The sequence below is a fragment of the Delphinus delphis genome, chromosome 11, assembly GCF_949987515.2.
Source record: "Delphinus delphis chromosome 11, mDelDel1.2, whole genome shotgun sequence".
Taxonomy (NCBI): domain Eukaryota; kingdom Metazoa; phylum Chordata; class Mammalia; order Artiodactyla; family Delphinidae; genus Delphinus; species Delphinus delphis.
Genome location: NC_082693.1, coordinates 5,337,462 through 5,481,640, shown reverse-complemented (window position 1 = coordinate 5,481,640; position 144,179 = coordinate 5,337,462). Strand labels below are relative to the sequence as shown.

Below are 144,179 nucleotides of genomic sequence, written 5' to 3'. Positions count from 1 at the left end.
CAATTGGCATAAATATCGGATAGTCAGTTGTTCTTAGAGTTTAGCGTAAGAGAAAAGATGAGATCAAGACACAGCATTACCTCCAGGCATTGAATGCTTATTTTACTGGATGATGAGACCCACGTGACTCGTTACATTTCCTTTCTCTCCTTGGCTGTCAGGAATCTCAAGGGTAAAGTTCGTGCTCAGCTGAAATAAAGACCTTCCACCCTGGCTTTCTTTTACTGTGGTCTCCCCTCCCTTCGTTACATGGCTCTTTTGCCTGTGGTTTCCCTGTTCTACTGCAAACGGAATTTTTATTGTATAGGCTTCCATGTTATTTTTGGAAAAAGTCCAACTATGAATAATTAATAAATGAATAAATGTAGCTTACTAGGTTTGGTTTAGCTCGCTACTACCTCATCACCATGTCTTTGTAAGTACCAGCAAAATTCATTATATTAAGCATCACCAAATGTCCATCTCATCCCCGTTAAAAGAAGCCGTCGATTTCTACTTCTTCAGACTAACGGGAAAAGGAGTATAAAATCAAATCCACAAGGAATTTAAAAGTTTTCATTAAAAAGCCAATGTCAGTCTTCTTCCCCCAAACCTTACAAGAAGTGTCTAGAAACAACATTTGATTCAATCCCCCCCCCCCGCAGCCCCACCACTTTCCTCCCCACCCCCAATCATAAAGATGCATGGGAGGGTAGGAGAAGCAGGAGGTCTGAATAATCACAGAGTGAACACAAAGCCAGGTATGCTTTGAAACCCTTAGACTGTGTTGACACTTCACAAGAAGGACCCTGCTTGAGTTTGTTTCCCCTGCATGGCATCCGCAGAGCTGAAAAAACACCTGGAGATCAAGACTGGGAATGAATGGGAAACTGAAGCCCAGAGAGAGGAAGTAACTAACCCCGGATCGCACCACCATTGGTGGCAAAACCAGCAATAGACCCCAGACGTGCAGAGTCCCACCTGATTTTGTTCCACTGAACCTGCTCACTCCACAAATATCATACTTTCTATACTTTCTTCCTGGTATTTTCATTCCCAAGCAAAAAGAAGAAATAGAATTACATTCACATTTGCATCCTGGTCAACCATTATCCTCCGTTTAAAATACCAAAACACTAAAAATAATAGTAAAATAAAATAAAATAATACACCAAAATGGGATTTAAACAGCTATTATAGAAGGCAAGTGGTATGAATATACTACAATACTACGACGTAAGAATGAAAGAGAAATGGAGAGAATTAGAGGCCAGAATGATCTGAAGAAAGATGAGAAAGTTCTGTGCGTATTTAAAATGCCCTTTCCTTTCAAGTTTAGATGAGCGCTTTAAGCACTGGATAAGTCTAAAGGCAAGCATGCCAAAATCCATTCTAATTCCAGCAACTACTCTGGCATCTCCCTTCCGAGATGCAGAAGCTGGCAGCTCACAGGAGCTGAGGTTGATAAAACGACGTGTGGACAGGTTGGGGAAACAGAGTAAATGCGAAGTAAGAGGACAAAACACGTTCTATTTTTTAAAGTGAAAATGATTGATGCTCTTTAAACCCATATGACCTTATTTTTTCCTGTTTTAATTGACGTATAGTTGATTTACAAAGTTGTGTTAGTTTCGGGTGCACAGCAAAGTGAATCAGTTATATATATATATATATATATATATATATATATACACATATACATACATACATTCTTTTTCAGATTCTTTTCCCTTATAGGTTATTCCAAAGTATTGAGTAGAGTTCCCTGTGCTATAGTAGGACCTTGTTGATTATCTATTTTATATATAGAAGGGTGTATATTAATCCCAAACTCCTAATTCATCCCTCCCACACCCCATTTCCCCTTTGGTAGCCATAAGTTTGTTTTCTAAGTCTGTGGGTCTATTTCCGTTTTGTAAATAAATTCATTTGTATCTTTTTTTTTAAGATTCTCTATATAAGTGATATCATATGATATCTGTCTTTCTCTGTCTGATTTACTTCACTTAGTATTATAATCTCTAGGTCCATCCGTGTTGCTGCAAATGGCATTCTTTGCATAACCCATGTTGTCTTTTGATTGGATTTTCTACTGTAATTTTAAAGTAGAAAAGTGAGAGGGAAAGGTGTCAAGAGGGAAAATGATTTTCAGCTTCCCTGATTTTTAGTTGGGAGAATATTCGGATACCCACTCCTCCACGCACATGCCCGTTCACTTATGCACAGGGCCATCCCTTCATGCAGAACCAACCTGCTACCACTCCGTGAGGCACGCTGTCAGTTTGGTGGGGACCGCACAGGAATACCCAGTGTGGCTCCTTCCTATAAGAACCTTACAACGTTGTGGTGGAGAAAGACATGAACAAATCGTTATTAAGTGTGAACTACCATAAAAAGGGTAAATCTAGCGCTTCGGCAGTTCCGAAAATAGAGAAGAGATACTTGGCTGAAATTAATCTGCAGATTCACTTTGATCCAAGGGGCATTATAAAGAAAATGCTTCTCCACCTCTTACGGTGTATCCATGCCTGAACAGAGTGTGCAGTTTGGGTAACTGTCACTCACAAGAGGTAGAATATGGACAGACACACTAAAATTAGATCACTGACCACAGGTAGGAAAAAGAACGATCTGTACTGAGAAAACGTAAGGGTGTTTCCTGGATTCGTCACGGGCCCTAATCCAACGACCGGTATCTTTATAAGATAAGGGAAATTCAGACACAGACACACGGAGGGAAGACAAGCAGAGATTGCAGTGATGTTGCTTCCAGCCAAGGGATGCCCAGAATTGCCAGCAACCACCAGAAGCCGGAAGAGGCAAGGAAGTCTCCTTCCCTAGAGCCTTCTGAGAGGGCAGAGCCTTGGCAACACCTGGATCTCAGACTTGCAGCCTCCGGAACTGTGAGAGAATATATGTCTGTTGTTGAAGGCCCCTCCCCCGCAAAAATAAGAATGCTTGAAGGCTCAGTCTATGCTCCATCCCCGGCCCCCAGCAGCCCTCCAGACGCTCCCATCAGAACAAATCACTCCTCTCGGTCTCCTCTACCAGTGGTGAGCTCACCCCATCCTATTGTCGGTGGCCAAGTCTTTCTCACTCCACTGAGTTCTGGGCATCCTTGTTTTTTAATACTCAGAGTCTGAATATTAAAGTCAGATAAAATCCAGTCCCGCGAAAGGACCCAGAGAGTTTGCTCCTTATCCAATATTTGGGAGTCAAGGGCGACTGGGAGCCTATTTTTAAGCTACAAGGAAATGAGTAAGTGTGTATATTTCTGTAAGTGTCTCTACATATATTCTGGGTTGACAAAAGCTGTTGGCATGTCTTTGGCAGATTAACTGGCTGCACTTGCCACTTTCTTGGCATCTGGCTCCTGTGTCGACTCTGCATACCGTCTATTTCTTCCCTGGAAAAAAATCACACACACACACACACACAAAATCAGCCCCCAAGCATTTGTATTCCTTCTTCATCAAATCCCTTACTTCTCACCAAATTCCCCTTCCACTGAACAAAGGCTCTCCCACTGCTTCCAATACAGCTGAAAAGTGCGGGACTCTGCCACCCTGGTGAACGAACGGCAAGTTGGCTGGGACGTAAGCGCTGCCACATGGATTAGAAACAGTGGAAAGGATTGTAAACAAAGGGGCATGATAAACGGTTATGTTGCCATGGGTGGGAGGAGGTGTTTAGCAGGGTGTTTCGTGCATTGGTGATGGGCCCAGTTTCCCCGAGCATCTTTATTAATGATGAGGTAGGAGGGGAAAACACTAACGGCACGTTCATTAAAGGCAAGAGGGTACTAAATTGGGAGGCGTTGCAAACACCACAAAGGACAAAGGGAGGCATTGCAAACACCACAAAGAAGCAGCACGCGATGGGGATGGTGGACAATCTGGACAAAGGAGAGAAGGACAGGGTTCCACTGGGTGACAAGGGACCTGGCTCACCTAGAGGAGAGACCACCTGATTCTCAGCAGGGCTCTCACCTGAGTCATCCACTTAAAAAAAAAATACGTTTTTTAAACTCCAATGTTTCCATAGTTTTTTGGGTAAGGGGGAGCCTTGGGCTGGTTTAATCCTGGAAGCATTAAAAGAGTTAATCTGCTTCCACGAGCCGTGAAAAATCAAAAGACTGCAATGGAAAAGCCCGCACGACCCCCGGACTTGGGTGAGGACAGAAAGACGAAAGGCAGTCCCCCACTGCACTATGAATAGAGTCAGAGCCTGACTTCTCAGAGAGAGAATATTTCAACCCTGTTGGGCCTCCTGGCTTCCAGTCTTAGGTCTGCCATTAATTTAGTGTCATTTTTAGAAGGTTCTCTTCCTTTTCTGGGCTTGTTTCACTATCTTTTCCAGAAAGGACTCCCTGTCTCCTTCCCTCTCCCAGGGATGCTTAAAGCAGTATGGTTGCAACCCACTTAGGTAATGTTTAATTTAATGTATCAAGGCGAAAGTTCATAAGGAAGACCTCAACGGGCCATGTGAAGGAGAGAAGTCTGTTTCCTGCCCACAGGAGTAACAGATGGAGAACTATTTACCCTGTTTTCCAAAGTCAGATGGTAAATCTGGAAGGATAAACGGAGCTAAAGACTTTGGAACATTAAGCTCCTTGAAGAAAGTTGTTGCGTAAATAATATATTATAAGCACTTAAAAATCTTACCTGCTTGAGAAATTTTCTTGAGGTCTCCCCCACAACATCCAACAGAGCAAAGTATTATTTCCTACCTCATTCATTATTTACTGAACATGAACTGTGTACCAAACATGACTCCTGACCCCTGAGGAACTCAATGTAATAGGGGTGATGGGTGACAATCACAATTGGTTAAAATATGTTTTTCAAAGTGTTATGGGGATACGGTGGTGCTGATGTCTGAGCTGGGTCTTTATGGATTGAATAGTTGTCTATTAACAATAAAAGTGGGAGGGACTTCCCTGGTGGTCCAGTGGTTAAGACTCTGTGCTTCCACTGCAGGGGGCACGGGTTCGATCCCTGGTTGGCAAACTGGGATCCTACACTCTGCGTGGCACGGTCAAAAAATTTAAAAATTAAAAAAAATGAAAGTTAGAGGGCAAGGTAATATCAAGCACAGGGCGATCCTGCAAAGGTATAATGACTTAAAAATAAATATATCATTAACACGATTTCTAGAAATGGTGAGCAGTCCTGTGAGGTTACAAGGCAGGGTGCACGAAGTGAAGTAGCATAAAATGATACAAGGAAAGAAAATTTCCTGGGCGCCAGCTACTCTGGAGAAAAGAGAGGCGGTTCATTCCTTTCATGGGAGTTTCACTGGCTTGGATTTTAAGGTCCTTTGTTACTGCACTAAGGAATTTGCTTTACAGACCAGGGGAGCATTCATATTCTTAAATTAGAGAATAATGATGCCAAACTGCTGAGAAAGTAGACCAGTCTTGTATGTTTGCTAAAATCCTTATTCAGCCAAAACCTGATTTTATTTCCTTTTTGCCAAAGTGCTTGGACTAAGATAACGTATGATACGCTAAAAAGTCATTTTGAATCTTTAATATTACAATATACGGCACTGGCAAGATATGTAATCATGTACATCCTGTACCACGAAGACCTCAACAAACCTGTTTTTAAAATGGATGTGTGTAAATCACAAACATCTCCATCTGTAAAAAAATGCCTTTGGGGTTTGTCTTAACCGAAAGTTCTTAACATCACGCTAAACAGTCACTGTGTCCCAGTAGGATGACTTGAGATGGGCACATGGATAAAATACATGAATTGCTATTTACACCATGTTTCTAAGCGTGCATCAGATCATTTATCTTTACAGCCGTATGAGCCCACAGGACTAAATCGTAGGTAGAGAATCAGGATTCCTGACTTCTGTGTCTTCTACCACCCTCCTCTCTGACCTTGAGCAGTTGGACATCTTCCATTGCTCTGCCCTCTCCTTCAGTAGAATCAAGCTCATGATACGTCGATATAATGGTAAAGAACTGGATTTGCAAACGGATAACCAGGAAGCTCTTCGAGGACCACAACACAGAAAAGATGGGGGCCGGCAGGGAAGCTGTGGAGGTGAATCAAACACAAAATAGGTGAAAGAAATAGATGACTTCAGAGGTTCAGGTCAACTTTGAGACTCTATGATCCACGGCATGCATCCCAGGCATTTTTAGTACCCGATCCTGTTATCATCAGCTTACAGGCAAGGTCCACATAACAAGTTAGGCTTCTCTTGACCTAAAGATCTCTGTCTCTAATGGAAAGGAAGACTTGCCTCTTTAGAGTTCACCAGAAAAAGGTCAGCTACGAAAGCAGCAGGGTACACTCACTCAGCAACACGGTAAATGGTTTCTGAGTCCAGATTTGGCTTCTGAGTAAAAAACCCAGATCTAAACAAAACAAAATCCACCTTTCTGACTGTGCCAGAACCTCCGTGATGCCTCCTCTGAGATAAGAAACATTGCCCAAGATGCAACCAGGAAGCCCAGGGGCTGCCACCGTCCTGTGGCTGCAGAGACCCGGAGAGAAAATCCTCCAGTTAGAACCAACTCCCTTCTCTTCTCTCCCGAGTAGCTGGCACCCAAGAAACTTTCATTCCATAGTAACTAGAACATTCCAGATCTCAGATGTTGTCTAGATTTTTTGCCTATTACGGCTCTGCACTGGAGCTTACGCTCCCCAAACCGCCTCGGTCAACATGGATTGCCACGTCTCCCACTATGGCACTCAAAATCCCAGCAAAATGTAACAACGCCAGCTGATGCAAACCTAGATCCTCTGTCACATTTGGGATCTCCCTTGGTAGTCTGTGTTCAAGATTCCAGTTTTTGTGTGACCTGAGACCAATAAAATACATAAGCAACCATGCATATGCGTCCCCCTGTTATTCCACCCTTGAATGTGGATACACAGACATTCTGTCTAAATAGAAGCTGTGCTGTACAAAATAGTCATCCTGGATGAGCAGGACTCGGTAACGATGAAGTCAGGGTAAGGTTTGCTCCCTACAGGGATCTTCACACTTCGCGTAAGGGAAGATGAGCATCGTCTGTGCCTCTCAAGCCCACTTACATGTAGACGGCATTAGTCACAAGGGAATTCAGCAAGAGGGCAGGTAACTCACAGACTCACATCCCCACAAATAACTTTCCGAGAGTGGATGAGTAGAGCCTTAGGTAGGAGCAAATATTTTTATTTGCAAAATCTAATCTATCCCTAAGTTCCTTATGTCTATTGAGTTCAGTCCAAAGAAATAACTCTTTCCTTCACCAGAGGACACTGAGACGTTAATGACCTCCTTGTTTACAGCCCTTTAGATGTGGTGTCCTTGGGAGAAGGGAATCCATTTGGGGACACTTGCTCACATTTCTAGAAGAATCAGATGACAGCTACGATGTTTCTAGTGCCAGAAAGAAATTGACTTTTCTGTTGAAACTCAGCTTTTCCCAATAGGTCACTTTTCTAGAAGAGTCTGATCTGAAATAGGGTCATACTTAGCTATTTTTTGTACTGGTGGCTAGAAATTTTTAATTAAAAAAGTGAGAATGAAAAGTAAGTAAAAAAGCCAAGACGCTGCAAAGGGACACCCAGATGCGCACAGACAATACTTCCAGCATGGCGGTGGGAGAGCCAAAGCTTGGACATAACAAACCTCTGTATCTTCCCATTCCTTTTGTTCAGAGACCTGCAGACTTCAGGCAACAGCATGGCCCCAGTGATCCTGGAGAAATCTAAATATCAGAGGTCTTTGACACCTCTGGACCTGGCTTGCCTTAAACACGGCTAATCCAATTTTATTCCTTAAATGGTTAGTTCATAAACTGCGGGGATCCATGGGGTTATATGATTTACTCTCTACGCCAAAAGAACTTGGCATTTTCTTCTAAACTTCAAGTATTAAAATGTTAAGGTTTGGGATTCAAAATGTAAAACCTAGATTTCCAGTGCAACTGTGATTCCATATGACAGAATGACAGAAGTTTGGAAGATCATGTTTGTTCTCCCAAGGGTTTCAAATCTACTTCGGACCAGATCTGTTTCTTATGCAACAAGCTGGACTTTTTAGCAAATGCAAATTTCCTGCTAGCAGGTTTGAGACACAGAATCCTAAGAATTACCATTAATCACATAGCCTAGAGGGTTTTTTCCAGATCCAAGTGCAAAGCTGCCCAAACAATTAGTTCCCCTGAGATCTGTTTTCAGATGAAAACTCTAAATAATCCTGTCATTTCTGGACCAAAAGCCAAGCTGCCTCTCTTAACGAGGTTGCAGGTGTATAAACCCCAGGTCGAGCAGTTCTAAATCAGCCACAAAACCACTTAGGAGCATGGTGCTAGCGCCACAAGGTCTGACAGTTTCCTTTTAAAAGCCCCCTTCCCACCAGCTCCCTTCCAGGCACATCTTTATCATCCGTGTGACACATTAAGAGGAAGCCCTAATGTTACTCAGATGCATCAAGTTGCACAAGCGGTTTCGTGCATTTCGCTGGGACCTCAAAGCATCACACCACCGAGGTGTGCAGACAAAGCAAGGAGCAGACCATGTCGATACCATCTGAACCTACGCTCTGAACACACAAAGGAGCGCAATTACCCAGCCTGTGCCATTAGCCAGCATTAGCCGGCATCCCCATCCCTCCTGATTAATAATTGAACCCAATCCATACAGGAGAGCTCAGGCCAGTCTGGAAGATGCCTTCTAGCATGCATTAGAAAGGAGCATCTCCAGGGGCCTCAGAGCACTCTGTCCATTTCACTAGTCAATCTATCAACTACCGTCAACTCTTGATTCTTAGAAACTGATGATCCTGCTTCTGAATGTTCCTCTGCTTTACTGTTCATCTTTCTCCCTCTGGGTGCCTTCCCTCTGGCCACATAGGAGCGTATGACCCCCACCCCTCGTACTGGGGCCTCTGACGTATCACCCAAGCCTCCTTCGTGCCTGGAGAACTCATTTCCCCAGCTGCTGGGAGAGCGTTCAGCTCTTTGGGAATTGTCCCTCTGATGAAGAGAGTCACCTCAACCAAGGTCATGCTCCTTCCCAGGGCAGCCTCATCCAAAGATGGGTCAATGAGAACATCTAAAGGCCTGGCTCCCAGGCTCCCAGCCAAGACAGCTCTGAAGGACCGTCAGAGCTCCCCGCAGGATGGGTGGGCTTCTGTAGTGACTGCGCCGTAGCCCAGCTTCTCCCGGTTCATCCGTATTCTCTTCTCTCTTCAGGTACGATAGCGATCGCACCCCCCAACAACCTGCCTGCGCATCATCTTCAACCCAGACTTTGTTTCCCAGCGGATTCAACCGGCAACTGGAAAGAAATACCTACATCTTACCTGCCACCTCAAGAAGCTTTCATAAGAGTCAAATAAAATAATGTATGTGAAAATTCCTTATACATTGTAAAAGAACACTTACTACAGGCCCCCTTTAACTAAGACACCATGAAATGACGTAGTTTTTGTACATGGAACAAACAAAAGTGAACATTTAGAGTTTAAATAAAGCTAGAGGGTCCAAGCTCACTAAGGCTTGAGTTGAAATAATACTGACACTGCATACCTTGTGTGTATTATTATATCACTTACATTTTCATTCATTTATGACAAGTCTTCCATCTTCCAAATTTGAGGAGTGATGCAAGTCTTGGTGGGGGTAAAACACCCTTCTGCAAGAAGTATCAAAATATTTTGGCATTTTCCAGTCAGCTAAATAACATCGCTGAGACAGATACTCTTGTCACCTGTATTTAAACCCACACATAAAAACTTAGAGTAGTAAAGACACACTCCATGGGCCCACAAACCCAAATTCTGCAAATCCAAGGCCATAAGCTAGAGCTTTCAGCCTAGTGTCCACTTAGGAATGTCACTTCCTCAGCAGGCCATAGGACAGAAAATACACACCCTTTGAACTTAACAACGTAGCGGGAAATGGCCCAGGCAGGAAGAGACCAGTGTTCAGAGATGACCATGTCTCTAGCCCTACCAGAGATCCACCCCAGGCCACTGTCTATCCCTGAGCGCCTGAGCTGTCCCAGGAGTGACGGAGTATAAACCCAGGCAGGAGAGCATCAGAGCCACCCTCATCGCCCTCACTGGGGTAATAAGCACCCCGAGCCCAAAGGAAAATATCCCGGGACCCTCAACTCCTGCTGTTTGGTTTTTTTCATTCGTTTCCCTTTCATTTAAAAGGCAGTTCTTTAACTGCAAAATGGAAAAGCCTTATCACGATATCTTTATGATTTTTTTTTTGTTTAATTAAAAGGGAGTGATGACAAACGCTCAGAATCAATTGAAAGGGCTACCCCATTTGGGCTAACACATGCCTGCTCTACAGCACAGGTGATACCTGCAGGTTCACAGATGGACAGGTAAATGAGTAGAGGTCAGAGTGCAGAGGCGTGAGTATGTGTGTGTGTGATTGCATGTGTACAGGTGTGTGCATGCTCGTATGCGTGAGCTGGGGTCGGGGATAGGCATTTTCCTGGCGATACAGATAGCAGGGCCCCCAAATAAATCATATACAGGTTTTCAATAGTATAAGCAAGGGATAAAATATATCTGACGTATGATTCCCAGTTCCATAGGTCTTTCCAGCAGCACTTATTTTTATGACTGCTATTTCTGCATCTTCAGGTTAAGTGCCCAGTTCCCTTTCCCACTTTTAATTCTTGAAGAGAGCATACACGGAAGAGCCAGGAAAACAACTTTTAAGGCTCTCAAGAAATATTCGAACTTCTACAACCATCACATCAAACCTCAGACAGTCTAAGAATATGAACAACAATTTTCCAGCAAAATTACCTGCTGACATCTGACCATTACAGGAAACAGAGATATACATGGATAATGTACTAGTCCAGTCTCAAGCAGAACAGATGAAAACAAAATGTATTTTCTGGAAATGCCCGGGCTTCAGGTCTTGGGAGGGAACCCAGTTGACTATTTGGACTAAACTTACAATCCATTCCAAAGGAAACCACAATAGAGATTTGTCCCCGAAGGAGAGAACACCAAAAACAAACAGTTTTTGTTGAGAATCTCACTACTATGTTTACTGAACTGGGGAACTGAATCCAACACAATGAGGGTTAAATGTCAGTCCAGCTGGGGAGTTCAGGAATTTCTGTAACAGGCTGAGAAGTTCAGAATTTCCATTCACAGAGTAATTGTATAATATATGTGAATGGTGGAAATTACACCTAATATAAAATCATCAGGTGTAAAGGAAACACATTTAAATGGAACATGGTTACTGTTATTCACTTTACAAGACTTTGTCTTTTAAAAATCATCTTGAGGGACTTCCTTGGTGGTCCAGGGGTAAAGAACCTGCCTTACAATGAAGGGGACGCAGGTTCAATCTCCGGTCAGGGAACTAAGATCCCACATGCCGTGGGGCAACTAAGGCTGTGCGCCATGGCTACTGAGCTCACACGCCTCAACTAGAGAGCCTGCATGCCGCAAACTACACAGCCCACGCGCTCTGGAACCTACACGCCACAACTAGAGAGAAGCCCGCACGCCACAATGGAAGATCCCGCGTGCCGCAACTAAGTCCCGACACAGCCAAAAATAAATAAAATAAAATAAATAAAATGATAAATAAATCTTTAAAAAAATAAAAATCATCTTGAATCATTTTCCCTTTAGTTTGGTATGTAGGTTTGGGACCTACAGAAATGTTGTTTAACTATAGAGTTCTGAGAATTCTCAAGATCCTACCCTAAGGTCATCTAATGAACTCCTCGTCCTCTCCTTAAAATTCTGTCTAAATAAACTGTGATAACGAAGAGTCTACCTTACCGAACACCAGCAAACTTCCTGGATAATTTAGTGCAGAGTCCAACACCATTTCCATCACAACCTGGCTGAATGCTGAGCTCATTAAGTTGACCTATGAGACGATTTATATGGCTTTTTTTAAACAGCATTTTAGTCCATTGCATTAACTGATGCACCCTTATTTCAGTCACCATAATAACCACAGGTAATTAATGAGTGACTAAGACACTGCTTATTCTATAATAGATGAGCCAAGGTCTCTGATCTCCTCAATGTCAGCCCATCTGCTGATCGTCCATCTTAAACCTACAGACCTGAAACTTACCCTAACCCAAACTTCCCGCCTTCAGGAAGCTGAAACGACATTGTTCTCATTTTACCCATCATACTCTTCACTGCAAACCCTTGAGAATGATATTAAAGGCAAGTAGTTGACCTCTTCATGCTAAATAACCTCCTTTCACCAATCCAATGGCATCACTGCCTTGAAACACTGCTCTGATACACCAAATTCTTGCAGTTGACAAACATTTTTCTTCCCACACCCTGATCATCAGGTATGTTATAAAGTTACATTATTCCGTTTTTTGAATTTCCAACATTGTGATTAAGCGATGTTTAGAGTACTCATCTTTATCCATTAAAGATAAGCATTATTTTTTTTTTGAAATACCAAAAAATGTGATCTTCATCCTCCAGGAACTTAAAAGAAAGCCCTTCCATCTTACCTAGAAACGTCGTTTAACAATAAGCCAATCTCCAGTGATCTTTCAAAAACTGAGTTGGGTGTCCCCTCTTCTAGGACTTAGAGAACATACAAAGTTCTCTAAGATTAAAAAAAAAAATGTTTTGCTTGTTAATGAGATGACTTGGTAGGGTTGATCTTAGATCCAGAGAGAGTCTCTTGGAAATTCACTTAAAACAAAATTACCCCTTTTCTGAGACAGTGAAATAATGATATTGTACAGAATGCAAAAAAAAAAAAAAAAATCACTGTAGAGATAATTAAAGTATCTTAGATTTCTAAACACCCTTAACTTAAGAGTTGAAGAATAAGATTTTTAACAAAAGTTGGATTTGGCCCTGTGCTCAGAACTTAAATTATCCTAAGCTTAAGCACCTACTCACTCATCATCCTCTGATTTCAATTCTGAAAAAAATACATTTCAACTGGAAGTAGTTTCTCTAGAAATGTTCCTAAAATGCACTTAATGTTCAGCACTTCAGACAAGAACACGCTGTTACAGCAAACATGAACAGGCCATGTCAAATATATTTTTAAAAAACCATAAGAGGTTAGAGAACTCAATCCAACCCCTTAATGTCACTCTCTAGAAAAATGTTTCATGAACCGAAGATACTCAACTCCTTACTTAATTACTATGAAATTCCTTAAGAAAACCAGATAAAGTCTTACTGCTATTTAAATCACAGCTCCTTCATGCAATCAGTTTTATGAAGGAAGGGCTGGACCACTGTAGGGATATTATAACTTATAAATTTCCATAAGCATCTTTGTAGTAGGTGCTAGTCCAGAAAAGGCTGTATCGACTCATATATGCTCGTGAGGGTTACTTTATTTCTAGCAAGGGAAGCTAAGAATAGGTTTTATATTTATATGATGTGTCTCAGACAAGCATATGAGAAAACTCTGCAAACAACATCTTGCTTTATTTCTCAATATTCACAGGTGGAAAGAAAAAAACATCAAATGGCACAATATTTTGCACAAGGGGGAAATGAGGCAAAGAGGAGAGATGAAAATTATTAAAGACGACTTCTGGTCCCTCAGCTTATTGCAAGGCAGTTCACTCTTGATATTTAGAGTCTGAAGAGGTAAAACAGTATTAAGTCGCAGGCAAGAGGGAAACAAAACTAGAAATAGGGGCTTAGCATTCCATGAGGCTGCTGACTACCTGGTGTTGCACGCGGGATGCACTGAAGATTCCTACCAAAAGCATTTCTTTCCAAGTCTTCAAATTCCACCACTGTGCAGTTCATCTTTGAATTGAGCATCTGATTCCCTGGAGTCTTCCTTTAAAACACATTTCCTCCCCCTGTTCCTCCTCTCATCATTATATTTAATAACATATCTATTAATTTCTCACATTTATAGAACACGTTCAAATTTACCAAACGTGTTAACCTATTATCTCATTTAATCCATGCAACCCTATGTGGTATTATATTTCCATTTTAGATACAAGCAGTTTAAAGACTCAAAGAGCCTATGGCCCTATGCAGAGTTCACTGGACTTTCCTTACCGTGTGACATTCCATGTTCCAGCTTTCCCCCAGTGAATAACCATTTAGAGTCCCTACCACATGTCAGACACTGGCCAGGGGATCATGAATAAACCTAGGCCAGTTCCCTCCACCCAGAGACCGTGGGCAGGTCCCTTCCCTGTAAAACACCCATAGCAATATCAGCCCTACCTAATTCACTAAGTAGAGTAAAGCAGTGTGGTTAATAGAGAAGAGATTGCTAGGAGCTGCTTACTGGGAATGAGTGTCAGATTGCCTTTAACTTGGTGGATGCCAAGGGCTGCTGAAGGTTCTGCAGGGCTCATAATAGAGGGACTGCTATTAAGGGGTAAGGGAGGGTGGAGCAAGAACTAACCTCCTTCCAGACATAATGAGATCGAAGGCCCTCACTGGGTAAATGATGTCTGGATGCCAAACAGCATGAGGACAGGGAACACCGCGATGTATCAGCACAAAGCCTAAGGTAAGGGTAGAACTGAGCAAAAACACTGTTGCATAAAAAGATAATTCAAAGAAGCCCTAAAGGTTCTAGCCAGGGTTCAGGAAACTCCCATATTTAATGGGTTTAGAATCCAAGCCCATTATCACACCAGGAAACAAGGGGAGGACATATATTAGAATCCTTATACTTCATCAATTCGAAGATTCCTTTCTTTTTTCAAATTAATTGAAAAACAGTTGACTTACAATACTATATTAGTTTCAAGTGTATACCATGGTGATTTGATATTGACTCCTTTTGTTTTGTGTACATTTTTTTCATCTTAAAATTGGGCTGGGGACTTCCCTGGTGGCGCAGTGGTTGAGAGTCCGCCTGCCGATGCAGGGGACACGGGTTCGTGCCCCGGTCCGGGAAGATCCCACATGCCGCAGAGCAGCTAAGCCCTGCGCCACAACTACTGAGCCTGTGATTTAGAGCCCGTGCGCCACAACTACTGAAGCTCGCGCACCTAGCGCCTGTGCTCCGCAACAAGAGAAGCCACCGCAATGAAAAGCCCGCGCACCACAAGGAAGAGTAGCCCCCGCTCGCCGCAACTAGAGAAAGTCCGCGTGCAGCAGCGAAGACCCAACGCCGCCAAAAATAAATAAGTAAAATAAATAAATTTATTAAAAATAAATAAAATTGAGATGAATCAATGCAATGGCAGGTCATACTGTCAATGTTCTCTCTGTCAATGTTCAAATATGCCAACCATCTTAAAAATCAATGGCATATTGGATTCAGTTAATTAAATAGAATTTAATTCATTAATTCAATTAATTAAATAGAATTTTTCAGTTAACTGGGTTTTTTTCTTTTTTTCCAATTATCCTTTTTTAAGCTAGTTCAAAGGACTGCTTTCCAGTCCTGCGTCACGACCACGCTGGCTTATCTGCATAGGACTTCGCAATGGGACTCACTCTGACCAGCCTCGGGGCTCGCCGTCCCCCAACACTCAGGCCTGGAGGAGCTCTACAAGTCTAGACGGAAGGCAGGAAGCACCAGCCAGCTTCCCTCCCCAGCGTGTCTGGGCTCACATCGCATCAGCCCTCTGCTCTTGACTCCCCTGGTTGGCCTCCCTTAAAACTGACCTGACTGGGCTTCCCTGGTGGCGCAGTGGTTGAGAGTCTGCCTGCCGATGCAGGGGACGCGGGTTCGTGCCCCGGTCCGGGAAGATCCCACATGCCGCGGAGCGGCTGGGCCCGTGAGCCATGGCCGCTGAGCCTGCGCATCTGGAGCCTGTGCTCCACAACGGGAGAGGCCACAACAGTGAGAGGCCCGCGTACAGCAAAATAAATAAATAAACAGTACCATACTACACCACCAGTTAATAGCTGTCCTTTAAAAAAAAAAAAAAACTGACCTGACTTCATTTTGAAGCTCTGTAAACAATAAATTCCGGGGACAGCCCTCCCCCTGCAGCCACATGGATCTGTCTGCCTCTGTTTCAAGAAGACCGTTCCAAGGCTGAACTCTGAGAAACACACTCAGGGCTGCGAACGCTAGTTTACGCACTGTGATTGATGTAGTTCTAGCTCTTTCTTACCGTTCTGTCAGAGCTCAGCCTTGCCTGTTTTCCAACCACAGCAGAAACATGATGGGCAACCTGCCCAGCCCCACGGTCTACTTTCAGTAGCCACTTCTACAGCAAAAGCAAGATTCAGCTCCGAATCTTACAATTTGAAACTAGCGCAATGCTATACAATTCTAAGACGATGCACCAGCCACCCAAGGCATTTGGCATATAACAGACACCTGTCATAAAGCATGGAACCCTTTCCTGTGACAGCAAAGAGCTTGCATAAAATGGGATATTCACAAGGAAGAAAAGAAAACCTCGAAATCTCAGGAAGAATCAAAAGAAAATGTACCAATGAGTAATTTAAAAAAAGAGGAAGAAAGAAATGTTAATGGAGAAAAGTATACGTAAAGAACATCTAGGAATCACTTTGGTTTTCCGCGTCAAAATCACTTCTAACACCACAGTGTAACTATCAAGGTGTTGGATGTCAGACCACGGCACTATTACACACACACACACACACACACACACACACACACCCCACTATCCTTCCTGAAAAGCTTGGGCTGTGGATGAAGAATACAGTTTCACATCAAAAACAATTTAAGCAAATATAATCAATCGCGTTAGTCCCTTGGGCCTCGTTTCCTTTTTGTCTTTTCAAAGCTTGATCCCCACTGTTTGCACAGGCCAAATTCCAACAGCCTCTCCTCGGGATCCTACCCGCCCCAACGGAGAATCTATTGTCAAAATTCCACCTCAGTGTATTTCCTTGTACAGAAGAAACAGTCCATGAGTTTCAGAGAAAATGAGGTTGCTTCAATCGTATCTTGGATTCACCGTGTCATTTACAGAGACCCTCACAAGAAAGGGCTCCCGAAAGACCAGTTACACAAGAAACAAAGAACCAGTCAGGACATTCCTTGCTAAGATCCTTAAAAATTATCTTTAATCGATGCCAAATATGAACAGATCATAAAGTGACAGAAGCAAGTAAAATTGCATAGATGGAAACTATGCGCTTCAGTTAGGTTCTCAATTCGTAACATTCAGTGTCCTCTACCCGACCTATGAAACGGTTAGGGCAGGGGAAATGCACAGTAGGTGAAAATGAGACACGTCCTTAACTCAAGGTGTCAGCAACTGGCAAACTCAAGAACTGAAATAGTGCTTTTTCAGCTTAAATGGTTTGTTGTCCTGATGGTGCACTTCAAATTAAGACTATTCCATTGGGATTTTTAACCTTGGTAAGACTTTATCTTTAAGATTAGAGGTATGTCATATACAGCCCATGCTTTCTACCTACAGCTACTGAAAAAATGGCTCCTAAACAGTGCAGGAAAGAGAAGAAAGGTATGTCTGTTGGTGTTGGAAAGGAGACAGCTTTGACCTGGAATACCTCACTAGGGATTTGGTGTTTCGTTTTCCTTTCTTTCCTTACACTATTTCTCCTTCTCTGATTGTGGTACGAAACTTTTCTCTCCTCCTTGAAGTCTCACGTCATAAAAAATTAACTCCTACTCAGTCCCTAAATGAAGATCACTGCAACTCCGGCAAATCTCCTTAAAGCTAAGAGTCTTGAGGGCAGCAGAGCCTCCCCTTCACATAGGCCTGGGCTTCCCAAGAAAGCCCAGGGTCGTTTTGCCTGAGCAAAGAGACTGGCATTCGATCCCCTGACTTCCAAACTTTACGTCTATACCCTGAACGAGTTCGCACAGTGACCCAAGGTAATGGAACAGTTGTGGTTAGCAACTCAGCTGCTGTTCGTGTCTTTACAAAAATGATAAGTAACGTACATTCTTCTAAGGTTTACCTGAGTCATGCTGGACATGGTTGTGTATACCCTGAAATTCCATGTATAAATACAAGCACTAGTACACCGCATGGTGGACCAGAGGCCACCTCCTGAGATGGTGATTAACTTGGGTTGTGTCGGGTTTAAAAATTTGTGTGTGTCTTCTGAAAATGAACATAAACATCAAAAGACTTCAGCCTTTCTTGAAAAAGCGGGAAGATAAAATGGCTATTGAGCAGTTGATGTCCTAACGAGTTTGCACTCTAGATGGTTATCCCTCACCAGTTCTCCCCACTGCCAGGAGTGAGCCGTTCCCGGGGGGAAAAGTTGGGGATTCTTCTCTTTCTCATTTTGTTCAACCTCATCTACCAAATGAGGAACTCGATTTTTAAAAAGCATGTGTTTTGAGGTCTCCTATATTAAATGGGAGGGTTAGGAATCTATTCCTACTGGCTCTTCAGAGGTTAACTCCTTTGAAAAATCTGTAACTATGCACAACGTGAAGAAGGCCCTTGACGGACTAAACCAAATTTCTACTTCAAGAAATCTATTCCTCACTCACCATTTACGTGTATTCTCTTTTCTTTATTCTCAAGTGAGTCCAGCCTCCCTAGGGGAATCTAAGCCAACCGCACGATTTCATTTTAGAGAAATGACCGCTGTGCGGCAGCCACATTCCAGGAGAAGACTCCGCTATCGGTGTATTTGAGTCTGCTAGGCTAACTCGCTAACACGCTCCCGAAGAACTGTGTTAACTGATCATTAGAACTCAGTTCTCCAGCGGGTAGGGAGAGAAGACGGGGCACAGATGGGGAAGAGGAGATGCAAAAACAAACGCCTTTCTTGGCTAGGACCTGTCTTCTTTGAATCTGAGGACAAAGGAAATGAATGTCTTTGGTCTCTCTAATTCAGATCACTCGAGCTGAGTTAACCACTTCAGAGATTCTGGGATGGCTAACAGCCCCGGGGTGACCCAGCCCCTCCACTGCCACCCTATGGAACTAGGGCCTCAATTCACCAGAAGAGCTGAGCTATGGCTATCGGCACGTCAGAAGTCTTCTCCTTCTGGAGAAAATCAGTATGCAAGACAAGAGCCATGAAAGCTCAAGACCTAGGAAGGGGACGGGAAGGTAAAAAGCCCGATAAAATAAATACAAGGAAATAAACCAAAAAGATCATCATTCCGTAATAGGCAGTTTTGTTAAGTGCACCGTCAGGTCCACAAAAACATTTCAGCTCAGTCCTGTGCAAGGGGAAAGAGCTTTGGCAAACTCTGCATGCCTATGCTACACAGATAATTCCCGTCCTCCCCTCTAACTCACTTGGTTTTGATGAGCTCCAGGTGCATAAGTGACCTCCATTTTCCCCAGACCACCCAACTCATGACAGCAGCTCCTTCCGTCCCAGGCAGACAGGTTCCCTGCATGCAGCACTGTTCCCCGTAACAACACATGCACAAGTTTCCACCCAGTGCCACGTATGGCTGTGACAGGTGTACCCGGTAGCCAAAGTGAGGCTTTTCAGTTCTGGTCCTGTTTTCTCATCCTCTGACCCATCCGATCCCACAGTACTGAGCAGATTATTGCTGTTGACAGAGGGTAGCGCTTCAGGTTCGGGGTGTCCTAGACCTCAAAGTCTAAATAAAAGATCAAGGCAATCCCCGGAGATGTGGGCGAGGTTGGCGTTTTCTTTCCCAACGGGAGACTAAGGAGCAGGTAGGAGAGGAAAAGCCAGGATGAGTCAAGGTTCCAGGAGACATCACAGGGAGGATTGAATGCCCTGCAGTAGGACACCGTACGTCCTTGGCCCCTGTCTTCCTTGGTGTGTGTCACGTCTGTCTTACAGATTCACAGAAGCCGCGCAGGAAAATAAACTTCCACGTTCTTTCTTTCAAAGGAGTCAGCCAGCCTGGGTGTAACTCTAGTGTCTAGGTTTACTGCCTCACTGCTCGTTCTAGGCTAGGATGGGAGGTGGGGCGGAGTCACGGGGAAGATTTCCAGAAGCAGCAGCGCAGGAATGAAAGACGGTGAGCAGCTGGCAGCCACGTGCTACGCGCAGAATGAGGATCCCCACCTTGGGTCCTTCAAAAAGCTATGAGTGCCTCCCCGTCGGTGGGCGGCTGCTGGCCTCCAGAGGCCCAGGTGATGTGGCTCTCTTTCTGGTAAGCACAGGGTCCCCGCCATTCTCTGGACTGGGTGCCAGGGGCGACAGAAGTTAGATGTTCAGCCTGCGAGGTGACTGCCAGGATGGGACTCTCATAGGAGCATCCTAGGAACTAGCTGAAGGGGTGGGCCGGGAGGGAAGGCCCGGGAGAGCTTACTCTGAACCGACTATTCCCACATCCACAACGATGCCTGCAAAGATCAGACTGTCAGAGTGGCAACATGCTTCTGCAGGCAGAGGGGGAGGATGGAACTTCGCTAGGACCGTGAGGCTGGACCCGAGGAAGCCTTGCTTGTCCAGAGTGACCCCTGATAGGAAACAAATTCCCCAAGAGTTTTATATTGGCTTCTGGTAGAGAAGAGGAAAAGACAAGTTCGAGGTTCGTGTCAAGTTCAAAGATGGGTCTCGGGCCCCAGTTTCCATCCCACGTCTGGCTGCCAAAGGGACCGAGTCCAGCGGATGGCCAGAGAGCACCCTCCCGGGTCTCTCCTGCCTGGGGCGCAGGATGGCGCGGTGTCCCCGCAGTGCGAAGTGAGAGAGCGAGGGTGGAAAAAGGAAAAGCGAAATATCTGTGCCCCAGCCTCCCTCCCTTGTGTTACATAACTTCTCAGCTGTGCTAATGGAGGCGCCTTCTGCAGTTCGCTGTGGGTACAGGATAAAGGCACTAAGCAACTATTAAATCAATTGGTAGCGTTTCTTCAGGGAGCCTCAGGGGGAGGGCCGAAGTCTCTGCAGACTTCAAATCATGACTGCAAGAAAGAAATCAGCTCTGCTCTGGGCGCATACGATGGAGAAACATTTTCATTTACATCTTAAGAATGCACCAAAAAGCATGCAGTATTGCACCTTTGTTTGTTTGTTTGTTTGTTTTGCTTGTGTTTCTCTTCAGCTAGAAAGAATACGTGTTCTTAGGTGTTGCTCTATATACCTTGATAACTTAAGTTTTCCACAGAGCTTCGCTTTAAGGGATGGGCATGTTGGTCCTCTCTCTGCCTACATCTGCACAGAAACCTGACATTTCCCTGAGCAAAGGCAGGAAGATTGACTGAGTGCCCCCCCTCACCCTACCCCCCCTCATTGTTTCTTTTGGGCCCTTCATCCCACAAACTTATAATTTTTATTATTTTTTAACGTTTTTACATTAAATTAATCATGCACTAATTAATTCAAGGTACACCTTAATCAAGTCGGCCATAATGCTGAATAAGAGAACATGCTTCGAGCTCCAAAAAGTTACTGTTCCCAGCTGACTAACATAGGTACTTAAATACAGTACTTTATTTACTAATAAAAATAGTTCGTAAATGAAGGAGTGCACTTTTGGTGAACGCAAATGAAGAAGGATCTATTTTTAGAAGAATCGATTCCAAAGTAAGCTTACCCTCTATTGTCTGCGTTAACGTTCTCGGCATGCGATTGTAAAAGAAATGATGATCAGACTCAAACATGCTTACACTTAGTTTCATTTGTGCTCTGTTGCAATAAGGAGGTGAAGGTTTTATATCCAGTTCTGGAGGCCGGGGTTCAGGGTGCAGGACTGGTGAGAAAAGACCCATTGGGCGCATCCGCAGTTGAGAATCGTAGCAGCACTGCAGATGGATCAATGAATTGCATTCAGTGATCATTTTTTCTTAGAGAAGAGTTTGAATCAGAAGGAAAGGGGGCAGAGGGAAGAATCCCTACAGACCAGGCCCAGTATCAGATTTCTAAGGTGCTTGGTGAACCAGTCTTAAGTAATTTTTTTTTTTCACCTTGGAATATGCAGTTCGGTTGATCAAAGTAAAAACATCTGTTCCTTGCCCGTTTCGGCTGGTGTATCATGTTACGCGTAATACGTCTGATGCACCGTCTTAAAATGCGCTGTGCAGTTTGCCAGGATTTCATATCGGAGTCCCATGCAAATTTTAATTTTATATTTCTAAGCGATCATCTGATTCTTAGCTAAAGGAAAAAAAAAAATTTTAAAGAAGCCACCACGGATTAAAAACGGGGAAGCATGTGAACCTTATTTTACCTAGACAAGTTCATGGACTGAGTGATTTTAAACCAGTTTTAGAAAATACACTCTCTTTTCCCATTTTTTAATACAATGAAAATAGTTTCTCTTTTCATGGCTCCTGAAGGCTTCGGGTTTGCCACCCCCCAACATTGGCAATGCAATAATGCATTGACAGTTCGAGAGAGCATTCAAAGACTATTTAGTGAAGTATCTACAACGAGTGACCTGGGTCACTGGGGGTTTGGTTTGGTTTGGTGTTTTAAGTCTTTCAAGCTGCTAAGTGGGGGCTTTTTAGTTTCTTTGCTTTTGGCTTTTTAAACATCAGTCAGTAGCTTGCTCTTATTAACGCAGTTTTGGTCAGCTGCGGTGCAATTACCAGTTCTGACATTGGCCTGTCTAAAGTGGGCTATGCTATTATTCACATCCTCTTCGATCTCCATGTACTCAGATTTGCTGATGGTGGAGGAGCTGCGCCGACTGAGGTCACTGTCAGAGGCTAAATTAGGGGCGCTGACGTGGAGCAACTGAGCCTGCTCTTCCCCCTCGGTTTCTCGGTGGTAGAAATAGTTGAAATTGGACACAATGACAGGTACGGGCAGGGCAATTGTCAGCACACCGGCGATGGCACACAAGGAGCCCACGATCTTGCCTCCAATTGTCACAGGGTACATGTCACCGTATCCCACGGTGGTCATGGACACCACCGCCCACCAGAAAGCGTCGGGGATACTGGAAAAGTGCGACTCAGCTTCTTCCGCCTCGGCAAAGTACACTGCGCTAGAAAACAGTATGACCCCGATGAAAAGGAAAAAGATAAGCAGCCCTAGCTCTCTCATACTGGCTTTGAGGGTCTGGCCCAGGATCTGGAGGCCCTTAGAGTGGCGGGAGAGTTTGAAGATTCTAAAAACCCTTACCAACCGGATGACCCTGAGGATGGCCAGCGACGTGGCCTGCTCGCCCTTCTGGTTCCCCTCCTGCTCAGCTATCTCGGTGCCCAGGGTGATGAAGTAGGGGATGATGGCCACGATGTCGATGAAGTTCATGATGTTTTTGAAGAAGTCCGTCTTGCTGGGGCAGGCGAAGAAGCGCACCACCAGCTCGAAGGAGAACCAGATGATGCACAGGGTTTCCACGATGAAGAAGGGGTCCGTGAAGATGTTGACGCTGTAGACCACCGTGGTGTTGTCGAGGCGGTGGACGGTGCCCGTGAAGTCCTTGTCATCCTTCAACTCGGGCAGCGTCTCCAGACAAAAGATGACGATGGAGATGAGGATGACCATGACGGAGACGATGGCGATGACCCGGGCGGGCCCCGAGCTCTCGGGGTACTCGAACAGCAGCCACACCTGGCGCTGGTACTCCTTGTCGGGCAGGGGGCGCTCCTCTTCCTTGATGAAGCCCTCGTCCTCCCGGAACTTCTCCATGGCCTCCTCGCCCAGCTCGTAAAACTTGATCTCTTCGGAGAACATGTCCAGCGGCACGTTGACCGGCCTCCGCAGCCGGCCCCCCGACTGGTAGTAGTAGAGGATGGCGTCGAAGCTGGGCCGGTTGCGGTCGAAGAAGTACTCGTTCCTCAGCGGGTCGAAGTAGCGCATGCGTTTCTTAGGGTTGCCCAGCAGCGTGTTGGGGAACTGCGCCAGCGTCTTGAGCTGCGTCTCGAAGCGCAGCCCGGAGATGTTGATGACCACGCGCTCGCAGCACTCGTGGTCGTCGTGCTCGGCCGGCCGCGGGTAGCTGCCGTCCTGGGGGTGGCCCGGGGCGGCCGAAGCCTCGTCCACGTTCTCTCCCGACATCACCGTCATGGTGGAGGCAGGGGGCGGCGGCGGCGGCGGCGGCGGCGGGAGACCCGGGGCGGGCCCGGGGCGGGGAGGGGCGAGGGAGGCGGGGTGGGGGGGGACCCGCGCGCCCCCCCCACCTGCGTGCGCGGCTCCCCCGAGCTCAGCGGGCGGGGCTTCCGAGCCAGCAGGTGGAGGGATCTGCCACTTGGAGACCGTCTCCACCCCCCCGCCTGTTTCTCAGTTTGGAGTCCCCCTCGCCTGCCGCCCCGGGTGCAGCTTTTCTCCGGGGCGGGGTGGGGACTGGGGTGGGGGTGGGGGGACTGGGGGTGGCGATGGGAGGAGGGTTGGTGTTGCTTCCTGCTCCGAGGTGCCTTAACGCAGCGCCGTTCTAGCGGCCCGGGCCACCGCTTGGGGGCCGCCCTGGCCTCCCTTCCCCTCCGCGAGCCCTCCTAGGACCCGGGGCAGAGCCAGCTCGGCAGATGCCCTCGCCTGCCACCCCCTCTGCTTCTCCTCGGCTCTCCCCCCTGCTAGCCCTCTTCGCCTGCCGCCTTCTAAGCTCCCACCGGGGCAATCGATGGACGCTGCAGAGAAATAGAAAGTGATACGGGGGCAGAAGATCAGAAGCGTTCATATGGGACGGACCCACAGACACGGAAGAGCACAGACCTCTAGCTTTTTGAGAAAGCACGAGACTTTTGCTAGCGTTATATCACAGACACGCAGACAGACACACGCAGACACCCGAAATCCAAGTTTGGGGCTCCTCCATCCCACTTTCCCCAATGCCCAACAGCCGATCTGTTTACAACTTCGTTAAACTAGAGATCGGAAAAGCGCCCAGAGACGCTGGCGGAGCTCCAGGTCCAGGCAGCATCCCCGCGCCCCCGGCTCCCCTCACCCGCCGCCCCAAGCCCCACTTCTGAAGCCCCGGACCGGGGAACCCCCTACCTGGCCAGCCGGCTTGGCGCAGGGGCGGTGCTGAGTCGGCGGAGAGTCCGAGCGGGAATGCGGCAGGTCGCCTTTGCGGTACCCGGGCGCGAGCCGCGGCCGCCACAGCATCCGAGGGGCGCCGGGGCCACCGCGCCGCCCTCGCACCTCGTCCTGCTTTCCTTCAGTTGGCCACTCGCCTAACTGGGCAGCGACGGCGGAAATGTCCGTTCCCGACCCCCATTCTAACCCGTGGCCGGCAACCTGGAGACGCCGCTCTCGCTCTCGGGTGCGGGCAATTCCGGAGGCTGCGGGGCGGAAAAGCGAAATGCCACCCTCTCCCGAGCTCTGAAGCGAATGACGATGCGGAGCGCTCTCGCCCCCTCCCAACACCGTGGGAGCCCTTGATTCGATCCCGAAGGAGGAGAGCGAGCAAGGGCCTGGATCTCCGTGCCTCGCAGGTCCCCTCGGCTTCCCGCACCCCGCGCGGACCTCGGTGAGGCTACGCGGCGCGCCGGGAGCCGTTCGGAGCTCCGAGTGGGGCAGGGTGCGTGCGGCTCGGGTCCGCTCGGTCCATTTCTGGGCGCTGCAAGATCAGCAGAAACCTGAGAAAGCGCCCGGAATGCGGAGCAGCGATTGGCCCACCCGGGCGTGGGTTGGGGAGGGCGGGGGAGGGCGGGAGCGAGGAGGTAGATGGAAAATAGGAGGGGGTGGCTTGGCAGGGGGGGGCCTGTCATTCAGTTCCCACCCTTGCCAACACGGCTTTTTCCTTCTCCTGCCAGAAAAGCCGACCGCCAGTTCTCCTTCCCTGTGGTCCACAGCCCCGCACACGCACGGTCCTCTGCCGCGACCTTTCCGGGAATTTCACATCGGAAATGGTCAGGTCCGACGCAATGCAGGCGGTGGTGTTCCTGGCACAACTACTCTGATGGGCTGCCGTTTGTGCAGTCCCACAATAATCCGCTTCTCTGCGCGCTGTCCGGCCGCTCCCGCAGGGGGCTCTGCAGGGCAGACCCAGCTTGTCCCCGCCGGCCTCGGAGAGATGCGGACTTCGGGTTGGGCTCTGCAGTTGAGGATCACCCGGGTCTGTCCTCCGTCGCGCTACTGCGAGGCAGTGGTGCTGAGAGTGTGTCCCTCTTTGACCTACGACGGGAGTTGAAGTTTCCTTGCGATCAGACTATTTTGAAATACTGAGAATGTGACTTGTGGGAAACCAAAGGCTTCGTGGGTTTATGCGCTTGTCTGCCAACTTGGTGCTAATTGGAACGAATCTGAGAAGCAAGTCGCCTGCCCACCTCCCACCCACGTCCCTCTTCCTGAAGCCTCTTTTTCCGGCCTAGGGCCTTCCCAAGGCCCCTTGCAAGGCTGGCAGCTTCTCGGGGACAGGGTCCGCACAGAGGCGCAGGGCAGCAGGAGCCGGGGGCGTGCGCGGTGCCCTCGGAGTGCGGCTCCGGCTGCGCCCCTAGAGGCGCTGCGCCTTGGCGCCTGCAGCGCGAAAGAAGGCAGCCAGCAGCTCCCGTACTTCAACTGCGGCCGAGTCTCCAAGGAGGCTGCAGGAGCCCGGAGTCGCCGCCCATTGGCTCCCCGGCTGCCTTGGGACCACCCCTTAGCACCACCGCGACCGCGAAGCCTCCCGCCGACACCACCCACCTCTTTAATCAAACCGAAAGATTGCATCCTCCCCACTCTGTTGTGGCTAGTGAGAAGCAGGGGCCTCGGCGCGCCCTGCACCCAGGCAGTGCAGCAATCCTGGGTACCGAACTAGTTAAGTCCCTCCTCCAGATACCGACTCCAGCATTCCTTTCAGAAAAAATAGGTATTTGTTCCCTCCACTCCTCCGGAGCCATAGCCCAGCTTTTCTTTTACAAACAAAGAGTTCTCTTAAACTCCGCCTTCCCATATTAAGCGCTGCCCTTTCCCCACCTTCCAAACACATATTCCTGTATCCCACTGACTCCGCGGTTCCTTTCCTTTCCACCCTACTGCTTTATTGGAAAGAAAGAAAACAAAAACCCACGAAGCTCTGCATTGCAATGCTGTCAAGTCCCTTGTTTTCTTTGCTACTGCTGCCGGAGGCTGCTGCAGCCCTGAGAACACCCTACTACTAGATCTGATACACATTTTCAGACCCTGTCCTAGCGATACGGGGCTTCCTACGCTGCTCCTGTACCTCCCTCTGCCTGTAGCCCCCCTCCTCCTTTTAAAGGTTTCTGAGACTGTCATCTCCCCAGCCTCATGTGGATGCACTTGCCCTGATTCAGCATTGGGAGGTTGCCTTAGTAGAAGAGATTTACAGACTGGATGAGATCCCAGGTTCCTAAACCCAGGGGGTTATTAGGGGGCACAATAAGATCAACAGGTTTTCAACATCCCTGAAAGATGTTTTTAGAGCCGGACTGGACCTCCATGGAATTGGAAGAAATTTGCTGAGCTAGGAACTCATCATTCTTGATGCAAGCCCACCATTGGTAAGAGTCTGAAGGTGTTTATTTATTCAACAATCTGCTTAGCTCCAGCTAGGTGTCAGCCTAATTCTAGCACTGGAGACACAGTAATAACTAAGACATGAGGTCCCAGACCCCTTGGAGCTCACATTCTTGTGGGAGAGACAATTAACAAATAAGCCATTGTATATATGTACCACATCTTCTTTATCCATTCCTCTGTCGATGGACACTTAGGTTATTTCCATGTCTTGGCTATTGTGAATAGTGCTGCTATGAACATAGGGTCATAGGGTGCATATATCTTTTCGAATGAAGTTTTATCTGGATATATGCCATGGAATACTACTCAGCCATAAAAGAGAAATGAAATAATGCCATTTGCAGCAACATGGATGGACCTAGAGATTACCATACTAAGTGAAGTAAGTCAGAAAGAGAAGGACAAATATCATATGATACCACTTGTAGGTGGAATCTAAAGTATTACACAAAAGAACTTATCTACAAAACAGAAACAGACTCACAGACATAGAGAACAGACTTGTGGTTGCCAAGGGGGAGGGGGGATGGAGGAGGGATGGATTGGGAGTTTGGGATGAGCAGATGCAAACTATTATATGCAGAATGGATAACCAACAGGGTCCTACTGTGTAGCACAGGGAACTATATTCAGTAGCCTGTAATAAACCATAATAGAAAAGAATATTAACAATATATATACATCATATATATTATATATGTGTGTATATGTAACTGAATCACTTTCCTGTACACCAGAAACTAACACAACATTGTAAAGCAAATACTTCAATAAAATAAATTTAAAAAAAAATAAACCATACATTATAATTTAGGTAAAAAAAATTTTTTAAGGGGATACAGACTGACAAATACAGGTTTGCATGGATAGGAAAGGTCTCTCTGCAAAGGTAGCATTTGAACAAAGAACTTCAAGAAGAGAGAGGTCAAGGAACAGGGAGACCAGAAGGACGAATATGAGAGCAAATGAAAAGGTTCTAAGGCGAGGACAAGCTCAGCATATTTGGGAAACAAAAGAGGCTAGAAAGAAGTGACCAAGGAAGAGTGTTGGAAAAACTAGGTCAGAAAAGTAGGCAGAGGCCAGCTCATGCAGGGCCTCTTAAGCTACTTTAAGAATATTTCATTTTATTCTGACTGCAGTGGGAAGATATTGGAGGACTTGGATCCGTGCAGTAACGTAATATGATTTGCCTTTTTTTTTTTTCTTTTTCTGTTTTTCTTTTTTTGGCCACACCACGTGAATTGTGGGATCTTAGTTCCCCGAGCAGGGATTGAACCTGGCCCTATGTAGTGAAAGGACAGAGTCCTAACCACTGGACCACCAGGGAGTCCCCTGATTTGCCATTTTTAAAGGTTATTCTGACTCCTAGAAACAAGCACGAGGTTGGAGTTTATCAAGTAGTACAAACAAAGATGGCTTAAACAAGGAAGATAGTGGTAGGAATAGGATTACATTTTGAAAACAGAGATGGCAGGATTTGGGATGTGGAGGAAAGAAACATTGGAAGAACATCTCCTAGGTCTGTAGCCTTAGTAACCAGGTGGATGGTGATGTCATTTCCTGGACATCACCTGTCCCACCAGAATGTGAGCTACTCGAAGTCTGAGACCTGGTGTGTCTTAGTTATTACTGTGTTGGGCCACGGGGGCCTTTCCTCAGAGTCTCCCTGCCCTGCCATTCTTCTTGCCCTTTGGCCACTTGACCTGCCTCAACTGCTGCTGGCTCAACCAGTTCTGTGCAGGCAGCAGAATTCTGCCTAATGAGGTGGGCCACACCGCAATGTGTGGCATCTGGAGTCCTCAAGGTGGCAAAAAGGTCCAGGGAACCAACACAGCCACATGGAGACATTAACTCAATGGACCAGTGGGAGTTGCCCAGTAGGAGAGATGGGATAGGATGGAGCCTGGAGGTAAATTCCCTCTCACTTTATTCTTTTCAAGGACAAGGGACCCTATGGTCTGGTGACAGGGCTGCATCTCTTTGTGGCTCATGAAACAGTGGCCAGCTTCGTAACCCGCTACATGGCATTTGTACCTTATCCTTCCCTTTTCCCTTACTCTCACTGCCCAGGGGTCGCGCCTCCCATGAAAGCCCAAGGCCTATGTCAGGTTCTGTTTTCTAGGCAGAGGGAGTCCAGACTTCAGTTTGAGACGTGTTAAGTTTGAGTTATCTGTTAAACATCCAGTGCAGATGATAAATAGGAAATGGAGCATCCCGTCGAGTCTAGGGTTCAGAGAAGAGGTCTGGGTGGATCTGGGTTTCTCAGCCTCGGCACTTGGTCTGGATGCTTTGTAGTTGCGGAGGGCGTTTTTGTTTTGTTGTTCTGTGCACTTGGGGAGGTTCAGCAGCATCTCTGGCTTCTACCCGCCAGCTGCCAGTAGCACCTGATCCCGGTTATGACAATCAAAAATGTCTCCAGACATTGCCAAATGTCTCGTGGGGGGCAAAATCACCCCCACTGGGAACCACTGGGGTAGATGGTAGTTAAAGCCAGAGCTCTAGACCTGGGCACTTGGACGTGAAGGCAGAAAGAGAAGAAACAGTTCAGAGACCGCAACTCAGGATACTCTAATTCTTAGAGGTGGATAAAATAAGGACGTGCCAGTGAGGCAGACAGAGAGAGTGACTGGAAGGTAAGCAAACCAGAAGAGTGAGGGGTCCATGCAAACAGATGAGTACAGTGCTTTGCGAAGGAGAGATTTTTTTTTTTCTTTGAACGCTGCTAATAGAATGAGTAGAATGAGGAAATTAGAATTAACTCCCGGGTTTAGAAAAACTTGAGTTTAAAAGAGATTGAGAGAGACGAATTGATGACAGTGGATAAAATCAACTCTTGAAGCTTTGGAGTCAATAGGGGGAAAATGGAAGAATAGCTGAAGCTTCCTTCAAGGAAGGATGACAAGACTTTTTTTTTTTTTTTAAGATGAAACCTATTACGTTATGTTTGTATGCTGATGGGAATGATTCATTAGAAAGGGAAAAATTGTTGATGCAGTAGAAAGAGAAACATTGGAGCAATGTTCTTGAGAAGGCAAAAGGAAACTGGGATCTGAGATTCAAAGGAAGAGACTGGCCTTGGAAAAGGACAGTCAATCCATAGAAAGGGGAGTGAGAGCAGAGGTCAGACACAAGTAGTTTAGTAGATGTGACTCTGGGAGTTTGTGGACATTCATTTATGCAATCAGAAGCAATTTTCACTGTAAAAAGGGAAGCAAAGTCATCAGCTGGAAGCGAGGGTAGGAAGGTGTTCTTGGAAGTAGAAGGAAAAAATGTGAAATAGCCACCCAGTAGAGCAGGAAGGTGAAAGGATTCAAGAATGTAGCAGGATTGCCTGGCAACATCATGGGCTCAATTTTGGTGAAAGAACATGTATTTCAGCGATCAGGCCCTGATTGTTTAAGATAAACTTGGAAGTGAGTCATGATAGAATTAGTTCTGATGATTGTTTATGGGAAATGTGAAACTAAGCTAAACATCGCTTCCTTCTTAGCCTTGGTTTCTTAAGTGTATGTAGTGGTTAGACAAGGCATGGCAAGAAAAGCACTGGTTGTACCAGGCAGGAAAATACCCACGTGGACTCACCTTAGATCCTGCTGAGGGCAGTGTCACAAGAAGGGGATGAATGGGGGATCTCATAAGGTATGAAGTATAATCGTTAAAAGGTAGTATAGAACCACTAGGAGGCAGGAAGGAAACTTCGGAAGTTCACCAAGCATTTAAGATGACACTGAATGGCGTGGATGTCCACGTTAGCCAGGGGTCCTCTTGTTGGGATTTGTGGTCAGGCTTATCTGTAGATAGGCTCCAGGGGCCTGTGAACCTCTAAAATTGTTTACACATTTTGGTATATGTCAATAATCTTGTTTCTGAGCTCCAGTCTATCAGTGATTTTTATCAGAATCTCAAAGGGAGCTTCCCCTGGAACAGTTAACAGCCTCGGTTTTTACATCACAGATGAGTTCTAATTCAATCACTCTGATACTGGACGAGCCACTCCATTATTTTACATCTTCATCTCCTTATTTGTAAAATGTAATATCTATATCATTGTCTGCTGTGAGGATAAAAGACAAATTGAGTAGTGATCAGTACCTGCCATAGAGTTAAACTTGGTGAAATGTCAAGAGAAAAGGACCAGGAAGGTCAGGAACCATTCCATTAGATGCATCTTTAAGAAACATTCACCAAGGACGAAGCAGTCCCTAGACTGAGAATCAGAGAAAAGAAGACGTGTAATACCTATGATCAAGAATCCTTACGGCCAACTTCAATATTCAGGCACAGCAGGATAACAGGTACTAGACTTTTCTCCCACCACGAACAACTAGAAAACTGGATAAACTGCATTAAGTCAGCACAGGGCAAGAGGCAGGGCAGAACTGAGATCTCTTATAAAAGGGAAACAAATGAGATGAGCTCTGTGATAGGCTGACTTTTTTCTAGAAAGTACCTGGAGGTACTTTCCAGAAGCTATGCAAGGAGAGGAGAGCCAAGCAGAGCCTGGAAATCTTAGTGAGCTGAAGAGACAGGGGCTGGAGTCTGGTGAGGCAGAGGTGGCTGCAAGTTATGAGACAAAGTACTGAAGGGAAGGAGCAACACAATGAAGTACACCAGAAATCTGCACGGGGTCCCCTTGAGTCTGTTGGTAAATACCAAACTACACGTGGGTAGATAGGGTAAAACCCCAAGGGGCTGGGTTGGCTTAATATTCAAACATCAGTCAATGCAACTCACTCTACAGGGCTAATCAAAGGAGATTCTTAATAGATGCAGAAAAGCTATTTGACAAAATTCAACACCCATCCATTATTAAAACAAAACAAAGAAGGCACTTTTCTGGCAGTCCAGTGTTTAAGACTTTGCCTTCCAATGCAGGGGGTCCAGGTTTGATCCCTGGTAGGGGAGTTAAGATCCCACATGCCTCGGGGCCAAAAAATCCAAAACATAAAAAAACCCAGAAGCAATATTGTAACAAATTCAATAAAGACTTTAAAAATGGTACACATTGGGCTTCCCTGGTGGCGCAGTGGTTGAGAGTCCGCCTGCCGATGCAGGGGACGCGGGTTTGTGCCCTGATCCGGGAAGATCCCACATGCCGCGGAGTGGCTGGGCCTGTTAGCCATGGCTACTGAGCCTGCGCGTCCGGAGCCTGTGCTCTGCAACGGGAGGGCCCACAACAGTGAGAGGCCCGCGTACTGCAAAAAAAAAAAAAAGGTCCACATAAAAACAAACAAACAAACAAACGAAAAAACCACCTTAAAAACAACAACAACAAAGAACAGCAAACCTCTTAGCCACTAGAAATAGAAAGAACTTCCTTAACCTGAAAAAGGACATCTACCAAAAGCCTACAATAAACATCTTACTCAATGGTAAAAAGGTTGAACACTTTCCCTCTAGAATTGGGAACAAGGCAACAAGGCAGTAATATGCACTCTGATCACTCCTACTTAATATTGTATCAGAGGTCCTAGTCAGTGCAATAAAGCACTAAAAAGAAATAAAAGGCATACAGATTGGAAAGAAAGAAGTGAAATTGTTCTTATTCATAGACAACATGAATTTGTATATGGAAAATCCTGAAGATTCTACCAAAAAACTAGCAGAAATATTAAGTGGATTTAGTAAGGAAACAAGGGGAATATATAAAAATCAGTAGTATCTCTACCACTTACAACAACATCAAAAAACATAAAATGCTTAAACATAAATGTAAGAAAATATGTTACATATAAGACCCGTACATGTAAAACTACAAAACATTGCTGAGAGAAAGTTTAAAAGACCTAAATAAATGGAAAGCTATACCATGATCATGGATTGGAAGACTCAGTATTATTATGATGTCAGTTCTCCCCAAACATAACTTCAATCAAAATGCCAACAGGCTTGTTCACAGAAATTGGTTCTAAAATAAAGCTGATTCTAAAACTTATATGAAAACACAAAAGACCTAGAATAAAAGAAGTTTAAAAGAGAACTATGTTGTAGGACTTATACCACCTCATTTTAAGACCTACTATAAAGCTGCAATCATCACAACAGTGCAATATTGGTGTAAAAAGAGACATACAGATCCTTGGAACAGAACAGAGAGTCCAGAAATAGATCCACACTTATATGATCAATTGATTTTCAACGAGGTAATTAAATGGGGAAAAGAATCTTCTCAACAAATGGAGCTGGAATAACTGAATATCCATAAACCTTCACACTTACCTCACACTTACAAAAAAAATTACTCAAAATGGATCACAGACCTAAATGTGAAACTAAAACTAACTTCTAAAAGAAAATGCAGAAGAAAATCTTTACAACTCAGAACAAAGACATAAACCATTAAAAAAATTGAACTTCATAAAAGTTAAAAACGTCTGCTCTTCAAAAGACACTGTTAGAGGGTGGACTTAGAGACTGTCATACAGAGTGAAGTAAGTCAGAAAGAGAAAAACAAGTATCGTATGTTAACACATATATGTGGAATCTAGAAAAATGATACAGATGAACTTATTTGCAAAGCAGAAACAGAAACACAGACGTAGAGAACAAACGTATGGATACCAAGGGGGAAGGCGCAGGGTAGGATGAATTGGGAGATTGGGATTGACATATATACACTACTATGTATAAAATAGATAACTAATGAGAACCTGCTGTATAGCACAGGGAACTCTACTCGGTGCTCTGTGGGGACCTAAATCGGAAGGAAATCCAAAAAAAGAGGGGATATACGTATACATACGGCTGATTCACTTTGCTGTACAGCAGAAACTGACACAGCAGTGTAAAGCAACTATACTTCAATTTTTAAAAATATATACTCTTAAGAAAAGGAAAGAGCATGCCACAGACTGGGAGAAAATATTCACAATGCACATATCTGACAAAGGACTCATATTCAGACATATCAGCAACTCTTACAACTCACTAATAAGACAAACAACCTCATAAAACATGAGCAAAAGATCTGAATGGACACTTCACAAAAGACACATTCTTTATGATTCTATTTATATGAAATTCTAGAATGAGCAAGCACAGATCAATGGTTTCCTGGTACCAGAGAAGAGAGGATTGACTACAAAGGGTCAGGAGGGAACTTCTAGGTGATGGAAATGTTCTATATCTTGATTATGGTGGTGGTTACACAGTGTATTTTCAAAACTCATAGAACTGTACACTTAAAATAAGTACGTTTTATTGTGTGTAAATTATACCAAAATTAAATTTATTTTAAAAATTTCTTGTCAAATAAATAATATTGATGCATGTTGAGGTGACAGAAGAAGGTTAGAAACAGTAATATTTTTCTAGAGCTTAACCTGTGACAGTTTCTTAAACTGCTCTGAGTTGTCCTTGAAAGGAGGAATATATGAAGTGTGAAGGAACAGAGGAATTTCCTATCTTACTAGGACTATCTGGGCAGGTTCACAACTTGCAAAAGAGAACTATAGCATTTAGGAATTCGTTAAAAAATAATTATTGAGCATCTATTGATTACCTCAGTCATTGTGTAATATATCAGAGACCAAGACAGAATCCTTGCCCCCAGGGAGGTCCTATTCTCATTGTGGAGACAAAGATGTAAATAGGTAATTACCATACAGTATGAAAAATGCTTTAATGACACCAGGTATGGAAGAGTGGCCCCTAAGCCAGCCTTGGGAGATAGGGAAGAACTCCCAGGAGAAATTTCAAGGTAACAAATAAGAAGAATCCTAATAGAAAAGTAGGAGGTATGGCCATTGGAGTCCCTTGTGGACCAAAGTCAGGTTCTGGATGTACAGGGGAGCCAAGAGCATATCCAGAAAAATAAAACTTATGTCAGTAGACCTGGAGGATTGAGTATAAAGAGGTGAGCGGCAAAAAAAATGAGGTCAGAGAAGTTTCCAGGAGCCAGGTCATGAAGTGCCTTGCTGGTCACCGTTGTGGACACCACTGGTTTCCTCCTGAGTGTCCAATCCTCTCTTTCTTCCCCCAGACAGGACTCCCTTGTACATAGCCTGAAGGGAAGCCCACTGCTCCAGGGTATCTCATCAGGAATCAGACTGTGCCCCACCCCTAACCCAGGAGATGCGAGGGGAAGCCTTCTGGAGGGCTTCAGAGAAAGGCTTCCTCAGTGGTAAGAAAGAGCCATAGAAAGATTTTGTCTTCATCCTCAAGATGTCATGTCTGATGAGTCATCGGTATACGCATCCTGTTTCCAGACTGAATGATGAAGCCAACACTGAAGATGTCATAGCAAAAAAGGAAAAACCTGGATCCTGGTGACATCGTTGAGCAGCTGAATCAAACAGCCATGAAGCTTCCTATCCTAGAAATTCCTGTTATGAAATTCAATGATTTTCTCGTGGTCAAGTGAGTTTGAGTTGAGCTTGCTCATTAAATCTTATTAAAGGATTTTTCGTTAAGGATTTTAAACAGACTTGTAAAATATCATGGACAATATATGGAAATGATGTAGATGTAGATGCTTGTGTCAATTATAATTCTTTCTGATTATAGAAGTACAAACTCAACCCCAAATGGCTTAAACCAAATAAAAGGGAGGGGCAGGGGGAATAGAGGATTTGGGGAATAGAAATGGAGCTTCAGGAAGGCTTTACCCAGCACTCAAGGTCCATGACCAGGACCTATTTTTTTCCTTCTCCATTTCCCTTCCTCAATGCTCACTCTACACTCAGATGCTTTTTTTTGGTGGGGGTGGGGGGTGGGGGGGCAATGTTTCCAGGATGGCTGTCAGAAAGTCCAGAAGTTCTGTACCTCATGGCTGGTAGGAAATATGTCTAATTCCCTGGTGGCTCAAATAAAAGTTTTGGAATTGAGCCTTAGTGATCCTCAATTGGCCTCACTTGTGTTACTTATACATCTTTGAGCCCATCCCTGCAGTCAGGAAGATGGGATGTGCCAACTGGTTTAAAGAAATCAAGGCCCTTCCCTGGAGATGGGATGGAGTCAATCTCACCCAAACTCTATGGTGAGAAATTTCAGAGTACTGGTAAAGATTAAAAGAGGACTGCATGCTAGGGAGATGATCATCAAATGTCCAGAAAGGAGGTGATAGAGTGAGTTAGGAATGGCTCCTAGGTCTCTAGCTTGGGCATCCTAGAGAGAAATGCACTTCAGGAAGCTGAGTTAAGATGAGCAGGATAGTGAGATGCAGTGACCCACTGGTCATTGCTTGTCTTGAAAACAGAAGTTTCAGTAAAGTAGTGGGAACAGATGCCAGACTGCAGTAGTCAAGGGATAAATGGAGTGAGCAAGGGAAGTGAGGGCAAGCGGGCATTCTTTGAAGGATCTTGGAACTAGCGGGCAGGAAGGAGATAGAGGCAGTAGCTAAAGGGGCCTGTGAGGTCAAGGGAACTTTATTTTTTTAATATAGGAGAGATTTGAGCATGGTTTAGTGCTAAAGATGATAAATGAAAAATATATAAGGAAGAACAAGATTGAAGATATAGGCCAGAAGTGGGGTAACTCATGGAGGAAGATCCCTAGGAAGAATGTCAAGAAAGATACAGAGCACAGCTAGAATAATTAATCTTAAAGAAGAGTGAGGGACTTTTCTTCACTGTGATAGAATGGAAAGAGGAAAGGACTAACGGGAATGCACTGGAAAAGTGAATTCAGGAAACTGAGGGAGATTCCATCTGAAGGTTTCTAGTTTCTCAGTGAAGTACCAGATGTTACCTACTGATGGTCATATGACAGGAGACCATGAAAGGTCAAAGATGGTCCCGAGGAAGAAGAGGAGAGATAGTGGATTGGGAAAACACATGGGACTTTGCTGTTTTGTCCCACATCATCTAGAAGGTGTGTAGTCTATGCTCATAAAGACCGAACAAATTTTTGGCCTACACAATACAATCAGAATCCAGTGACTGGGACCATGTATTTTTTATCTGTTACCCGATAGATCACCTTCCAATCCAGTCAGATGCCACCTCAGATGGGAACTCAGAAGTCCTTTCTCCCCTGATTACCCCCTTTCTTCTTTGCCTCCTTTCAGGGTCCTGCCTTTCCTCTAGGGCAGACTGGAGAAACCATTTCTTCCCTTGTGTCTGAGTCTGGAGGAACCCATGCTTATGCCTATCCCAGCAGGGCAATGGTGGAGCCTTCCGCAAGGATGCCCCAGAGAAAGGCCGCTGCCTCTCTGCTCATGTTAATCACCTCTCATTGTCACCCCTGAATGTGTTATTTTGGGAAAGGCCCCCTCCCCAACAGAGATAAGAATGGAAGAGTACAGGGGTGAAAAGGGCACTTATAGAAGGACCACAAGAAAGCATCAAAGGCCCAACTGAGATCAGAAACCAGGCATGTGAAGAAATGCCAATATGTGCGCTTTTGTGATTTTTCTCCAAAATGTTTCAGCATCTCAGATGTTGAAAAGAAAAGGCAGTTGGCAGTGTTGGTTTAAAAAAAAAAAAAACTGTTAAAATGATGTGCTTGTCATAAGGTACAAATAGATTAGGGCATCAGAACACAGATTATAATTTCTAACCCAAAATACATACACTGGGGGTGTTTACATCTCAAAACATTCTGCATTAAGAGTATATCTGCCCAATGGCATAGAGCTTTGAGGCTTCTCTTGCCTAATTTATTCCATCTTGCAGCAGACTCAGAAATGCTTTCCGAGGTAAATTTTCTCTGCTCTAAATATTCTCTTAACCCTGTAACTTATCATAGCTCAGTTATAAGAAATAGTTTTAATGAAAGATTGTTGGAAAGGCATACAATACAGACATCTTTCTAGAGCTGCGCTGTCCAGCATGACAGCCGTTAGCCACACGTGGCTATTTACATTTAAATGAATTAAAATGAGAATTAAACTTCAGTCCACTGGCCCTGTGTTAAGTGTGTAATAGCCACAAGTGGCCCAACCATGTTGGGCAGTGCAGGTACAGAGCATTTCTACCACCGCAGAAGTTTCTATTGGGCAATGCTGCTTTAGAGCTTCGACCCTTGGGTCAATCCAGACACTTGGTGAGGGCAGTATGGTTTGGGTCGCTTGTATAATTGCTCTTACGCCTTTAGCTTGCACAGAGGAACATTATCAGAAAAAGCCCTGTAAGTTCACAGTGGTAACTATTGTTAGAACTTTGTGAAGGACACCATCCACCACGGTACACGGTTTCTTCTGTGAGGGCCCCTGGAGGAAGTCTTTATTATTTTTATCTTTTTTATTTTTGGCTGCATTAGTTCTTCGTTGCTGTGCACAGGCTTTCTCTAGTTGTGGTGAGTGGGGGGCTTCTTCTCATTGCGGTGCGTGGGCTTCTCATTGTGGTGGCTTCTCTTGTTGTGGAGCACAGGCTCTAGGCACGTGGGCTTCAGTAGTTGTGGCATGCGGGCTCAGCAGTTGTGGCATGTGGGCTCAGTAGTTGTGGTGCACCGGCTCAGTTGCTCCATGGCCTGTGGGATCTTCCCAGACCGGGGCTGGAACCTGTGTCCCCTGCATTGGCAGGTGGATTCTTAACCACTTTGCCACCAGGGAAGCCCCTTGGAGGAAATCTTAATCTCAGGCTTGAAGTAACCTCTGCTTCTCTTTTTTTTTTTTAATTTTTATTTTATATTGGAGCCTAGTTGATTAACAATGTTGTGTTAGTTTCAGGTGTACAGCAAAGTGATTCAGTTATACATATACATGTATCTATTCTTTTTCAAATTCTTTTCCCATTTAGGCTGTTACATAATATTAAACAGAGTTCCCAGTGCTATACAGTAGATCCTTGTTGGTTATCTATTTTAAATATAGCCATGTGTACATGTCAATCCCAAACTCCCAGTCTATCCCTCCACCCACCCTTCACCTCCACCCCCGGAACCATAAGTTCATTCTCCAAGTCTGTGAATCTGTTTCTGTTTTGTAAATAAGTTCATTTGTATCATTTTTTTAGAGTCTGCATGTAAGTGATATCATATGATATTTGTCTTTCTCTGACTTACTTCATTTAGTATGATAATTTCCAGGTCCATCCAGGTTGCTGCAAATGCCATTATTTCATTCTTTTTAATGGCTGAGTAATATTCCATTGTATATATGTACCACATCTTCTTTGTCCGTTCCTCTGTTGATGGACATTTAGGTTGCTTCCATGACCTGGCTATTGTAAATAGTGCTGCAATGAACATTGGGGTGAATGTATCCTTTCGAACCATGTTTTTCTCCAGATATATGCCCAGGAGTGGGATTGCTGGATCATATGGTAGCTCTATTTTTAGTTTTTTAAGGAACCTCCGTACTGTTCTCCATAGTGGCTGTACCAGTTTACGTTCCCACCCACAGTATAGGAGGGTGTCCTTTTCTCTGCACCCTCTCCAGCACTTACTGTTTGTAGATTTTTTTGATGTTGGCCATTCTGACTGGTGTGAGGTGATATCTCATTGTAGTTTTGATTTACATTTCTCTAATAATTAGTGATGTTGAGCATCTTTTCATGTGCCTCTTGGCCAACTGTATGTCTTCTTTGGAGAAATGTCTGTTTAGATCTTCTGCCCATTTTTTGATTGGGTTGTTTGCTTTGTTTTCATCTTGTAGTTACTGTGAATTGTAAAGCTTATTCCTTTGCCTTATTGTCTTCAGGCAAACCTAGAGCCTCTGTGTGTGTGTGTGTGTGTGTGTGTGTGTGTGTCCTGCCTTCATTTCCCTTCACGATTGATTTTATACTTTTGTCTTGCATTTTTTAAAAACTACCTAAATCCTTCCTGTTAGAGAAGAATATAAGTAAAGGGAGATTATATGCATAAAATTACCTTCCAGTCACCACCCAGATATGTGTCCTAGTCATGAGAACATTAGTCAAAACCCAGCCCCTAAGTGCTCTCATTTATCACTCTGGGGTCATTCTCAGCCACGGTACCCTAAACCATTACTTTGGGGTACGTAACAGATAACCGAGTCATAACCGAGGTGTCAGGGTCATAGGACAAATATTCAAATCTAGGTTAGAGCATGAGGCTTCCAAAGGCTTGTCCTATATGATATGCAGCTGTTCCTGGCAGTAATAGGCAGAGCAAAGGTCTAGCCTGCATTGTGGCAACTGAAATGGTTTCCAGTGTGGTTTTATAAATATGTGTGTTTTTTAATCCCAGTCATATAGAAGCAAAATGCCTTTGCTCTGACTTCATACAATGGAGCCTCTAACATGCTGCTCTCATTGATGACATGACATATATCTTACAGTCTGTTAAGCCACAAATAAACACCATGCTTAATTATCCAGTCTAGAGATGGATAGGGATGCCATAGAAAAGCTGTATTCAGAATTTCCAAGCCAGTTTTGCTCCTTTTCACAAGAAAAAAAAAACAAACATTCTGAAAGCTTTGCACTTTTTTTCCTTTTATTCTTCATATGAATTCACTCTTTACAGTACCGCATACTTACTAGGAGCATGTTTTTTCAAGATGGAAAAGGCAAAAAATGCATTGTCCATACCCTTGATAAATGTATTGTCTTCTTTGTTGAGGAGACAAAACTTATAGGAATGTAAAACAACAGCTTCCTAAGGCAGTCCACTGAGCAGCGCGATCTCACATGTTCTAGCGGGAGTTTCGGATGGAAGGACAGGGGCCCATCAGGACAGCCACTGGGCAGCTTGCTGGAGAAGTGATCTTTGGAGGACCTGCAGAGGGGCAGAGAAGGGGGCCCTTCATGAGGGAGGGAAGGCTAGAGCAAAGATGCGGTCATGGGAATGTACAGACCTTTCAGGGGACAAGAAGCAGGTCAGTCTGGCAGCAACATACCCAGGAGGAGATGCTAATGATCGGCGGAGTGACGAACCGGGCTAGAGCGGGGCAGGGGCAGACCAAGCAGAGGACTTGCTAGATTATGTTTCCTTCAAAAACTTGCTATATATAATCCTAACAGATTTAAGTGGGAAAGTAATGTTTCTTCTCATGTTCTATCATGGAAAAACATAAATTTGGGATTCAGATCTAGAGAAAGAAATTTAAGGTAATAAAACTCTGATTGCACAAATTTCCCCATGTAATTACCTTTGTAGAACTGATACACCACTTCCTATCCCTCATTCCAAACCCCTGCACGTTCAGGAATTCACTCTTGAACAACCAAACGTCGTCCGTCAATACTACATCAATTGTGGCCTCGGAAGGAAAAATAAGAGCCAGTTTGCAGCCAATGTTCAGCGAGAGTGAAAGAAGGTGGACTCATGACAGCAGCTATTATCCAACACATGGTAATGAATTGTTTTAAATTTTATCTTTGTACCATACTTTAGGCTTTTCAAAGCTCTTTCTTGTGCATCGTTTTTTAGTCCTGTGACAAAACCTTGGAGATGGGGGGAGCAAGCATTTATTATCCTAATATGATAAAGTCACTGACCAGGAAAAACTGATTGGGGCTTGAACCCTCCATGTTCACGTGGGCATCAGTGGACCCAGGCAGCAAACACAGGTCTTCCGCCTCCCATTTCCCTGCTAGCACCACACTGCCTGAAATTGCTGCTACTTCATTTTCAGACATTTGCAGCTCGGAGTCCATTGTCACTGACTTGGGGGATTTTCTCTTTAAACAACACATTCCAAGAAACACACTAATTACAGTAGGAGGAGGGTGGGTTATTCAGAACTTTCTTATTTTGAGGGAAATGGTGGCGCGGTGGTTGAGAGTCTGCCTGCCGATGCAGGGGACGCGGGTTCGTGCCCCGGTGTGGGAAGATCCCACATGCCGCGGAGCGGCTGGGCCCGTGAGCCATGGCCGCTGAGCCTGCGCGTGCGACGGGAGGGGCCACAACGGTGAGAGGCCCGCGTACCGCAAAAAAAAAAAAAAAAAGAAAAAGCAAGGTTGGTCATTCCATCTTCCTGGATTTTTCAAGTCTAGGAAACATGCCTCTTTATCAGGCCGGTTTGGATTCTATCCTGCCTGGAGACAAAAGATGGACTGTTTGATGTCCCGGGGGCTCTGTAAGCTGCAATCATTCTGTGATTCTTTCCTCTAACGGTTGTCTTGGTATTGTCAGGAGTCCAAATGTCTTATTTAAAGTGCATCAGAGAGAGATGCAGCTGGATGTGAGCAATGTGTGTATGTAGGATAATAGTGTAAATATTTTATAGACTGCAGGACAACAGGATGAAATACTTCTGCTTGGACAAATGAATCCCATCTTCAAAGCCACTGCAAAGAAGCTTATGTCTTGGGCACAGTAATTTTGCAAATAACTGAACACACTGTCCTATTCACAGAGCTCAGCACTTCTCCAGTCTTAGCACCTTCTCAGCAGTGTTGGGAGCAGCCTTACCTATTGTTCTGAGGAGGAAATCTTCTCTCTTGGCAGTCTGATAGATTATGCAACTCTATTTCAGTAATTAACTAATTGAGTCACATGTGTTTGTTCTTTCTGAGCTGTTAAGCCTCCTTCCTGCCTTTACTCTCAGAGCAGCATTCAGCTACTTCCCCACCTCAGAGCAATGACCCATTTGACTGACCCGGTTCTCAAAGGTGTCCTCATCAACACTCTCCCTCTGACTAATACCAACATCTCTTAGAGGTCACTCTCCAGCCCTCACTGCAGACTTTGACCCATGGTGCTCTCAGATCTCAGATGTCAGACGTATCTCAGAGACCAGGAACATTATATGTATTATACATATGAATGTATAATGCATATAACAGAATATTACTCAGCCATAAAAAAGAATAAAATCTTGCCATTTGCAACAACATGGATAAACCTAGAGGGCATTATGCTAAGTGAACTAAGTCAGACAAAGACGAATACAGTATGACCTCACTTATACGTGGAATCTAAAAAACCAAACTCCTAGAAACAGAGGCAGAGTAGAGAGAGGGTTAACAGGGTGGGAGGAGGGGGAAAGGAGGCAGTGGTCGAACAGGGAGATGTTGGTGAAGGGGACAAACCTCCAGTTATAAGATGAGTAAGCTCTGGGGGTGTAATGTACAGCATGGTGACTCTAGTGGACAATACTGTACTGACACTTGAAGTTGCTGAGAGAGTAGATCTTAAAAGTTCTCAAAACAAACCAAAAAATAGGAACTGTGAGGTGATGGATGTGGTAACTAACCTTATTGCGGTAATTATTGTGCAATGTATACATATATCAAATGATCACATTGTACACGTTAGACTTACACGATGTTGCATGTCAATTAGACCTCATAAAGCTGGCAAAGGGGGGAACACTGAGAACCCTCCTGTTTGGCGTCCTCTAGGCTTCCCAGTCTCTCCCTCCCATGCTCTTGCCCAGTTTCCCTTTTCTTGCTTCCACATTTTTAATCATTTCTGACATGACCTCCTGTCCTATCCCTCACTCTCAGAAGACACCCTTGCTTTTTACTTTACAGAGAGAAACAGAATCTATGGGAGGAAAACCCTCATACCTTACTAACATCCAACACACAGCTGGACTCAGCCACATCTGTACCTTCTCTTACCTGGGCTTAGGATCCTCTGCCCCCTCACCTTCTCAGGAACCTTCACCATGGATTATCTCCTTCTCCCCCTTGTATTTTCAAGTTCCCTCTTAAGTAGATCCTTCTGGAAGGCTTTCCCTCCATAAGTCCTTTTTGAAAAGTCCTTATGTCTCTGTATTTACACAAACGTCCACATAGATGTGGGTTATATAGACATCCACTTGTGCCATAGTTGATTACTTCTTAATATATTGTCCAAAACACCTGTGGGCTGGTGTTGAAAAACCTGTCTCTATTAAATATTGAAAAGAGACTAATTAATATTTATAAAATGTGAGACATAAAAGCTTTTCAGTATAGCTTTACTGCATTTGTTTTCTGCTTTTACACAGTATATTATATAATTATATGGGCTTCTGACTTTATATAATAGGATCTCTTTACAGAATATGTGTTGCTTTGTCACTGACCTTTTTTAGTCAACGTTATGTTCCTGGAATTCAGTCATGTTTCACTGCTGTGCAGTACTTCATATCACGAATATATACCGATGTACTTATCCATTCCACTCTATATGCATATGTAAGATATTTTCCATTTGTTTGTTTGTGTTGCTATTATAAACAATGCTGGTATGTCCTAGTGTGCTATGTGCAAGAGTGGCTTTAAGGTCTACCTAGGAATGGAAGAACTGGGCCATCAGCTCTTTCGTTTAACAAGACAATGCCAAATTATTTTCCCAAAGTTACTGCATCAACTTGCACTCCCACAAGCAGTATCTAAGTATGCTGCCCCGCATGCTCACCCCCACTTGCTAATGTCCAAACTTTAAATTTTGCCATTCTGATGAAATGCACATAACAAAATTTACCATCTTATTTTTAAGTGTACAGCTCAGTGGCATTGAATATATTCACACTGTTGTACAACCAACACCACTATCTATCTCCAGAACTCTTTTCATCTTGCAAAACTGAAACTCTGTCCCCATTAACCAGTAACTCCTCATTCTTCCCTCTACCCAGCCCCTGACAACCACTATACTTTCTGTCTCTGAATGTGAATACTCTAAGTACTTCATATAAGTAGAATCATACAGCATTTGTCTTTTTGTGTCTGGCTTGTTTCACTTAGCATAATTTCCTCAAGGTTCATCCATGCTGTAGCACGTGCCAGAATTTCCTTCCTTTTTAAGGATGAATAAAATTCTGTTTTACATAAAATAGGTAACTAGCGGGAAGCAGCTGCATAGCACAGGGAGATCAGCTCGGTGCTTTGTGACCACCTGGAGGGGTGGGGTAGGGAGGGTGGGAGGAAGGGAGATGCAAGAGGGAAGAGATATGGGGACATATGTATATGTATAACTGATTCACTTTGTTATAAAGCAGAAACTAACACACCATTGTAAAGCAATTATACTCCAATAAAGATGTTAATAAAAAAATTCTGTTTTAAGCATAAAGCACATTTTGTTTATCTATTCATCTGTTGATGGACACTTGGATTGCTTCCACGTTTTGGCTATTGCAAATAATGCTGCTATGAACATGAGTATTCAAATATCTCTTTGAGATTCTGCATTCAGTTCTTCTGCGGATATACTCAGAAGTGGAATTACTGGGTCATAAGGTAATTTTATTTTTAATGTTTTAATAAAATGCATACTATTTTCCTTTGCGGCGGCAACATTTTACATTCCCACCAACGGTGCACAAGGGTTCCAAATTCTCCACATTCTTACCAGCACTTATTATTTTCTGTATTGGTTGGATTTTGTTTTGTTTTGTTTTCATAGTAGCCATGCCACTGGATAACTCATTGTATTTTAATTTTTATTTCTCTGATTATTAATGAAGTTGCAAGTCTTGTCATACTGACCATTCTCTCAGTGAATACCTGAAATTCTTTGCCCATTTTTATTTTCAGTTTTCCCATGCATATTGATTTGTAAGATTTCTTTATATATGCTGGATATCAATCCAGTTCTATTGTTACAAATTTCTTTTCCCAGCTTGTGGCTTAATTTCACTTTCTTTATACCACATTTTTATAAATAGAAATTCTTAATTTTAAAATAAACAATTTAATGAATATTTTCCTTACAATTTGTAGTTCTTCTGAATTATTTAAGAAAACCTTCCCTAGCCAAGGCAAAAGAAAAAAAAAGTATCTTAAATTATCTTCTAAAAGTTTTATAGTTTAACTTTTACATCTAAGTCTTTGCTCTATCTGTAATGAATTTGTTTATGATATGAAGTAGAGATCTACTTTGTTTTTTATGCATATGAATATCATACTGTCCAAGTAATCCTTACTGAAAAGACCTATTGTTCCCCATTGAGCTACTGTGAGACTCTGTTATGCACTAATTGTAAATATATGTGTGGGTTTCTTTATTTGGGGGGTTCTAGTGTCTTTGTTGGGAAGTCCAATGTTGCTCTTACTGTTGCTCCTTTAAAGGTAATGTGTCTTTTTATTTTTCTCTCTCTTTTCAGACTTTTCTCTTTGTCTTTAGTTCTCTGCAGTTTCCCTCTGATGAGTCCAGGTGTGGATTATTTTTCATCTTGGGTAAGTTATTAGGTATTTTGAATATGGGGACTAGTGTCCTTCATCAGCCTTTTTCTCCTCATATATTATCTATGCCTCATTTGCTCTTTGCTCTTTTTGGAACTCTTTTCTCCAAATTTCTTTACTCTCTTCCGTATTTCCACCTTTTTTGTCTTACTGTGTTACATTTTGAATAATGCTTTTAAACCCATCTTCTGGTTTACAAATTCTCCCTTCATCTGGATCTTATCTGCTGTAAATTCCAGCTATTTCATTTTATTTCTAGTTATTATGTTTTTTGATTCTAGAAATTATATTGGACTTTCTTTTCAATCTGCTAGGTTGCTTTTTATGATTTTTACCACTTACAGACAATTGACTGCTTTTGTATTTTTAAGCCCAAATGAGACATAGCTCTTTTATAATTTGAGTCAAATAATTCCAATATCTAAAATCTTCATGGGTCAGTTCCTGCTGTTTGTCATTTTTGCTGGTTCTCATTTATATTACCTTGATCCTTTTTTCCCCTTAATTGTGTTTTATTATGTGTTTTTCATTATCCTTAAAAAAGATATTTGTGGGGGATTCTTTGAGGTCCAGGATAAAGAGTATCTTCATCCAGAAAGTACCTTTGTTTGTTTTTTTCCAAAATCTGGGTTGAACTACCATTCTAGATCCACTTCAACCAGGTTCACTGTTTCAGGTTCTCTGGACCACCTAGATGATACCAATCCCAGCTGCAAATCCCTGGTAAGGCATCTCATATCCACAACCTCCCAGGAATAATCGTTGGACCTCTTTCCCTTTGGGCCTCTTTCCCTTCAGCCTCCGTTCAGCTTTCTCTGGGTTGGACTTGTGGTCAAACTTCTCATTCCTCTTACTCTGATGCTTTATCCCTTTGGATCTCAGCTCAATAGAGGGAAGGGTTTCCTATTATACTTCACACCTGAAGTTCCTCACTTCCTTTCCCCTCACCATTTACATCTGCCGAAACTGAAGCCCAGATTTGCTAGGCTCAAGAATACTCTCAGAGCAACTTTGGAGCTCTGCCTATCTGTTTCTCACTTTTCCTTAGATTTTTCCTAGTGTTGATTATTACCTTGTCAGCAACTTTCGCCTATAAGGACAATTTTATTTAATATTGTAGCTAAACTTTTAATTGTATTTCATGGAAGTGTTGGTTCAAATAACCTAATATACCATAGGAATTGGAATCAATCACTATCTCTTTTCTCACTACTGCCTAAAGAACAGAATAAATAAATTCTTAAATGTCCCTTTAGAAAGGTTTTTGCTCCTGAAAATCAATTCTGTAGAGAAGATATCTCTCAGCGGAGGAAGGAAGACACTTTGAATGTGCCCTTAGAATTTCTGTGTGGTTAGTAGGTGTCAATGGGAGAGGAGGGAGGAAAGAAGAAAGGAAGGAAGGAGCAAAGGAAGAAAGGAAAATAGATACAACTAGATATATGTATCTCCTATTTTAAAGTCTGATAGAGATTGTAGAACAGAACCAAAGCTATCAAGGCCTTAAGCCATTATTTAGTGATGAAAGTGAAATCACCATGTCCCAATAAACAGACCCTATCATATCACAATTCTTTCCTGGTACTCTGACTAAATATTTGTAACCTGCTTATGTAAAGCTTATTAAATGTGCTTGCGAATCTAAGACATTGACTTAAGTTACAACAGTGGAATGCAAGGAAGGTAGATGGAAGAATTTCATGGAAGTGAGTATTGTTAAACCAGGAAATACAAACATTGGGTGGAATCTCCTTCACAGATGGTATTTAAGTTTTCCCATGATTCTTTGATTCTCTCTGTATCTATAATAAAATCATGTTCTCCTGCAGAAAGAATGGGAATGGGCAAGATGCCCTTGGAGTTTCCTTCCAACCTAACGATTATAGTAATCTAACTCTTTAAAAATCAATGGCTGAACCTCAATTTGGATCAAAAGGAAATCTTCCTAAGAGGCCATGAGACAGTTTTTAATAGCTATGGGCAATGGAGGAAACCCTGACATTGTCCTCAGCTCAAATTTCATTGTCACTAAGGCTGCTGCACCAAAATGGCATTTTAAAGAGTCTTAAAATAAGTGCCGATCTGAACAAGTGGCCAAAATCAGCCTACATTCCGAGATTCTCTGAGCTCCTTGGGTCTCTGAGTTTATTATAATAGCATAGTGTCTGTTTTGCATATTTTTGCTGGCATTTCCTTTGGGCAACATCTTCTTCATCCATCACGGCTTGGTCTGCCGCAGTTGGTGGGAAGGATTTTGGCTTCGATCAATGGGTTCTCTCTGCAAAAGGGTCGTGGTTGGTTAGTGTTTTTGGACACCCAGAACATATCCTTTCTCTGGAGACCAGCAGACTTTACCAGCATGCTAGAATTTTTCAGTGTTATAGGTAGTCTTCAAAACACTTTGGGTTTGAGAGACTTTGCATGAACCCATAAAATCTGCGTTCACCCCAAGACCTTGAAACCTTCTCTAGGATTGGTAACATCTACTGTATAGGTGTCCCTACCTTCCATGTCTCTTTTAACTAATCTGTCTGGCAGGCCACAGTCAGATGAATGTTCCTGGAGATATTCTAGGCATGTCTTTTTCTTAATTAAGAATATCTCTTCATTGGGAATTCCCTGGAATCTGGTGGTTAAGCCTCCACGCTTCCACTGCAGGGGCATGGGTTCAATCCCTGGTGGGGGAATTAAGATCCTGCAAGCCACGTGGCATGGCCAAAAAAAAAAGAATATCTCTTCATTATCTTTCATTTTTTTGAGGTTCCATCCATCCAATCTTGTTCCCTACATCTGCTGTTCAGCTCCACCAGCCACTTTGCTCAGGTAGGTTCCCCCACTCTCCCACTCCCATGCCACGTTTATCGTCATTTCTCACCTTTGCTCTTGTGTTTAGAAAGGGATGGACATTGATCCAGGACCTCCTTGCTTCCCTCTTCCCTCCACCTCCCCTCTACCTCCCGCACTGACCCCCGTCACCCGCTTCATCAGAACCAGACTTGCTCTCTTTGATTCTTTGTCATCATCTTGATCGGTGCCTGGAAAACACCGGTCTGCAGACGAATGGGGTAAATACTGACCACATCCTGCCTTCTCTCTTCTATACCCATTCTTCAGATAGAATAACAATAACAGCAACTAGTAAGCGTTTGAATGATGTCTTTTAATCCTTGCCACATCTCACTTTACTGATGAAGAAAGCAAGGTTCGGGGAAGATACCTTTTTTCAGTTACTCAGCTGCGGAGCTGAGACTCAGATCCAGAAAAGTCTGGCTCCAAATCAACTACCCTTCAAGCCTTGTGATGACCAGAGAATTTTAGTCCCCTCCATCTCCTCTGTTTTCCTTCTTTCCAAGATTCCCGAGTAGATAATTAGGTTATTTAAGAGGCAGTGCAGGGCTTCCCTGGTGGCGCAGTGGTTGAGAATCTGCCTGCCGATGCAGGGGACGCGGGTTCGTGCCCCGGTCCGCGAGGTTCCCACGTGCGGCGGAGCGGCTGGGCCCGTGAGCCATGGCCGCTGAGCCTGCGCGTCCGGAGCCTGTGCTCTGCAACGAGAGAGGCCACGGCAGTGAGAGGTCCGCGTGCCGCCAAAAAAAAAAAAAAAGAGTTAGTGCAGTATAGAAGAAAGAGACAGGTTTTGGAACCACTCAAACCTGCATTAGAATTATGTCTTCAAAACTTACTAGAGGACTGGCTTTGGGCCAATGGCTTAACCTCTCTGTACCCTGATTTTCTCATCTCTTTTTTTTTTTGTATGATTCGATGGTTGATTTTTTTAAATTTAATTTTATTTTTTTTTATACAGCAGGTTCTTATTAGTTATCCATTTTCTACATATTAGTGTATATATGTCAAAAATGAGGTTACAATGACTTAGAACTCAACACAAAGTCTGGTATATCATTGACGTTCAGTGAATATATGTTGATTCATTTTCTCCCTCTTTCTTTCCCTTACTACTTTTCTTTCTCTCTTCCCTCTTTTTTATTATTTTCTTTAACTCTATCTCAGATTGACACAAACATCCAGGACTACTAGGGAACAACTGGGGAAATTCGAAGGACTGTGTATTTTTAGGTATAACAATTGCACTATAATTATGTTTTTAAGGAGTTCTCTTTTTTCTTGAGATACATACGAAGTATTTATGGATGCAGTGATGTGACGTCTAGGATTTGCTTCAATAAAACCCAGGGAAGTTGGAGATCAGGAGACAGAGTGAGTAGAAGTGTGGATGAAACAAGATTGGCTTGAGTCGACACTTGTCGAAGGTACATGGGGATTCATTACCCTCTCCTTCTCTACTTTGGGGTATGTTTGAACATTTCCAAAACAAAACATTTTCTAACATGTCCAGTGCAGAAGTTTCAAGCCTCACATCCTCCTCATCTTCACCAGAGTCCCCAGTTCTCCCCGACGGCATTCTGGGCAGCTTTCTCCTTGCTTCCCCAGCACCTCCTGGGTTATTTCAGCCTCCAGGCCAGCCGAGCACCACACTGCCTCGGCCTCCACAGTTGGCATCTGGACAAATATCTCTTCCTGACCCCAGATGGCATCACAGCTTCCCCAGTCTGATCCTGTCAGCATATTTTTTCCAGGCACCTGATTCCTGGATGTGGCAACAATAAAGCCCACTGAGGTGTTTGGCTGGTCCCCCCGGGAGCAGGTATTTCCCATTCTAACAGCGTCAGCCATCTGAGCACGCTGCTTCCGAGAGCTCCCAAATAACCGCCGGGTAAGAACTTCACAGACTGCGGTGCTTTCTGGCCACAGTGTCCCTGAGGGATGGAGAGCCGCTAGGGTAGGCGGTATAATAATATTACTGATTATTAATGGAAAAGCAGGTGCAAATAAGCAATTTGTTGGGTTGCATTTTACTGGGAAGCTGGCATGAAGGAGGAGAGGAAAGCAAAGAGCAGTACACACGGAGGTTATTTACTCTGCTGTTGGTTTTCCTATACGGACTCTTTAGGTTAAATAGATATCAGACTCCAGTTTGATCGAAGTAAAAAGACAAAAGGCTGAGTTATCCGAGTCTTGGTGATTTTATAAGGAACAAACAGAAAAAAGATAAACAGGTAGGTCAGACCAGGTCAACCTGGAGGGCTGGACCAGCGATCTCAGTGGGTGGTGCCCAGGTAGTGCTTCACGAGCGGGCCCTGGCAGATTTGTGGGTGTTCTCCATAGTGTCACACATTTACTGGGTGTGTTGGGGACCTGGCCCCGCCCATGGGGGTGTGGTTTACTCCTCAGATCACAAGACAAAATCCCAATTTCCTTCATGCTCCAATGATGCTTTCAAGAGGAAACACTTGGAGAATAGGCATTCCAACAATTCTTTTCTGAGACAAAGACCCACCCTTGCTTCCAGCATCACGTGTCGTTTCATACTTTGGAAGTACTTCAAGTCTCTTCTCTCATTCGAGCGTCGCAAGCCGTGATATGAGGTAGGTACCGTTACCCCTACTGACAGCTTGGGAAACTAAGGCTGAGAGACATGCTGACAATGTGACGTGTCCAAGGCCATGGTCTCGGTGGTTGCAGTTGGAACAAGAACCTATGTCTCTTGCCTTCTGATCTGTGCTTTTCTTCTGACACCAAAATTAACAGTTTTTTATGCCCAAGGCCATCAGGATCTTTAAGGAAATGGGCTAGGGACAATGGCCCCAAAGCAGACAAAGTGGACTTCTATCAGGCTCCCGCTCTGGGACTCTTACCTGACAAAACCCAGGCAACATTTACCACTGATAATCATACTAGAGGATCAAGATGAGACCAAGAACAATAGTGGTCTTGGATGACTCTGTCCCCTGGTCAGTGCTGAACGGAGCCCATGCCCCCCTCTCTGCCAGAGAGTGACAACCTTTCAATGCAACAAAGTCGCAATGACAACCTGGCATGTCTCCAGCACTGGGCTGGCAATCGCTGTGCTTTCTCATTAACCTAGTTGCAATGTTCCTGCTCCAAACTTTCCTCCTTTTTTTTTCTCCCTCCCTCCCCAATTTTCTCCAGTTACCATATATTGAGTACCTGCTCTGTGCCAGGCACTGGGCCGGGCCCTGAGGATACAGCGGGGACCACGACCTGTGTACCACGATATGCTCAGGTCCACCTTGGTCAGGATTTCCTGCCTGGAACGCCCACTTCCCTCCTTCCTGTTAATCCGTCCCCTCCATTCTTTTACAACGTTGCTCACAAGCAGGCTTCTCTGTGAACCTTCTCCCTCCCTGCTTCTCCTACCAATTCAGGCCACTCTACCCCCCAGCACGGCTCTGTCACTTTTCGTTACAGGCGGCACAGTTTTCATCTGGATACTGATTAAAAGAACACACATGAGGAGGTCTTTCAGGTTGTTTTCTTAACTCCATTACTATCTGCCTGTGTAGCCTTAAGCAAGTCACTGAAACTATGTCTCAGTTTAACCCAGTGTAAAGGGGGGATTGTAGAAACTGCCTGATTGACATAGCAGATCATGAACACTGAAGCCGATGGAAAAGTACAGAGGACAGGCCACATTCATTGGTTTACTCTTTATGGCGTTGCTATTGACTATCAATCACGCCTCTAGATGCTAGATCGGATATAAAACTGTGCTGTCTAAGACTTACCAGACAGATGGGGAGAGAACAGCAATACAAAGCCATGAAATGTGCCATGGAAACTTAGGGGAGGAAGAAAGAAACTCTGATCGCGCAACTCAGAGTTGCTGCCTTGGAATAGGTGGTAGCTGAGCGGGATCACGAGAGACGGGTGAGACGTGGAGGAGGACGGGAGGAGGTGGAAAGACAGCTTTCCCTTTGGGGAAGGAATATCACAAGCAAATGGCTGGACATGACGAAGGGGGGGTAGCTTGAGACCCCGAGTGGCATGTGGTTTAGTTTGGCTGGAGTGTAAGGGTGCACGCGGAGGAGTCATCCAAGGTAAGTCCAGAAATGGGGACTTGCAGCACTGTTGAATTCTGGGTTTCGGACTTTAGACATCATCTGAGAAGCCCCATAGAACCATTGAAGATACTTGAGTACGGACGTGCTCGAATCACGAGGAGGTGCTTTTGGAGGATTCCTCCAGCAGCTAAGTAAGGACAGCCTAGAGACGATGCTACACAGCAAGTTACAAAGTGCAGTAGTCGTAATTTGCTGGCTTAGTAACTGTATCTTCTTGTAAATGGGTCTCCTTCCTCTGTATCTTCTCACAAGTCCCATGTATTCATCGTGGTACGTGGTGGAGGGCTGTTGATCCTAACTGGTCGGTGGGTGAATTCCAGTTCTGTGTTTATCCTCTGAAGCCCCGTGCAGTTGCTGTGCAAGGTGTCAGCAAAAAACTGGGGGAGGGGAGCAAGCACCTCTAAGCTGAAGATGGGTGTGTGCCCCTCCTTCCCCTGTTCTGTTCAGGCTGTTCGCGGAGTCTTACAGCTTCATAGTCACTCACAAATAGACATGATGAGACAGCTGCTGGAGAAAGCCTCTGGCAGGGCTCTGAGCAGATGTCCCAACCACTGGGATACGGAACCTGAGACCCTGGCTGGCATCTGAGTATTGGAATGCTGAGCCTTCTCCACTCTCTGGTAACAGGATCTGCTGGACTCATTGTAAGATGAGAATGATTAAAAAAAAATACTGTTTGCTTTACATATACAGCCGGAGTCGATCGTGAATGTTCCAGCATCCCACGGGCAGGAAATGAAGGGCTTAGCTACAAGCCTCGGAGAAGAGCAGCAGACACAGAACAATAGTTTGTTGTTGGTTTGATGCTTGTTGTGTTGGGGAAAGGACACGGAGCCTGTGAACATCAGAGCCCCACTAGTCAATGGATGCTGACGTAAACTAACTGACTACTTTGTGTGCTGGGTCCAGAAAACTGGGCCGATTTTTCTCATCCCATACACTATGACTCAGTATGAGGTCCCCAAATGACCTTCAGGGCATCCCAGTATCCTGGGTTTCCTCTTTCCTGATTTTTGACTGGAACGGGGAGGGGAGGGAGTATGGGAAACCAAGAAGCAGAGAGAGCAATTAGTGAAGTGCACATCGGTATACGAATTATACCGATTATATACGGTTATATCGATTATATACGATTATATACGATTATAAAGCAATAAAACAGCTACCATTTATTAAGACCCTATTATGCATCAAGGACTCTGTCAGATACTTAACAAATGTGACTTAACTGAATATTGATAGCATTCCATATGTATTTCTATTCCCATTTTAAAGACAGGCAAACTAAGGCTCAGGGGAGCTTGGCCCTTGTTCTATGTAATATTACATTAGAAAATAGGTGTGAAAGGGAGAAGTTATACCATAAATATCACATAATAGGAGCAGTAACATTTCTGCAGGATTTATATTTACAAAATTCTTTCACATGCACTGGACCAGATCCCCAAAAGAAAAAAGAGGAAAATCAGGAAATGAGATCAGAAGGGAAAGAAGATGTACTGAGACATTTTCAGGCACCAGGCATGTGTTTTATCTAATTTTTAGGTGTTATCATCTCTACTTTGCAGAGGAGTAAACTCGAGTTCAGAAGAGTTAAGTAAGCTGTGAGATGCTTATCATTCATGAGTGATAGAGTCAGGATTAAATTTAATAGTGAATTTGATTAAAGGTGATTAGGCCAGAGCTGGGAGAGACACTCTCTGCATCCCAGGGAGTTCCTGATTATTGCGATTTAAAAAAATCAATCAAGTATCTATTCAGAACCTGCTACTGGGATCAAAAGAATTGCTGAGCCCAATGTCCACACTTCCAGTTTGCTAGAGGGAAATATTCATGTAGACCCTCGAGTGTGAGGCAGAAGTATTGGTGGACAAGGGTTCTTCCAAGTGGCAGTTCGGAGGTGAAAGTGACCTGAGGTGAGACGTGGGTACAGTGCGGAAGGGGGAAGAGTGGAAATGTCCTGAGATCCTGCCGCTTTGCGAAGATTATAAAGTAAAGCCTGGGATTAACCACAAGTAAGGAGACCTGACTGGTAGTAATCTGCATAGATCCTTGATAACTGCAGTGTGAGACCAGCTCACAACAGAAAGTCTAAACTCTACAAGGATGCTGACGATAGTAAACAAAAGCAGAAAGATATCATTGTCAACAGCATAAGAGGGGCTCTTGGGGAAATTAGTAAAACTTTTTATTATTTTTGTAAAAAGTATGTCTTTTATGATCCTTCTGAGAAAGTCAGGAGGGTGGCATATTGTGCTATCCCTCAATTTTAGGGAGAAACTATCAATACATACCAAACACACACAAAAAATATGAACACTTGGTCTACTCCTAATTTGCTCTCAGAGCAGGTGCATAGTAGTAACAATTATAACTTGAATATTATAAACAGAAGATCAAATAATGCATCTTCATAATTATTAGTCTCAACTTTCAAGATAAGCTCCTAGGTCCACTATTTTCCCCATTATTTTCTCTGAAATTTTGATCCCTATTGACAAGGGATTTAATTTAAGTCATCCTTTCCTGCTAAGGAAAATACTCCTGTGAGTGATAATGGTGGAATTTCAAGTCAGTAGGGAAAGGATGGACTACACACACAAAAAAATGATGTTACCTCGTATCATAAACAAAATGATTAAAGAGTTAAATATTTAAAAACCCAACTATAAAGTTCTTAGAGAAACTACGAATGGACATTTTTTATAATCTTGTGGTAGGAAGGTCTTTCCAAGCATACACAAAACCCAGGAGTCATAAGAGAAAAGATTAAGTATATGAGTCTCTGTAGGCAAAAAATTCAGTATACAGAAAGATTAAAAAACATGCAACAGTCTGGTCAGAAATGTTTACAGCACACATAATAGACAAAGTACTAATATTAAAGAACCCAAAACTCAGAAAAGATACAAATAACCCAGTTTAAATGCACAAAAAATATGATAAGGCAATTCACCAAAAAAGAAATCAAATGACCAATAACCTTAGGGACAGGGGCCCAAACTGACCAATAATCAGGAAAATGAATATTAAAATATTAAAATGTTTTTCCCCATCTGACTAGAGAAAAAATTAAGTGTTTAAAATACTTAGTGTTGGATATTCCACTAGTAGAATAGTGTAGATATTCCTACATACAATTGCAGGATGTTAAATTTGACAAGCTTTTTTTTTTGAAGAATAACCTGTCAGTGTCCATTAGAATCTAAAACATGCATATGCTGCTAAGAAGTAATTTTACTTTCGTCATCGTTCCAGAGGAATTACTGCACCTATGCATAAAGATGTCCAACTACACGTAATGGCTACAAATGTGCAAGAACTAGTAGGAGAAGGGATAAACCATGCTGTTGAAAATTATGCAGTTGAAATTAACTAAAAATAGAGTTACCATATGATCCAGCAATCTCACTCCTGGGCGTATATCTGTAAAAGACAAAAACTCTATTTCGAAAAGACACATGCACCCCTAAGTTCACAGCAGCACTATTCACAATAGCCAAGCCATGGAAGCAACCTAAATGTCCATTGACTGATGAATGGATAAAGAAGACATGGTACATATATACAGTGGAATACTACTCAGCCATAAAAAAGAATGAGATAATGCCATTTGCAGCGACATGGATGGACCTAGAGATTATCACACTACTATATATAAAATAGATAAAAAACAAGGAGCTACTGTATAAGCACAGGGAACAATATTCAGTACCTTGTAATAACCTATAGTGGAAAAGAATCTGAAAAAGAATATACATATATACACACATGTATTTTTTTCAGATTCTTTTCTGATATATATATATATATATATATATATATATATATATATATAACTGAATCACTTTGCTGTACACCTGAAACTAACATAATACTGTAAATCAACCATACTCCCTAAAATATTTTTTAATAGAAAGGAAAATTATGTAGCTGTGAACAAGAATGAGATTGTCCACCTGTACCAACATGGAAAGATCACCAAGACAAAGGAAGGTAAAAAAGTAAGATGGAGTACGATCCCAAGTGAATTTTTTGAAACTATGTACTTTGATGTAAATATATATAATAAATGCATACGTAGTAAAAGGGCAAGGGGGCTACACACCAGCTTGTTCACAGTGCTTGCCTCTGAGCAGAGTGGTGGGTTGGAAGCAGTGGGGAAGGAGGGGAGACTCTCATTTTTTACTTCATGTGCCTGTGTAGCCCGGGTTCCCCAGAAAACAGAGGCTGAGGCAAGTTTACATGCTAAAGCTTAACAGTAGGTTGCAAGTCAGGGAAAGAGAAAGTGAAGGAAGAAGAGGAGAGAGAGGAGAGAAGGTTGCAGAGCATGTACAATGGGGTGTGTTACCAAGCAGGCCAAAACCACACACACACACACACACACACACACACACACACACACACACACACACACACACACCCCATCTGGTTTCACAGTAAAGCAGAACATCTCCAGAGAAGCCCTTTGACCCACTGTCTGTGTTGGGGGAAGCAAGGGCAAGCAAAGTGTGTACTGGCTCTGGCTACGCTCCCATGGGGCGTTAACTTCCCAGACCTTCTGGTTGGATTGTCTAGCTTTTCCAGGCAGGTGCCGGGGAAGCAGAATCTCTGTGAGTTTGGCTGGTCAGACCTCAGAGCTGGAGCTGCTGTGGCTCTCGCTTAGGTAAGTGAAGTGGAGGCTTTGAGGAAGAGAAGGAGACAATGGTGTCAGAGGATGGAGTGACTGCAGTGGCTGCAGAAGCATAGGCACCATCACTGGTGTCCCCCTAGCTGGGAAGCAAGGCCAGTGTCCAGGGCCCGGGGGACAGGTGGAGCCCATTAGACGCTAGAGGTGAGTAAGTGATATTCGCAGGATTTGTGAATTTTTACTTTTTTACCGAAGACTATATTCAAGGATAGCATGTATTATCTTTAAAAATGTAAGACGTTGAAGCAGCATTAAAACAGCAAAGAGATAGCATTTTTAGCCTTCTAATTTGAAAATATTTAAAAAATAATAACAGCCACTCTAGAGGGAAATGTGATAAAATAGGCCTTTCCACATGCAATTGGAGGAGAAGTCAGTCTCTGTGGAAGGAATTAATTCAGGATGCACCAGAAGTCTTTAAGATGTGTGTACACTTCGATCCAGTGCAGAGATGTTCATTGCAGCATCACTTATAACAATAAAAATTACAAACAACTGAAATATCTAACACGATTAAATAGTTTGTACCCTCTCTGCATATTCTATACAGTCACTAAAAGTCAAGTTTATGGAGAATAATGACTTTATTATATGCTCAATATATAATTTTAAGTGACTAAATCAGGATATGAAACAGTGTACATTCCCCGCTCACACACTTTAACTATACTTCTCTATTGATTCTCTGAATAGAGCAGATTTTTCCATTTCCCCTCCAGAGTGTGTGTGCAGAATGCAAGCCCATTCGCTGCATGTATTATTTTTTCCCCTAGTCTCTCCTGGCTGGCTGTTCATTGACCACCTTCTCCAAGAAACCTCCCAGACCAGATTCTTAATCTGCGTTCACTGTCCATCTTACGCATTCTTCAAGCTCCTTGTTCACTCCTCTATTTTAACAGTTCTCACCTTATACTGTAATTATCTGTTTGCTTCTCCGTCCCAGCTACCTACCTTCATACACATGCGTACACATTTTCACATACACAAACATGCACACACACACACTTTCCATTCCTTTTGATCTTCATATTCTTAAATTTTTACCAAGTGCTTGGTACATGAAAGGTGGTACTCATTAATTTTTACTGAATGAATGAATAAATTTCCCCAGACACTTGGAAAACAGAGGAAGGGCAAGTTCTCTAGGTGTGCTCTGGGTAGTTTTCCCAGAGCTGAACTAGGGAGAAAGGGCTGTGTGCTTTTGTTCTATGAACAAGGGCCAAGGGGGACCTGGTAGCATTTCAGCCCCAGAGTTATGAAGATGTGCATTTGATCAACAAAAGTCTTGTCATAATCCCAGCCCCAGTCTTTTCATGGAGGTTTTCATAAGGAACTTGAAGTATAACTACAAATTAGAAGAGGGACTTATCTTGTTGAAAAACAGAGCTTTTGCCTTGAGATACAAACCATGGATTTTTTTGTCTTTGTTATACACACATTTTAAAATTTTCTTTTGGAAGAGGAAAAAAATATAACATTGTATCTCTAATTGCTTGTGAAGTAGCATGGGATGATACACAAGGGAAAAGATATTTTGCAAATCATTGATCCACATTAAGAATTATTTTGCCCATTGATAAAGCACCTTGTATATTGCAAGAGAGCAGAGCAGCATCCTCTCCCATACAGATCATCAGAGAATGTGTTTTGAGGAAAGCCTTTCCTTCTCCGGGGTTTCCTGCAATATTTTTTATCAGATCTTCCATCACAACAAGTGGGGCTCAAATATGCTCTGTTGAAACCTCATTTATTGAAGCTTCATTTTCAAGTTGGAGAGAGAGTTTGGTTCCTATTGGACTAAAGGAAACTCTGTCTGCTTTATTCAAGCATTTTCCTCCTTTACTTCTTCTCTTCCTTCTCCTATCGCTGCCAATTATGTGAATAAAGATGAGATGTTTCTCCTCCCAAAACCCTCGTCATCCGCAGTTGGTACTGTGCTTTAGCGCAAAAGCTGGAGAATGGTGGAGGTTTAAAAATGAGCAGAGCACTCTTCCATGTGTTTGTTGGCAGTCTGTATATCTTCTTTGGAGAAATGTCTATTTAGGTTTTTTGCCCATTTTTGGATTGGGTTGTTTGTTTTTTTGATATTGAGATGCTTGTAAATTTTGGAGATTAATCCTTTGCCAGTTGCTTCATTTGCAAATATTTTCTCCCATTCTGAGGGTTGTCTTTTGGTCTTGTTTATGGTTTCCTTTGCTGTGCAAAAGCTTTTAAGTTTCATTTGGTCCCATTTGTTTATTTTGGTTTTTATTTCCATTTCTCTAGAAGGTGGGTCAAAAAGGATCTTGTTGTGATTTATGTCAGAGTGTCCTGCCTATGCTTTCCTCTAAGAGTTTTATAGTGTCGGCTTTACACTTAGGTCTTTAATCCATTTTGAGTTTATTTTTGTGTATGGTGTTAGGAAGTGTTCTAATTTCATTCTTTCACATGGAGCTGTCCAGTTTTCCTAGCACCACTTATTGAAGAGGCTGTCACTTCTCCATTGTATAATCTTACCTACTTTATCAAAAATAAGGTGACCATATGTACATGGGTTTATCTCTGGGCTTTCTATCCTGTTCCATTGATCTATATTTCTGTTTTTGTGCCAGTACCATACAGTCTTGATTACTGTAGCTTTGTAGTATAGTCTGAAGTCCAGGATCCTGATTCCTCTAGCTCTGTTTTTCTTTCTCAAGATTGCTTTGGCTATGCGGTGTCTTTTAAATAGACATTTCTCCAAAGAAGATATACAGATTGCCAACAAACACATGAAAGAATGCTCAACATCACTAATTATTAGAGAAATGCAAATCAAAACTACAATGAGGTATCACCTCACACCAGTCAGAATGGCCATCATCAAAAAATCTACAAACAATAAACGCTGGAGAGGGTGTGGAGAAAAGGGAGCCCTCTTGCACTGTTGTTGGGAATGTAAATTGATACAGCCACTATGGAGAACAGTATGGAGGTTCCTTAAAAAACTAAAAATAGAACTACCATAAAACCCAGCAATCCCACTCCTGGGCATATTCCCTGGGAAAACCATAATTCAAAAAGAGTCATGTACCACAATGTTCATTGCAGCTCTATTTACAATAGCCAGGACATGGAAGCAACCTAAGTGTCCATTGACAGATGAATGGATAAAGAAGATGTAGCACATATATACAATGGAATATTACTCAGCCATAAAAAGAAACGAAATTGAGTTATTTGTAGTGAGGTGGGTGGACCTAGAGTCTGTCATACAGAGTGAAGTAAGTCAGAATGAGAAAAACATTGTAGCCACACAATAATACTTTTCACTTAAGAATTAATTTGTTCTATAGTTTGCAAAGTTTGTTCTGAGATGTGCTTTTTTCATTTTAAAACATGATTATCTTATTAAAAAAAGAAACATTAGAAGAAAAGAGAAAAACAAATACCATGTGCTACACATATATATGGAATCTAAAAAAAAAAAAAAAATGGTTCTAAAGAACCTAGGGGCAGGACAGGAATAAAGAAGCAGATGCCGAGAATAGACAAGAACACGGGGAGGGGGAAGGGTAAGCTGGGACGAAGTGAGAGAGTGGCATCGATTCATATATACTATCAAATGTAAAACAGATAGCTAGTGGGAAGCAGTCACAAAGCACAGGGAGGCTGACGTCCTATGGACATTGTCTCCCCTTATGGAAGACATCACTTGGACTTCCTGGCCAAGGAATTTAGTATCAAAGTTCTGTTGTTTTTCCTCTTTATTCTCTGATGCAGTTTATACAAGATAGGGATTGTTTCTTCCTTGAAGATTTGGTAGAATTCTATGTAAAAACTACCTGAGTATATTGTTTTGTTATTTATTTGTTTCGTAGGTAGTTTTTAAACTACTGATGCAAATTCTTTAATAGTTTTAGGTTTATCCTTAGTTTCTTTTTATTCACTCAGTTTTGATGTTATATTTTGTCTGGGTTTTCAAATATATTGGCATAAAGTTAATCATTGTTATCTCATAATTTTTAAATCTATACTGTAAATACAATTAATTCTTAGTTTTCATTTCCTTTATTTTGTTCTTATATGTTCTCTTTTATCTAATCAATATTGCCTAAGGGTTGTCTATGTTTTTACTTTTTCAGAAAAGAGCTGTTTTAGTTATTTTCATTATTTTTTCTTATTTCATTAATTTTACTATTTTCTTTATTATTTCCTTTTTTTTTCTATTTCCATTAGATTACCCCATTGCTTTTTCATAAATTCTTGAGTTAGACTCTTACTCCATTAGTTTCAGCATTCGTTATTTCTAATATACATCACTAGTGGCATACAAGGAGATTCTGGGGATACTTTCAAATATGGACTTTTAAAAATGAGCACTACTTATGTACTTAATAAAATGTGTCTTTCAAAGAAATATAATAACTACTACCTCAAACTTAATAGTTCACGGTTGGTATTGCTTAAGATAAGGCAAGTAGTAAGTTAAAAGTCAATAAATGTAAATAAACATGAAAATAATAGTAAAGTTGACCACTGTTTCATGTTTAATTGAAAAGACTTTGAATTCTCTAATTAAGGGTGAACATTCTAGATGAGGACATTTGGCAAAAGTTGTTAACCATGTTGCTTAAATTTTCCACACCCTATTATTTTTTTTACCTGTTCGATCTATTAGTTTTCAGAAAGATGTTAAAATCTCGCACTCTAGATGTATTTGCCCATCCCTCCTTATAATTCTGGCAATGGTTGCATTATATAGTTTGAATGGGAACTGCTAGGTGCAATTCAGCCTAGAGTTATTTTATATTCCTCATGAATTATTCCCTAGTAATTGAAGAATGATCGTGATCTCCAAAACTCTCTTCCTCTTGGGTCTTCTTTGGCTTCCATTCGTATGGCCACCCTGGCTTTCTCTGAGCTATCATCTTCTTGGTATGTATTTTGCCAGTCCTTCATTTTCAACCTTGGTCTGTCGTTAGGTTTTCGTATTCTTCCCATCACATCAGGCTGTTCTTTTTCTGGTTCATTCTCCTCCTCCAAGGTCTTTTGCAGTCTTCGGTTCTGGAATGCTAATGTGTCTACATGACTCACATATCCAAATATCCAGATGGAAATCAGAAGTCTTTAAGGGAAGTTTGGACGGTCATGAGAGCAAGTGAGAGCCCCTGGTTTGCATCTCGAGATGGGGAGTAAATAGCATGAACTCTGCAGACTCCTACCGGCCCGGGGAGTCCATGTACAGCTCGTGTGTGGTGGCCAAAGTCACCCCAGGAGCTAGATTGTCCTTTCCTTCTCCGGTTCATCCCTTTTGTTTGTTTCCTAGGAACTCAGGAAGGTTCCTGCTGCTGTAAGCATAGCCTAATGAATTCAAAGCTCACGTCTGCATTTCCAAATCAAGCTTACGGATGACTCAACCATACTAAACAGAAAACCATAACCAAGACAGGTACCTGATTTGGAGGGTTCCATTTGGTTAACCTGTGGGTTTGGGGTCAACATGAGTCGCTATCAGATCACACGCTACTGCTTGTCACCCTCCTCCCAACAAATGGCACCGACCCCAGACTCTATTTGCTGTAGCTAATGAACAGTTCACATCTTATGCTTCCTTCATTCAACACAGGTGTCATTCCTCACCTTCAGAGAAGTGTTCTGTGGGCCTTCTGCTGAGTGGTTGCTTTCAGAGCCGGGAACAAAATTGGCTCAGAGGGCCTGGATATATTACTCCCTACAAACAAACCTTTTTGCTGATGACAAGGAATCACTCAGAAAGGACATTCAGGAAGCTGATATATATCAATTAACCATGGCATAGATCCTTGCTTCATTGTTAGCTTGATTTGGGGTCCTTCTGTAGAATTTTTCTTGGTGTGGACTAGCCGGACCTCCTGTTAGGTAAGGGGCACCTGAGACCTCATAGCTGGCACAGAGGAAAGAAGAGTGACCCAGAATCAGGATGCCCAGGTTAGAACTAGTTTGGGTTCCACGTGGACTTGGAAGTGTCCCTTGTCTTTATGGTCCCAAACTGAACATCCATAAACTGGAATGTACAATCCATGCTCTATTAACCTCATCAGTGTGTTGACTTTTTTGCCTGTCTCCTTATTGAATACTGCTTAAGCACAGGCCCATGACTCTGGGGTCTCTAAAGAAAGGAGATCAGGATCCTACAGAGCCTGGAAATCACAGGGTTAATAAACTGAACAAAGACAATGACTAGGGGACTCATGACATGGGCCCAACTCCTGCATCCCGTGGAGCCGTAGGGCTGGTTGACAGAGACACATCTGATCAGCAACAGGACAAAGCCCAGGTGCTCTGTCTCCTCTAAGAAGGATGAGCACGTGAATTTTGTCCAAACTGGGAGCTTTCTGAGAGCAAAAGCAGACAATATTAGTAAGCCTGGACATTGGGTGTAGACATGGCCATCCTGGAAAACCAAGATTGGTGGTCATCTTACTCATGAGATGAAGAAATAGTAGGAGGTACTTTCCTTTCACATCTATGAACTTCTCTATGTAGAGTTTGGTAGAAGTGTTAGGAAATCCCTGTTAGGTCAGAAGGCCCTGGAGAAAGGAAATGTCTGGAGTGGCCTGCTGCCTTAAACTCCCCAGTCTCAGACCTCATATCCTACAAAATGCCAACCAACTCAGAGCCAATTAAGCCTCCAAGCCTCGTAAATGCCTGGAACTCAGGTCCTGAGAATCTCCCGTTTGGGGGCCTGAGTCATTTGGATGAGCAGAATGTAAATAAAGGCCCATGGAGCCAGTTCATAAGAGGCCTCAGAGCCCTTGTTACAGCGATTTCCTTGGACGATACCGGCCGTCCAGATGGCGAGCCTGGTAAACAAGAAGTCCCTGTTCTCCATCAGCGTCAGCGTGTGCCTCGCTCCCGGGCATCTGGCGAGCTGGGGATGGGAGCTCCGTTTACAGCTTGGCCCTCCTCACTCGCCAGAAATGTGCCCTTGTGTAAACACCAGAGCCTCTTCCAGGAGGACACGTGGGCCGAGCAGTGGACACCTTGCCCCCGGGGCCTGGGAGAACAGAAGTATCCCTCCCTCTTCTCCGCCAGCCCTGTCCCCAGCCTTGCAGGCCATCAGCAGCCACGGGGCCCCCCAGTGCAGGGAGACACCCAACTGATTCCGTTTCTATAAATTCCACCCGCCTGCCAATTTTTCTGAATCTGTGTTCAGCTGCTACCCTCTTATACTCCTTGGTTCTGCCTCTTGCCTGCTGTGTGACCACAGGCAAGTCATTAACCTCTCTGAGCCTCCCTTTCCTCAAACAAATAATAAAATAATACCACTGATCTCACATGGTTCTCTCCTTGCCACTAGGACTTCAGAAAATACATGTGACATAAAGATGTTAAAAAAAAAAAAAAAAAAAAAAAAAAAAAAAAAAAGAAAATACATGTGACAGAAGGACATGGGTATGGGTATGGTAAAGTAGAATTACCATATGATCCTGCAATCCCACTCCTGGGCATATATCCGGAGGAAACTCTAATTTGAAAAGATACATGCACCCCAATGTTCATAGCAGCACTATTTATGATAGCAAAGACATAGACATCAGCAGGTGAATAGACAAAGAAGATGTGGTACATATATGCAATGGAATGTTACTCAGCCATTAAAAAGAATGAAATAATGCCATTTGCAGCAACATGGATGGACCTAGAGATGATCATACTAAGTGAAGTAAGCCAAACAGAGAAAGACAAATATCATATGATATCACTTATATGTAGAATCTAAAAGAATGACACCAATGAACTTATTTACAAAACAGGAATAGACTCACTGACATAGAAAACAAACTTATGGTTACCAAAGGGGAAAGGGGGAAGGGAAAAATTATGGGGGTTGGGATTAACAGATACTATTATATGTAAAATAAACAACAAGGTCCTACGGTATGGCACAGGGAACTATATTCAATATCTTGCAATAACCTGTAATGGAGAAGAATATGAAAAAGAAATATATATATATATATATATATATACACGTATGTATGTAACCGAATCAGTTTGTTGTACACCTGAAGCTAACACAACATTGTAAATCAATTATACTTCAATTAAAGAAAGAAATAAAGAAAATATATGTGAAAAACTCATACATGCCTGATGTATCCCAGGACCTCTCTATAATGTTACTTCCTGTCCCCTCCCTGGCATTACCTCTTGTCCCAACAGGAAATGGGTAAGAACCCAAGGGCTGGGTCAGTCTGCGGTCTCAAGGGCAGGTCTGTTGTGAGCAATATTCTCTGCTCACTGGTCCTGAGCGCCCCGTCCTACCTGCTGGTCCTGAGCGTCTCACCTGTTGATTCTCAAAACTCCAGTGACTGCGTAGGGAAGGAAAACTTGCCCCGTGAAATATGAGACTCCCTGACATGACCAAAGCAGGCGGCTTTTATACTCTTTTAGACAAAGAAGCAATAAGTTTGTGAAGAACTGACAAAACAAAGGGGTTTGGGCTTGAGGTAGCAAATTAGGGAAGACATACCAAGATCTGTCTACACAGCCTTCCCAGTCCTGAATTTCCTGTCTCTGGGATGCCTTCTACCCTGCCGGGACAGGGAGGGTAACTTCACATGGGAGATTTATTTCCTGCTTTCAAGGGGACAGAAGAGGGTCCAAGTGTTTTTCTTGCACTTGCTTTCTCAAGTAACTTTTATTCATAATGACCAATGAAAGGCAGTGGCATATTTTGGCTTGTATAACCCTGAACCCCATCCACTGCTTACTTTTTAACTTTCACCTTGCGTGTCAGGATTCGTGGTCTATTGCCTGCTCCCGCCTCTGACTTATTGTCAGTACCTAACTGGTGGTCCTTCTCTTCTGTTGCCCATAATCTCCAAGCCTGGGCTCTCAGTTTATGTCGGATGAATGAATGATCAAATGAATACCAGGGCAATAGAAGTACTTTGGCAATTGAAACATGACATATAATCTTCTAGCATACGCACGGGATTTGTACTCACAATTAAAAATACTCCCTGGGGCTTCCCTGGTGGCGCAGTGGTTGAGAGTCCGCCTGCCAATGCAGGGGACGCAGGTTCGTGCCCCGATCCGGGAAGATCCCACATGCCGCGGAGCGGCTGCGCCCGTGAGCCATGGCCGCTGAGCCTGCGCGTCCGGAGCCTGTGCTCCGCAACGGGAGAGGCCACAACAGTGAGAGCCCCGCGTACCACAAAAAAAACAAAAAACAAAAAACAAAAATACTCCTGACATTATTTTTCCAGTTCTGGCAGGAGGGTGTGACCCATAAGCCTTAGAAGCCAGAGAGAAATTTTGCTACCACTGAATATAAAATCCCTTCTGAAGGGGATCCAGGCAGAGATCAGACTTTGTCCTCCTAAACAGAGCCTGTCCAAACATGTGGCCCAGAAGACAAGATGCCAGTTTCCACCCCTCATTCAATCCCTGGGTCTCCAAGTGGATCAGCCTGGGCAACTTACTCTGCCTCTCTTATCAGTGCTGGCTCGGGGTGACCAGTGTCTGCGGGGGAGGACACAGGGGTGCATGCAGAGCTGTGGACCCCACTCCCGCTGGCTTGCTAGAACCAATTGTTAAATTTTTCAGGAATTCTGCAACCCCGTTTATAACAATTCAGTTGCTTGAGATCGGCCGTAGTGGGGGTATTTATGCTAATGAAATTCGCAAATGCTCCAAACCTGGGCTTTTTATCCCTAGAGGGCTGGTTGTTTAACATTTACCCACGCCCTCTGGCTGCACACGAACATCCCCTCTGAGCACCAAGAGAAGCCAAAGCAGCATGCAACCTGTGAGCTGAGCTGCTGCTTCTGCAAAACAGAGCAAGTCGCCTCACCTCCCACCTCACGGGCGGGCACAGCCTCATCCACGGGTGCAAGAGAGGGCTTTCTTCCTGCTGGCAAGGTTTGAAGGAATACGGAGAGGGTGGCTCCCTCCAGACCTGAATCACTGCAGGTGCCTTCCTAAATACAAACGTGATCTTGCTATTTTTCTGCTCAGAAACCTTTGATGACTCTCTATTGCCTCCCGGTTATTGTCAAGTAAAATCTCCTTCATTCTCTTATCCAATCTACCTTTCGAATTTCCTCTCCTCCCACCCAACCTTCCCCTCCTCTCTACGCCCCAGTCACCAATTCTGACCACTTTTCAGACATGCCAGGTGGACGGCTCCCTCTGCCCCTTTTCTTGGGTAGGAGCACCTTCACTTTGGGGGAGAGAGTTGAGCCCATTATCCGGATTCAAGATCTGGAATGAATGAGGGGCGGCCAGGGACTAAAAATCTGATAGAGGCATTGCTTCAAGGCTGGCTCTTGAGACAGGCTTCCTGCATGAGAGACTCAGTTCCACCACTTCCCTGCTATGTGACCTCAAGCAAGTTACATAACCACTCTGAGCCTTAGTTTCCTTATCTTCAAAGTGGGAACATAGTAATACCTGTCTCATGGGATTGCTGAGAAGATGAAATGAGCTCTTGCACATCAAGTGACAGATACGGAGTTAGCATTCAATAAACACTAGATGACATCACCATCATCAGCATCACCCCCATCATCATCACCATCACCACCATCACCACCATCATCATCATCATCATCGTCACCATCACCACCATCATCATCGCCATCATCGTCACCATCACCACCATCATCATCACCATCACCACCACCGCCACCATCATCATCATCACCATCATCATCATCGCCACCATCATCACCATCATCACCACCATCATCATCGCCATCATCATCATCGCCACCATCATCATCACCATCATCATCATCATCATCACCATCATCATCATCACCACCATCATCATCGCCACCATCATCATCATCACCATCATCATCACCATCGTCACCACCACCATCATCATCATCATCACCATCATCATCATCATCGTCACCATCGCCACCATCATCATCATCACCACCATCATCACCACCATCATCATCACCATCACCACCATCACCACCATCATCATCATCATCACCATCAACACCACCACCATCATCATCACCATCATCATCATCGTCACCACCACCATCATCATCATCATCACCATCATCACCATCATCATCGTCACCATCGCCACCATCATCATCATCACCACCATCATCACCACCACCACCATCATCATCATCGTCACCATCACCACCATCATCATCATCATCACCACCACCATCAGCAGCAGCAGCATCTTCACCATCAACATCATCAACGTCATTGCTTTTATTAACCTCAGATCATCATCATCACCACTATTATTCCCATAAGCAGCATCTTGGACTGTACTCAGTCTCTGCCCATGCATTCTTCTGTGTTCTTCTGTCCTCAGTTGGAATGTCTTTGGACCAGGAAAATCTCCAAAAGGGTGGGGTCGGCACATGGCAAGTGCTCCCTAAGTGTTAGCTGCATCTCCACCACCTCCATCATCATCAGAGAGAAGAAGAGGGACCCTGGCACGAGGGTCCAGGACCCAGATTGTCAGGGTTGGACTCCAGCCCCTCCCCGCTTATCAACTGTGAGATGCTGGGGACTTAAACTCCTCTGTGCCTCTGTTCTCTCTTCTCTAAGTGAGGATAAGTACTGACACCCATCCCATAGGGCTGTCCCAAGGATTCAGGGGCCCATGTCAAGGGCTTGGATCTGGTTCACAGGGATCACTAGGTACCTGATAGTGGTGTCCGAATTCATAGCTTTTGTTCAGCGTCTGGCAGTCCTGCAGATGAGTCCCAGCAACTGTCCCCAGCCCCACACGCTGCACCTGACACGCGACTGCGCTCAGCTCACTGCAGTGCACCAGCGCTGCTGCCCCTCTGCATGAAACACTCCCCTTTTCCCTGTTTCTCCAGTGTAACGGGTGTTCAGTGCGGTTGGAAGTTGGTGCTACTGATGCACTGGCTGATGGACTGCTGTCCCCAGAACCAGGGTCCTTTATTGCCTCGTCCCCACAGCTGCCCCTTGACAGACACACAGGCCACCCCAAGTGTGATGAAATCATGTAGATCAGTCCCCCCGCCCCGCACAAAGACCCTTGGTGAGGACTTTGGCTTCACTGGGAAGAAGGGGACGCAGCCCTCAATCGCCTCCTGGAAATGCAGTGTCTCTCTCTTTGCTGATGTGGGTTCTTTACTGCTCGTGGTCTGGGTCCTGCTGAGAGAAGACATCTTCGTGGGCAGACTCCCAGAGCCCTCCAGCTGGCCCGCAGCCTGGGATGCTGATTTGCTGATCTGTCCACGCCGAGTCTGAGGGCTAATCCTACCCCGCGGGGTTGGGAAGGCCGTTGCTCCTGGGCCTGGGAAGGAATATAATGCTTTCTCCACATTTTGAGGCAGAGACAGCTGATGGCTGTCTCTGGAATTCTAGCCTGGGAGCAGAGTGCCCAGGTTCTGCTCTCTGTGACTCACGGGCTGTGTGATGCTGGGCAGGTTACCTCACCTCTCTGGGCTTCAGCTCCCTCTTCCGCACAGATGTGGGGCTTAGGTCTGATGATCTCTTCAGCCCCTTCCTGCTAAGCTTCTGAATAGATTGTCATTCTGGGGCCAAAACTGATCTCCTCTGTGTGTGTTGGGAGGGGAGGTGTCCCTAATTTGTCACCTCCCTGAATGCTCTGCTGGTGGGGGCCAAAAAGACAGCCTCCCCAGGGATGCCTCTACCATGGCACGTTCTGCTTCTTTTATTAATTCGTTCGTCAGATATACATTCAGTGCTGCTCTAGGCATTGAGGGATTTGTTGTGAACAGAGGAAAGGAAATCCCTGTCTTGATGGAACTTATGTTAAAGGAGTCAGATAATGAACAAGAGATGGGAAGATGCATGACGTGTCAGATGGTGAGGAACTAGAAGCTCAGCGAGGAGGGGCACTCGGGTGCGGGGAGAGGATGGCAGTCTTACAGGGAGGGGCAGGGGAGACCCACCAATGAGTCAGAGTGATGGAGGGGAGAATCCAGGAAAAGGGGGTCCCGGGGCTCAGGTGGAGCCTGACGGAACAGGCGAGGCTGGCCTGACTCTGGGCAGGTCGTAGTGGGGAGGCGACGGAGTGTGGGGTCCATTTAGGGGCGCGCAGTCCCTTGCCTTCCTGAGGCAGGGACGCCCAGCTGACCTGGATGGTCCGCAGTGCTGGCAGAGCCCAGGGAGGGCTGCCTTAGCCGGGGCTCCTGCCAACCTCAGGTGGACCCACAGCAGCCTCCCCAGCCGCTCTTGGCCGACCGGCCGTGCAATCGTCTGCTAACCAGCTGGAAGCAAGGACCCCCCCCCCCCCGCCTTCCCTGTCTCCTCCTTCTCACCTCTTGGACGAGGGGGCGTCAAGCACCCCAGTCGTTTCCAGAGCAGCCCGTGGACTCAGTTCCAGGAGGAGAGAGAAAAGAGGGGCGGGGAAGGCTCAGGACCTCTCGCGAGGCCGTCCTCCGTCCTTCCCTAAATGCAAAGCAGAGAGAAAGGAGGCTTCAGTCCAGCTGGGGAACACTTTCACCAACTCTGTCTGGAATTTTCCATCCTGTCTCCTCTCCCCACCTGCTCCATCCATCCAGCCCCACAGGCCTTGTCAGGAGAGGTTAAGTGCCTGGAATGGGCGTGGGAGGGCAGAGTCTTCCAGACGCCACTGCACCTCTGCCCATTAACGCCTCTGTCCAGGCGACTCTGAACAGAACCTGGGCTTTTCTAGAAGCAACCCTGCCCTGGGTCCACGGTTCCTCCACCTTCTGCCCCTGCAGTGGAGCCTGAGGCCACCAGATCCTTGCCCAGCTGCTTCTCCACCCCGGCCACCGCCTGGGGCACCCCTGGCCCCTTTCCTCACCCAGGGCCAGCTTCCTGCCCGACCCATTGTCCAAAGCCTTCCACAGCCCAGCTCACTTCTGCCAGGTGGGACCATGGAAGGGGGCGATGGGGAGAGACGTGCGTGTAGAAATTCAGGGAAAGGAGAGGAAAATGCAGTAAATTAAACCAGTGGCCACATTTGAAGGCACTGTCATCGCAGCTGCTGGGCTGCCAGAGCCCGCTGCCCTGTCCCTGAAGCCGAGCGATTTTGGAGGGAAGAGCAGGGTGGGTCTGCGTGGACAGGCCCCCGCCCCCGGCTGGGGTCCAGCCTCTGCCAGCCCTCCCTAGGACAGCCCTCTCGTCTTCAGGAAGTCACCCACCCACCCACTGCCCTGGCCTCTCCCACCTAACTCCAAAATCCCTTTGGGGGTCACTGGACGATATGGCCTCCGTAAGGGCTTTATAAATAGACTGTGGATCCCCTGCAAAAAAAAAAAAAGAATCTGTGGCTAAAAATAGCTCTCAGCATCTAAGGGAGGAAAAAAAAAAAAGAAACTGCAGCAAAATTCAACTGGAGCAGTGACTTTCCTGCCTCTGGTGTTCCGGGTCAGTTACAGCACTGGGGACGGCACCGAGCGAGGGGAGGGGGTTGGGGGCTTTCAAGGACAGCCATCAGAAACTCAATCTTCGGAGAACGTCGCTCGCCACTCCCTGACTGCTGGCCGTTGGACCCGTTCTTGGTCCCAGCAACCAGGCTGAACTGGAGGCAGCAGCAGGGCACCCCAGTGGAGCTGGGCAGGTGGCAGAGGGGACCTGCGGGCAGGGCCTGCATAGTCCCCAAAGATGCGCGTTCAGGGGCAGCTATAGGTCGCCTTAGGATCTGAGGCTGAGAGTTCCTGCCATCCGAACAGCTGCAGTAGGGGTGACGCCGATGCTCCGTCTTGTGGAGCAAAATCGTTTGCAGTCAACAAGGGACAAAGAAGCCCTCTGGGAAATTGTCTCTAGGAAAGTCAGAATTTATATCCAGATGTCAGTGCAGGGAAAGGGGAACCCCCGTGGTCTTTTGCTTAAGATCGTCTGGGTGGCTGACAGTAAAGAGAGCTGTCTAAGGAGTGAGGGGACAGTGTGGGGATGCACCTCTGCTCACTCTTAAAGATGCTTTCAGGGGTGGGTTGAGGTGGGAGCTTGAAATCTAAACACACACACACCTCTTTGTTTATATCTGTAAAAGAGGAAGTCTGCTCCTCTGCTCAGGCCGAAATGCTATCACAGTGAGCTGCAGAAAATTTCAGGCCACAGCGTTAGACGAGAGGCTTCCGGTCCCCCCATTTAATTGTAACAGGGGGCTCTCTCTGAGGATGCTCTGGGAACGCTGGGGGACCAGCGCCTGGCCAGCAGGCACTGTGTCAGCGTGGCTGTCTGCGCGATGCTCAGATGTACATGCCCGATGAGACTGGCTAATGGTGCACAAAGGGGGCGCTCGATAACTCCCGGACCATGCTGCTTTGCAAGCGCAGGGCAACTAATACCCTCTGGGTCATTTCATCTTAGTCCGAGGATTGCCTGCCTTTTTCCCCCTAAAAAGCTGCTTCACCTTCCCCACCCCAAGAGCACAGTCTGATCAGGACCGTGACCTTGGGGTCGGCAGAGACCTCGGGGCAGACCAGCATCCCCCCCACCCACCTTGGCAAGAAACATGCTGGTCCAGGCAGCCCAGCGCTGCTCACTGGCACCTCACACAAGCTCCTTTCTCTCCCTCGTCCTCTTGCTCCATCTTTGGTACAGGGAGAGCGATCTCCCTTTCATCTCAAGCCACGGTCACCTACTGCACAAGGGGGTGAACGAGGACGCACCTTGGGATAACAGGAAGAAAAGCAAAGAGCTTGAAAAACCAACAGCAACCCTTCCCCGCCAAAGCCTAGCTCTGGATGGTGTTGGTGCACTCGGAGATTGCAGCGTTTTCTGAAAGGCTCTGCTACCATCTCCTCAGTACTTTTCCTCTTCCAGCCCCTCGGGCCTGGGAAGAAATCATCCTGCCCCACCTGGTGGCCAGAAGTGGCCAGAACCTCAGAGCACTAACCTGGGATGCTTCCCACCAGCGTGGTAATTAGCCAAGGGTTTAGTCCCACCACAGCCTTGTGAATAACAGGGGTGGGGGGTGGGGGAGCGTCTGGTTCCTTGGAGATTTAGCTGTGTTCGCATCCACTGCAGTGAACTGTTCCCCATGTTCCCTGTGAGCTCGACAGTCCCTGGTTCGTATCTGCACGGGGCTCACCGCCCTGGGTGTAGATAGCACGTCATTGTGCTCTAGGACAGTGCCACCCACAGCCTGGTGTCCTGACCTGCAGCCTCGGCATTACCCGGAGCTTGATAGAAATGCACGTTCCTGGGCTCCTTCTCAGAGCTACTGAATCAGTATCCCCGGGGGTTGGAGCCCAGGAATCTGCATTTTAACAAGGTCTTCAGGTGATCTGGCTCCACAATGAAAGATGAGAAGTCCTGCCCTGGACCATGCAGGCCCCAGTACCCTGCTCCCATTAATGTCCACAGCCTTTCTTGACTATTAAGGCACTAGACAAAAACAAAACTGAAAAACACATCTTCATTATTGCAATCAATAATGTATTGACTGGAATAATGTATTGATCGGAAGGAATCCCGGCTCCTTGCCTCTCAGGAAACCCCTCCAACCCCTCCCATCGTCATCGACTTTCTTTTCCACCAAAACCAGGTTTGGAATGGAGTTTTAGTCACGGAAGCATCTTTGAGAGACTAAGCTGTGCTTGGAAATTCAGAGTCATGAGGACCCTGTCACCAAGATGCGATGCGACATCACAGAGCCCCGACGAGCTGGCCCCAGCCCATCAGAAGTCAGCAGGACCAAAAAGGAAGCCAGACAGCAGGCAAGTGACTGCTGACATAGAAAATGCAAACTTTAGCCCCGCCATTGAGCTTTTCCAGCCTGTTGCTGTGAAATGACCCATTACTGCTGACACTTAAGCACGGAGGACTCCGAATCGTTTTGATGAGTTGACTGGTCCTAAGAGGTCAATCTCATTTTATTTTTATGGGTATTTTTAAAAGCTGCTTATGTGGGGAAGGGCAACGACTTTCCACATGCTTCAAACTGCGGACAGCAGAGAGCTGGTGACAGATGAGCCACAGTGCAGGAGGACAAACAGGACAGACCACTCTTCCCTGCAGGAGGGGCCTTGGAGAACATCAAAATATAAACCCCCTGCTTGACAGAGGAGGAAACTGAGGCCCAGAGGTGAAGACTCCCCCTGGAGGATAAAAGGTTATGCACAAGGTCACTATCCATCCGTCCCCTCCTGACCCCAAGCCCAATAGCAGGTAGGAGTTCAGGATAATTCAGCCTGACTCTTAGCCTGGTGGGATTCCAGAAAATCTCTGTAACCGAGTGGTATTTGAACTGGAAAATCACTTTTCCAAAAGACACCTGATCTCTTTGCCACATCATCCCCTGGCCCCTGTGGGTAATTTCCCACCGCTGACAGCAACCTGGGCAAAAGTCCCTGGATATCAGGCCTCTGAGCGCAGTTTCCAGGGCAGTTTCCTGCTGCTTCCCGCTGCTCTGTTGCATCTTCCAAGAGGTTGGGGATATAGATACCCCCTGGCAGGGGTCCCTCAAGTTGCCCACTGGAATTCTCAGGCCAAGGATCTGGGGGCCTTTGAAGCCTCGGCTCCCCCCGCATCTGCCCTGGATCTCTGAGTAGCACCTCCTGGGGCTCCTGCACGGATGGACGAGGGGCAGGTCATCCTCCATTCACTGGACGTCCAGCTACACCAGGACTGCTGGGTAGAGACCCCAGCAGACTCTCAGCCCTGAACGGACTCACACATCACATGTGGCTGGACACGCAGGGACCCCGTGGAGTGACCGAGGGCTGATGAAGAGCCCTTCCAACCAAGAGGTGCCCGGCTCCCAGGGCAGCCCCAGGGTTTCCCAACCCACCTGCGGGAGAAACAGGAGCAGTGGTGGCTCCCTCTAGTGGCGCTGTCGGCAATGGCAGGTGGCTGGGGAACCATAAAGGGAGCAGGTACCTGCGGGAAGGGATGGAGCTGATGAGCGTGGCCCAGATTCTTATAGATTTTGGAGGAAGTTGTTTTGTTTTGTTTTGTTTTGGGAAAAAGCACTGGCGATCTCTGGCTGCAGGCCCCAGAATCAGCAACAAGCCCAAGGGCCCCGAGCACTACCTTCCTACCCAAGACTCCTCTTCCAGCCACTCACTGCCTCACCGTGGACAAACCCTCTTCATTTCTCTGGGTCTTGTTTTCCTCCACATGACCACTCATCCCTGAGATGCTCTGAGTCTCAAATGAGCCACAGTCTACTGCTCACCCAGGAGGAAACACAGCATTGCTCACACCACCTACACCTGGAGGGGGCCTGACAGTCACCAAGCACTGCCACAAAGAGCACAGTGACCGTCTGACGCTTGATAACAATCGAATCACTACGGATCTCCCTAGGCAAGAGGAGAGGGCTCTCGTTTTCCATCAGGGGCCTGGAAATCAATTTGCCCTCAGTTATCCAAGTGATGGAATTAAAGTCTATCCAAGTGGGAAGAGACATTGGCGATCACTGGGTCCGATTCTTCATTTCTCAGGCAAGGTGGAGGACCAGGGGATAAAGACATGCCAAGTGTCGACGTGCATCAGACGGTGAGTTTAGTGGCAGAGCCGGGACTGGGCCCCGGGTCTCCAGCCTCTCGGCCCACAGCTTCTGCCGTTCCACCGTGTTGTCACGTGGCTGTCCACGCGTGAGCTGAAGGGTGGCCCTGAGACCTCCCCTCGGGCGGCCCAGCGGGCTCCCCGGCCACGAGCCAGCGCAACTGAGCTCAGGCAGCAGCGTCCTCTGACATCAGCCCATGATGCCCACGAGTGGCCTGGTGAATCAGTTTTCTGCTACCTCACCTCAAAACAAAGACAAGAGTCACTCCTGGAACGGTGCCTCCCAAAGGCAGACCGATGGCAGAGAGCAGGACAGTCTGAGGGCGGCCTGTGACATCGGGCCTCCTGCTGTCCATCCATCCACTCTGGACAAGGCCTCCGTGGGCCCCTCCAGGGGCCAGGATAGAGGTGTCCTCAGCCTGCCACTGATGTTTCTTCTTCTCCCAGACCGATTCCGGGTTCTCCTACTGGAGCGCCCCATGCACCCTGGCTTTTCTTCCCCCATTGTCTCGGCCTCAGGTGATTCTGGTCTCCTGCGTCCCACTCCGGTGCGACTGCCCGGGAGGTGACAATACCTTGCCTGCCAAGGCCAAGGCCAGCCAGGTCCCCAACCTTCCCAGGTGCACGAGACTCAGAATAAATCACGGAAATGCAGATGCAGCCCGTCCTGGATGTGCGGTCAGGGAGACAGACAGCGGGGACGGCAGCAGATGACACTACCCACCCACCACCCCCCCTGCTGCCATCCACCCCCGGATTCCTGGAGAGAAGGAAGTGGGGCTGGGAGGCAAAGCCAAGCTGTGCCTGGGGGCAGAGTCTGGTGGGTGACGTCACCCGCAGGCCAGCTTCCGGGAGCGGGTCGCTGGGTCTCCAGCACAGCCACAGAGGGTGGTCCGGCCCCTGGGTCTCCCCTTTCTCCCCCGCAAGCTGGGAGTCATCCTCGCCTTCGCTCTTTCTCTCTGTCCACTTCTCACCAACCCCACCATGGACAGCCTGGTCCACCCACCAGCCGCTCTCACCGGGATTATCCCACCTGCTTCCCAACTGGAAATTCTGTTAGAATTGAAGTCCAGACATGTCCCTTCTTCTGCTCAGAACCCTGCAGGAATGGCTTCCTTTCCAACTCCACATACAAGCACAGTCCTTTCAGGGCCTCTAAGGCCCTGGCTGGACAGAGCCCACCCTCAGCACCCAGTTAACCCTGACCTCGTGTCCTGCTGGCTCACTGCCCTCCAGCCGCACCGGCCCCCTTGCTGTTCCTGGAACACGCCAGTGAGGCTCCCACCTCAGGGCCTTTGCACTTCCTGTTCCTCCATCTAGAACGGCGCCCTCACTCCTTGACCCCCTCTGCTCTTTACTCAGACATTCCCTTCTAGGTCAGCCTTCCCCTGTCTCCCCTGCTTTAATCTGGTCCTCACACTCCCCTACCCGCTGCTGTATTTCACGGGCCCCTTTCTGGATGTTCCTCGGTGGCGTTTGTACTCACCTAGCATAGAGTGTATTTTAGTTACTTATTCTATCGATTGCCTATCTCCTCCAGCAGAAGCTAAGCTTCTTAAGAGCCTGAGTCCTTGGTTTTGTCCATTGGCCCACAGCAGGCACTCAACGAACACTTGTTGAATGAAGAAGCAAACAGATCACAGACACAGTTTGGGAAACAGACCTTCACAGGAGATGTCAGAGTTGCAAGGCTTCTTCGGTAAGAGGAGAAGCCTGGGAGACAAAAGTGTGTGTGTGTGTGTGTGACGCAGCGATGCTTGCGGCCACCCTCACTTACAGGAAACAACGTGTAAGCGCTTGATGACTTATACGCGAGCGTGTTAACAGCATATATTAACCAGAGCCAACATTCATTCAATCACATCCTCACTCACTCATTCACCGGACACTTTGTGAGTGACAAGTCCACGTCCGGTGCTTTGCTAGAGACATCGGGTGGGCACTTCGCTGAGGAGATGGTCCCCGCTGCCGGGGCTTCTGCAGTTTGGTGACGAAGCCCCCTGCCCAGCACACAGATCTGGGAGGGTCCGGGCATTAAAGCAAACGGTAACCTCAGCAACACCTAATTAGGAAAGTAAATTCAAGGCAAGAAAATCAGCCTGCGTTTTGTCACCAAGAGGAAAGGATACTTGGATGAGTGGCCACTAGCGGGAATGTCCCCTTCCAGAGCACCCTGGAAGGATGCTGGAGGGAGGGAGGGAGGGAGGCGAGGAGGAGGGATTTCCCGGAAGTAGAAACTTCTCTCCTTCCCCTGGGGAAGTGGGTTACACACTAGAAAGGAGCCTCCGCTGTCCTGGGACGCCCTGCGCGTGGCATCATATGGCCTTGACATCTGTCCACAGGCACGTCTATAGGAGAGGCGGGCCGCTCCTCAACCGTGGGTGACACATCCTGCTCCCTTGGAAGACGTCCCCTGTCCGGGGTGGGGTCACGGCAGAGGGTGATCAAGCGTCCTTTCTGATGCCATCTGTGGGTGGCACCTGGGGCGCTGGCTGGGTGCCCAGGCACCTTGGATAGCTGCCTTTGTCACGACTTAGCATGACGTGTCTGCTTGACTTAGCTGTTGATGTTCGCACACAGCAAAGCGCACGGCCTCCGAGACTCTGCGTGTGTTTATTGGCGGGTCCTCCACGGCCACCCTTTTCCTAGACGGGCCTGCAGCACAGCCACGCACTTGCCCACATCGCTCGACCCCTGACCTCTCCACACCTGGTCTCTTCGATCCACACCACCAGCTCTCACCTCCCCGCCCCAGCTTCACCCCCATATCCTGGGCCCCATCTTTAAATTAGCCAGTGGGTCTGGTCCCAGCTTTTTCCAGCCTGGTCAAGGCTCACGGGAGGCCACCGGAGGGGGTCTCGTCTTCTGGAGGAGCTGAGGGTCCGGACCCTCTTTTCCCAGCCACTATCAGAAGTGGAGGTGTAGGTCTCCTGGCTTGGACCTCTGTGCCAGCCTCTTCCCTTCCTTCCTGCCAGGGATGAATCAGAAGAAAAGGAGGTGAGTTAGTGGTGGGGGGCTGGGCTGCACGAGGAGAGTGGCCCCAAGAGGCCTTGGACGGACGGCCAGCCCCTTTTCTTAGCTCCTGTGCATGCTGGTCCCCCACCTGGCCCCATTCCTGGCCTCTCTGGTTTACCCAAACCCTACCTGCCACCCCACAAGCCCTCCAAGGGTCCCTGCAACCCATCAGCAACTGCTGAGCTGTGAACGGCTCTTGCAGAAGCTGCCTTTGTATACCGTGGTCATCAACACCCCACCTTTAATGGCCTCTCAGTCCCCCAAAATTAAGCCCAAGCAATCCGCTCAGCTTCTAGGCCCAGGAAGGTGACGTTTCATACAATTTACTAGCTGGGCTCCCTTCTCTCTGACACCTGCACTGTCCTGCTGGGTCCCAGGGCCAACTTTGACCCTCAGATCCATCAGGCGTACGCTTCCTCCGTGAAAGAGTCCTTGCTACAGCCTGGCTCTCCCCTCTGCCACCCACTGGAGCCTCCTGCCTGCCCCTCCCACTCTCCTCCATCCCCCATCCCTCCCAGCCCAGCCAAGCCTCAGCGCCGCCCGTGAGCCCCTCTGGCCGCACCAACACGACTGAGCTCTCTCTTCCCTGATTTCCTGCTGCCCTTACAGTCAGTCCCCCATGATATCAGACGTCAGTGTTTTCTACTGGAAAGTATGTGAGATTTGGGGCCCAGTGTTCTGTGTTCAAGGTGTGCCTCTACCGTGCCCTGGGCTGAGAAAGCCAAGTCCCAACTCAGCCACCGGATGTGAAGGCGCGTTGCTGTAACTCCCACAAAGCCCTTCAAGAACAGGCCAGGGTTGCCTTGGACATGCTCCTCCAGGTCTCCTCCCCACCTCCACAGAGCCAAACATCTATCCCTCTGCCTCTCAGTCAAAAGGGGGGAAGTTTATCTAACTTGAGAGGACACATGTGCCCCCATGTTCATTGCCACACTAAGAGCCAAGACACGGAAGCAACCTAAGTGTCCATCAACAGAGGAACGGATAAAGAAGATGTGGTACATAGATACAATGGAATACTACTCAGCCATGAAAAAGAATGAAATAATGTCATTTGCAGCAACGTGGATGGACCTAGAGATTATCCTACTGAGGGAAGTAAGTCAGACAGAGAAAGACAAGTATCATGTAACATCACCTACGTGTGGGATCCAAGAAAATGATGCTGACAGTGCAGGGAATATATTTGCTAGTGATGATGTGGAAACACTGAGCACCGACTTAACCAAAAATTGTGGCAGAAAGAGGGCATACAGGTTCCTCTCAAGACAAGAGGTGCTGTCCCATCACACCGAGTAGAAGTCAAAGTTGCTACAGCAGCCCATGAGGCCCTACGCCTCGTGCCTCCCCACCCTACCGAGCTGACCTCATCCCCATCGCCCTCCCCTGCTCCCTGTGCTCCAGCAGCAAGGACCCCTCTGCTGTTCTGGTTCTCAGCTACACCCTCTGTCCTCCCACCTCAGGGCCTTTGCACCTGCCGTCGCTTGGTCTAGAAGGCCACCTCCCCACACACCCACGGGGCTCTCCTTCCCATCCTTCGGGTCGTTGCTCAGACGCCATTTCTCAATTGGGTCATCCCTGCCCCCGCTCCCTTAGTGAACACTGCGTTTCTTCCCAGCATGGTCCACATCACTCCCACGGGTGCTTACTCCTCTCCATATTACGTATAACCGTCCCTGTAGAGCACTGCCTCTATATAATGAGAGGCTGACAGCGATGTTTTCTTTCAGTGTTTCCTTACCCTCCCCACTGGAGTGAGAGCTCTGTGAGAACAGAAGCATTTACAGAGAAAAACGAAGGAAAATACCGGAAACTAACTGTTCAAATAATTAAAAGCGGTTGCCTTATCTAAGGACTTGAGTTCCTGGGGAGGAGAGAAGCAAGGCCTGCTGAGTTTCCTCAGAAGCCTTACAGTATTATTGGGCTTTTCAAATCATGGGCGGGTATGACTTTAACAAAAATTAAAATGATTCCTAAATGTACTGTTTTTCACCTCCCCCACCCCTAATCATATTTCATTCCAATGCCAAGGAAGTGAGGGCTAGATTTCCTATTTTTCGTGTTATTAGTCCTAGATGTTATCTCCTTCCTCTCGTCCACCTCTCTCTCTCTCTAACCCACCTCCTCCGATCCATCCCCAAGGCCGGAAGCTCCCACCTCCTCCATCGCTGTCAAATCCAATCACTTCTTTCTATCTCCATCACTATCGCTCTGGTGCCATCTTTCACCTGGATGTTGGCAAAAGTTTTGTAACGGGTCCGCCTGCATCCATCCAGTCCGTCCAACCCAGTGTCTCGTGCTGAGACTGCCTTGCTCCAAGTGTGCCCTTTCCTTTGTTCCCTTGGCAACCCCGTCTCTTGTACTCACCAAGTTAATCCCACCACAGGGCCTTCGGACATACTGTTCACTCTGCCTGGAATGACATTTCTGGAACCTTTGCCTATCTAACCTTCTTTATATAATTCAAATATCATTAAGTCAAAGCCTCCCATTTCAGGCTCTTATAGAACTGGTATGTGAATGTACTTTGTAACGCTTGTCACAGTTGCAGTTTTATACTGGGGTTTACTGGGTGAACATGTGCCTCTAGCCCCACCATCCCCACTAACACACACACCACATCATCATCATCATCGTCGTCATCAGTTCTGTTAAAGGAGGAAATCATTTGTTCCGTTTATCATTCTATCGCCATTGCCTAGCACACAACAGGAGCTCAGTAAATATTTATCAATAATTTGTTAAAACATTACCTTTTGCTACTGCAACAGGCAATATGTATTGCTTGGGTTTGAATAACATTTATTAATCTGCCTCACCTCTGCCCTAAAACTCTTAGGACTTGGAGACTGCATGCTTTTTTTAAAAAATAACTTTATTTAGTTATTTATATTTTAAATTTTGGCCGTTTTGGGTCTTCGTTGCTGCGCGCGAGCTTTCTCTAGTTGCGGCGAGCGGGGGCTACTCTTCCTTGCAGTGCGTGGGCTTCTCATTGCGGTGGCTTCTCTTGTTGTGGAGCACGGGCTCTAGAGCGCAGGCTTCAGTAGCTGTGGCACGTGGGCTTAGTTGCTCCACGGCATGTGGGATCTTCCCAGACCAGGGCTTGATCCCGTGTCCCCTGCATTGGTAGGCGGATTCTTAACCACTGCACCACCAGGGAAGTCCAGCACGTTTTTGTGTAAAGCCCTGCCACTCACTCCTCTATAAGCCTGTGGTTCCCATCTTTACATATAATTTCTGGAAATGTGTATTTATGTAAAGTCTGCAAAAGGTTGTGTTGTATGGGGTTTCTATGCTGGAGCACTAAGGTATGATGAAATCCTTCCTTACACTTTGTCTTGTAGATATAACATCCATATCTATTTCCAGCACTTCACACATGATCCTTCAATATGTTACCTTCCTTCATAATTCAACACACATTCAATTGGCTGAATCCCAGTGAAAAACTGATTCAGCACTTTCGGCAAGCCTAACGATTTTTATCTCCTCTCAGCTCTGCTAACAACTTTGCTTGGTGCTGTCAATTTCTTTGTGTTCCCCTCATTTTTATAAAACAAGGGCAAAAAAATGCAACGAAGTAGCAAAATTATTGCACATGCATAACTATACAGAAAAGATGGTGACATGGGCCGGCTGACAGGGCCGCCATGAGAACGACCATCTGTCAGCTAATGCACAAAATAACAAATCCAACATAAGATAGGGCATCGGGGGATCTAAATTTGAACACCTAATTTGAGCACCACTTGTTTATACTGCCTGTGCAATTAAGGACTACCTAGTAATCCAGTAATAATTTAACCCTTTGCTGAGTAAAGCAAGTTTGAATTCATCCATTTTTCCCTACTTATTCAGAACCGTATGATAAAACAAACATTCTTTAACGTTCCTTCTAAAAAGAATAAGGCTGCCAGGTTGTCTCCTTTAAATTAACTCCCCTTCAGACACAAGCTAAAATAGTCAGAGGGAGTCTTAAGTTTTTTACATCTGCGATATATTACAACTGAACAACGCAATTTGAGGATCCTCATGCGTATATTTTTAAAACACCCTTTCCTTTGCCCCCAAAATCAGCTCTTGGCAATTGCTATTGGGGGAGTCACATCTTCAAATGGGCTGCACTTCCCAGAGCTTGGGCCATGCCCCACGTGCAGGGGAATGTGAGGACCAGAATCTGGACGATCCTGCCTCTTGCTGGATCCAGTGCGAACCACTGACCATCTCAGTCTCGTGTCTACACTGGCTGGTCTTGTGTCGTGTCTACACTGGCTGGTCTAGACTCAACAGCTGTTTCCCAACCGCTCCGGCATTCCTGTGAGTGATGTGGAACTTGGCATCCCCTGAAACCTTGAGCTGGATCGAAGTTGCTGCTCCTCTGGGGTACGTCACCAAACCCTGTGCAACCCCCGAGAGATGGGGAGGCCGCATGCAGCAAGGTGAGGGCTACGTCAGGCTCCAGACACCCACAGGGAGACTGTTGGTCTCTCCCAAGTCTTAGGGTTCACCATTATCTTTAACAGCGTGCGGCCAAGACATGGAAGCAGCCTAAATGCCCATCGACAGAGGAATGGATAAAGAAGATGTGGTACATATATACAGTGGAATATTACTCAGCCATGAAAAAGAATGAAATAATGCCATTTGCAGCCACATGGATGGACCTGGAGATTGTCATATTGAGTAGAGTAAGTCACACAGAGAAAGAAAACGATCGTATATTGCTTACGTGCAGAATCTAAAAAGAAATGATACAAATGAACTTATTTACAAAACAGAAACAGACTCACAGACTTAGAGAGCGAACTTATGGTTACCAGGGGTGGAAGGGTCAGAGGAAAGGATAGATTGGGAGCTTGGGATCGACACGTACACACAGCTATATTTAAAATGGATAACCAACAAGGACCCACTATATAGCATAGCACAAGGAACTCTGCTCAATGTTACGTAACAACCTAAGTGGGAAAACGTAAAACTGAATCACTTCGCTGTACACCTGAAACGATCACAACCTTGTTATTCAACTATACTCCAATATAAAATAAAAAGTTAAAACAAAAGAGCATGTGGACATTATAATCAGCAACAAAAGGCAAACTACACAAGATGCCACTTAATGCCCGTCAAGTTAACAGCCACCCTTCCCAACCAGAACATTCAGAGCTGGTTGGTGACATAAATACTCTCACAGAGAGCTGGAATCTCTTCTGTTTGTCTTTTCATTTCTATCCATTGACCAAGGTGGAAATAATCCTTCTGATTCTAAAACGTACACACTCTTTGCCTTTGGAGTCACACAGAACCGGTTTTAGCCCAGTTACTTATATGGTGACCTCGTCTGGTCAATGGAAATAATAATTGAAGCTGTCTTACAGTGTGACGGTTTACGGTAATATTTTTGTGCAGCGCAATGTTTAGTAATTGGTAGCTGTGTCTATTATTGTTGTTAACGTACCTCTGGTCTTTTTCCTATGCATATATACATGTGTATAAATGTCAGTGTGCACTTTTTATGTTCCCACAAGGTGCTTTTGTGTGCCAAAAAGATTATTTAGAGGATCCATGGCTTTGATAAACAAATATTCAATTTATGAAGGTTATAAATCTTTCAACTGAGTTCTTCCGGAAGCTTCTGTGTTCAACGGACGCATTTTACTACTTCATTCATAAGCAGAGGTTGCCTGTGTTGTTTTTCGAAAGCCTGAACTCCTTTAGAGTCTTGGAAAGCAATAAGAGGAAAGCACCTTTAAAGATACATGTTATGAATGGAATGTTTGCGTCGCACCAAAATTCATACGCTGAAGCCCGAGCTCCCCACCCCAAGGGCAGCTATCTTTGGAGACGGGGCTTCTAAGGAAGTAACCAAGTTTAAATGAGGTGCGAGGGGTCCGTATACAAGAGACACTGGAGCTCGTGTGTGTGCCAAGAAAGGGTGATGTGAGGACACAGCCAGAAGGTGAGAAGGCGGCGGTCCTCAAAAATGGGAAGAGAGCCCTCCCCAGAAACTGAATCTGCTGGCACCTTGATCTTGGACATCCAGCCTCCAGAGCTATGAGAAAATAAATTTAATAATTTAATTACTTGTTTAAGCCACCCAATCTGTGACACTGCATTATGGTAGCCTTAGCAGACTGCTACAATATGAGAAGTAGAGATTCCTCCCTTACATCCAGGGAAAAAAAAAAAAAGTCAGAGGTCAGAGTAGGAGAAGAGCAGGGACCCAAACCCATTAGATGGTAGCATCCCCGAGATGGCCAGACTTCGGAGGGAACGGCTGTTGGTGCACTAAGGTGGCCAGACCCGAGACTGGGGTTCCCAGGACCCACAGTTAAATTTGAATTTCAAATGATTCTGCAATATTTGGGACCTTCTTATACTACAAAATTTCACTGTTATCTGAAATTCGAATTAACTGGGCATCCTGTATTTTATCTGGCAACCTACCCAGTACGGGTACAATTTTCTGAAGGGCATTTTAGTAATACAAAATGTCAGAATCCTTAAGGCATACACAATTGTTAGCACAAAAATTCCACTTCTGGGAATTTATTCACAAGAAATCATCAGCAAATAGATAAGCATGTACAGGTAAGGATACGTATTGCTTACAATCACGAAAAACAATTAATAGAAGAGTGGTTAAACTGTAATGGTATTTTTGTGTAAAATCTAAAATTTTGTTCTAAAAAATTTTGTTCTAAAATCTACACTTTAAGATGAAAAGATTTCCAGAATATATTATTGCATTTTAAAAGGTAATAAAGTTTATGTTTGATTTCATTTTTTAAAGTATTTTATATGTACAAGACACATAAATACACACTCACAAATCATCTGGAATAACTATACCAAGATGAAAGGAATGATCTCTGGATTGTGGGATTATTGGTGACTTATTTTGCTCTATACATCTTTATTCATTTTCAGCTGAACTTTGAACAACTCAGGGATCTAGGGTGCTGACCCTCCACACAGTCGGAAGTCTGAGTCACCCTCGTCCACATCCTCGGGTTCAACCAGCCTTGGACTGTGTGCTGTCGTGTGCATTTACTGAAAAAACTCTGTGTGAAAGTGGACCTGTTCAGTTCAAACCCATGTCCTTCAAGAATCAACTGCATTATCTTAATAATCTGGAGGGGGGGCGGGGAAGAACCAGTAACTTAAAAAAAAAGAATTATGCAAAAGCATTCTTGGATAATCTTAAAATCTGCAGCAGCAAGCCCTTGTGTGGATTTAGGAATTCCTCACCTAAAGTCAGGTACATGTTTCTTGTCCTAGTTTGGTGTTGATTTACCTAAGCTATGACATTTTTCTTTTGCTAAAGGGCGGCAAAGAAGAACCTGGTTGTAATAGATACTTGCTGTTTTGTTTGTTTGTTTGTTTGTTTGTTTGTTTGTTTGTTTGGGGAGGGAGACTGCTGCATTTTTGGTAACCCAGCACCTATGCTGTCTCTTCTTTTCCTTTCGGAGAACCAGCTCTCCTCTGGAAAAGCAATCTCCACACTCCACACTCAGCCCGTAGGCTTTGGGTGAAAGTGACTCCAGCACTGGCTCCAAGGCTGTGCATGTGACCCAGATATGTCCAGTCAGAGCAGACCACTCCCCTGGCCTAATAATCGGCCCAGATAAGAGAGTGAGGTGGAATTCTGACCAATGAAAATCAGATCATGGATTTTCCCAGGTCAATAAAAGACTCTGTTTGTTGGGCTAGAACCTGGGAGGATATGTCTGGAGCTACTAGCCATCTTACCATCATCTACAGTCAACATGGACAGCAGAATTACATTAAGAGGGATGAAAAAATGTCACTTCCTGGATCATGCTGGACTCGGAGACCAACTTTTTAAAAGAATTCTATTATTTTCAAATAACATACTATGGATCTTAGACTTATCTTGAATTTTCCAGCACAGGCTCTGGATAATTTAATTGATATAGGAATTAAATTAATTGAGTCTAATAGCACTAGCTAAAAGCGCTACTTATAGGTATGGGTAGAATTTCATGGGCGGAAATACCCTAAACAAGAGGAGGGTTGCTAGGCAACCTGTAGATTTAGGACATGTTCTACATTTAATGATTTTGTCTTGCTTCCCGTATTGGTCTTCTCAGGACAGCCTAAATGTCTCATACTCAGCTTTTTTCAATACATTACAAAACTTCAGCAGTTAGAGCTATTCATTAAATTACCTGGGCATCCTGGACTTTCATTTGCTAAATTTGGTAAAATTCATTTGCTAAAGGACTACTAAAGAGTCATTCGACCCCTACAACCTTCCATGCTTCGTCCTGTTCTATGGTATCCTGCTAAGGGAAGCCCAGTTGTAAATGAACTTTTATTAAACCCTTTTTGATTAAATTGGTTTGAGCCAGGGTTTTAGTCTCTTGTAACCAAAAGAAAGCTAACTGGCCCCATTTAATTATAGAACCACCAACACCTAAGTTCTATAGTCTAATTAAAATAATAACTATACTTTATTCATCACTTCCTGTGTTCAAGATATTTTAAATACATTATCTCATGAATAAGCCTACCCAGCCTTTGAGATAGACATTATTTTCTCTATTTCACAAATAAGGAATCTGAGGCTCCACGAGGTTAAATAATTACCCCAAATCACATAGCAAGATGGAAAGAACCAGGATACCAAGACACCAGCCTTACATTCCGCCACTGCACCACGCTACCTTCTGGTCTAGACTTAGAATTTTGGTCTCACATCACAGACAGAACTCTTTTGTTGGGCTTGGGTTCACTACTAGTTGAGCTAAAATAACCCCCAGAAAGTCTAACTTCCCACAGCTAGCTCTGGTTGAAGCCAAGCACAGGAAAAGCTCACGATAGAATCTCATTTAAAGTGGGTGGAGGAAGTCTCCTCGGTGCTTCCATTTTCCTCTAACTTCCCAGAAGCTATCAAGATCTGACAGCAAGTTTGGGGTTCACTTGAGTCGTGTCAAATGCCCAGCAGCATCACGCAACCTCCAGAGCATTAATCAAAGCTGACTCCATCGGTGGCGTTGGCTGGATAACTGCAAAGTTTCCACTTTATAAGCACACTGTCTTACGCCGTCTAAGATGGACATGAGCTATCTCCAGATTTCCAATAAATCATTTCTGTTTCTTATACTTATATGAAAATATAATAAAATGGTTCATGTGCATTTACCCGTGAGATGACATTCAATATGCAATTCATCTCGTTTGTTATTTCTCACAGTAACCCAACATCCCTCCCAAGAAACCGAGGTACAACACATAGGTGAGACCGTTCAAAGTCAGGCAGGCCAATGGCAGACAGATGAATCTGCCCGCTTTTCAGAAGCAACTGAGTCACCTGGACCATGGAATCACATTTCATTTAGGCTGCAAAGCGATCGGAGATCAAGGGAAGCGCTCTTGCTGTCCCCAGGTTCTGCTCTCCACCGAGAGCACCCACGATAATACCTGCAGCCTCTGGTGTGTGGATGTTGCGATGTTACAGTGCCCCAGGACAGCAAAGGTGGGAGATGGACACCTGTAGAAGCCTGGAGGGATGGAGACTGGCAGGCAAAGCTTTTCCTTCTGAATAACTCTATGTGTCAAACGGCTCCCCTTGATGACTTCCTGGCAGCCCTGACTATTTTATGGAGGAAGTTCCAGGCACAAAAGAGACGCTGTTCCTTCCCACCTGCTCCCAGCAGCTTGAGGGAAGGCATCTCTGGCTCCCTGAGGGTCAAGGGGAGCCAACGTGGCCAGAAGAGATGGGGTTTGTGAGACCCATGCCCCTGAGGTCAGCAGGATGGTGACACCTACCCCCACCCCACCTTCTCTCCACATCCTCCAAGAGCACGTGGGCCTCTTCCACTTTCAAGAAACTCTTAGAGGCAGACGGTTTCTGCAGCCTGGTGCAGCAGCGTCTCAAATACGACGGCTCTTTTCAAATCCACCTCCAACCCTCAGAGCCCACACTCAGCCCATCCATCCAAAGCTCCCAGCAGATGCTCAGTACGTGACCCAAACCTCTTCTACTTCGTTTCCCACAGGCGCCTTCCCTCAGGAGCACATCAGGGGCAGTAATTTGAAAGAGGTCTGTCCCCACACAGGCAGTGAAGGATCGCCTCGTCCACAATAATAAAACTGACCCCAAACAGCCGCCAGCCATGATACACAGTGTTGGTGATGAGACATCCCTCCCGACTATGGTGGACCACTCCTACACCTCTCCCCACGATGTGCTGGGCCAGGGCCTCCACTCTCTAGCCTCTTTCCCACTCCTGTCCTCACATCAGCCAGCATTTGGGATCATTCCAGAACAGCATCTGAGCAGGTCCTGTCTCTGATTGACAACGTTTGCTGCTCCCACGGGCATCAGAAGTTCCAATGCATCGAACTCCTAACAGCTTCATGGCTCTTCACCATCTGAGTCCAGCCTCTTTCTCCAGCCTCCCCTGCACCTTTTGCCCCACCCCATGTGTCCCAAGCTCCCAGTGCCTTGAACACATCCTCCTTTTCTTGGGTCCCCTTGCCTTTGCTCAAGCCGTTCCTGCTATTAAGAATTTTCTTTTTAATCCTAAAAACTCCTACTCATCCTGCAAGGCCCGGCTGATGCATTGACTTCTTTGGGAAACCTCTCCCGACCCCCTCCAGCCCCCAGGAGAATTCCCTACTCTTCCTTACCAGGAGCACCTGCCTCCCAGGAAGGCTAAATTCCTGATTCCGATCTCCATGAAACCAGCGGGAAAGTGGACTGAAAGCAACTTTGGAGTCTTGCTTTCTCCCCTTCCGGCAAGTCACTCCTAGGAGAGCTGTTCACAGATTTTGCCTCCAAGGTAGGAAGGAATAGGAAACCCCCCTTTGCCTGCAGTCCCAGCTGCGCGTTTCAACTCAGCCTTTTACCCCAGAGCCCTGAGTTGCAGGATCTGGAGGCTGCTTTGATGCTGATAAAATTGTCCCTTGGCTCCTTTGCCTGTCACTCCCCCAGTCAAAGCTCAGGGGTGATGAGAGGGGACAGCAGGCAGGATCTGGGTCCTCATGTAAAGCCTGCCTCACTACCTGCACCACTTAGCGCACCGTCTACTTGTGTCTGCCATGTACTGTGACCTCCTCCTTCCTCAAGATATTAGAGCTCTGCTCACCTTTGATTCTCCAGCACCTGGCTCATGTAGGCTTATTATAAGTGTCTGTTAAAAAAGAATAAGTGGGTACAAGACACCGAATAGGGTGCTTCCTCCACACCCTACTGATTCCCAGCCCCACTGCCATCCCCTGCCCTGCATCTTTGCCCCCAGAATCTCAGTTTTGTTCGAGTTTCTAAAAGCCAAATGCTCCAAAGAGCTTGGGTCCCTGTCCAGCCCTACAGGTGACTCTGGCTGAGCCTAAGTCAATCATGGCGATCCTACCCACCTCTGCCAAGATTGGTTTGGGCAGGTGTCCGAACCACAGCTAAGAGAGGCTGGTGGGAAGGTTTCCTTATTCTTAGAAAGGTTCTTCCCTTCTTGCCTTTGGACATGGTGCTGTGAAGATGTGATGCCTGGAACTGCTGCAGGCTTCTGTGGACACGAGGTGAGGGGAAGCCAAGTGAGCCTCAGAGAGCCGGACCCCCTGAGCCCTGCACCATGGCCGCGGGTGGCTGATTGCAAAAGTGGTTCAAACTTCCTGCCCTGCCCTTTACAATGTGATGTTGAAGCTCTTCCCACCACAAGGCAGAGTCTATTTCCCCATTTCTTGAGTCTGGGCTGGCCTAGTGATTTGTTAACATCTTACGGAAAAACCCAAATGAACTTGTTGGCCAAGTCAATAACCAATAGTAGGCGGCAGACGTAATGCCCCAATTCCGAACCTTGATCTCAAGAAGCCACGATGCTCCCACTCTTGCTCTTGGGCCCCTGCGTCCACCATGAGAAAAAGCCCAGACCACCTGCTAGAGGGATGGGAAAGACAGGCACAGAGAGCTCAGGCTCCCTGGCCAACAGCCAGCCAGTCCCCCAAAGCAGAGCCACCTGACAAACCAGAGCTGGCCACAGTGGCAGGAGGGGCACAGGTCAGACGGGACCAGAAGAGCCGCCTGGCTGAGCCCAGCCTAACCTGTCCGAACTGCTGAATTAGGAGCTAAAAATAGTAGCTAATGTTTCAACCCCTAAGTTTTGAAGTTAGTTACAGAGCAATAGCCCTCCCTCCTCAAAACTCCAAGTTCTATGAGATGATAAATGTCCTTTGTTTTTTTGCTTTTAAATGCCACTGTTATATGCAGCCAATAGCTCCCTGATATAGTCCTGTGAGGAAAAGATGAGACAAGGCCCCTGCCCTCAATGAAGTTATAGGCCAGTTGAACTTAAGACATACTTTTCAACGAGGCTCTTTGAGGTGAGGGGCTGATGGCCTGTGTTTTTGTAGAAGGGATTTGAACATGAAGATGTGCATAGCAATACAAGGTTACCTCCACTAAGGACACAGTGAGTGGACCTGTCCCTATGAAGGAAGTAAGGTAAGTGCTAGGTGGTCCTTGAAGGAGGTTTGGGGTTTAGAGAGATGGAGATATCATGGAGATGGAGAGAAGCAGGGTCCTTTCTGACCCTGGGAAGATGAATGTTCCATAGGGATCTGTTGTGGGAAGAGGCGAGCTGAGATGGAACTGAGAAGGAACTGAGCTCAGATGTGGTGCTTTAGGGCATGAAGGACACACAACAAAAGAATAGCTTTCTCAGTGCAGGGCCAGGGCAGGTTCATTCTATGAGGCCACAAGGCAGACCTGGTACAAGCCATTGTCCCCTGTAGCCCCCTCAGAAGAGTTTCAGGGGTCATCCAGCCTATGCCCATGACCTCAGAAGTGACCGGGCCTGAAGAATGTCCATCTACCTGTTCATCCCTGTGCCCTTTACTTCCTCTTCCACGGGGGGATTACTGCCAGCCTGGGGCGGAGTCAGAGAGATAGGCCTTTAACAAAGGTTGGATTGTAGGCTGAATGGATTTCACAAGCCTAGGGAGAAAGTAAGAGAAGTCCCTGTTTCTTTTGAGTTGCCAAGGTCTGGCTCATCTCCCTCTATGTCTGGGCTGCCTGGGCCTGAGAGGCATGACCACAGGCTGCAGGGTGACACCCAGCTCTTCACAGGGCCATCCCCCTCGGGGCCTGGAGAGGAGACAAAAAGAAGGCCACCCCTCCCCCGTTCTCTGCCCCCAACTGCAAGCATGAAGGCACTAAATAATCCCCAAACCAAACCAGCTTCAGAATTAGAACCCAGGGGAAGAGGGCAAGTATTATTTATTTTGCCCAAGGACACTTCTTTCTTTCATTGAGCAATGATTATGTGCTAAATATATCTTATCTCCATTAGAAAACCCTCACGGTAGTTCTATAAAATAAGTGCAATGATCCCCATGTTATAGCTGAGGCGCACCAGGCCCCAAGAGAGAAAGAAAGGTGCCCGAGACCTCAATGCTAGCGAGTAGGAGAGGCAGGATTTGAACCCACCAGGTCTGAGGCTGCATCCGTGCTCTGCCCGCGAAGCCCTCACACGGTGCCAGGCGACCATGACCCCTCAGAGTCACCGCACGCTTTCATAGGAGATTCGTTGTAGAGGCATTGTGTCTTAGGTAAGAGAGGAAGTGAGCTAGCACTTTAGACTTCAGACCCAGCTCTATTACAAAGTGGCCACCAAAGCCATGTGGCCTTGGGCTGATCAAGTAATATCTCTGGACCTCAACAGACATTTCTCCAAAGAAGATATACAGATTGCCAACAAACACATGAAAGGATGCTCAACATCACTAATCATTAGAGAAATGCAAATCAAAACTACAGTGAGGCATCACCTCACACCAGTCAGAATGGCCATCATCAAAAAATCTACAAACAGTAAATGCTGGAGAGGGTGTGGAGAAAAGGGAACCCTCTTGCACTGTTGATGGGAATGTAAATTGATACAGCCACTATGGAGAACAGTATGGAGGTTCCTTAAAAAACTAAAAATAGAACTACCATACGACCCAGCAATCCCACTACTGGGCATATACCCTGAGAAAACCATAATTCAAAAAGAGTCATGTACCACAATGTTCACTGCAGCACTATTTACAATAGCCAGGACATGGAAGCAACCTAAGTGTCCACCAACAGATGAATGGATAAAGATGTGGCACATATACACAATGGAATATTACTCAGCCATAAAAAGGAACGAAATTGAGTTATTTGTAGTGAGGTAGATGGACCTAGAGTCTGTCATGCAGAGTGAAGTAAGTCAGAAAGAGAAAAACAAATACTGTATGCTAACACATATATATGGAATCTAAAAAAAAAAAAAAATGGTTCTGAAGAACCTAGGGGCAGATCAGGAATAAAGGCACAGACGGAGAGAATGGACGAGGACACGGGGAGGGGGAAGGGGAAGCTGGGATGAAGTGAGAGAGTGGCATGGACTTATATACACTACCAAATGTAAAATAGATAGCTAGTGGGAAGCAGCCGCATAGCACAGGGAGGTCAGCTCGGTGCTTTGTGACCACCTAGAGGGGTTGGTTAGAGAGAGTGGGAGGGAGACGCAAGAGGGATGGGATATGGGGATATACGTATACGTACAGCTGATTCACTTTGTTATAAAGCAGCAACTAACACACCATTGTAAAGCAATGATACTCCAATAAAGATGTTTAAAAAAAAACATGAGAAAGGGAAGCTGGATGATGGATCAGACCCCTTCCCGCTCTCATGGTTGGGAGGTTTTCCATCTCTTCCACCGAGAGACTATAGCCCAGACCACACTAGGGCCTTCTGTCCCCACTCACAGCTTTTTGGAAAGAGGCTCAGGGGGGTCACAGTGACGGGCCCTTGGACCCACTAATAGCCATTCTGTCTGATGACACCCAACCAGAACGGTAAAGGTTCACCAAGCCAGCCATTCCAGGCCCTGGGAAACTACACCTTTGCTTCCTTTGTTTTGGGAAAGGAGAGCCCGTCATACACCTCTTCCCTCCTTCCAAATCCTCTCTCCTCTCTCCTGGCAGAAAAGGCTGCACAGAGTTTTTGAATAAGAGCAGCAGGCCAGAGCGGGGGCCCGGCCTTGAGAGCAGAGGACACGCCTTTCCTGAAAGTTGGTCCTCGGGGATCAAAAGTCATGAGGACGTTAACTGACCCTCCACACCAACCCTCCAAAGCAATTAACCTGCAGTGGGCAGGTCGGGGAGAGGGAAAGAAGGGCACTCCGAGGGCGTCTGCCAGGTGGTGGTGTCACGTGTCACAAGCCTGCTGAGCAGGTGAAAGGAAGGAGGGGACCTGCACCTGCACCTTCTCCTGCAGGGCAGCACTGCAGCCTGCAGCGCCCAGAAGCCAAACCCCGCCTCCTGCCCGCCCCGCCCCCCTCCCTGCATCCCAGGGACCAAGGAGGCAGGATTCTGACACAGAGAGCCTGCAGTCCCTGGGAGCCGGTCCAGGGTACAGCCTGCGCGAGGGAAAAGGTTTGAACAAGGAGAGGAAGGAGGAACGAGAAACAGAGGTCGTTGCTTTGAGTCGGGGGAGAGTTTGAGCCAATAATTGGTGTGCTGGGCAGAGGACGGCAGCAGGCGTGAGCAGGTACCTACTTCTGTCTTCCTCTCCCTGGTCCACCTTGTTAAGCGCCAGTCCATGCCAGATGTCCAGAGAGGAGACCCACCACTGCAGGGGCTCACAGGAAGGACTCAGGTGGGCCTGAAGGTTGTTCTGGGGGCGGGATGGGAAGGGAGTGGGTGCAGGAGAGAAGCTCTGGTGGTGAAGAGGGAACTGGGATGGGAGGTGCCAACTAGGGAGAAGCAAAGGGGGGCCCTGGGCGGCCCTGCCCACTCCCGCCAGGCGCTAACGCAGAGGATCAGCCGTGAAGGGCTAGGTCTGGGGCTGGGGGTCAGACCCCTGTGTCCCTCGGGGCCGTTATCTGTTACGTGGGGTGGAGCTTGCAGAAAAGATATGTTGGCACATTTCACGAGGAGGCTTTCTGGGGAGGAAGAGGGGCTGCGGTAGAAGGGATTCAGATAAGAATGGAAAGGAAGAGCCTCCACGCTAGAGAGGCAGCTGGTGGAGGCTAAGATTCTCTCCTGGAAGATCCTCTGGGAGGGGAGGCTGCCCTTTCCCAAAGGGCCTGGCAGGACTGGGCTGGGCTGGGCAGGGAACCTCCACTGTGACTGAGGAAGAAGCTGTGCAACCCTGGCCAACTCAGTAAACCTCTGCGGGCCACGGAAAGTTATAAAAATGCCCGCTCTACTGACCTTAGTGGACTGTTGTGATGTTCCGTTGTGAAAGAGCTTTGTAAAATGTCAAGGGCACTTAAATGTGAAGGTGTAAGTCATTATCGCCAGAACCTCTTAGACTAGCGGTCCCCAACTGTGGCTGCACCCTACAATCTCTTGAGAAGCTTTTTTAAAAATGTTGCTCTTGGGGGCTTCCCTGGTGGCGCAGTGGGTCCGCCTGCTGATGCAGGGGGCGCGGGTTCGTGCCCCGGTCCGGGAAGATCCCCCATGCCGCGTAGCGGTTGGACCCGTGAGCCATGGCCGCTGAGCCTGCGCGTCCGGAGCCTGTGCTCCGCAACGCGAGAGGCCACAACAGGTGAAGGGACCGCGTACCGCAAAAAAAAAAAAAAAAAAAAAAAAATGTTGCTCTTGGACCCCATCCAAAATTAATGATTCAAATTGGGCTGGAGCAGGAAGGAGTTAAGACAGCAGAGGGGGCAGGAAGTGATACTTTTTAAAAAGATTCTCAGGTGATTCTGAAGCCCTGGAAAGGTGGAGACTCACCACCTAAGACCTCCCCAGGCTTCCTGAAGATTATCACGTAGTGCACACGTATTAGAGAGGCTGATCCTCGGCTTCTCCCAGATCTCCTGCATCAGGCAATCACTGTATTGAACATGCAATAAGGCAGCCTGGACCCTCATTCTATGATAAGTCTGTCGATTCCCTCCTTCCCTGCAGGATGCATAATCACACCCGCGGGTATCACACTGCTCCAGACAGCGTGGGCGGAGCTGCTCTGGGAGGGGACGTGCCCTCCTCGAGGCATATGACATGTGTTTCTGGGACAGGGTCGTGCTAGACAGCACATCCCATCCCATTCCTGCTCCACTGGGATGACAACCCAATTATAACGTGACAAATTTCCCAGCCATAGAGGCTGGGAACCTTAAGGAAAGGCGGATACCATGATGAGTTATCCATAATAATAACACCCATTCGCAGGGTTTTATTGTTTTGTCAATAGATGTCAGGCTTTTCTGCTCCACACTCTCCCTGCTGGCTCTGTTCCATTCCTGAGATCATACAAGCGCGTGTGTGCGCACGTGCGCACACACACACACACACACGCACGCATACAAATGCACATAAATGCAGGGGTGAGGAGGATTCAAGGAGCGGGGGACTCACACTAGGCAACCGTGCTACTTGGGAACGTGGCTGGTGGAGAATCACGTGATGCAGATGACCTTAGGACCAATGGCTCTCTGGGGATTGTTCCCCATCTCACGGAGGCAGTATTAGCATCACGGTTGAGAGCAAGGATGCTGGAGCCAGGCTGCCTGGGCTGAAATCCCAACCCCCACTTTCTAGCCGTGTGATCCTGGACCAGTGGCTCCCCTGGGCTGGGGATGCTCACAGCGCTGCTGGGAGAGTAACTGAGTCGGTATACGCGAAGCTCATAGAAACGTGGCTGCACACACTACGCTGGGGAAGTGTTTGCTGCTCTTAATTATCGTTGTTTCTGTTGTTGTTCTATGATAGGTGAGGAAGCTGAGGCCAAGAAAATAATTTGCTCCATTTATTCATGCCGCTTGACCCTTGTAGGAACACAACCTAAGGAGACAGTCATAAATGCGAACACTTATCTATAGGGAGAATGTTCACTGTAGCATCCTTTAGAACAAAAAGCTAGAAAACAACCTGAATGTCCCACAGTAAGGGATAGGTTACCAAAATGATGGTGCACCTATGTGACGGTTATATAATAAATGCATGAGAGGGACTTCCCTGGTGGCGCAGTGGTTAAGAATCTGCCTTCCAATGCAGGGAACACGGGTTCGAGCCCTGGTCTGGGAAGATCCCACATGCCATGGAGCAACTAAGCCCGTGCGTCACAACTACTGAGCCTGCACTCTGGAGCCCGTGCTCCACAACAAGAGAAGCCACCACAATGAGAAGCCCACACACCACAACAAAGAGTAGCCCCCGCTCGCCGCAACTAGAGAAAGTCCACGTGCAGCAACGAAGACCCAATGCAGCCAAAAATAAATAAATAAATTTATTTAAAAAATAATTGCAGGAGAAAATTAGAGACATAACATGGAGGTTTTTTTTTTAATGAAACACAAAATGGTCTCAACAGAGATACAGATGCAGAGACAGAGCTAGTCTGGAAGAAAAACCCAGTAAAATACCGACACTGAAAGTCTCTGGTTGTGGGATTAGGGGTACTTTCATTTCCTTCCTTATATTTTTCTGAATTGTACTAATTTTCCCTAATGAGCAGATACTACTTTTTTTTTTTTTTTTTTTTTTTTTTTTGCGGTACGCGGGCCTCTCACTGTTGTGGCCCCTCCCGTTGCAGAGCACAGGCTCCGGACGCGCAGGCTCAGCGGCCACAGCTCACGGGTCCAACCGCTCCGTGGCATGTGGGATCTTCCCGGACCGGGGCACGAACCCGTGTCCCCTGCATCGGCAGGCGGACTCTCAACCACTGCGCCACCAGGGAAGCCCCAGATACTACTTTTAAAGTCAGTAAATAAAATGTTTGTTTCAAGCCATCTGCTCAGGGTCAGACAGTATACTCGGAGCTCACATGGGCTTTCTCTATCCACGGCCAGGTTCTGTTGCTCTGTCAGGTGCACCAGCAGGAGGAAAGGAGACTAAATGCGTGAGGATGGTGAACAAACACCAAAAGGCACCAGGACCTGGTGCGCCCGTGCAGGACTGGGACCCGGCTCGGGGGGACCCTGGCCCCGATGTGCAGCCCCAGCTCCCGGGGCTGAGCTGGACAGGCGGAGCTGGACAGGCCTTACTACTTAGAACCCCTGCACAGTTCAGTGGGACCATCCCAGCATACAATCCAATGCCTGCCCTTGGTTTCCCAGAAGTGGAAAAAGCCAACTTCTACTTTGAAGATACCGGAGAATTGTACCAACTTTTCTTTGCTTTGTCTTTTCTACGGGCTCCCTCTGCAGCTGGGGAGCCAGAGACCCAGAGGATATAGGTCAGCATCCCTGCTGGTCTGCATCCCCTGCTTTTCCATAACATAGAAGCATATCTCTGTGCCCAATGTTTTTCCAGTCATAACGCCAAGGTGCTGACGCAGCCAACACCGAGGAATGTTTATTTGATACTTTGAAATTTAAAAGATCTGGAAATCACTGAATAACTAAGATAGACTTCATCTAAGAAAAATAGGAAAGCAGGGAGGGAAGCAGGGAAGAGGGAGAGAGAAAAAGTAACAGAAAAGCAGAAGGAAGGGATTTATCATACTTGGTATCACATAAAAAATTAAGACATTGCTTTCAAAACTTTGCTATAACCTGCTCAGTATATATATATATATATATATATATTTTTTTTTTTTTTTTTTTTTTTTTGACGGTACGCGGGCCTCTCACTGTTGTGACCTCTCCCGTTGCGGAGCACAGGCTCCGGACGCGCAGGCTCAGCGGCCATGGCTCACAGGCCCAGCCGCTCCGCGGCATGTGGGATCTTCCCGGACCAAGGCACGAACCCGTGTCCCCTGCATCGGCAGGCGGACTCTCAACCACTGCACCACCAGGGAAGCCCTGCTCAGTATATTTTTAAGTGTTAAGTTCTGATCTTGTAAACTAAGAGACTGGAGTAGATAGCCTCTGAAATTAAATAATTCCATATAAAGTTGAAATTTTAAGTTAACTCCAACTCTCTTTTGAAAAGATCACTCTGGTGGTAAAAGCCAAGCAATGAAGTTTGCCAAGTTATGGAGGGAACCAGCTGTACATTTAATGGGCAGGCTTGAGCAACCATAGAATTTCCAAGCAAAAGCTCAAAACTTGTCTAATGCAACCACCTAACTCTACAGATGAAGACACCAGGACACAGGATAATACCAACAGCTAATGCCAGCCCGGTGCCAGGCACACAACTTGCTCAGGGTCACAGCAAGTTAGTGACAGACCCAGAATTAAATGATGCCCGCCTTCCCCACGGTCCAACTGTGTCATCTCTCCCATCCCGCCTCTCCTGACACGGCGACAGGCATGGAGAACGCAGTGCTGCACCTAGCAGATTCAGCACCTCGAGAGCCAAAATGCAGTAAGAAGGAGAGGAAAATGGTGAAGCATCTCAGAGTTCTCACTTTTGAACATACATTTTGAAAAATATACCCTTCTACTGCTAACAAACAAAAAGGCTCTTTCTTTCTCAGATCTGGTCAGCGATCCCCACCCTTTCTAATACCAGAGCATTCCTTTTCCCACCACTGCAGGAAGGAATTAGGATGGTAGGTAGGATGCCACAAACTAGCTGAGGTGCATTTTTCTATAGACTAGGTATTCTCCTGTAAATTTAACTATATTTTGTTTTTTTGTTTTTTGATTTTGCGGTATGCGGGCCTCTCACTGTTGTGGCCTCTCCCATTGCGGAGCACAGGCTCTGGACGCGCAGGCTCAGTGGCCGTGGCTCACGGGCCCAGCCGCTCCGCAGCATATGGGATCTTCCCGGACCGGGGCACGAACCCGTGTCCCCTGCATCAGCAGGCGGACTCTCAACCACTGCGACACTAGGGAAGGCCCTATTGTGATTTTTTTAATGTGAAAAGGCCCCCTTCTATTGAAAACACCTCTGATAGGAAGTGACTCTATTATTTTTTTTATTTTATTTATTTTTGGTTGCATTGGGTCTTCATTGCTGTGCGCGGCATTTCTCTAGTTGTGGCGAGTGGGGGCTACTCTTTGTTGCGATGCGCAGGCTTCTTATTTTGGTGGCTTCTCTTGTTGCGGAGCACAGGCTCTAGGCTCAAGGGCTTCAGTAGTTGTGGCACACGGGCTCAGTTGCTCCGCGGCAAGTGGGATCTTCCCGGACCAAGGCTTGAACCCATGTCCCCTTCTTTGGCAGGCGGATTCTTAACCACTGTGCCACCAGGGAAGCCCCGAGTCTATTATTTTTATACGTGTGTGCATGCGCGCGCACACACACTCATGGCAAAAACAGCAACTTTTTAGAAGTGCATCTATTGGAAAAAGTGAGGCCGACAAGCATTAAGATGGAAGGCCGGGATGGATCTCCTTTAAGCCTAACCTGATTTCATTTTTTCCACACTCCTGGAAACGGTAAATATTTGGGGGGAAGGGGAAGGAAAAGGGTTACAGCATCCTTTTAAACTTGGGTTTTCAGCAGTGAAAGCTGTCCCCGGTGAAGGATGACCAGCGTGAAATCTACCCCTCTCTTGGAATCCTGAGGATTTGGGGCTGACGGTAACTCAGAATGCTTTTCAGACTCTCCACTTGAATTCTAGCCCTGAGATACTGTGAAGAAATGATACACATAAAGCAATGAGAAGAGGAGAGACTTTCTTATCTGTCTCCCAAAGCGATAATGTTGGACATGATTCCAACTCTACAGTTATTTAACTTTCGGCTCGTAAATCTCACAGACATGAGTGTTCCCCTGGGAGCTGAAACTCGCTGGGAAGACTCTCAGAAGAGGGGCAGGAAGGGATCTGGGGCTGACCGTGGGGTCATGATGTCGCAGACAGCTGACAGATGTAGAGCCCGTGCTGCGGGGCCTATGTTGACCCAGGAAAGCCACGTGGTCCCCCCCTTAGGAATGCCCGCTCTCAATTCTCTCCAGTCCCAGCCAGCAGGCATGGGGGACGCCTAGTTATCTGACATCAGGAAGTCATCTTCAAATCGGAAATATCTAAACACTGCAGTTTGCCTTTTTCTCATTTTAGACGGAAATCCTTAATTGTTTCACACATCTCCCTGCTTACATAATTGGACAGAGCACATAACTTTTTTTTCTTCCAGATTGAATGATTTTATTGCAATAATTCTAACATCGGGTGCTGAGAGCCTATACAAGGGTGATGGTAGACAGCCCCAGGGGACAGAGGCGGTGTCGTATTTATACATTGCCTTAGTGTGTTCTTGATCGCAGCGAGGCCCCCTGCTCTCCTGCAGCCACATGACCGTCTCTGTCTGGAGCTGTGACTGTCTCCTCTCCCGCTGCCAGCCCTCGCCTCCATCCCCACTCTCTACGTCTGACAGCCACCCTCCTCCCACCCCGACCTAACAGTCCGCTGTGACTCAGTCCAACGCGATCCCACAGGAGGGTTTCCGAGAGCGGCCACACGCGCCAGAGTCCACCGGTCACCAGATGAAGAAGGCCGGGTGCCACCTGTCCCTGCACGGGGTACCCGTTCCATCTCTGATATTCCCACCTGCGGTGGAAATGCACACATAGGGAGATGTCTTCCTCCTACAAGGAGCCCAAGGCTGTGGGCACAGTGCAAGCGACAGGGGCCCCAGCCTCCGTGGGCACCTGGCAAGAGCACCCGGCCCTTCCAAAGGGACAGGACCAAGGAGACCAGACCTATTGTTTTCCAGAAGAAAACAGATATCCAGGTCTGCACGTGAAATCTCCCAACTTTTCTTGTATTTTGTTTTATTCTTTTATTCTTCCCACCTTTATGGAAATGTAATTGTCATGTCCAATATTTCTCAGTGTCTCATCATATTTGGCCCACACATTACCGGCGTAAGACATCTGGTCAGGAGTAACGTGCAGAGTCTCAGGTTAGGTGCTTTGTGACAGCTGTCTGGAATGCTGCACAGACATTTAGCATGACCCGTCTTCTAAAGCAGAGAGCAGTCCTGCACGGGCCACAAGCTTTTTTCCCCCAGCACACCAGACTTTTGTCTCTTCCCAGAAATGCCAAATTGCCCTAAAGCAGCCGGCGAGCATCTGTCTGATTTATGGCTCAGCTACCATGGCCTCTGGAAACTTAGTTCTTCCTGCCCCTAGTCCTGTGATTTATAAGTGATCTGTAACCCAACGGTAACTTCTCTTTCTCTCCCAGGGCAACAAAAGGCAGAGAAGAGCCTAGAAGCGGATTTCTGTTTCCCAGGGCATCAGAAGTCGGCACTGCTGGGTAAGAGGCCAACCTTCTGTATTCCTTCCTTCCTCTATAAAATACAGAAGTCTCAAATAACCTCCAGCTTTCCTGGTTTCTAACCTAAGACAGTTTCCTGCAGCCCAGGCACTAAATTTAACAGAAAAAGTGAAGCCCTAAAAGGTTAAACTGCCCCCTGGGAAGTCAGGGGAGAGAGATGAAATTAAAACGCACTAATTCCATGTCCTCCTGGACAGCTCTGCGGAGGAGTTTGGTTGGGTAGGAAATGAATAAAGTTGTTTTTTTTTAATGTTTAAATAATCCTTAGGTTTCCATTTTCCATAGAAAAAGATACTTGCATTGGAGTCAGAAAACATTGAGCTCAGCTCTGCCCCGACTGCCTGTGTGACCATGGGTCAGTCACTCCTCTTGTCCACATCAGACCCCTCCTTCACGAAGGGGGGCATTTATGACCACTCCCAGCTCTCTCATCTGTCCATCTATGACCCTGGATACTGCTCTACCCAATATGCCGATGCTCATGGGATGGGGTTGAGTGAGACGCTGCATCGTATTTGGTTGGAAACCAACCAAAAAGATTACGGGTATATCCACCATATTCTTACAAGACATATTCAGATTACTTTCTCTATATTTAAGTGATGTCTTAAGTGTAATTTATTTAAAGAGATTCTGCTGTGAATCCTTTAGGAAAAGAGCCTTCTAGTTAAGCGTGCTACCCTGAGTCTATTTTTATGTCATATTTCATTTCAATGTTGGTTTCAGAGAACAAAACTGCAGTCAACTGGGACCCCCTGTCTTTGAGGTGCAGGTGGCTGGTCACCCCAGGTTGCTGGTCAGTGTCGCTGAGGCCCCCTAGGCTGCCTGGCAGAGGGGAGAACGGGGCTCTGCTGAGAGTGTCTGGCCTGCTAAACCCTTTCCCTTGCAGCCTCACGACAACTAAGTGGGGCAAGTGGAATCTGCTTCCTTATTTTGCAGATGGCAAAGCAGAAGCTTGGAGAGGTTTAAACAAGGTGCAGCTAACAGACAGTGATTCAGACCCAAGTTCTCTGACCCCAAAAGCAAGGCAGCTCTGAATCCAGGATGGGGAAGGCAGTGTCGCATGGGACACTGTGGTGGCTGTGGGAATGAGCTGAGGGTGCATACGGCATTCTGGCCGGACTCAGGACCCCCAGTGCAGCCGTGGTCCTTCAGTCACAGTGGAAGCAAACAGAGACCCACAGGAGTCAGGGGAGCAGCGTCTTCCGACTCCGGGGTCTCCTGCCCTCTGCCTGAAAGGAAGAAAGGGCAGCTGGAAAACAGCCCAGGAATGTCAGCGGGTACCCCACCGGCAAAGGGGAAAGGGTGCAGTGGGACGTGAAAGAGGGATGCTGAGGGCGAGGACGGGGGAAGTGGGAGTTTGAAAGCCGCTAGAACAATGGATGAAAACTCTGAGCCGGGTCCAGCTTCTGGGTTCTGTCCCGAGGATTAACTGTGAGCGCCTGCATTTGTCCCAAGGAGGAGGACGTGAAGAAGTGTGTGAGGAAGGCTGTAGGAGAGTGACCCGCCAAGGTTGCTAAAACGTGAGGGGAGGAGAAGAGTGATGGAGTGAGGAAAGGTCCTCTAGAGAGATGCGGACGCAGCTCCGTGCCCTCAGAGCCCCAGAAAGAAAAGAGCATATGATGCTCGCTGGGCTTCCATCAAAAAGACAAGCTGGCACGTAAATGAAAGCCTATGGGGGACTTCCCTGGGAGTCCAGTGGTTAAGACTTCGCGTTTCCAATGCAGGGGGCCCAGGTTCAATCCCTGGTCAGGGAACTAAGATCCCACATGTCGCACGGCGCGGCCAAAAAAACAACCAACCAACAACAAACAAACAAAAAACAGCCTATGTACCCATTTAGGAACCACGAATTCATTCTCTCTTCTTGCTTAGTACCAACCAGACCCTCACTGCGTTCTGTTCATTACATCTCCCCTGAGGGCGATGGACCACAAGGAAGCCGGGTGCCCTTGAACCTGCCCTCTGCGCCTCAACTGTCTGATCTGCCAAAGAGGAAAACAATGCCTAGCCTTCCCACTGCATTTGGTTGTTGAAGGATAACAGCATTGATAATAATACCAACCTCTGGGTCGTGCTCACATACGGCTGCCTATCACACTGTGGACATAGTGTCACATGGTGTCACAGATTATATAACATTGTACCTAAACTACCTCATCTAACCCTCAAAACAGCCCTGTGAGACTGGCCCCGTTGTGCCCCCATTTTACAGAGAGGGAAACTGAGGCACAGAAGGTTTCAGAACTTGGTCTACATCACCCAGCAGGTGAGTGGCAGAGGTGGGATTTGAACCCAGACGATCTGGCTCCAGAGTCCAGGCTCCCCACCTCTGTTACACGACACGACGTCTGAAAGGACTGAACGTGTTCGAGATGCTTTTTTAAATGAATGGCGCCATTCTCATTCCTGTTAGGACCACCCCCACGGGGGAGGATGGATTCCCCGGTGGAGGCGGTACCACAGCCTCAGATCCACAACGTCACCGGACAGTGCCAGCCCCCGGGAAGAGAAAGAAGGCGTGGTCCCGGCCCCTCCTGGCCACGGGACCGTCTTTCTTTTTTTTTTCTCTTTTTTTCCAAAGCACAATGTCTCTGCTGCCAAGAGCGGGTTTGTCTGTCTCCTGGAAACCGCGGTTGTCAAGTCCTCGAAGCAAGAGCAAGCGTGTCAAAAATAGCAGGGCCGCAGACGGCGCGGCTGCAGCTCCTTTGACATGCTGGTTTCACTCTCGCCAAAGAGCCGGGGTCTGTCTGCGTTCCCTGCACCTGTGACAGAGGCTGCTTAAGGCTCCGGGATTTTTCTAGGGCCGGGCAAAGAGTGTCCGCCAGGCGCGGGACAGACTAAAGGAAAAGCCCCTCCACCGTAACAAGGGTGAGGTCGGAGGTGTGCTCAAAAAGGAGAAAAAATTGTCCCAGATAAACCATAATGGAAAAGAATATGAAAAAGAATATATATGCATAACTGACTCACTTTGCTGTGCAGCAGAAATGGACACAACATGGTAAAGCAACTCTACTTCAATAAAATCCATTTTAAAGAAATTGTCGTAAACCCCATCAGGGCTAGGCCCCCAATAGGTTAGGTGACAGCCAAGGTGCGACCAGTCTTGAGGGCACTGACTATGGTGTCTGCCTCTTCTTTCTCTCTTGTTCTGGGAACGAGCAGTCACTTGTTTTGGATAACCTTTCCCAAGGGCTCACTGAGAGGTTTCCACTCCTTCTTTAGGGAAGCAAGGGGATGAGGACCAAAGATAACTAATGAGGACCTGCTGCACAGCACAGGGAGCTCTACTCAGTACTCTGTGATGACCTATATGGGAAAAGAATCTAAAGAAAGAGTGGATCTATGTATATGTATAACTGATTCACTTCGCTGTACACCTGAAACAAACACAACATTGTAAATCAACTAGACGCCAATAAAAATTTTTAAAAATATATGGGACCGGGCTTCCCTGGTGGCGCAGTGGTTGAGAGTCCGCCTGCCGATGCAGGGGACACGGGTTTGTGCCCCGGTCTGGGAAGATCCCACATGCCGCGGAGCGGCTGGGCCCGTGAGCCATGGCCGCTGAGCCTGCGCGTCCGGAGCCTGTGCTCCGCAACGGGAGAGGCCACAACAGTGAGAGGCCCACATACCACAAAAAAAAAAAAAAAAAAAAAAAAAAAAAAAATATATATATATATATATATATATATATATATATATAGGACCAAGGGGTGGTATGAATGCCTTTCTCTAGGAGTTCAGAGCAAAAGGAAGGGAAAGAAATGACCCTCTCCAACCCCACAAGGACCTCGAGCCCAGAACAGGAAAGCGGTTCATCGGGGAGACACGGTAACACGAGAACTAAGAGCCCATCTGTCCTCATCCCCAGTGGTCTGCATCCAGAGGTTCCCTTTCCCGAAAAGCCCTAGGCTCCAGTCTTATTGTGGTCCAAGAGAGCCGCGCACCCCGGGAAGCCCAGAGTCAAGTGGGATGGAGAGAGGAAATCTTTTGGTTTAAAGAATGGATTTCTTTTCCTTCCCTAAGTGACCTTGACAAGCTAGAATTAGACCAAACTTTGCTTCCCGGGGCAATAACGCACAGTCAAAGCCAATCAGAGCCGGCCCGGAGGTCCCAGCCAGATTGTCCCGGGAGGACGGTGTCCTCTGGAAATGTATCTTGGCATTTATGGAGAGATGCCGGGGGACAAAACACTGCCAAAAGCGAGGGCTCAGCCAGGGGAGAGAAGGCATGATAAACAGCAGGACCGGAAGGTGTCATGTGAGGAAAAGCAGGGCAGGGGTCGGGGGTCGTGGTGAAGGAAGGGATTGGCGAGCGGAAGGCAAGTAGGAGCAAGAGAGGAACGACAGGGACTTCCCGGGTGGGCCAGTGGCTAAGACTCCACGCTCCCAACGCAGGGGGCCCAGGTTCGATCCCCGGTCAGTGAACTAGATCCCACATGCTGCAACTAAGACCTGGCTCCGCCAAATAAATAAATAAATATTTTTTAAAAAAAGAGAGAGAGAGCGAGGAATGACATCCGATGAGCGCTCTTGGAGGAGGACGAACTAAGGGAAGACCCTCACCCCTACTTCTTCTGTTTCCTGGAAGCACCACAGCCTGCGGGGCCCCAGCAGCGGCTGGAGGGTGGGGACCCGGCCAGGAGAAAAACACCTTGACTCCTGTGTAATTTCTTAAGGAATTCTGAGTTTCCAGATACAGAGGTAAGGTGGCAGTTTCTGCCTTTGGTTCAGTACATGCTAACCAGGCTCTGTACGGACCAGGAATGGCTTGGCCTGTCTTCAGAGCCAAAAGAAAGGGGCATGTCAGTCCCACAAAGGTTTCATTGTCAAAATTCAGAACAAAAGAAAACAAACAGTTCTTGGCACTGGAAGGGAGGAGCAGGCAGCAACTGTATGAAAGTTCTAAAGTGTCCCCGTGTGGCAGAGGAAAAAACTGTCATTCCATCCTGAATACGCAGGCTGGTCCATCTTTAGAGAGGCTTAACCTCTAGATTTATAAAACCAAAGCATCTCCCAGACAAGAGGTGAAACTCTGAGGTTATTAGTCTCACGTCACTTTTTTTTTGAACAATTCAGTGACTTTTTTGGGTTGCCTTATAGAGCTGTACAACTGTCACCACAATCCTCTTTTAGAAAATGTCTCTCACCCTCCAAAAGCCGCCTGACATCCTGATGCAGGTGGGACTCAGCCTACACGACCTCCAGCAACGAGATGCACAAGCTTCCCTCTGGACCGGTTGGTGAATCTTAACCCATCATGCCAAGGAGTGTCCCCCGCACCTTGCACCACTGGCATTTATGTCCTTTGCTTTTCTTCTGCCTTCAGGGGACAAGAGAGACAGCTCTGAGACCCTTCGAGTGAATTAAGGGCAGTCAGAAGGTCGCCCTTGAATGAAGACCTTTTCTAGTCTAATTCCACGCTATGCCTTCCTCCTAAGCCCTCTTTTCTGTAAGCTCCTTAAGGTTGGGGGACCCTGAGGTGAGCATAGTCCTGTGCTACACAAAGTATTTCTCCGAAATGTACTGCTATCAGGTTCCTTCTCTCTCTCTCTCCTTCTCTATTTTGTCCTTGCAGATTCAAGAAATTTTGTCCGAGACATCTTCTAAACCCACAGCAATCTCCCCTTGCTCCAGAAGCTCGGGACTCTGCCCACAGAGGTGAGTACCCTAGGAAAGGATGCTGTACCCAGATGACAGGAAAAAGGGGGTCCTCCAGCTGGAGAACAACCTTCTGAGCAAACACCCTAGGTCACAGCCGTCCTAGAGTCCAAAGAGCAACCTCAAGGGAAATGCCCAAGGTGCTCCCAGCCCCTGAGAATGTAAGAGAGAGACAGAGAGAAGGATACACAGAGGAGGAAGAAGTTGTTCAAACAGCAGATGGGGGAAAATCAGAGACGTGAGAACGAAACACAAGGCAGAGGAAGTGACACTGAATAGAAGAAGGAAGGGGAAAGTACAGAGAAAAGGGGGTGATTAGAAGGGGATGAGGGGGTACTTCCCTGGTGGTCCAGTGGGTAAGACTCTATGCTTCCAGGGCAGGAGGCCTGGGTTCAATCCCTGGTCAGGGAACTAGATCCCACACGCGTGCCGCAACGAAGACCCGGCGCAGCCAAAATAAATACAAAAATTATATATACATATATATATGAAGGGGAGGAAGGAGGGAGGTACCAGTGTGGGAACAGAAACAGAGAAGGAGAGCAAAGTACATGCAGACAAAAACACACAGAGAGCGAGGTGGCCGCTGAGGAAAGGAAACCAAAGCCTCCCCCTCCCCCAGACACACCCTCTCCCGCCCTCCCTCTGGCCCTTCCCACCCCTGTTCTCATTTGGCCTGAAGGATATTCCCCAGCAGGAGAACCTACCTCGGGTGCCAAGACGGCCAGCTGTCCCCTTCTCTCCTGGGGCCGATCTGGCAGGAGTCACCTCCCACGTCTCAGCCGAGCTTCACAGATCCAGGAAGACCTCTGGGCGCTCCCGTGGGCCCGAGTCAGGCGTAACGATGACCTGAACCCCTCTGCTGGCAGCTGCGGAATCGCCACCCCAGCTGTCACAGCCACACCGGGCGCAGATTGTCGCGGCGCTCAGGGAGCAAAATCCACGTCAAGAGGCTCAGAGTCAGAGGGGGTCACTTGGCAGAATCCTTCACAGGAACTAGGTCAGGTCACCGCCTCTCAGTTTTTCTTCGACATCTTAATATGAACCACCTATGAGATTCCTCCCAAGAGCTAGACTGTTCCTTGGGAAGCAGAAGCATCATTTCTCTGTCTCTCTCAGCGCTGGGAGGAGCCTCTCTCTGAGGACGTGAGTGCCCCGCAGTGCTATTATGGACTAAAACTAGTATGACCCTTGGCGAGGCCCAGCTTGACTACCTCGGGAGAAGCTAGTCCCCTCCAAGGCCATTTCAAGAACAGTAATATGGACATTGCTTTCACCGGCAGTTGCTTGGCATTCAAGTTTCTGAAGACTCAGGGGTGGGATGAGGCAGCTTCAGTGACTGGGTGGGGAAGCCAGGAAGAAAGGTCCAGATAGGAAGCTTTGGGGACCCGCTTCCCCTTCATTTTCCGAAGGTCACGCATCCCTGTCCTAGCCCTACCAGCCCCTAAAGCCATATGTGAGAGGCGTCCCCCTTTCAGAAGCTGGGAATACGTAGTCTCCTGTTCTCCCTGGCTGCCCAAATCAGAAGATAGAGAGAACAGTCTGGAAGGTTGCTACGGCAACCAGAGTCCCTGGAGAGCCCAGCTCTCCATAAACCCTTTACTTTCGGGCATGCTCTGACTTGAAAAGGAAATGGTGATGAGGATGACACACACACACATACAGAGACACATGCATACGTGTTCCAACATTACCCTCGCCGGGAGCATCACTTTTGCCTCTGCGTGGGCCTCCTCTTTCCCCCGAATTGCCAGGAGTAATATTCCAGAAGACATTTGGAAACCTGGCATTCTATGGGCTCAGAGCAAGTGTCTGAATCATGAGCATCTCCTCCTGCATTTCAGGTTTGGAGAAGCCAAGCTCCCAATCAGGATGATGGTGTCTGGCCCCAAAAGGATCCCACTGGATCGCTCCAAAGAGAGCATCCTCCTGGCCAAAAGGTAAGAAGAAAGACCAAGGCCCAGTCTGAGAGGCTAGGGAGGGATTTAAAGAGCTAATGGCCCAGAATGGCCTGTGCATGGGCTCTGGATCCAAGGCAGGAACTCTCAGGGGAGGCCTTGCCTGTGGGGGATGGGGAAACGTGGTAATGAACTAGAAACCATTACGGAAGTTCACACATTTGCATAGCATCATCCCCAGCCTCCCAGATGAGTTCACGGGCCGTTCCCCATGAGGTGGGGGTGGGGGGAAGACATGAATGTTCCCATTGAATGGGTGGGGAGACTGAGGCACAAAGAGGGACTGTGGCACCCAAGTTACCCTGTAAAGTGTGGCAACATCCGGACAGTGTCTCTCAAGAAAACCCTCAAGAGGCTGTCTGTCCCTCATAAGTTTGCTCTTTGAGAAAAGATTTTTTAAAAAATTCTTATCAAGGAGCCGTAAAGCCTAGTTTATAAAATTAAAAACTCATTAACAGTCCTTCCGGTTTCTGAACTGTACCCAGGAGAGCTCAGAACAGTGCATCACAGTTGATCAAGGCAACAAATGAATGACGATGTGATGAGGGGACAGAAACAGGGGTTCACAACGGAAGAAGATGACTTGGTCTAAGTGGCACCTTACCAGTGAGAGCTGTGGGCTGCAGCTCCAGGGCCAGAGCAGGAGAATGTTTGCTTGACTCAGCAAAAGCCTCTAACAGTGAGGCTGTCAGCAAAGGAATAATGCTTCTTCCTTACTCTAAACCACCTGTCTCCTTGCCCACGAAATGGAAAGGGAAAAAAAAAGCCCACGCTAGCATCCAATGTGTGCTGCTACCTGTCTGTGGGTTTAGGCTGGAGTCTGCTTTAGAAAGCCTTCAACAGCAATCCCAAGTCAGACTCCCAGGAAGAAGGGTGGAGGACTAGAGAGGGTCGGGGGAAGCGAGGGAGAGAAATCTGCTGTCTGCAGAAGACTCCTCTGCCCCCCTAGACGGTACTGTCTCCGTGGCGCCTCTCTTCTGATGAGCGGTCAAGCCAGGTGCTTGATTACATCCGGCCATTTCTCCCAGCTCTGTGGGTTCCCCTTTGCCAGTTCCTCTGCACAGGAAGAGTATTTGGCTCTGAGAAGGAGCCTTCCTGGAAGCTCGAGAGGGTCAGGGGATCAGAGTGGGGAGAAAGAGGTGCAGACCAAAGACTGATGTGTCTACCGTGCCAGCTCGCACCTGGAAGAATCCATTGGCCCCTTTGGTCCAGGACTGACTCTCACATCCTCCAAATGGCCCAGTGTAATTGTAGTTTCTCTAATTCCATCCAAGATTAGAGATGTATAGCATAGTATCAGGCTGGGCAGCTGAAGGCTCTCCCAGGGGTCCTCTTCAGGATGAGCAGCCGGTGTTACAGGGCGCCGGAGGAAAACAAAGGAGGAGTACTGTTTCTGTCCACCCGTTTCTGCCAGTTACCACGTGGCCAGAAGCTAAGACTGGTGCATGCCCCAAAGCCACAGATGCTAAGGAGAAAAAGGACCCAGGTGTGCCTGGTTTCCATCTCGTCAACGTCGCTCTTCCTAGAGATATTACAAGTCCCAGACATGAAAAATCAGAGTCTTGAGGGACGAAGGTCAGATGGAAATCTCATCCATGTGACAGAAGATGGGCACGAATGGGTGGCACCGTTAGAGTTTGGAAAATGCCACTTAGATGGAGAAACCTTGGATGCTGCAGGGGTCAAGTAACAAGATTGAGAGTCCAGGTGTGTGGTCCTGGCGCCAGCCACTGGGTGTGGGGGGGGGGGAGTCAGGAAGTCACCTGGAGCTGGGGTGCGAGTAGTGGAGAATGACAAGGAGCCCTAAGGGATTGTTTGTCCAGTGTCCTTCCTTCCGTGCAGGCCCGGCCTGCATCCGTCAAACTTCGGTGAGCATCCTCTTCTCTGCATATGCCCGATGTGGAGTGGGAAAGTAGCTGGGTCTCCGCTCCCGGGTGGCCTCCGAGAATTCAGGCTTGCCAAGTCCGTTGTCGGCTGCCTTCAGGTCCGGGGCAGGCTGCCCACAAGTGACGTGGGTGTACTGGCCTTGTTCTTCCTGCTCGGTCTCCCGGTGGTAGAAGTAGTTGAAGTTGGAGACGATGACGGGCACGGGCAGGGCGATGGTGAGGACCCCGGCGATGGCACACAGCGAGCCCACGATCTTGCCCCCCACCGTCATGGGGTACATGTCCCCGTAACCTACTGTGGTCATGGTGACCACGGCCCACCAGAAGGCATCCGGGATGCTGGGAAAGAGCGAATCGTCATCGTCGGCCTCTGCGAAGTAGACGGCGCTGGAGAAGAGGATGACTCCGATGAACAGGAAGAAGATGAGCAGACCCAGCTCCCGCATGGACGCCTGCAGGGTCTTGCCCAGGATCTGCAGCCCCTTGGAGTGGCGGGACAGCTTGAAGATGCGGAACACCCGGACCAGGCGGATCACTCGGAGGATGGCCAGGGACATGGCCTGCTGCCCGTTCTGGCCGCCGCCTCCACTGGCGGACTGCTGTCCCTGCTGCTGCACCAGCTCGGTGCCCAGGGTGATGAAGTAGGGGAAGATGGCCACCAAGTCGATGATGTTCATGATGTTGCGGAAGAAGGCTGGCTTGCTGGGGCAGGCGGAGAAGCGCACCAGCAGCTCGAAGGTGAACCAGACAATGCACAGCGTCTCCACCAGAAAAAAGGGGTCGGTGAAGAAGGAGCCCCCAAGGGTACTTAGTGGGGAGGAGCCCCCTGCCACCATTCCCCCCGCGGTGATGCCAGGGTGAAACGTATAGGAATCGTCTTCATCCTCCTCTTCCTCCTGGCTGCCCCTGGACACCGGGGAGACACCACCACCGTTGCTTCCACCTCGACCATCTGCGCGGAACTGCGGCAGCGTCTCCAGACAAAAGATGACGATGGAGATGAGGATGACCAGCACCGAGACGATGGCGATGCCCCGGGCGGGCCCCGAGCTCTCCGGGTACTCGAAGAGCAGCCACACCTGGCGCTGGAAGGGCTGGGAGGGCAGTGGCTTCTCGTCCACGCCACCCTCGGGCAGGCAGCCCTCGTCCTCGCGGAAGGCAGCCAGGGCCTCGTCCCCGAGCTGGTAGAAGCGGATCTCCTCCAGGAAGATGTCCAGCGGCACGTTGACCGGCCTCCGCAGCCGGCCCCCCGACTGGTAGTAGTAGAGGATGGCGTCGAAGCTGGGCCGGTTGCGGTCGAAGAAGTACTCGTTCCTCAGCGGGTCGAAGAAGCGGACGCGGCGGCCGGGGTCCCCCAGGAGCGTGTCGGGGAACAGCGACAGGGTGCGCAGCTGCGTCTCGAAGCGCAGCCCGGAGATGTTGATGACCAGCCGCTCGCTACTACAGCAGCCGCCGCCGCCGCCGCCGGCCTCCGGGAAGTCTCCGGCATCCTGTTGCTCCCCCTCCGGCCCACGGGCCTCCCCCGGCGCCGCCAACGTAAGGGATTTCTCCGATCGCATGTCCCCTCCGCGGTGCGCTCCCCGCCACTAGGACGGCGCCCACGACACGACCTCCCGGGCGCGGCGCCGCCTCCCAGCTCTCGGCGGCGCCTTCTTTTCGGGGTGGGGCTCGCGGTACGACCGACGTCGGGTCCCTAAGCCCCGAAGCCCTGGTCTTCACCGGGCTAGGTCTGGGGAGGTGACCTGGGCGCGGAGGGTTCGGCTCCGCGCCCCCAGTTATCCGCGCCCGATGCTAGATACAGCTTGTGGTACCTGGAACCGCAGCCTGGCGCGTGAGCAGCTGGACGCCAGGAAAGAAGCGTGGCTTCGCGCCCCCGCCCTCCCCAGACTGGGCTCCGGGACGCGGGGGTCCGCCCTCCAGACCGGTCAGCACGTCCCAGCTCCCGCGGCGCTCCTCCAGCAGCTCCAGACCCCCGGCCGCCGCTGGGACCCGAGCGCCAGATGCGCCTCCCTCCGGCTCGGCCAAGACGCCTGGCGGGGCTCGGCCTCCGCCCTACGGCCACCGCGGGCTCCACTGGCCAAGGTCGCCGTTCCCGCCGCCGCGGCCGCCACCGCCTCCCTCCGAGCCGCGCCGCTGGCCTGCGAGAGGGCCCTGGGGCCGCCCCGGCGCCGGGGCGCGCGGACCCACCTCCCCAGCCCTTGTGCCTTCGCTGCAGCCGCGGCAGCTGCAGCGGCTCGGCTCTCCGCTCTGCCCTTCCTTCCCAACACACTCTCTCCAAGTGACGTGGCAGGCCCCGCCTGCTGCCCCCTCCCACCCCACTCGCGCATCACACCCCTTGCCCGGCCAGGGGCCGCGCGAGCCAGGGCGCGGCGAGCGGACGCACCCTCACCTCTCCAGTAATCTTTCCCGCGCTCTCCTGGCACGCCTCTCCCTCCCGCACGTCCACATCCACGGCCCTCTAAACAGGCGCAGGTACCCTAATGCCACACCCCCCGCCCCGGCAAGTCGCTCTTCTCTTTTCGGTTTAGGGAGCTGACCTGCGCAGTGCATCTCATCAATAAGAAAACACCCCTCACCGCCCCCCCCCCCGCGCCCCATGGCACAGAGTTCTGTGCCTCCACTCGCCCAGAAATTTAATGAAAGAAATCAAATTATATTTTGTCCTTCTGTATTTACGAAGACCTATTTGCCAGCTTCTCCAATCTCTACTTAAAAAAAAAAAAATTGAGGAAGCATGTTTTGATGTCTTGAGAGCTTCCAATTTAAATTGTACTCCAATGTCAGTCCCCAGAGAATCCCATACCTCCCTTTGCAAACCCGGGAGGGCGAGGCCGCCATTCTCCCAGGATTGCAAAGTGATAGCAGGGAAAAGGGTAGGAAGTCGCTGGTTGCCTTTTCCAACAGAAGTTTTCTAAGGGAGTCCTGGGAGTTTGGGCAGCGGCCCCAGTGAAGAAAGAACCAGAAGATGGTGGCATCTCAGAGGTAGCATAGCCCAGGGAAGTGCATCCTGGAATTCATCATCTCCCAGCCTCCCTGGGAAGGAATCCCGAGTGAATGAGAAAAGGGGGAAGAGGGGAGTGGAAAGGGCATGTTGATTAAACTAACAGCTGCACTTCCTGAGCACTTAATAGGTACCGGCCACCTTCCAGGTGCTTCCCCTGCACCACCTCACTCCCTCTTCACAATCCTACGGGAAAGACGGCCTCTGCTCCTCAGTACTGTTACAGCGAAGACCCACCTGGCAGGATTTGGGTAGGGACCCAAGTTTGCTGTAGAGACTCTTCCCCTAACTCTCCAGGAGGGAGAAGGTAAGAATGGTTTTCCATCCATTTCTACCAGAGGCCCTATCGTCTTCCATCGCTGGATCACACAGGTTGGGGTCTGCTGGGGGAGTTTTGGTCTGATCTTTTCACATTGCCACTGCCAGGTAGGGTTGACGTTTGCTTCTCTGTGCTTCATTTCCCCCCTTTTGGGGTGGCTGTGGACAAAACAGGTTGCTGACGATCAGAAGGTGTTCGTGTGTAGCTTCTTGTGCTCTTAGATCATTGGTAAGAGCTCATGGACAATACCGATGGAAATGATACATAAAGGTACTCTCAAACGACAAGATTCCTGTGAGAGTTCTTTGTATTGCATGGAGTGTTTTAAAACCACAGTGATTCACTCCCAGCGCGGTGGGGGCGGGGGGTGGGGGGGAGATGGGGAGGAGGGAACTAAGTGTCCTGGATGTTTAGGGCAGAGGTCAAGTGGTGAGTGGGTAGGAGACAGGCTGCCACATCACCGCTTCACTCTCCAGTCTGGTCCCTCACCAGACCTGCAGGGCAATCGTTCTTCCGCTTCTTTTCTTTGCTTATCCTGTCCATTTCCACTCCCTCCTCTCAGCTTGCATGTTTCAGTGAATGGCGAGAGAGCAAGTGTACCCAGTCACTCGGTCAATATTTTTCCTGTTCACAGGCTCTGTAATTAATCAATTTAAACTTTGCACTATTAAGTTGCTCCGTTAAAAAAAAAAAAGAAATATTTTAAGGAAAGAAAGGGAACCTAAAAAACCTATAGGTTTTTAAAGAACCTATTTCTTAAAAAAAGAAATATTTTAAGGAAAGAAAGGGAACCTACACATATGCTGTGTTATATGATATAAGTATATCATATATTATATGATATACTTATATCATATAACATAAGTATTATATAACATAGAAGATACTCTTTTTTACCCATGTCCAATTATCTGTAATTCTTTTCCGGGTGGTAAATTGACTCACTCATGATCCCTTTTGTCGTCTTTGGTGGTCAGTTTTTACAGTGAAATATTCATTTGCATGTTTGTTTTCATCATTGCCATTTTTATCCACGAGGTTATCAACTAGGTCAGTAACTCTTCCAAACAAACCTTGGAGAAACGTGGGAAGGAACCTGCATTCTGCCAGGAGGGTGCACAGTCTAACGTGGTGGAAGGAATAGCCCTTTGAATACCACTTGGGTTAAGGCTGCCAAGCTACAGGCAGAGCTGATGCTCCGTGGTTACTTTGACATGCACCCCACAAGGCTCTGCCCCAAGACAGGTTTCACTGTGCACGAGGAGTTTCCCCTGGAGGGAAAACCCATTAGCAAGTTCATGAATCAGAGTTCTGTTTTTAGTTCTTTTGTGAAAGAGACTCGTTTCTTAGCTTTAGAAAAGCCCTTTTTTCTAGATCTTTCCTCTCAAGCAAATATTAAGAGTGAGTAAGATCACACCTTTGGAAGTGCCAGTTCCTGTGTGAAGGAAGAATAACCCCATCCATAGACGGCAACGCCACCTCCAGTGACCGGCGAACGCTTCCCCGGAGTTCACTGAGCCCCAATTTCATGAAACCGTAGGCTTTTCTAATTGTATCTAAATCCACACATTTTCGCTAATGGTAGGAACCATTCATTTATTTAACAAGCTTTCATTGAGAAGCTACTGGCTGCCCACCATGTGCCAGGTGCTGGGGATTTAGAAGTGATCTGGACAACCCACCTGCTCTTATGAGCTTACATTTTCGTGCAGTAAGTACATGACGTTCTAGATAGAAAATGTTAACAGTAAACAATAAAGAAGATATTTACATATTGTAGTAAATGCTCTGATGAAAATAAATGGGATGCTGAGTCAGACACGAACCTGGGGATTCTGCTCTGAAGAGGGTGGTTGGGAAATTTCCCTCTGAAGGGGTAATATTTCAACTGAGAAGTCCAAGATGAGAATAAGCCAGACTTGCTAGAAGCAGGGAAGAGCATTCCGGGCAGACAAGTTCAAAAGCTCTGAGCTAGACAGGTCATGGGTGTTCAAGATGATAACAAAAGCCATGTGCTGGGAGGAGAATGGGCAGCAGGGAGAGATGTACAAGATGAGGCTGAAGAAGGAGCGAGGGGTGGGTCTTACAGGGGGCGGTGTGCAGGTGTTATCTTAGGATGTTGGTTGTGAAGCCAATGACGGTTCTCAAGAGGAGAAGAGACATGACATGATTTACATAGAGGCTGTGGGGGAATGAATTACAAAGCCACAAAAGAAACAATCGGGGGACCAGGAAATTGCAGTGATTTGGGGAAAAGATGATGGTGACTTGGACTAGAGAAAAGGTAGGGTGTATAGAGATACAGAGGGAGGGGGTGGGGTTGGGGAGATGTTTAGGAGATAGAATTAGCAGGAACTGGTGACGGACAGGATATGAGAAGTAAACAGTGGATGCCAGGTTTGGGATTTGAGCAACCAGGTGTGTTGGTGGTACCATTTATTGAGAAGGGGAAGATGAGAGACTAAACAGCTTGGGATCAATCAAGACCCATGTCGTTTTTAGACGTATTCACTTGGAGAGGCAAATGACGCATGTGGACGAAGACGTCAAGGAGGCGCTTGTTTATCCACGTCTAGAATATGGTAGAGAAATGTATGGTTTACGAATTTAAAATATTTAGAAGTATTTAAACCCCTGGCATTAACGTCTCCTAGAGAAACAGAATATGAACGATGAAGAGACACGTAATCAGGACCAAGTCCTTCACAGCAGTCTACAAGTTACCATTCAAGTTCAGGAAGAAGAGGAACCAGCAAAGAAGACCAAGGGGTTTTCAGTGGAAAGGAAAGGAAACCAAGAGAAAGGATTGCCCTGGAAACCAACAACTGGGACCAGACCCCAGGGGTCCCATCCTCCCACACCCATGCAGACCTTCCAGCTGAAAACATATCTACGTCAAATTAGGAGCGCATGGTGGGAATAAAAGGGTACCAATAGGGAGGAACCACCTAAAAATGGACGTATGTGCCAAGATGAGCAGATAAAATATGGCAGATAATTTGACAACCGTTTACATTTTTATCTTTGCCTTAACATGTACTTGCCCCAGGTATATAAATGATCATTCTCCTCGATTTCACAGGTTTCTTTGACGCCATTTTCTACTTTGCTCTGTGTGTGCGTGTGTGTGCTTATCATCACCCCAGGAATAAGATCCTTGAAGTTTTCCTTTGGGGAGACTTAGCCTTGTTTCTCTGAGTAATCTCTGCGAATGGTCCTTCTCACTGCCCTGTCTCTCACAGACACCTGTGGAAGGAAGGAATGGTAAGTGGTCAGCTTCCTCAGTTCCTACCTGTGCACAAGTATGTATGGACACACATCCTCCCTAAGAAGAATCACTCCCCTCTCTAGGTTTCCACTGCAGATGGTTTGGGAAAGGGATGATGAGTCAGACCATGTGTCTCATGACCATTTCCCTCCCTCTGGGCTTTCCCTGGGACTCAAGTGACAAGGGGAAGGACAAATGTAAGCACGTATCTTGTAGATAAGCATCAGTTATAATTAGCTGCTTAGCCAGTTTTTGATGATGATGATGATTGTGATGGTGATGAACTCAGCTACAAAGTGTGATGGAGATAATGATGCTCCAGGATCCACTAGAGGAAAATCTAACAGATTTCAGTTGAGTGAAGCTGTATATTGGGAAAAGAATGCATTAGACATCTGTGTCTTGCAAATCATCAGCCCTAGGAAATGACTAACCATGCCGAAACATAAATCTATAAAGAACGTTTGGGACTTCTCTGGTGGTCCAGTGGTAAAAAATTCACCTTCCAATGCAGGGGACCGGGGTTTGATCCCCAGTTGGGGAGCTAAGATCCCACATGCCACGGGGCAACTAAGCCCGTGTGCCATAACTGCTGAGCTCATGAGCCTCAAGGAGAGAGCCCGCATGCTGCAAACTACAGAGCCCACCTGCCCTGGAGCCCACACACTACAACTAGAGAGAGAAAACCCGCACACCACAACTAGAGAGAAGCCCGCGAGCTGCAACGGAAGATCCCACATGTCGCAGCTAAGACCCGACGCAGCCAAAAAAAAAGAAGAAGAAAGAATGTTTTACCAGTCAAGGAGGATCCAAGAGCACGTGTTCGTATTACAGGTTTGCAGCTGCTTCTTCATCCCATTCCCCTACTGTGGCATCATTAGTGCTATTTTCCAAATGTCTCCAGCTCTCTCCCTTTCAGGAAGGTGGGGAACTGTACACTCTAGCTCAATTGTGGTTGGACCAGTCCAGTAGTTCCAACCCATGAGTTGTAAGCAGAAGTGATGCGTGTCATTTCTGGACCCAAATATTTAATTAAAGCCTCTAGAGCTTTTCTTTATCCCAGCCACAATGGCCAGAATCACCCATGATGGTGGCTGCCCTGGCAGAGTGAGGTGGGTTCCAGAGTGAGGTGACGTGGGATAGGACCCCCAGACAAAGCAACAGGAACGTAGCACGAGTAAGAAAAAAATCTTCTGTCGTTCTAATTCTCTGATACTTGGGGATGGATTTGTTACCGTGGCATAATCTAGTCTATCCAAACTGATCCACAATGATACCCAGAATCGAGAAGGTGCTGTAACCAAAAGCTAAAATTTGTGTCATTGGTTCAGGGGCCAGATAATGGGCAGTAAAGACACTTTATTGGAGGCTGTTATGGACTATCTATGTCCTGAGTGGCAAAATATTTGAAAAATTGTTGCCTGTGATAACTTAGAAGGCAGATAGCGTACCTAAAGACTGACACATCTATGAAGAGGTTAGAAAACAGACTGTTAGTATCACAGGGTGGCTACCATTGGCAAGCAGAGCTGAAATGGACAAGAGAGAGTCCAGAAAGGTGGGGATCTTCAGGGCTGGCAGAGGCAACAGCTGCTATTCCCAATCAGATGTAAACAAAAATTGAAAGACCTCTGAGGCAGAAGGGCTGATTAGGACTCAGCCTTGCTTCGTGGAACAACTCTATCGTAGAGCAGTCATGCCCGTTGTTAATACCTCTGAAGGAAATAAGGTGTTTTACAAAACCCTAATTAAAGTTGTGACTCCCAAAAACATTATTATTTGAATTAAACAAAGTGGCTTGTGGGGAGGGGAAGAAACTAGAGATGTGTAACCTCCCACAGAAAACTAATCGGCTCAAATTATCCACTGTTAGGTTGATCTCAAGAAGAACGATGGGTGTGGTTATTGACTAGGGGTACAGAGAGCTGCCTGGACAGGTAGAAGAAAGTCTAAGATGATTTACATCGGTCATACCGCCAAAGGAACCACGACCTGGACTAAACCATTCAGGACTGTTCAAGACTTGAAACAACTTAGGCCCCTAAATTTTGTGTGTGTGTGTGTGTGCGGTACACGGGCCTCTCACTGCTGTGACCTCTCCCGTTGCGGAACACAGGCTCCGGACGCGCAGGCCCAGCGGCCATGGCTCACGGGCCCAGCCACTCGGCGGCATGTAGGATCTTCCCGGACCGGGGCACGAACCCGTGTCCCCTGCATCGGCAGGCGGACTCTCAACCACTGCGCCACCAGGGAAGCCCAGGCCCCTAAATTTTTATGGTCAGGAAGCAGACAGAGAAACCTGCTCAGTCCCCAAGAAACATATCACCTGCAACGCCCATCTCAGACAGGACCAAGGAAGATGACAGAGAAAACGGGTGTTCCAGAAGGAGAAGCCAGGGGATAGAGAACAGTGAGCTGGGAATCCCTCCCAAGCAGCCACATGAGGTCCTAATTCTGCTAAGTGGAGTTTCAGAACCACAGCAGTCCAGTGATGGCCGCACTGCTCCCATCTCTCCCCCTTCTGAACGGGAATATTTATTAAGGTTATCTTATTCCAAATCAACCCTTGTCCATCGCGTTGTGAGAGAGGGAAAGGTAACATGTCTTTGGTTCTCTGAGTTTCTGAACTAGGAGGTCCACGTCTGTAACTGATGTGGAGACCAGAACATGTCCCTCTGAACACAAAGACCTGCTACCCGCTGCTGGAGGTCCTAGACTTTGAGCTTGGTACCTGGAATGGATAGGACTTTCGTGTTGTCTCCCTTAGAGAGTGAGTAAGTGTATTTTGCCTGTGAGGGTCAAACATTTCACGATCAGGAGGGCAGACGATAGTAGGCATTGTTGCTATTTACCAAATATTTCCATCTCTCTACCTTCTGAGCACGTGGTAGGTTTGTGTCCTTCCTGGTCCACGTACAGCGGGCCAGGGTCATGTGACTAGCTCCAGCTGATGCGTTGTGACACATGTCATATCTGGCCTGCAGCACTGAGTTTCCCAAACTCTTTTCCTCTGCCATAACGATCCACAGCCCTTGAGAGAGTGGCCGCTTCATCAACCTAGGGCCGCCAAGAATGCCAGTGAAGAATGTGTAGCCTGAGAAGTAAATAATCCTTCAATAGAACCCACTGAGAGGTCTGGGATGTTTGTTACTACAGCTTAACCTAGCCTCTCCTGACTGATACACCTACTTGTTTTCCTGCTTGGAGATACATACAACAGAGGTCATTAATGTTCTATTTTCTATGGCCACAAGAAAAACATTGAACATAAATCATGAAATTCATTTCAAAAGCTTAATTTTGGTCAACTCTTTTGTTTTTATTGTTGGTTACTTCTCCCCCCCACCATATCACGCTGCAGAAGGTATGCTCAGAAAAGATAGAGAAAATATTTTCTGGCCTCTTCCACCACTGGAGTGAAGTACAAGTTCACGAAGAGATTGATCTGGAAACTCTGACACAGTTGAAGAAATTGTATCTCTTGTTGATTCTGCTCACTGCGGACTCCGTGAAGTAAAGAAGTTCTCTTAGGTCTGACGACAAATGAAAGGACTTTATGGTTATAAGAAAAATAAAGCCCAGGATACAGTTTGTGATGTAAGCTTAAGGCAAAGGAAGTTCAACTGCTTTGCATCAAAACAGAAGTAAAATGGTTTTCCGTATCCCCCCAGGGTCAGGAATTCCAGGAACCTAAAAAGGAAGAAATTGCGAATTCCCTGGCGGTCCAGTGGTTAGGACTCGGCCCTTTCACTGCGGAGGGCACAGATTCGATCCCTGGTGGGGGAACTAAGATTCCACAAGCTACTTGGGGATCTAAGATTCCACAAGTCGCGTGGCATGGCCAAAAATTTTTAAAGAAAGAAAGAAAGGAACACAACATTGTAAAGCAATTGTACTCCAATAAAGATGTTTTTTAAAAAGGAAGAAATGAAGAAAGGAGAGAAAGGAGAGAAAGGAGAGAAAGGAAGAAAGGAAGAAAGGAAGAAAGGAAGAAAGAAAGAAAGAAAGAAAGAAAGAAAGAAAGAAAGAAAGGGAGAAAGAAAGGGAGAGAGAAGGAGGGAGGAAAGGAGGGAAGAAAAAGAAGAAGAAAAAGAAAAGAAAAAAATAAAAAGGAAGAAATTAGAGAAGGTTGTCTGTTGAGTAGGACAGGTCCCCAAAACAAGTGGGAAGGCAAGGTCTCAAAGGCCTTGTGAGGTAGCCTGTCGGATGCAGGAAATGGAGCTGGCATGTCTAATGTGCACTTTTAGGCTGCTTTCTCTTCTGGGCTTGGCTTCCCGTTCCAGTCTTGGAGAATGAAGGGGCTGCTTTGGAAGAAAAGATGGGGGACGTTAGGGAGGAGTCTACAGAAAGAGGAGACCCCACTAGCATCCCCCGCTCCCCTCTCCCGTTTGGATGCAAATAGACAGACGGGAGCAGTAGGGTGAGGCTGGGGCAGCCTTGTGCCTGGTCCTTTCCAAAGCGTTTATGCTTCCCTGCCCCCAAGCACACCGCAAACAGAGAGCCACTGTCCCTTGCCCAGTGAGTCTAAGCTGGATGCAGCGGGGCCTCCAGGATGCTGCTTCCCTTCCTTAGGAGCTAAGAGTGTGATTTTCATGTTCTGGTTCTTCTGCTTTCCCGATGGAATGAAATAGCTGGGGCTAAATAATGCAACATTCCCAGTCCACCGATGGTAGCTTCTCTCTTTTTTTAACTACAGCCTCTACTTCGTTCTGAAGAACAAATTATGTTTTATGGCCTTTTATAAAATATTCATCCTTCATACCAGTGCTCTCGGTGGCTCAGGAAGCCTGGAAATGGCCTGGGGTGAGGAGGACCTCATTTCCCCCAAGACACAATTCCCAGAGGCAGGCGGGCTCCGACCACAGGGGCCACTATGCTGGCCGCCAGGTTGGGAGCAAGGATTCCAGCATCCCGCTCCACAGAGCTGGACTTTCAGGACACCTGGAAGTTGGGGGCCTCGGGGGCTGGAGGGGAGGAGGGTGAAAGGGAATCGTGCTGCTCTTCCTGGTGTCCCCACGCTTCGTGCCTGCCTTCTGAAGATGCTGGAGGTTCACCAATCATCACACGATTCCTTCTCCTCCGCACCCTCTTTTCTGAAATGCATGTGTTGCTGCCCCCCAGGCCCGGGTCCAGGACAGCAGCAAGGGGGCCAGAGCCCAGAGGAAGGGAGGCGGCAGTGTCCGGAGGGTGTGGTTGGGGTGCAGCGGGGAAGAGGGAGAGGTGACAGCTGTTTTCTCTCCATGTACGTTTCCCATCCAAGTGACCAAGGGACACGGGTTCATAATAACATGAATAACGCCCTCAGTTGATCGTGGTGCTTTACAGCGTGCAAAGGAATGTCACATCCAGAGCCTTGAGCACTGAAGTTGGAGTTGGGGAGCCTGACTTCCAGGCCTGGGGTGTCCAGTGATCAACCCACATGACTGCACTTCCCTGGGCCTCGGTTTCCTCACTTGCACAGTGAGGGGTTTATACAAGAGGACTCTGGGGTCTAAGGTAAATTATAATCCTGGTTCTGCAACGCTCAGACTCTGGATGTGTGCCCCTAACCCTAGGTTGGTACCATTTCAGAGGGTCTCCAGGCATCTGCCACTGTAGGTAGAAAGAACCCCATTTTCTCCAAAAGCAACAGCATGAGCGACTCCCGAGTAGAGCGGTTTTCCAACGCTGGTCTCACACGGCTACCCCAGGTGTCACCCTTCCCACAGCAGAGCGAGGAGTGGGTTCTAGGCACCCCTTCCCGCCGGCCCAAGACCTGATTCTTGCAGGTGATGCCCAGGAGGACGTGTGTCGCCGGCCACAGAGGCAGCAAGAGGATACACACACCCTCACCACCCAGATGCCACTTGCCCCCGTCTTCGCACGCATCCCTGCACCACTGCCTATGGAGGTATGCTCATCTGAGGATAAGGTGAAGGACCTTACACTAACAGCCCAAATCTGGAGAGGGGAAAATTACAGGAGAGGACATTTCCAATGGATTTGTCATCACAAAGTCTCAAAGTACCCTGTGTCTCTCATTTATCCCAAAACCTATCCAACTGAAAAGCGCAAATTAGCTAACGCGCACATTTTCTATTAGCCCAGGCAACCGTATAGATAAGAACTTGCGCATCCTGGGCTCCTCAAGCTGTATTAGCTGCTAAATAGATAGAATTCTCCCCTCAGTCCAGGGTGACCTGAGCAGAATCTATGAGTGGGGAGAGGACAAGACGGCAGCTCCTTGGGAGGGCTGTCTCTGTGCTGACTCATCTTGTTTTCATCACTTGCTGCCCCGGCCATGCATACTGGTGACCTGAGAGGTAGTCATTCATCCGCTTAACAAATAATCATTGAGAGCTTCGGAGTACCAGGTACTGTGTTAGGTGCTGGGTATAGAGTGTTGAATGAAATAGGCCTGACTGTGACCCTGACCCCCAGGACAGTCTATCTAATGGGGGCGGGGGGGGCAAAGTATATACATACAGACATGAGTGCATAGACACATGCGCACACACGCATGTGTTTAGAGACAGACTCCTCAAGCAGCCCTAGCTGTTTCGGGATTCAGCCATTCAAACCATTCCAGCTGAGACCCCAGACATCACGGAGCAGATAACAGGACATCCCTGCTGCAACTTCTCTGAGTTCCCGAGCCCCAGAACTGTGAGCTGTAATGATACCAAAGTGATATTGGAAGACAGTAGGTGTCGGGTAACTTGTCTTGCAGCAAGAGATAACCGAACCCCTCGGAGAAGCCATGCGACCTGCAGAGAGTATCTCAGCTAAGAAGTTTTACAGTGGAGGTTCCAACCCAGCTGAGCTGTGAGGACAGACCACCTCCTGGGAAGTGAGTGGGATGGTAGAGCTCAGGGGAGCCCAGAATTTTCCTGAATGCAGAGTTAACCCTCTGCACTTGCTCTTCACACACACATATACACCCACACCCACACCCACACCCACATACACACATATACACACACCTACACCCACATACACACATATACACACACACACACATACACACATACACACCCACTCACACACACACACATATACACACACCCACACACCCATACACACATACACACACTCACACACACACACATACACACACCCATACACACACATATACACCCACACCCACATATACACAAACACATATACACACACCCATACACACATACACACACACATATACATACACACTTATACACACACCCATACACACATACACTCACACACACACACATATACACACACCCATACACTCTCTCTCTCTCTCACACACACACACACACACACACACACACACACACACACACACCTGGGCATCGTATTTCACTATCTCGTCACCAGAAGGGAATCCTTACAGGAAAAGGACAGGCATGAAGTCTCTCATTTAGGGAGAAAGCATCAGCTTAGCTAATCCGAGTCAGCAGACTTTCGGAATCCGGGTCTGGCTGATGTAGGCCACACTCTAGCCACGCTCTGCGGCACAGAGAAACCAGACATAAGGTTCCAATTTGAATTCCATTTCCATGAAAAACACGTCCAGCCGAATCCTCCCAAAGCCAGGAAGGGGCCCTGCACTAGGGAAGAGCCCCGCATCCTTACAAAACAGGTCGAAAACAAGGAGATGGAGAATGGGGAATGGGGGGCAGGCGGGGGGCGGGCTTCACGCTGTCTCGATGTCGTCGGCTCAGGAATTGTCAGGGGAAGGGGCAAAGTGACGTTCTGGAAACAGGAAAGGGAAGTCGCGACTTCTTTTTTTCTGGGGTGGGGGGGGCACTGCGTGGCACGTGGGATCTTAGTTCCCTGACCAGGGATCGAATCCACGGCTCCTGCAGTAGAAGCGCAGAGTCTTAATCACTGGACCACCAGGGAAGTCCCGGGAAGTTGCAATTTCTGATACCTTCCATGTGTCCTGATTCTAGTCTCACCTGGGGAAATGGCAAACCACGGGAGCATCCTGGGCTCCCTTAGAGCCCCGGGCAGATTGGGGCCGAGCATTTGGGACTTGCGCCACGAATTGTAAAGAGAAATCAAGAGGACTGTGGAGTAATTTACAAGGTCAGAGAGAAGGCCTCTGACATTCTGACTGCAGCCCCCACACCTAACTGGGTGGCTGGTACGTAACAGCCACTCAATGTTTGTTGAATAAGTGAAAAAAATAAATGATCTCCGTACAACTGCCCTGATGTCAAGTTCCTAACATATTAGGAAGTGGGCAGCCTGTTCCCCATCCAGATGCCTCTGATCTTCTGAGGAAGGGGAGACGCACCACAAGGGCGGGGCTCCTTTGCCCACTGGTAGAGCACAACCTCGAGGGAGGTGCTGTGGAAGGAGCACAGGCCAGGTGCCACTCCCCAGCTGTGTGACCCTGGGTGCATTTCCCAACCTCTCTGAGCCTCGGTGTTCTCATTTTTTTTAATGAAGCTAAAATTTGGTCCCAAATGAACGTGAAGAAGTTTGGGATACTTTTCATCAAGTAGAATCTTAATAACTATAGTTCCTTTCACTTTACCTTGGGTTGGCACAACTCCAGGGATAAAATTTTGCCCTAAAAATCTAGAGCCCTAGGTTTCTTACTCCTCCTTCCACCTCCTTGCCCTTGCAATCTGGGTACCTGACAGCCCAGGCATGAAGATTCACTTTGGGTTGAGGCTGTACGTTGGATTTATATCTCATCTCTCCCACTGCAGGCAAGTTACTTAACTAATACCGACTGCCAATTCCTCATCTACGAAAAGGGAGTCCTGACAGTACCTCTGTCTTCATGAAGTGGCAGGTTGTACCCCGTATGGGGCAGCCTGCACTCCATACCCTGCACCGTGCACCCTGGCGCAGCTGCTCCACAAATAATGAGCAAGGGGCGTCTTTGTTTGATTTGTGCAAAAGTTCTCTATGGGCTAAAGTGGCCCTGAGCGGTATAAAGATTAAATGAGATATAGCAAGAATGTCACTCACGCTTTTTCATCATAGGAGGAAGCTTTAAAAATATATCCCCAATCTGATTACTTTTTCTCACTGCTTGAGAGCTCTAGAAGTCTCTCTGTTGGTCTCCTGCCAGTGATGTGCTGGAGCTCATACTGACCCACAAGAGCCGACCGCTAGCAACCCAAGTGTCCATCAACAGAGGAATGGAGAAAGAAGATGCGGTACATATACACCATGGAGTACTACTCGGCCATTAGAAAGAATGAAAGAATGCCATTGGCAGGAACATGGGTGCACCTAGAGATGATCGTACTAAGTGAAGTAAGTCAGAGAGAGAAAGACAAATATCATATGATATCACTTATATGTGGAATCTCAAAAACAGCACAAATCGGGCTTCCCTGGTGGAGCAGTGGTTGAGAGTCCGCCTGCCGATGCAGGGGACACGGGTTCGTGCCCCGGTCCGGGAAGATCCCACATGCCGCGGAGCGGCTGGGCCCGTGAGCCACGGCCACTGAGCCTGCGTGTCCAGAGCCTGTGCTCCGCAACGGGAGCGGCCACAGCGGTGAGAGGCCCACGTACCAGAAAAAAAAAAAAAACAGCACAAATGAACTTATTTACAAAACAGAAACAGATTCACAGACATAGAAAACAGTCTTAAGGTTACCAGAGCTTCTAGCACTTTCCTCCCACTCTCTGCCCTCTCCCCACTTCCTCTCACTCCCTAGTCATCTTGCCTCTGCTTCTGGGGATCACCCACAGATGACTCCCCATGTTTGCCTAGACTCTTACCTCTCACAAGGTGTTTCCAGTTTGCCTGACGAACCCTAATGGAAAACTGTGTAGGAGCCAAGCAGTCAGCATCATATTTCTAACACGAGGACCTGCTCCTGAAATTCTTACTTGAGCCGCTGCAGGTCCCGCAGCTCGTCAATGGTGGCACCATGACTAGGACCCAGGTCTTTGGCCTCCAAATGGGGGCAAACCTCATGAAAAAGGCCTTCCATTTGCGTTTGCACGAGGACAGCTTTATCATGCTGTCTGGGACGCCTTCCCCAAATTTCCAGTCATCTCCTTGATCAAACTAAGCATTTTTCACAGCAGCAGTTAACTTTGACAAACGATTGCTAATGAGCCGGACACTGTAGGGGTTTTACATACATTATCCTTTTCATCCTCACCATTCTCTGAAGCTCAGAGAGGTTAACAAACTTCTCCAATTCACCAAATAGACAAACGGTGGAGTTGGAATTCAAACCCAGGTTTTTAACAACACACATTGCAACCCTCTTCCTGAAGGAGATCCACCATAAGGAAAAGCAAAATAATCAAACAGAAGGGCAGTCAGAGCTCTTCTCCATCCAGTGTCTTCACTGATCAACTCTGAATGGTCCGCATCCCTCTCCTTCCTGGAACAGGGACCCTAGAGGCTCTAGGACCGGGATCCTGAGTCCTGGGTTCTCCGTACTCACCGCCAGGCTCCTCCTCTGACTCCTGGGCCAAGCTTTAACCTCCTCTCTGCCCACTCAGCCCCAGACCAGCCCCCTCTTCATGTTCACATCCTCACTCCGAAGCAGAAGCAGCCTACAGCCCTCCCTCCTGCAAGCAGACCAAGAATAGCTCGTGGCTGGATAAAAGCTCCGAGTCCTGAGCCACAAGCATGATTCCTCTTTCACTTGTCATGTCCTTTCTTTCAAATGACCCCCGTTCATCGCTCTCTGCCGCCTACCCCTCAGCCCTCACGCACACGGCGCACCAGCTCTCTTCGGATGACTTTTTCTTGGGGATTATCAGAGAGGGACTTGCTTCCCAAGCCACTCTTAGAGACCCCTCCCAGCCAGCCCCCAGCCTTCAGATCGCAGAGTTCATTACCGAGCCCACTGCAGCTCTCAAAATCTGGACACTTAATGGAGATAGATCTGTCCCCCGGGCTGGCTCTGTTAGCAGCATGTTCACTAAAGAGTTTCTTCTTGTTGTTTTTTCCAAGGTAGGGCTTGAACTGAGAGAAAGGGAGAAGAAATAATCTTCTTATTATGTCTTAAAAAAATAAATACTTGCTCTAATAAAATCACCAGCCCTGAAATATGCAGGCAGGGAGATGGAATGTCTTCCATTCCTAATTAAGTTCCCATAATGAGGAAGGGGCAGAGCAGGACAGCGGATTGGAAAGGCATCAGGGCCCTAACACTTGGAAGAAACACTGTCTCGCTTCATCACAAGACGTTTCCATGAGCAGTCTCTCTCTTCTCTGTTCAAGTGATTTGCATACTCCCTTACACAAGCGTCTGAATTAATCTGGACCTTTCTGACCTTTCTCCTAGGCCAAAAGGCATTTAATTCTCCTTTTGATGACCTAGGTTGCCTTATTTATTCTTCTAAATTATCTTGTCCAACTTAACCCACCCCTCTCCTACTTATCGCTCCTGAGTCAGCTCCTATGAGCCCTCCGTGAGGGGAATCAGTGTGTTTAGTGAGTTTAAGGAGTGGGGGAGGGGGGCAAGTAATCGGAAAAGAAGCAGCAAAGGAAGATGAGGAAGGCCAGGGACTCTGCTTCTATCAGATCAGACAGGAAGCAGCACCTCCTGGCAGAAAAGCTGCTCTGTCCTAAGTGTGCCGGGGCTAAGGCACTATTTTCTTTTGAAGTGTGTTTTGCCGCTGCTAATGGACTGGTTCTTACTGAATCTTGTTTCCTGATAGATTTAAAGAGACCATGAAGGAGGCGTGCTGTCACAAGCCACAATTCACCTTTCCTTCCTGGAGTGTTTGTTGTTTTCTGAGGCACTCTCTCCAAGGCTCAAAAGCCCACATTCAGCCCTCACATGTATGAGGCACTGCTCTAATTTAACTTTCGAAACTGTTTTATCCTTAGAGTCAGATAGTTGGGGAAAGACTGACCAGGTGTGCAGTGAACCATCTCCTTTTCATCCTGGGCACGCAGCTGGACTACATTTCCCAGCTTCCCTTGCAACTAAGTGGATGCAGCACCACGTGACCACATTCAGCCCAGTGGAATGTGGGTCCCTTCCCGGGCTGGCTCATAGAACTATGCAAACCTGAACACTCTCTCTCCTTTCCCCATCTTTTGACCAGCTAAGGAGGATGCCGAGGACTGCAGGGTGGAGGGGGTTGAGGGAGCCATAAGTTGGAGGGATTTTGAGTCCCTGAGTCACAAAGTGGAGCAGAGCTAAGCAGAGCACCTGCATTGCTGTTCTATGAATAAGACATAAACTTTTATACTGTTAATCTAACTAAAATGTTGGATACAGCAGTTAGCCTACGCTGGCTAGTACATCCCCCATTCTGCAGACTGTGGATTTGAATTATGACTGAATTTCTGTGTCTTCCTCAAGTTCTAATGCTATTCAGTGGCACAGCTGGGATTCACAGGCAGATTTTCTGGCTAAAACCAGTGCTTTTGCTGCTGTCCCACAGCTGCTTCATCATCGCTCTGCCACTACTTTCAGAGAAGCAACAAATCTGCTGAGAGAGGCGATCATCTCGTGCAGATGCACTTACAGCTCATTGATGCTGTCCTAATTAGGATCGTAATGAAGATGACTCTGGGGGAAAAAGAAACGGAAAGCAGGGAAGTAATCAGAGCCACGTCCTGGGCATAATATGTGGAGAGATTCTGCAAAGTCACCTTTGAGGACCTCAAAACAGCCTTAGCAACAGCAGGCACCAGGGTTAGCCCAGGGAGGTTGGCAACAAGGGTATTATACGGCTGCAGTGTGCTCATTTGAGAAAAAGGTAGACCATGTGTATTCCCTGGCAGGAAGGAAGCCCCAGGCACGCAAGGAAGAATCCCTGGAATGTCACCATGCATATGGCCGGCACATCAGCACCATGGCTCCTCTGTTTGAAATCCTTCAGTGGCTTACCTGTGGCTACAACATAGAGTCCAGCACCTTAACTGCACCCACGGTCCACCACGATCTGCCCATTCTCACCTATCCAGCCTCAACTCCCTTCCTTAAGGACAGCACAGGCAGAGTGTAGGCAAGCACCTTATGCTCCAGCAATTAGACTATTCTTAACTCCCATGCCTTCCAGGTCTTTGCAAACGCGGTTCGTTCTGCATGGTCCCCCAGTCCCAGCCGCAGCCCCCTTAAAGCTCAGGCCAGGTGTCCTCTCTTTCTCCAGCCTGGGGTGATGCCCCTGCTCTGTACCCCACAGCCCCCCTTTGCACACCCACATTACAGGGCTTGTCAAATTGCTGTGCAGTTGCTCACTCCTGTCTCCTACCAGGCTGTGCATTGGACACCCCTGATCTCCCAGCTCCCTGCAGAGCACATGGAACATAGTAAGAGCACAAATGCGAGGTGAGTGCAGGGGTGGATGGCTGAATAAACAGGATCCTGAAATAAATTTACTTGGCCCCATAGTAGATAGAATAATAATGGCCCCTGCAAAGGTGTCCACATCTTAATCCCTGTAAACTGTCACTACGATATGTTACACGGCAAAGTGGAGTTAAGTGTGCTGATCAACTGACTTCAAGAAAGATGATTCTGGAGTGTCCAGAGGGGCCCAATGTCATCACAACGTCCTTTAAAGATGGCAGAACAGTCAGTGGTGCAGTGACACAATGTGAGAAAGATTTGATCAGCCACCACTGACTTTGAAGGTGGAAGAAGCCACAAGCCCAGGAGTGCAGGCAGCCTCTAGAAGATGGAAAAGACAAAAACAAAACAAACAAACAGAAAAGAAGGGATGTACCCCTAGGACTTCCGGAGAGGAGCACAGCCCTGCTCACACCTTGATTTTAGCCCAGGGAGACCCATTTCAGACTTCTGACCTCCAGAACTGTGAGATAATACATTTATGTTGTTTTCAGCCACGTTTGTGCTAATTTGTTGCACAAACTAGAGAAAACAAACACAGACACTTTTAAACTGCATGCAAAGTTCCAAAAGAGAAAACAGCTATTCATCCATCCACGTTATTTGAGCATCTGCTGTGCACAAAGAACTGTGCTAAGATCTAGAGGGGTGCAGAGCTGAATTGGAGCAAATCTTACCCGTTCGGGGAATGTGGGTGTGGGGAGGAGTGGAGTGGGTCTTCACCTGCCACTGAAAGACACCTGAAAGCATGGAAAGAGGAAAGGAGCCGAAAGTGGGAAGGAAATATCCCAGACCTGGATCTGAGACCAGATCTCTCCTTGCCCAACACAAGCAAATGTGCAGACGGGGTCACTGCAAGAGAAGGGGCTTTGAAGGCAGCCGTGTAATGGGAGCTCTGCAGCACGCTGTCTGGGAACACATATGTAACTCACATGTAGTTTCCTACTTATGGGAAATAGCTGTCCTTGGTGACAGCCCTGTGGAAGATAAGGGACTGAAAATCACGGAATGCCAAAGCCACAAATCACTCTTGTCCAGTTCCTTCAGTTAACAGGTGAAATAACCAAGGCTCAAAGGGGGAAACACCACCTTCATCCCAAAGAGTTCCTAGACTCTGGCCGAACAGGTGTAATCCTCCTCTCGTGGATGTTTCCTCAGCCCTGGGTTCAGAGCTCTATGGCACTAATCATCACAGGTGTTATAGTGTGTATGTGGCTGCCACATCCCATTGTCCTGTCTACGTCTTGAAGGCAGGGTCTAAGTCATATGCATTGTTTTATTCCCCTTATCAGTGACTAAACATAGTAATCGAAAAATAAATGTTTGTTGAATGACTTCATGTAAGATCCCAACAGGGAAAATCAGATAAGCAGAGACTTCCCAAATCAAGTGACCAGAGATAGAAAGACATTGGTAGCAACGTTCTTTGATAAATACGTATCACTTTTGAGTCTAAAGGAAAGTTGTATTTTAACAAAAGTGATTCAAATTCATGTTTTCTGTTTGTTTCAAAGTCTATATTTTTCGGGCTTCCCTGGTGACGCAGTGGTTGAGAGTCCGCCTGCCGATGCAGGGGACACGGGTTCGTGCCCCGGTCCGGGAAGATCCCACATGCCGCGGAGCGGCTGGGCCCGTGAGCCATGGCCGCTGAGCCTGCGCGTCCGGGGCCTGTGCTCCGCAACGGGAAAAGCCACAGCAGTGAGAGGCTCGCGTACCGCAAAGAAAAAAAAAAAAAAAAAAAGCCTATATTTTTCTATCCTGCTGCCCTCTTGGAAATGCAAGCTGTAGTCCTCATCCAGTCACTTACTGGTTGTGTGACCTTGAACTGGTAAACTAATCTCCGAGAGCCTCAGTTTCTGCCTTTGTAAAGTGTGGATAATGATGCTTATCTGTTCAAGTTGTTTGGAGGATGACGAATGGTATTTGCACAGCCCCCAGTGCCCAACGCCTAGTAGATGCTCAATAAATGTCAGCTCTAAGGGGCATCCTCCAAGGTGGGGAATCCCTTTGTACTCAGCTGGGAGGCACAGACCCCATCATTACAAACCAGCCCCAGCTCTGTGGGCTTCCTCCCACCACACCTGGGAGAACAGAACTCTTTTTTTCTAACACACCTCCCTCTGCCTTCTTCCTTCTTCCTTCTCGGTGGGCTAGTCAGCTGAGGAAGTGCTCTGTTCCACCTAAAACTTGTGCCCAAAAGAGACTCACCCACACCATCGTTCCAGAGTCATCTTCTAAAGCCTGTACTAGAAACTTCTGTCTTTCAGCAGAGAACTCCTCTGTATCCAGAAATAATGAAAAATGCTGGATTTTTTTGGTAAAAAATTTAAAAAATCAAGCTACAACTGTATATAAAATAAGGTCCTAATTTTATAAAGTGTATAAACATATTCAGACACATAGATTCAAAGAAAAAAGATGAGAAGGAAATAAGGAGAAATCTATAATTATTACTCCAAAGTGGTAAGCTGATGCAGGCTTTTGTATTTGTTTGTTTATTTGTTTGGCTTTGCCTTTATGTGTTTTGGAAATTTTTACAATGAAAAATAAAACTTGAGTATTATTTATTCATTTGTTTCTCTATGCATTCCTGAGGGAGAAGGCAGGATAAAGGACGTTTCTGTGGGTTGCTGTGTTCCTCGCAGGTCTACACTGTCTCTCCCCCAGGGTGGGCCCCCATCTCTCCTTTGCCCTTTCATGCCGTCCAGGCAAATTCATTTTTGGCATTTTTGCTCCCAGTTCCACGTCTCTGTTCATTTGCCATCACATCCCTGGGACCATGTCAGGCTCTGGAGCAGAAAGAGTCCCCCTCTCCTCACTCGCCTCCTCCAATCCCACCTTCCTCGGGAGGCCTCCTGAGCCTGAGGCAGACCTGAGAGCCTCCCCCACCCCCCGCCCACCCTGTTAGCCCCGCCCCAATCCACGTGGGCCTGCTTCCCTTTCTGCTCCAACTATATTGATTCAACCAAGTGTCAGAGAAGTAGAAGTTAGGACAGAAGGTGGGAAGGGTGGGGGAAATGGATGAAAACCATAAAATCCCAAAAAAGCATGATTAAGTTTGCATAACCCTAGTGAATCCAGGCCACACAACTGGCAGCTACAGTCTCAAAAAGACACAACCAAAAGGGATTCAAATGGTCCTTTTTCTCTGACCCCTAGCAGGAGACAGGGGAACGTGCATCCAAAACAGAGGAAACAGGTGCTTCCCCTTCCATGTGGACACGTGCTCTCCAAAGAAAAGCACTGCGTTACAAGGTCCCTTCCAGACAGAGAAAAGAAACACCCAGTCTCAGGGTAAGCAGAGCCCTGTCCCAGAGCCATCCCTGCAGGGACCTTATTTACCTTGGCTTTTCTGTCCTCTAACTCACAGACTTACTTAATTAAGCTCTCTCTCTCTCTGACTATGAGTCTCTTTGTTATTATTCAATGTATTTAACTAAAATAAAACCAAAACAGTTCATCCATTTCTCCCACCCCCTCAACCCCCTGCCTCTGACAACCACCAATTTGTACCTATGAGCCTAGTTTTGTATGTATTTATATATGTATATTATATAAATACATATAATATACATATATATATGGATTCTACATATGAGAGATCATACACTATTTGCCTTTCTCTGTCTGACTTACTTCCCATAGCATAATGCCCTCGAAGTCCATCCATGTTGTCACAAATGGCAGGATTTTATTCTTTTTTACGACTGAATAATATTCCACCACATGTATGCACACACACGCACACACACACACACACACCTTATTAGATAGATATATATATATATGGAATTTATCCATTTCTTCTAGGTTGTCCAATTTGTCAGCATATAATTTTTCATAGTAGCCTGTTATGAACCTTTGCATTTCTGTGGTATCAGTTATAAAATCTCCTTTTTCGGGGCTTCCCTGCTGGCGCAGTGGTTGAGAGTCCACCTGCCGATGCAGGGGACACGGGTTCGTGCCCCGGTCCGGGAAGATCCCACATGCCGCGGATCTGCTAGGCCCGTGAGCCACGGCGGCTGAGCCTGCGCGTCCGGAGCCTGTGCTCCGCAACGGGAGAGGCCACAACAGTGAGAGGCCCACATACCGCAAAAAAAAAAAAAAAAAAAATCTCCTTTTTCATCTCTGATTTTATTTATTTGAGTCTTCTCTCTTTTTTTCTTGGTCAGTCTAGCTGAAGGTTTGTCAATTTTGATCTTTTCAAAGAAGCAGCTCTTAGTTTCTTTGATCTTTTCTATTATCTTTTTAGTCTCTTTAGTTTCTTTGATCTTTTCTATTATCGTTTTAGTCTCTGATTCATTTATTTCTGCCCTAATCTTTGTTATTTCCTGCCTTCTACTAATTTTGGGCTTTGTTTGTTCTTCTTTTTCTAGTTCCTTGAGGTGTAAAGTTAGGTTGTTTGAGACATTTCTTGTTTCTTGAGGTAGATATTTATCACTATGAGCTTCTCTCTTAGAACTGTTTTTGCTGCATCCCGTAAATTTTGGTATGTTATATTTCCATTTTCATTTTTCTCAAGGTATTTTTTTATTTCTCTTTTGATTTCTCCTTTGAACAATTGCTTGTTCAGTAGCATGTTGTTTAATCTCCACACGTTTGTGAATTTTCCAGTTGACTTTGTGTGATTAATTTCTAGTTTCATACTGTTGTCAGAAAAGATGTTTGATATATTTTTAATCCTCTTAAGTTGATTAAGACTTGCTTTGTGAACTAATATATGATCTATCTCAGAAAATGTTCTGTCACGTGAGAAGAATATGTATTCTGTTGCTTTTGGATGGAATATTCTGTAAATATCTGTTAAGTCCATCTGGTCTGATGTGTCCTTTAAGGCTGATGTTTCCTTATCAATTTTCTGTTTTGGTGATCTATCAGTTGATGTAAGTTGGGTGTTAAAATCCCCTACTATTATTGTATTGTTGTCTATTTCTCCCTTTAGATCTGATATTTGTTTTTTATATTTAGGTGCCTCTATGTTGGGTGCATAAATATTTACAAATATTGTATCTTCATGTTGGATTGACCCTTTTGTTATTATGTAATGCCCTTTCTTTGTGTCTTATTACAGTCTTTGTTTTAAAGTCTATTTTGTCTGATGTAAGTATAGCTACTCCAGCTTTCTTTTGGTTTCCATCTGATGTTGTCCCATAAGTCCCTTAAGCTATTTTCTCTTTTTTTCATTCTTTTTTTCTTTTCGTTGCTCTGATTGGGTGAGTTCCACTGTCTTGTCTTCAAGTCCACCGATCCTTTCTTCTGCTTCATCTAGTCTGCTTTTGCACCCCTATAGGGTATTTATTCAGTTTAATTATTGAGTTCTTCAACTCTGTGACTTCTGTTTGGTACTTTTGTATATCTTCCGTCTCTTTGTTGAAGTTCTCACTGTGTTCATCCCTTCTTCTCCCCAGTTCAGGGAGAATATTCATGACCATTACTTTGAACTCTTTATCAGATAAATTACTTATCTCCATTTCATTAAGGTTTCTTTTCCCTCTGAGGTTTTATCTTGTCCTTTCATTTGGAACACATTCCTCTGTTTCTTCGTTTTGCTTCCTCTGTGTTGGTTTCTATACAGTAGATGAAACAACCACCCCTTCCAGTCTTGAAGGAGTGGTCTCATGTAAGAGATGAACATTTTCCTTCAGCCCTGCCTCAACTCCTGGTTGTCTTTTAAGCCTCTGTGCTTGGCCAAGCAGCCTGTTATATTTTTAATAGCTCCCAGTAGTTGAGGATGTGCCAAGACCTGTGAGTGTCCCAAAGGGGAGGATCTCAGTCACCACCTAGATCCAGGCTAACTGGAAACCAGACCCTCAGGCATCAGCTTTTAAACATATGCAAATACACACAGTCTTCTGGGACCACAAGCATAAGCCTCACTGTCCAGCAGGTCCAGGTGGTCTGGAGGTGTCCCCTGTGCGGCAGTCACAGATATCAGGGCTCAAGATGAGCGTATAAACTCTCTTCTGGGTGATACCTGTGAGCTGCAGCAAAGCAGAGGAAGAGAGCCAGGACGGCACCCACAGCCTACATTCCTTGAGAGCGGTTCCACAGGCCTCCAGATGTGTCAGACCTGAAAACTGCCTTTCAGGCCAAAGGACACGCAAATAGTCCTTCTTCACAGAAAGACTGGGGTGTGTGCCTCAGTCCACAGCCTGAGTACCCTGGGGGTGGTAGCCTGCTGAGAATCATCTCTTCAACCACCACAGTCCCATGGGACTCAGGAACACAAGCCCCCTGGCCACGAGAGCCAGGTGGTCTAGGGGCAGACCCTGGGTGGCTACTGCAAAATCCGAGATTCCAGGCACAGAAACCAGGGCGCTGGGTGCATGCAAAGCTCCCCTGCAGGAGACGCTGGCCTCTGGAGCACAGCAGAGGATGAGTGCAAAGACAACGTCACCCTCCGAGGTCTCAGGAAAGGTTGACAGTCAGCCCTTAGCTGTGTGTTTAATCAGAAGGCTGCTCCTCTGGCTGTAGTTATAATAATCAGCTGATAGGCCTCCAAGCTCCAAGGGGCCTGTTGCCTCTTGCTGTGCTCTGGGGGTGGCAGCTGTTTAAGAACTCTTTCTCTGTCGGTCACCATCCCGGGGGACCCAAGAGTGGAAGCCCCACTGGCCGCCAGGTCGTGTGGAGGAGGGCCCTGGCATCAGTCACAAAAATCAGGGTGCCGGCCTGGGTTGTGAGCTCCTTTCTGGTGACACCGATTATTACAGTCCCTTGGCTTCCAGGGCCAGGTGATCAAGAGGTGTGCCCCAGGCAGCAGCCACAAAAATTGGGGCATGGACGTGTGCAAAAGCATCCATCCTGGAGACACTGATGTTCGGGCAGCCCAGCAAAGGGAGCGAGGAAGACCGCACCCACCCATCTGCCTCTTGGAGCCCAGCAGAGGGAGCGAGGAAGACCGCACCCACCCATCTGCCTCTTGGAGCCCAGCAAAGGGAGCAAGGAAGACCGCACCCACCCATCTGCATCTTGGAGCCCAGCAAAGGGAGCGAGGAAGACCGCACCCACCCATCTGCCTCTTGGAGCCCAGCAAAGGGAGCGAGGAAGACCGCACCCACCCATCTGCATCTTGGAGCCCAGCAAAGGGAGCGAGGAAGACCGCACCCACCCATCTGCATCTTGGAGCCCAGCAAAGGGAGCGAGGAAGACCGCACCCACCCATCTGCCTCTTGGAGCCCAGCAAAGGGAGCGAGGAAGACCGCACCCACCCATCTGCATCTTGGAGAGCGTTCCAGCAGACTCCTAGACGCAATGCTAAATTAGGTGCCGGCCCCTCCAGCCAATGCTTTAATATAAGCAGGGGAGTGTTCTTCCTTTAAGTCTGGAGGCAATGGGCTGCTCTGAGCTGGGCCCTGGGATGGGCAAGTCTAAGTGTGGGAGTCCTTTAAGAGCCAGTTCACAGATTGTTAGTCTTGTGGGTGTCAGGACCCAAGACCCGTGGGTTTTCAAAGCCAGAGGTTTTGGGGGGTTCATGCGTTCCACATGTCAGGATGCCTGATGTGGGGTCAAAACCCCTCATTCCTCAGGGAGGAACTCTGGGTTCCGAGTTCCCTCCCGGCTGTGAGATGCACACCAGGGGTAGGGTTTGTGCGAGATTGTGTCCCAGCCTCTCCTACCTGCCTCGATGTGGTTTTCTTGTTTGCCCAATGTGACGTTATCACTCGACCAGCCTTTAGGATTTTTAAAAGGAAATGGTTCCATGTGTACCTAGACTCAGTGTATTCATGGGAGGAGGGGAGTTCAGCATCTTCCGGCATCGCCATCTTGAACCAGTCACGCAAGGACTTCTAATACACTGGTTTCTTTTATTCCAGCTGTGGCTTCAGAGCTGACTTGCATCCCCTGTCTAGAGGTCATTTATAATCACAAATATCAGAAGTGATGACAAAGTTGAAGGTATTACTTATTAGAACACGAGTACAAGAGAATGCCTGACTCAGTCTAAAGTTTTCTCAAGTTGAAGGTATTACTTATTAGAACACGAGTACAAGCGAATGCCTGATTCAGCCTAAAGTTTTCTCTTATTAAACTTGGGTTATTTGTCTCTCTTCTTGCTGCTATTTCAGGGGAAAGCACTGCCAGGTCGAGTTTTTCCGTATTTGACTCAAAGGGATTTGACGGTGGAAGTTGATCCTTGTTTTCACACTGGTGCCAACAGTTGGCCTAGTGTAAGTGTTCACAGCCAGATTTTCAAATTCCAGTAACCAAGAGCCCGTAATGAAAAGACTCTTACAAATCTCTCTCTCTGAGGCCTCTGGCCAAGAAAAGCAGGAACCTTTGATATCCTCTGGAGCCAGAAGGATCTCAGGATGGAGTGGAGACAGACAAGAGTCCTGGCGAAGAGCTCAACTGGGTACACTTATTCAAAGCCTGTCTGAGACGAAGTCTCTCCCCTGCTGGGCTTGCCAGACCACTCCAGCCTGGGGCCAGGGCAAGCTGGATTTCAGAACAGTTGCCTGTTTATGCTACCACATTGCACTCCGTTAGTGACCGGCCAGCGGGTCTATTTGCCCAGAGAGGCCCGACCCAGCCACAGCCAGCACCACCGCTCCCCCAGGGGCCTTGGCTGTTCCAAGTGGAACTGGTCCTGGACTGCTTTTATGTTTTCAAACCTCTCTGTACATAAGCAGGATGTTTAGAAACCCTCGAGATGGCCAGGGAGCTGCTGTGTTGGCCATCGATTCTCACTTGGAGAGTGGTTCTGATCAGTATCAGTGGACCTGCTTCTGCCATGGCTCTGGATATAGCCCAGGACAGCTGAAACCTCCCTCTCTCTCTAAGAAAACTTGGCTACAGGGAGTTCACACAGGTAGGGGGGAGGTAAAAGAGATGCCTTCACTTTTTAGGGGTGTCTCTTATTACAGCCTTAAGAAATCTTCCCTGATCCCAGAGTGGTCAAGGGAGAAAGGTGAGTCTCATACGTGGGGACGTTATTCCCTTTGGAGAGTTCTTCTCAGCCTCCTAAGGGCTGGGGTAGGATCCAAAGAAGAGTCCTCCATGGAAAACAGCCTGTCTGTGATTAAAGGTCTGTTGGGGCGCTTCCCTGGTGGCGCAGTGGTTGAGAGTCCGCCTGCCGATGCAGGGGACGCGGGTTCGTGCCCCGGTCCGGGAGGATCCCACGTGCCGCGGAGCGGCTGGGCCCGTGAGCCATGGCCGCTGAGCCTGCGCGTCCGGAGTCTGTGCTCCGCAACGGGAGAGGCCACAACAGTGAGGCCCGCGTACAGCAAAAAAAAAAAAGGTCTGCTGGGCAAAGTGTTCATGAGTAAAGACCCCCTGTTGTTCCCTCTAGACTGAACAGAAAATGCACACGAGCAGAGTTGCCATTGATCAATAGAGCCAGTGCCTGCTCCCCTGGAGCTGAGTTCATCCCAGAGGCAAAGGTCCTAACATCTGAGGATGGAGATTGGAAAACCTCAGGCACATTGAGAAAGCCAGAGTCCTCCTGCAGGGAAGGGACTAAGGGCAGAGGCAGCCACACTGAGAGGCCCCTTCTCCTGGCTCTTTCACACATTCCTGCTTGGCCAATCCCCAGGCTCAGCTGCCAACATTTCACTACCTGCCTTTTCCAGAGCTCCCTGAGGGCTACCCAGCACCACGGGGCCTCCTGCAGCAGCTACTGCAGGCAAGACTAGCCCCCTGACCACCCCGCCACTTCCATCACCCTGCAAGATCTGCTGCCCTGTTAACCCTGCTGGTACCCACACAGCCACATCCGTCCCGCAGGGTCCTCCATCACCCAAATTGGCTGTGCAGTGGCCACCCCTTTTGGCCCCGAGTCAATTCCTTTCTGTCCCTTCAGTCTATCTTCCCTGTTCCCTAAGCCATGATGGGCAACTCCGGAAGTGCAGTGTCCTAGCCCAGTGCAGCAAAGCAGGGCTCGGCAGGTAGCCAGTCCCCAGAGCAGTAGCTCTCCCAGGACCCAGTGTCTGGCTCCAACTGGGGAAGGGAAGCCCTCATGAGAGTGGCAGGACCCATGGCTTAGGAAGCAGAGCATCTGTCCTAGAGCCTCTTCACAGAATCTGTGGCACCTCTGCTGCACCCTCTGCAAATCTGTGCAGAAAGACCCCAGCAGGTGGTGAAGGGGTTCCATGATGGGGTTTGGGGTGGGACTTTTGGAAGAAAGGGGTTCCCCAGATTATGATGCTGGATCTTGGTGCTACTTACAGATTCCTCTTCTTGCCACCGTCGTCGTAACCCATGGTCCTAGATTTTGACCTTTCCCCCACAGATCAGAGGAAAGTGGGGAAGTACACTTTACTCCACCTTCAGCAGAACTCTCCTGCCCTTGAGAGAAGCTCTTGATTAAAAAGTCACTGGGAACAAATTGTTGAAGATACTTATAATTGTGAGAACCACTGTGCCCCAGCAGGAGCCCCCCACACACTGTGTCTAAGCTGCTGTCCACGCAGCCATAGCTCTCCTGGCCAACCACAGCCCAGGTACACACAGACTTGAGAAGAAAAGACCACTGGGAAACTCGTTTGTCAAAGGCAATTTTAAAAGCTTGGCAAATGTGTGACAACATGGATAGACCCGGAGGACATTATGCTAAGTGAGATAAGCCAGACACAGAAGGACATATGATCTCATTTACATATGGAATCTAAAAATAGTCAGATGCATAGAGGCAGAGAATAGAACAGCAGTTGCCAGGGGTCGGAGAAGGAGGAAATAGGGAAATAATGGTCAAAGGGTATAAAGTTTTAATTATGCAAGATGAATAAGTTCTGGGGATCTACTATACAGTCTAGTGCCTATAGCTTACAATTCTGTATCTTATACTTAAAATTTTCCTAAGAGGAAACATCTTATGGTGAGTGTGCTAGTAATAATAATAATATCAATAATATTCATGGCAAAAGAAAACCTTGGGAGGTAATGGATGTCTGTAGCCTTGAAGGTAGTGATGGTTTCCCGGGTTATACTTACACCAAACTCGTTAAATTGTGTGCATTAATTGTGTACACGTCATTCATACCTCAATGAAGTGGCTTTAAAAATTTTGGCAAAAAAGAAAAAAAGGACAAAGGTTTTATAAGGAAATCCTGAAAGAAACTTGTTTGATTGCTTAATGGAAAACCCAGGGCGATACTTTGGGGGAGACCACCCTGTAGGTTCCAGCAAGGTTAAGGTAGTATTCCCAGTAGTCTACCAACAGATACTATCTTTGGGTTTCAGGAACAAAAATTAGAACTCTTGAGAATTTTCAGGAATTCCCCAAATCATAAGTTATTCTATAAGTGTTTCTAAAATTAATGATACTCTTTACTCATGGATATCTAAAAAGCTGTATAATAAAGAAGAAATATTAAGCTTAGTCATATTTATGAAAACTATAGTCTTAGCAAATATTCAAACACTAGCAAACATTACTGTGTATTATTTAAATAATGTAACATTCAGATCTCCTAGTGAGAGGTTAACAGCGCTAGTCAGAATCATACGTTGAAATTGCTCAAGACATATTTCGCTCCCCAAATTTATTATTTCTTGGAACACCATTCCAAGATTTGTATAAAGTACACAGTGCATAAAAATGTATCAGAAATTAGTAAAATTCATTCATTATTATTTTATTTGCAACAATTACTCACCATTAGAGACAGGCAGGTCACAGACACTTACAACATGGCTATAGCTTATGGATGGCAAACTGGTTAGATCATCACTGCTTTTCTCCTGAGTGTTCCTGTCCTGGTCTCAGAAACTATCACCCTTAGCCTTGGACTCTGTGTGTCAGTGGTTCCTGCACTCACATTCCATTGCACTTCAATGGATTCCTTCAAATCAGTAACATCTCTATGTCACGTATAAAGCTTTAATTCTTGCAGGAGAATTATAGAGGTTTTTCTTGTTTTCCTAACTTTTCAACTGGGTTTTTTCTTGAAATTTGGAAAAACACAGAAATTTCCCAAGCAATGCTGGGAAAGAATTCTCACATGGAAACACTAGTCAAGATGAGCTGCAAGCCTGGTGGGGAAGGCCCACCGGCAGGGCCCCTGGAGAGGAAGTAGAGAGCTTGATGGGGGTTGGGGGGAGAAGCTGGGACTTGGGGGTTACAGCCAGCCTCAGGACAAGGCACCTGTGAAAACTGGAAAACATAAGCCCGTCTTCTGCAATTTAGCCTTGGCTAGAAACTATACTGGAGACAGAAAACACCAGCCTCATTTAGGAGTTAATGAAGAACCTTTAAAGAATGAAGAACATTGACAAGGTACTTGGAAAAGACAAGTCCTGCCCTTACGGTAATGACTTGTCAGAGAAAGCAGGAAAGTATTGGGAATATGGACACAACCTCTTACATCAATTAAAGTGAAAACTACACCTATTTCTTATCTTGTTGTCATAAAGTTGAGTTTCTGCCTAGGGCTTTTTTTAAGAAGGCCAAACACCTTTCTGGTAATATTGAGAGATTTGATTTTTATAGTTCCATGGACAGTAGACTTGAAATCTTGAGACAGGTTTGTTCCTTGAAACTACACTTATCAAAACGTTTGCAGGAAAAAAAAACTGTGT

At 47.0% G+C, this 144,179-nt stretch overlaps 2 protein-coding genes and 1 long non-coding RNA gene across 4 annotated transcripts; all 3 read right to left on the bottom strand.

The window, feature by feature from the left end:
• Positions 1–21,137: 21,137 nt before the first annotated feature.
• KCNA1 (potassium voltage-gated channel subfamily A member 1) lies at positions 21,138–23,772 on the bottom strand. The gene has a single exon (XM_060026052.1). It carries the CDS (start codon positions 23,770–23,772, stop codon positions 22,285–22,287), a length of 1,488 nt encoding a protein of 495 aa, XP_059882035.1. The 3' UTR covers positions 21,138–22,284.
• A 16,788-nt stretch (positions 23,773–40,560) lies between these two features.
• LOC132434386 (uncharacterized) lies at positions 40,561–110,071 on the bottom strand. 2 transcript variants are annotated; one of them, XR_009521296.1, is made up of 5 exons: positions 108,677–110,071; positions 77,659–79,140; positions 75,454–75,542; positions 71,009–71,138; positions 40,561–40,782 (listed from the first exon to the last, which is right to left on the bottom strand). It is a non-coding gene; the product is annotated as an uncharacterized lncRNA (long non-coding RNA). The 2 variants fall into 2 exon arrangements; XR_009521295.1 differs by lacking the exon at positions 40,561–40,782 and adding an exon at positions 68,955–70,017.
• Positions 110,072–111,785: 1,714 nt separating this feature from the next.
• On the bottom strand, positions 111,786–113,372 carry KCNA6 (potassium voltage-gated channel subfamily A member 6). The gene has a single exon (XM_060026050.1). It carries the CDS (start codon positions 113,370–113,372, stop codon positions 111,786–111,788), a length of 1,587 nt encoding a protein of 528 aa, XP_059882033.1.
• Positions 113,373–144,179: the final 30,807 nt, after the last annotated feature.

Bases quoted from the DNA above. Each gene is read 5' to 3' on its own strand.
- KCNA6 (XM_060026050.1), bottom strand. From the start codon at position 113,372: ATGCGATCGGAGAAATCCCTTACGTTGGCGGCGCCGGGGGAGGCCCGT.
- KCNA1 (XM_060026052.1), bottom strand. From the start codon at position 23,772: ATGACGGTGATGTCGGGAGAGAACGTGGACGAGGCTTCGGCCGCCCCG.